The sequence below is a fragment of the Peromyscus leucopus genome, chromosome 10 (genome assembly GCF_004664715.2).
Source record: "Peromyscus leucopus breed LL Stock chromosome 10, UCI_PerLeu_2.1, whole genome shotgun sequence".
In the NCBI taxonomy this organism is placed as follows: domain Eukaryota; kingdom Metazoa; phylum Chordata; class Mammalia; order Rodentia; family Cricetidae; genus Peromyscus; species Peromyscus leucopus.
This window is the reverse complement of record NC_051071.1, coordinates 93,085,412-93,188,482: the sequence shown is the minus strand read 5'-3', so window position 1 is coordinate 93,188,482 and position 103,071 is coordinate 93,085,412. Positions and strand designations below refer to the sequence as shown.

The 103,071-nt window shown below is 43.0% G+C and overlaps 2 protein-coding genes across 6 annotated transcripts; one reads left to right on the top strand and one right to left on the bottom strand.

Moving 5' to 3' along the window:
• Positions 1–15,624: 15,624 nt before the first annotated feature.
• On the bottom strand, positions 15,625–79,652 carry Pigg (phosphatidylinositol glycan anchor biosynthesis class G). Of its 5 annotated transcripts, XR_005092368.1 has the most exons (15): positions 79,358–79,651; positions 78,295–78,500; positions 75,398–75,607; positions 73,656–73,844; positions 72,650–72,791; positions 66,700–66,912; positions 61,366–61,583; positions 60,634–60,915; positions 58,462–58,919; positions 56,022–56,213; positions 52,786–53,095; positions 50,767–50,930; positions 29,311–29,548; positions 20,211–20,534; positions 15,625–15,852 (listed from the first exon to the last, which is right to left on the bottom strand). XR_005092368.1 is itself a non-coding variant. In XM_028867410.2 (13 exons), the coding sequence occupies exons 1-13, from the start codon at positions 79,509–79,511 to the stop codon at positions 29,383–29,385; spliced, it is 2,904 nt and encodes a 967-aa protein (XP_028723243.1). In that variant the 5' UTR covers positions 79,512–79,651; the 3' UTR covers positions 29,054–29,382. The 5 variants fall into 5 exon arrangements, 3 of the variants coding, with proteins under 3 accessions (XP_028723243.1, XP_028723242.1, XP_037065186.1); XR_005092369.1 differs by lacking the exons at positions 15,625–15,852; positions 20,211–20,534 and adding an exon at positions 28,097–28,245; XM_028867410.2 differs by lacking the exons at positions 15,625–15,852; positions 20,211–20,534 and having other exon boundaries at positions 29,054–29,548.
• Tmem271 (transmembrane protein 271) lies at positions 22,024–24,385 on the top strand. Its single transcript, XM_028867413.2, has one exon. It carries the CDS (start codon positions 22,265–22,267, stop codon positions 23,387–23,389), a length of 1,125 nt encoding a protein of 374 aa, XP_028723246.1. The 5' UTR covers positions 22,024–22,264; the 3' UTR covers positions 23,390–24,385.
• Positions 79,653–103,071: the final 23,419 nt, after the last annotated feature.

Sequence of the window (103,071 nt, the reverse complement as noted above, 5' to 3'; positions counted from 1 at the left end):
GTATATTTTCATGAGATAAACACACTACATTACAGGCAGTGAAGATCTTCCCACACCCAATTGCACCATGCCAGATACCAGATAAAGACAGTAGCAGAAAACATGTAAAGACACAGCAGAAGCAAAAGACATCCCAGTGTTTGTGGTCTCAGGACCTTGCCTGTCCAATTGATCCATCAGAGTGTTTCCTCCTGGTGGGCTGACAACTTCAACTTCCACCTGCCGCTCCTCTGACATGGCCACTGGCAGCCATCTGCTTGGCATTCAGTTCTGGAATGGCTTGGAACAGGAATGGCATTTTATCTGTGCTGGATAAGAGGTAAATGTCAGCTGGGTGGTGGTGGCACACGCCTTTAATCCCGCTATCGGGAGGCAGAGCCAGGCTTATCTCTGTGAGTTCAAGGCCAGCCTGGACTACCAAGTGAGTTCCAGGAAAGGCACAAAGCTACACAGAGAAACCCTGTCTCAAAAAACCAAAAAAAAAAAAAAAAAAAAAAAAAAAAAGAGGTAAATGTCTACAGAAGTCACCTTGTTCCACTCCGAGACCCACCAACCTGCTCTGGTACCACAGAGCAGCAGTACAGGTGTGGGAACCATGGAGAAAACCACAGGCAGGGGCGGTGGTCACAGGACAAATTTAGCTTGGAGTTCATTCACTCTGACCCTAACCCATCCAACATCCACCTGTGGTGCTACTATGGCGCCTACAGGCATACTGGTTTGGGGTGTAGGAACTCAATAATCCCCAGAGGAGCCCTAAACTCACGTTGATAGGGGCGCTACATAAATGTCTCAAGGCAATGGCGCTGCACTGATTGTCCCATCCCCATCTCCCTATCTCACATTCTTAAATATCTACTAGTGATGCTTTCGGGGTCTCTGATTGGGGTGGACTCAAGAAAGTCATAAAAATAGACCTGTGGGGCACACCTGTGAGACATCTGTAACACACCTCTGTGATGCATACCTATGAAGTAGCCCATAGAAAACTCCTGTGAGCTGCACTTATGAGATATACCTGTGAGAAGCACCCCATGTGTACCTGTGGCTGCACCTGTAAGACACAGGCATGCTCAAAGGGCCATTGGACTCACCAGGTGACTTCTTTACAGATGCAACTGGGAGATGCTTAAGGAGAAGTGGGACTGTTTCATTTGCCAGTCTCTTATTAATTTTGCCTCATCATAATGTGGAATTTTAAAATGAGTCACACATCCTGGGAGTCATTTAGAACAGGAATGTGTCATCACCAGCTGTTATGGGAAGAGAATCTGGCTTCTTGTACCAAATTGTGGAGAGGATACAATTAGACAAGGAGCAGTATGTTCTGGTATTAAAATTAACCAGTCAGGAAAAAATGGCAAGAGATAGAAGTGAGGAGAAATTAGAGCTCACTACCAGAGTCCCATCATGTCTATGAGCAGAGGACCAGATACATGCATCTCAGAATGAGATCCTGGGAGCAGGATAAGAAAGGCCATGGGCAGAAGATGGGGACAGACCAAACACCTAGGCCTTCTGTGGCGACAAGATGGGCAGACCCTCAGCTAGGTTTCTTTTTGAGACAATAATCTTGCTGTGTAGACCAGGGTGGCTTCCAACTCAAGACACCCCTGTATCTGCCCACTAAGTGCTAGGATTACAGGTATGGGCCATCATATCCAGCTTTGTCTAGGCTTCTTATTTTATATTCCCAGCTAACAATGACTGTAGCAGGCTTTCTTGGACCACCAGCCCCCAAATAATAACATAGAGACTTATTATTAATTATGAATGTTCAGCTTGTTTCTAGCTAGCTTTAAAAAAAAATTAACTTAAATTCACCATTTCTATCAATCTATGTGCTGCCCTGAGGCTCATTTACCTCATCTATATACTGTCCATCCTGCTTTCCTGCTTCCTGTGTGTCTGGCTGGCTGGCTGGACCCTAGGCTGGCTGGCTGGCTGGCTGGCTGGCTGACTGGCTGGCTGGCTTGCTCCCCTTTTTTCTCTGCCCACCAGCCCTGTCTATTCTTCCTCTGCCTAGCTATTGGCCATTTAGCACTTTATTAGACCAATCAGGTGCCTTAGGCAGACAAGGTAAAACAGCAACACACCTTTACATAATTAAACAAAAGCAGCATAAACAAAAGCAACACATCTTGACATAGTTAAACAATTATTCTGCAACACAAACAAATGCAACTCATCTTTACATAGTTAAACAAATACTATATTTTCACAACAAATGACCTTACATAGATAGTCTTTGAGTGAGGAATGATGTGGTATGCAGCAGGCACCAACAGTACACACAAAGAAGACAGATCACTATCAGAGATCCACAAAGAATGGCCGTTATATGATGGAGGGTCTGGGATGAATCAGCAGGAAGCATTTCACTAATAAACAGGCTTGGGCAGAAGATAATGTTAGACCAAATGGATAAAGCAGGTCCTGTGCTTGCTGTTTTGGAAACAGTGTTCTGAAGCTGAAAATTGCTGGTTAGCAGCCCAAGTGCAGTGCCCACCCATGGTCCTGCTTCTGTCAAGAGAGGACCAGTGATCAACTGCATATTTCTACTGGTGACACGGGAGGCCAGCCCTAGAGACTGGTGTCCAGCCCATAGCTGCAGGGCTCAGAACAGGGTGGTGGCCCTAGGCATCAGGTGGCCACTCTGATAAATCTCCCTTCTGAGCCTGGCCAGGATGTGCCTGTGAGTGAGGAGGTGTCACACAAGGCAAGAAGTACAATGTATCTTTACTGCCAGTTTTGGGTTCTGTGTCCACCCAAGCACCAAAGGGTAGCTTAAGTACCATGCTGGGGTTCTTGGCAACTGGAAGTGTGAGCCTGCCTTAGCATGTGGAAACTTGCTCTGTGCACATCCATGTCCACTTTTTCTTTCCTTAGAGAGCTTCTTGACGTTTCCATAGTGGGAACCGTTCATGCATTTGTTTTGTTTTATCTGAAGCTCTGGGCCACAAAGTTGGAATTTCCAACTTAACATTCACAAACTGTCCCTGGTCTCATGGGGCCAATGGGTCAACAGATGTGTATTATAGAATTCCACAGATGTGTTCAGAACTGCTCACTAAGCCAATGGCTAAGGTAGAGTGGAGATGCCTAGTGGGTGACTCATGAGGGTTCACTCTATTCTGAACAGCAGAAGTCCTAGAGGTCTCGGGAGGTTAAGGAGCATCATCTCTAAGGATAGGTGGCCCGCCTATGGCTTGTTTTGCATAGAACTCAGGGAGTAGGTGTGGATGCTGAGGTTGGTCAAGTGAGGCTGAGAGTGGGTTGGTAAGATTGATCCTCATATAGGTGATGGACATGTTGATAACCCTACATGGTCATGGGTCATCCACAAGTTTATCTGACTTCCTGGTTTCCTGGTTTGACCCAGTGTTTTGTAGAAAAACCTGTTTGGTCTCAGTCTAGTGTCGAGCATAGCAAGACTAGCACTCAGTGGAGCTGGGGTGGCATCCAATATGCTAGGCTATGCAACACCTCTTCACATAGTTCCTGAAGAAGGTTCCCCAATAATTATGTCTTATTTCTTTTTCTGATGGCTTGAGGTTTTGGGGGTCTTTGTAAATACTTTAGGGGCTTATGAATTCTCTTTATGTACTGGACAGCATGACTGAAATCTGTGCAGCCACCAGGGCTCCTCAGGCATGGCACAGAGGTCCATCCTGGGAAATTCTGCAGTGGAGACCTTGAAAGTGCAGAAAGGACCCTGAGTTCAACAGAGACCCTGAGAGTACAAGGGGCCCAGGAAGGGCACTTACAAGCTTCCCATGGCATGGATAGGCTATTTTTGGCAGCAGTAAACAGGGAAGATAGGCAGGTCAAAATGAAGCCATCAGTTTGGATAGGCATAGACAAAGAAACAGATGCCGCAGGAACTAAGAGACCTCAATGCTGTAATCTGCGCAGATGATGGCAAAAAGGCCACCAAGCACAGTTTGGAGCCAAAAGCCGAGGGTTCACCTTCCTTAAAAGGTGGAGCCAAGGCCTGGGATATAGTGGAGGTTTCAACCTCCACACAGTTCTTACTCCCATGCATGTTGGAATGAGGCCTTGTGGCACCAGCATCCAGAAGGCACATGGAACAGACCAGCAGAGGGACTTGGTTCAATTAAAAGGTTTTGCAGTTGTAACCATTACTGTACATTCAGAGATTTTGAATACAGGGGATTTTGTTGTTGTTGTTATTGTTTTGTTTTGTTGGATTTTTAAGAAAATATGAGGCCATTTAAACTTGAAGCCAACAATAAGTCCTTTTGGAATGTCAAAGTGTAGCATGAATCTTAAAGAGTCTTTATTAATATAATCAAACCTGAGGCCAGTTATTGGGGTGTACACTGGAAGATCAGAGAGACAGAACAAGCCACAGCTACCTCACCTTGCCAGTTCCTCAGCTGGTCCTGTTTCCTCAGACTGGGTGCTTCTGAGTCCTCATCCAGAATGAATCCTAGCTGAACTGCTGCTAGAAGCCTGAAAGCTTAACCAGCCAAATGTTTCTAGTTCCTGGTCTTCACGCCTTATATATATTTCCTTTCTGCCTCACTCCCTGGGATTAAAGGCTCACTTCTTGGGATTAAAGGCGTGAGTCACCATGCCTGGCTGTTTCCAATGTGGCCTTGAACTCACAGAGATCCAGAGGGATTTCTCCTCTGGAATGCTAGGATTAAAGGTGTGAGTGCCACCATTTTCTAGCCTTTGTATCTAGTGGCTGTTCTGTCTCTGACCCCAGATAAGTTTATTAGGGTGCACAATATTTTGGGGAACACAATACCACCACATCAAAGACTGTCAATGAGCACCTGAGAGGACACAGCTGCTGTGATACAGCTTTCAAGAGCTCTTTTGTAGTGTGAACTCACAAATGAGCACAAAGTGCCATTTGTCCACTTGAAATGGAGCCCCCTGATAGGGCCTCCAGGAAGGTTCCTCCTTTCTCTAGCATACCTAATCGTCTGTTGAGGCAGAAGATTGCCTTTTGAAATTAAAACAAAAATTGTTGTGGCAAAATACACACAAGAAAAATTTTAATCATATTTAAGTATGCAGTTTGGTGGTGTTGAGAACACTGTGAGCCATTTTTACCATCTACCTGCAGCTCTATCTCATCTTCCAGACTAAAACTCAGTTCCCATTAAACACTAACTTCCTGCCCTGTCCCCAGTCCCTGACAGTTAACATTTTTCTGTTGTTTGTATGACTTCAATAACTCTAGGGCTCTCATTTCAGTAGCACCACAAAATATTTGTCTTTTTGTGTTTAGTTTAGTTCATCAGCATATACATATACATATCAGCATATATATACACATCCTCACATACATGTTGCAGTCTGTGTCAGAATCTCATTCTGTTTCAAGATTGAATAATATTCCATGATGTGGATGGACCACATTTTGCTCCTCCTCTTATCCTTCAACAGATATTTGGGCTGCCTCCACTTTGTAGCTGCTGTGAATACGCTGTATGAACTTGAATGTACAGATGTGCCCTTGAAGACCTGTAAGAACTGTTTATTGACCCAGAATTTTATTGCTTTTCTGCAGATGTAAGGGAAGTATTTTCCCTTTATGTGTGTGTGTGTGTGTGTGTGTATGTGTGTGGTTTTTTTGTTTGTTTTGTTTGTTTGTTTGTTTGTTTTCTGAGACAGGGTTTCTCTGTGAAACAGTCTTAGCTGCCCTGGAACTCACTTTGTAGAACAGGCTGGCCTCTGCTTCCCAAGTGCTGGGATTAAAGGTGTGCACCACTACCAACTGGCCCAAAAATTTACTTGTTTTTTACATTATGGGCATTGGTGTTTTGCCATGGGTGTTGAATACCCTGGAACTGGAGTTATAGACAGTTGTGGGTTGCCATGTGGGTGCTTGGAATTGAACCTGGGTCCTCTGGAAGAGCAGCCAGTGCTCTTAACCACTGAGCCATCTCTCTAGTTCCATTTTCCCTCATTTATTTTGACAAGATTTATATCACTTTAAGTTAGGATAACTGGCAGACTTTAAATTAGCGCTGGAACATCCCATCCTTGGACCTGAAGAAATGGCTCAGTAGTTAAAAAATCAGTGCTAGAGTCTCAAAAACAAAAACAAAAACAAAACAAAGAAAGAATAGTGCTGGAATCCCAGTAGTTAACATAAAGTGTGTGTGTGTGTGTGTGTGTGTGTGTGTGTGTGTGTGTGTGTGTGTGTGATGGTCTGTATGTCAAATTGCTCTGATTGGTCAATAAATAAAACACTGATTGGCCAGTGGCTAGGCAGGAAGTATAGGCGGGACTAACAGAGAGGAGGAAAGAAAGAACAGGAAGGCAGAGGGGAGACACTGCCAGCGGCCACCAGGACAAGCAGCATGTGAAGATGCCAGTAAGCCATGTGGCAAGGTATAGATTTATGGAAATGGGTTAATTTAAGCTATAAGAACAGTTAGCAAGAAGCCTGCCATGGCCATACAGTTTGTAAGCAATATAAGTCTCTGTGTTTACTTGGTTGGGTCTGAGTGGCTGTGGGACTGGCGGGTGACAGAGATTTGTCCTGACTGTGGGCAAGGCAGGAAAACTCTAGCAACGTGTGTGTGTGTGTGTGTGTGTGTGTGTGTGTGTGTGTGTGTGTGAGTGTCATCTGAGGAGAGATGAGTAAGAGCTATTGGAAGTGTCCAGGAGCCAGATGCCTCTCAAGACGTTGACTTAGAGAGGGCATCTGAGTAGTCTTTGTGTCAATGATTGCAGTGGTTTGAAAGAGGATGGCCCTCATAAGCTGCATGTTTGGTCACCAGTTGGTGGGGCTGTTTGGGAAGGATTAGAAGGTGTGGCCTTGTTGGAGAAGGTGTGTTGCTAGGGATTTCAAAAGCTTACCCTTTACCATTAGCCCCCTCTGCCTGTGCTTGTGGATCAGATGTAAGCTCTCAGCTACTGCTCCAGTGACCTGCCTGCCTGCTGCCAAGCTCCCCACATGATGATTATGGACTCTAACCCTCTGGAACTACAAACCCTCAAATTAAATGCTTTCTTTTGTAAGTTGCCATTATAAATTTTTATAAGTTGGTCATGTTGTCTATTCACAGCCATAGAGAAGTAACTTAGACAATGATTCAAAATGAGAGGGCTATAGACTCAGCAAAGGCCTTGAGGTTGCTGATAGGAGAGCCAAGCGTGAGCCACAAAGGACAAAGGTGGAGACCGGGGAATGGCGGGGGAGGTTGATTGAGTTGATCAAGTCAGTCAGACGGCAACAGCGCTAACTTGCTGCTGGTCAGAGCTGCTCTGGGTGGAAGCTGTAATGGTCCTTCTGGGTCCTTCAGCTTTTCTATTTGCACTGCTGTGAGGCACAGAGGCCTTTGCAAATAGCCATGATTATCTTCTACCAGGTGCCTGAGTGGGAACAAGTGTCTTGCTGACTACCCTAGCTTTATTTCTGTTGTTGTCATAAAATATATTGACAAAAAGCAACCTAGGAGAGAAATGGTTTATTTTAGCTTACAATTCCAAATGACAGTTTGCCATCATTTAGGGGAAATCAAGGCAGAAACTGGAGAAGCTAGACACAACACATCCACAGTTAAAAGTGGAGAGAATAAACACATATAGAGCCTGTTTGCTAGTTTTCTTAACTCATATAGTTCAGGGCCCAGCCTAGAGAATGGTGCTCTGGATCTTATGTATCAGTTAACCATCAAGGCAATCTTCCAAAGACATACTCTCAGGCCAATCTAGACAATCCCCCAATTGAGAATCCATTCTCAGGTGAGTCTAGGCTATGTCAAGCTGAGAATGGAAACTAAATAGTACACTGACCCTATGAAGTGTAAGTCTACATACTCACCTCCTCACAGAATGGCCAAGTGGGTGACACCTTTCTTTGTCTAGAAGTAGCCACTTCATGCCAGGCATGGTGGCGCACGCCTTTAGCCCCAACACTAGGGAGGCAGAGGCAGGTGGATCTCAGTGAGTTCAAGGCCAGCCTGGTCTACAGAGTGAGTTCCAAGACAGCCAAGGCTCCACAGAGGAACTCTGTTTCAAAAAACCAGAAGAAGGAGAAGGAGAAGGAAAAGGAAAAAAAGAGGAAAAGGAAGAGGAAGAGGAAAAGGAAGAGGAAGAGGAAGAAGTAGCATCCATTTTCCCTGGGCTTGTGCCCCGGGGGGTCTCTAACCCCACAAGACGAGCCACTGGACAGCGTGTGGACTGAAGATGTTGGGGGTATGGGCTTTTGTAGTCCTGCTGCCACCACCTTATCACCAGCAGGCAACCTGGTCGGTGCTAGGAAGCTGTTGTTTCTGATGCTCTGAGCAGGAGCCATCTGGGTCCTGTGTGTCCTGGTGGCCAGACTCTGGTTCATCATTCACCCCAAGATGACCCCAGAGATATCAGTTCACATCCTTTCAGGGCGAACATGAGTTTGGCATCTGTCTCTTGGAGGAAAAACATTGCTCAGGCCCAGGTTGTTGCTGTGAGGATCTGGAAGTGGATGGCTGTCTACAGCTTGTTCAGCCAGAAGGCAGAATGTGGCTCCAAGATTAGTGCAGGTTCAGCAACACACAACCTGTTTCCAAAGGGCTATAGCCAGGGTTCCTGGTGCATCTGTTGACCTGAGGGATCGTGTCCTGTCTCTAAGGGAAAGGCTGCCTGTTCACCATAGAGTCCCATGTGGGGGCTGGGGAGCCTCCCTGGCTTTGAGGGCAGAACATTTGGGCTTTAACTGAGCAGAGCCTATTTAAGAAACATTATTTAAGGAACTCACTCACTCATTTAAGAAACGTTAAGGGACACAGAGAAATAGCTGAGCACTGATACAGAAATGCAGAGTCATACCCATGATCAGAAAGGCCTTTCTGAAAGCAGGAGGGTCTGGCTCAGTCACCTCCTGTGAGGAAAACCAGGGTCTGATTGAGGAGACCTCAGACTCTAGGGTTGGATAAAGTGCTTCTGAGTAAGCTGTGTTTGAAGTAGTGCTGATATTGCAGTGAGAAGTCAGTTCTACCTGGAAACCGTCCTCAAGATACTGACCTGTGGCATTGTTGAAAGAATTTGGAAAAAACAGAAAGCTTCTTCTAATTGTCATGGCATGGGGCCATTGTCCTCATTCTTTGTCCGCAGAGATATCACATCTACAAAAGAACTTTTTCCACAGCTGTGGTTCCAGAATGAAAAGGATTTATCTCAGCTATCCTCTAACTATAAAATTTAGAGAAAACCAAAGGGAGACAGAATCATGGTTGTTATAAGCTCAATTCATTTGAGGTTATAACCTTTGCACAGGACAAGCTATTAACTCCAGTTTTAACTTCCAATCCCCACTTCTAGTACTTGTGATATATCATCTTTGGTCTAGGGCCCCTTTCACATCTAATTTTATATCTATCTATCTATCTATCTATCTATCTATCTATCTATCTATCTATCATCTATCTACCTACCTGCCTACCTATGCATTCATCTAGCCACTCTTCCATCTATCTATCTAACCATCATTATCAATTCATTCACTTATATATGGTTAAGCACACATATATGATTAAACCATTTTGCTTTTTTATCTACTTAGAGATATAGCTTTGTCACTTCTGACTGATATTTAATATTTTACAGTGTGCTTTTAGCACACTGTCCACAGTTGTATTGAAGTATAATTGACAAAATCAAACTTATACACGTTTAGTTTGGTCCCCTGAGCACAGCCCTGTCTCTTAAACCCAGGAAGGTCTTTGACTCTGCCTGGGCTCCTGGGTTGGCACCATTGCTGGCAACTCTCAAGCTGTTACATGATGTATTGGATTATTTGATGCTCAGTTACTGTATTCCCTTGTTTAATGCCTAGCATTTGAACACCACACTTGCTGCCTTCTGTGCAGCATTTGAGTTATTTAAAGGGGAGGGAGACCCTGGCACCTATGCTCTTACTGTTTTGGCAGGAGTTCTTCTTTTAATTGCACCAGTAATTGTTCTTTGCCTGCTTGTGACTCGATGCCTCGGATGAAACTTCAGTGTCATCCCTGAGCATCTATCTCTGTGAGGGTTTATTTGAAAATCTGGGATGATCGTCCAGCCATTGTGCTTTTGTTTGCATTACAAGAAGGTTTGATTTGCAGGATGGTTGTGTCTACTTATGTCTGCTAAGGAAGAAAGGCTCCACCAGGACTGTCCAGCCCTGGCTTTGGCAGTCCAGGAATACAAGGAGCAGTGTGGTAGACAGCAGCAGCAGCATGATTACAAATGAGGAAAAGAACACAGGAAACACAAGAGCCCTGCTTAGTTCCACAGGTAGAAGCAAGGCCCAATCCAGGTGGAGTGGTGGGAGGCCAGAGTATGTGGGAGATTGTAACATGAATCTTAAAAGTTCTTATTAAGAGCCGGGCGGTGGTGGCTTTAATCCTTTAATCCTAGCACTCGGGAGGCAGAGCCAGGCGGATCTCTGTGAGTTCGAGGCCAGCCTGGGCTACCAAGTGAGCTCCAGGAAAGGCGCAAAGCTACACAGAGAAACCCTGTCTCGGAAAACCAAAAAAAAAAAAAAAAAAAAAAAAAAGTTCTTATTAATAAAATCAAACCTGAGCCAGGTATTGGGGTGAACTCTGGAAGGTCAGAGAAGCAAAACAAGCCACAGCCAACCTCACCTTGCTAGTTTCTCAGCTGATCCTGTTTCCTCAGACTGGATACCTCTGAGTCCTCATCCAGAATGAATCTCAGCTGAACTGCTGCTCGAAAGTCTGAAAGCTTAACCAGCCAAATGCTTCTAGTTTCTGGTCCTCACGCCTTATATACCTTTCTGCTTTCTACCACCACTCCCTGGGATTAAAGGTGTGAGCAACCATGCTTGGCTGTATCCTTGAACATATGGATTTTTGCCTCTGGAATGCTAGGATTAAAGGCGTATGCTACCACTGCCTATCCTAAGTATCTAGTGGCTTTTCTGTTCTCTGACCCCAGATAAGTTTATTAGGGTACACAATATTTTGGGGAACACAATACCACCACAGGAGATAGAGCCAGGTCCATTTCTGAAGGAAACCAAAGCAGAGAAGTTTCTCTATTCTTTCTAGTACAGCATCAGTGCATAGTCCTGCAGCGGTGGTACAGCTGTGTCTTCATGATGGAGATGAAGAGTGGAAATTCTTTCTTGGGAGATGAGTCCCACTTATTCTGGATCCCACTGCTAAAACAAGGTCAGCTGGCAGCACTGTCCACCTCTGACATGGCTTACCTGGGCTCTGTACTACCATAAACAGAAGTCAGAGGAGACATAGAAGTATTCCCATTAAGTGCTTCAACTTGACTCCAAAGGAGACCATGAAAGACATGTGAACAGTTACAGTATTTGAGGTCCATCCAAGAGAGGTTTCTCATGCATCTCAGGACAATTTGCCCTTCCATGTTGACCTTACTCATAAATGCTGTGTCTCATTCTAGTGATTTATTGCCTGGGTCTGGGGCCTGGGACAGCACCCAGAGCTTTACAGACCTCCATGGCCCTGGATTGGCTATAGCACTGGCTAGACATAATATTTTGTTCCCCAAATTCCACCTGTGCCTGGTGAAGCAGTGACCCCACCCCCCAGGTTATCGTCCTGGTAGTACTCATATATAGGATTTGATTGTGGGTTTGGAGTTAGTCTAGAATAAGTTCATGTGTCCCGTGGCTCCACTGCGGGGAATGAGGGTCTGGTTAAGCAGGTGTGGGAAGCATGGCTACCTTCCAGGAAGAAGCCTGGGTCAGGAGACAGAAAGAGAGTGGTCTGTATGTGTTAGAGGATGGCAGAGACTTTGCCCTAAGGATCCTGATTTGCCAGTCTGTTGGCCTGGAACAGCCAAGGAATGCCTATGCCTGCATTTGCATGACTCTGGGAGACCATTCTGGTGGGTTTAGGTAGGACAACTGACTGGTCTGAGTGGAAACCTTCAAGAGGCAACCATGAACTTGTTTTTGGTAGGCAGGACCTACGGCCCACTGTGTGCTCCTGCAGAGTTCATCACAGTGTGTTGTATGCACTTGTTGATCCCCTGCCAAGGTGTGTATCCAGGTAACTCTGGGCAGGGCAGAGCTATTGGAGCCCAAGGATGGGAAGTAACAGGCGAGGAGGCTTTGGAGGGTTCTTGGGCATATGGCCTCTGGGGATAGTCCTTTGGTGGGGAGGGTCTCTAAGTGTACTCAGCTAGGGCAAGAGTGACAGGTGACTGGGCAGTGACAGAATGAGCTCATTCTCTGAGACACCACAGGAAAGCCTGACCTCAACAGAGAAAGAATACCAAAAGCACTTCTGGCTGATGGGACTCAGCCCCAAAGGATGGAGGTTGAGGATTTGTGGGAGAGCAACAGGCATTCACTAGCTGGTCTGAGATCAGACCAGGAATACCCTAGGGACCCAGACATGGGCCATGTGGTGCTTTGAATAGGAATGGTCCCCATATTTGAGTGCTTAGCTATCAGGGAGTAGCATTGTTTGAGAAGAACTGGAGGTGTGACCTTGTTGGAGGAAGTATGTCACTGGGTGTGGACTTTAAAGTTTCAAAACCCCAAGTTAAGCCCAGTCTCTCTGTGTCTCTGTCTCTGTGTCTCTGTCTCTGTCTCTCTCTGTCTCTCTGTCTCTGTCTCTCTCTGTCTCTGTCTCTCTCTCTCTCTCTGTCTGTCTCTCTGTCTCTGTCTCTCTCTCTGTCTCTCTGTCTCTGTCTCTCTGTCTCTGTCTCTGTCTCTCTCTCTCTCTCTCTCTCTGTGGATCAGGATGTAGAGCTCTCAGCTACTTCTCCAGTACCATGTCTGCCTGCGTGGCAGCATGCTCCCTGCCTTCAACTATCCTCTGAAACTCTAAGCCCCCACTTAAATGCTTTCTTTTATAAGAGTTGTTGTGGTCATGGTGGCTCTTCACAGCAACAGAATAGTGACAAAGACAGGCCATGAGGGAATATTTGTGGTGGGAACTCCTAGAAGCCTTGGAGCCAAAGCCTGAATAACTCTTCATCCAAGATTTTATGACCAGGAAGTGTTTCTAAGGTGACACGTCAGGTCACATAATTTCCTGATGGAGTTCACCCTCGTGTTCTCTCACACTTTATGAATGAAATCTAGCACCTTAGGCCCAGACTCAAGTGTAGCAAGTCTCTTAAGAACGTTCCAAGCTATAGACCAATGGTTCTCAATCTTCCTAACTCTGTGACCCTTTAATATAGTTCTTCATGTTGTGATGACCCCCAACCATGAAATTATTTTGTAACTATAATTTTGCTACTGTTATGATTGTAATTTAAATATCTGATGTGTAGGATGTCTGATATGTGACACCCAAAGAGGCTGTAACCCACAGGCTGAGAAGTGTTGCTTATAGACCATTATGACTAGTAAGTCATAGTTTACATTCTTCAAATTTTAATTGTGTAAATTTTAAAAATCAGTCATACAAATATTCACAGACCATGTACTATATGCCAGGTGCTGTTATTGACACTGAGAACAATAAGTAAACAAACAGGTCCCTGTCTTCAGATCCCTGGACTCAACAGTCAAATAACCAAGTCTACTTGGTGAATTCCAGGCCATTAATAGACCCTGTCTCACCTTTTTAGTTAAATTTTTATGAGGAAACAGATCTTAGAAAAGACAAGGAGCTTAGGACAGTCTGAATGAGGAGGCTTCCCTACAGGTACCCTGAACATAGTGAGACAGAGTGAGCCAGGGAGTAAGGGAGATTAATGTGTAACCACACAGAATTGCTTTTGCTCACTTTGAAGGAGAGCAAAAAACATTTTGAGTAGTAGCTACTATAAGTGACTCTCATTTCAAAGGCTGGCTGGCCCCTTGAGAACTATAAAGATGACTATAGGCACCATAGAGGGAAATGTAGGTGCCAGTGGCTAGGGAGCTGCTGCTGGGCAGAGGTCTTCCCAGAACTTTGCTATTGTTTAGGGCCTGGGTGTGGACAGTGAGGACAGCTCTGCAGTTTTGGCAAAGCAAGAATGAGTTTTTCTCAACTGAGTACAAGAGTTGGTGTGGGTCTTGTCTTTCTTTAAAGAAGAGACATGAAAATCTCAACGTGCTGGAATAAGGTCTTGATAGGGCAGATGAAAACAGGAGGCTGGAATCTAACCTGGGGTTTCAGGAGAAAATGTGAACTGAACCATGAGTTTGGGAGTTATCAGTATATAGGTTTCTTACAACTATGAGGCTGGGTGGAAAACCCCAGAGGAGCGAATATGACAGAGGGCAGTGTCAAGGGCTGAGCCCTATAGGCATCTCCTCGACCCCATTTAACACAGCATCCCTTCCCACGTACCCAATGTTTGATGTGTTGCACCTTAGCCTATAGTAAGGCATTTCCTTAGCTATATGATGGTGTTTTTCCTCTCCTACAAAGCTGTCTCAAGAAGCAGGAGCCATACCTTTCCTGGTAACTATTCCTGGACACTCAGAGCATCCTGGTGGTCTGCTAAATCTTTAGAAAATGAGCAGTGCAGGACTGAAGGTCACAAGATTCTTTCCTGTATCTGTTTTCACTTGTCTCTTATGGGAAAGAATGTGAGAAATTACTGTTTTATTAGCATTTGGTGGATCAAAATATAAGAAACAGTTTTATAATCGTACTAAAATTCATGCCATTCTTTGAGCTAACATAAAAATTCTATTAGCAATTTAATGGGCCAGTGAAATGGCTTAGCAGGTAAAGGCACTTGCTACCACCCTGATGACCTGAGTTTGATCTGCGGAACTCACAAGGTGGAAGAAGAAAATCAGATGTTGTAAGTTGTCCTCTGACCTCCACATGTTTTCCACTACAGTCACATTCCCACATGCAAATGCACACACACAGTGAACAAATAAATGCAATTTTAAAAATGGAAAAACTAGGGAAAAAGCATTTTCTTATATAAGTTTGGAAATAATATTTTAAATGAACGTACTTATCTGCTTTTTATTTTATGACTTCAATGTGACTTGCTATTTCTTGCAAAATCCACTGTTTTTGTAACTGTATCACTGACAACAGTATCGCAAAATTAGGACATGAATAAACCCTGATTACATCTGACTCAGCAGGACGCTTGCTCCTGTCGCTGACAAGAGGGTGCTGCTGTGGTTTGAATGCTGGGTGCTGTTTTCACATACGTAGATGAGTTCCATGGAGGACAAGAGGGAATCATGTTGGGATGCCTTTCATTAGAGATATACAATGTGCATGCTATAACTGCAAGGTGACGGCTCCCAAGCATCAGAAGAAACATGTTCTGGACTTAAAACGACGGCTATCGCCACAATCCATTTTAAGTCCAGTCTGCACCGTTCATATTTCCCTTCACTTTATAAGTAAAACAGTCAGCCCCATCAGACTCGCATCATCTGCTAATTTCCGTGGTATAAATTCTCCTGCTGTGGTAAACCATACGCTATCACCCAGAGCTACTGAGCAAGGGGTTGGGAAACACAGAGCAGAATACATATTTTTGCTTAGCTAGACACAATTTCTGAAAACAGGTAATAGAAAAGTGTGGTAAAGGGCTGGAGAGACGGCTCCACAGTTAAGAACACTGGGTGCTCTTCCAGAGATCCTGAGTTCAATTCCCAGCAACCACAGGACAGCTCACAACTATCTGTAATGGGACCTGATGCCCACTTCTGGCATATAAGCAGACATGCAGATAGAGCACTCATACATAAAATACATAAATAAGTAATTAAAAAACTGAACAGAAAAGTGTAGTAAAATAGAAAGTGTTTGCTTTAAGTATTTGTTACCCATATTTTAATATAATTTATTTAATTGTGGTTTTATATAATTTATTTTTACCTGGGCATGGCCAGCTTCACCGAGACTTCAACCTCTGAAGACTCCTTCAGGATGATTGATGTTTCTTGGCTTGACTCTTCTGATTCAGACTCCCTACCTGTTTCAGGCAAGCAAGAAATTGAGTTCCAAATCCCACAATAGTATGTCCAGAACCACTACAATGCAGGTCTTTGTTAGAGGCATGCTGCCTAGTATATACTTCAAACATGATTTTTTTTCCTATTTAAAAAAAAAAGGAAGGAAGGAAAGAAAGAAGTTTCAGGTGAGTTGCTTCTCCAGAGCCATGAATATTATGAGACCGCAAGTCCCTTCTGTGGCACAAATCTAGACCTACACTGGGACAAATCATGGTTGTTTTGCTGGACTCACAGATTGAGTAGCTGATGGGGTTCTCAGGGGATCAGATTGAATGAAGTATAAAAATGTACTTGGGTTATTACAGGAGGAGCCAAAGGGCCAAAGCATGCCATGTTTCCAGTCATGATTTCTGTTCACTTATGATAATAATAATATAGAGAGACTGCCTAATCTTAAAAAGCTAACAAAAGGTTTTTCAAAAAATGCTTTACTGAAGAAGATAAGTGAAAGGGTTGATAGCATTCATAACTGGGCAATACAAACTAAAGTCACAGTGAGAAGCCATCTATGGATACCAGATTGGACAACACACGAGGGAAGCTGATATTATCTTGGGTTGCTAAGAATATAGATTCTTGGAATGTACACACATGGCATGGGGGAATGTGGTAAATAATCTTTGGGTTTCTTCAAAGATAAAAATAAATGTGTGATGGAGCCCAACAATACCATGCCTATTACACACCTAAGGAGGTGGAATTGCACCCACAATGACTTCAACCTGCATGATATCACCTTTGAATAGTATCTCAGTCACCCCTCTAGGGTTGTGAATAAATTCACCCTATCATGCTGTGAATAAACACTTTTTTAGTAGAATTCTATTTAAAGATAAGAACAAACAATCTATCGATTCATGCAAGAGTATGGACAAATCTAAAAGGCATTGAAACCAGAAAAGATTGTCCACTGCATGAGTCCATGTATACGAAATGCTGTAATAAAAACTATAGTGCATTGCTAGTGCACACCTTTAATCCCAGCACTTAGGAGGCAGAAGCAGACAGATTTTTGTGAGTTTGAGGCCAGCCTGGTCTACAGAGTGAGTTCCAGGAAGCCAGGGCTACACAGAGAAACCCTGCCTCAAAAAAATACAAAAAACAAAACAAAACACAAACAAACAAACAAAAACCCCAACAAACTATAATGCATGGACCTAGAGAGGGAGAAAAGTTGAGAAGGCTAACTTTTGCATAAGCTGGAACAGTACTGAGTCATGATTTGGTCACTTGCATAAATTGTCCAAACTCATGGAATTGTAGTTAAGACCAGTGGTTCTAATTTGTACATAAATTATACCTCAGTGCCAAAAGGACAAAAAAGTAAAGATGGTATTACTCACAACCCAGCAATTCCATTCTCAGGCTACTCAACTGTATGTCTCAATGATTCAGGACACAATATCCCAAACTAGCAATAATATGATGTTTACTGCAGTCAACTGGGTAAGTTACAGGGCTTCATAACCATCAATGAGTCAGTTATAGATGTGATGCATTATGGACACACTTCACAAATATATTTGGAACAAAAGAAGTCAGACATGGAGAATCACGCCCTGTGATTCACTGTACAAAGATAAACAAATGATAAAGCAAAACCAAAACCAGGCCAAGCCAACTACAATGGTTAGGAATGTATTCCTCCTAACAAATATCTAAGCAAATGCAGGGAAAGGGTCTGGTGGGCTGACAGGCTCTGAGCTGAATCTCAGGTACTCCAGTCTTGTATCTTGGATGAAGCTAGATAAATGCTTACTTAAATGTCATGAAGATGTCACATGTATATTTAATATTTTCTGTGATTATATTCTATAAAACACAAGCTTTTAATATAATAAACACTGTTATGTCCATCTCTGAGAACTCATGGCCATGGTTTCATGAGTTCTTTGGAAGACTCACTGGGTGTTTTGCACAGAGATGCCTGCACTGCTCATCTGAAGTAACAGGTTAATCGTGGCTATTCCTGGAAAAATGGAGGTGAGATTAAGAATGAAAATGACAGCTACTTGGCCAGTATGATGTGTGCTTTTTGTCCTCAGAACTCATAAGCTGAAAATACAAAGTTATATGTTCATGAGGGTTGGTGGGACCTTTGGGATGTAATTAGTTGAGTAGCTTTGTCATGGAAGGAGTTCTTTGGTTGCTCTGTCTTGCCATGTGATACCACACACCATGCCAGAGTACAGCACGAGGACTTCACAGTTGCAAGCTCCTCTGGAACTGTGAGCTAAATAAACCTTTGCTCTTTGTAAATGTTATGGTATTCCATTATAATAAAAGAAGGTGGACTAAGACATAGGGTATAAATTAAAGAACAAAAATGGTGATATTTTGTTGTACCCTAATAAAATTTGCCTGAAGATCAGAGGACAGAACAAGTCACTAGATTAAACATAGATGCCAGGCAGTGGTGGCACACACCTTTAATCCTAGCACTCAGGAGGCAGAGATCTGTCTGGATCTCTGTGAGTTCAAAGCCACCCTGGACTACATGAGATTGACTCAGTCTAGGGGAGAAAAAGAGCCAGGCATTGGTGGCACACACCTTTAATCCCAGTACTTGGGAAGCACACATGCCTTTAATGGCTGGGAGGAGAATGGTATATAAGGTGTGAGGAGACAGAAACTAAAGGATTTTCAGGTCGAGAAGTCCTAGAGGTAAGACACACCAGTGGCTTGCTCCTTTGTCTCTCTAATCTTTCAGCATTTACCCCAATATCTGGCTCCAAGTTTGTTTGTTTTTTTATTAAAAGACCTTTAGAAATGTGAACAACATAAGTGGTGGAGTAGAAACAAATACAAGCTCAATTAATTGAATCAATATTTTAGTAGGTGCAGTTTTAAATGTTAGTAACTATGTAAATATTAAAATAAGACTCAAAGGTGATAGGAAAATATTCCTTAATACATAATTGCTGTTGTATTTCTGCTGTGTCTTTTCTGGGATTAGCGCTTCTTCCTTGTTTTCAGTGTAGGACAGTGATAATGCCCCAGGAAGAGGCTGCCAGACTCGCCCAGGCTATGTGGGAATTTGCTCAGTAGCTGATGATGTTGTGATTCCTCTCTGGTGTTTTGTTTTGCTTCGTTTTTCCAGGAGTTGCTCTCCTTCCTGCCTCTGAGTCCACCAGGTCACTTGACTAGACTACAGCTACCCTGGGTCCCCTCCTTGGCATGCATGGGAAGTTAAGCAGACTGCAAGTGGAGGTTGAAGAGGGCTCACAGTAGAGCATGGTGAGCTCTTCCTTGGTGAAAGGATCCTGACATAAAGCAATTCAATCTGCTCCAAAATCCTACATGGGTTAGTTTCAATGTCACTCTTGGTTTAGCTGTCCTGGGGCCACAGATTGCCCCTCCCCCTCTCTGCTGACTCATGCTGGGCAGAAACTGCAGTGATTGTTAAGTGGTCCCAGTATACTTCAAGGAGGGAGGGAGTTCCTTTAGCTCTCCCAAATTCCAGTAGAACTCCTCAACACACACCAGGATGCTCCCCTGCAAACTTGTGGTCCCCCTGCCCTCAGAATAAAGTTGAATTGGTTGAGCTTAACGATTCTTCTCAGTGCAGTCCCCCTCTCCCCTGCAGCTGCTGAGTTAGTCTCTCTCGGAGCAACTTCCCTTATTCCCGACACGGAAGAGACACCTGTATGCAGGCCCCTGGCCCTGTGCTTCAGGCAAGACCAGATCAACATTTACTGCATCACAGACACGTGCACAAACAGCCATCCCGAGAAGCAGGTGGAACTGCCCTTACCCTGCCGTTTCCAGCCCCACCTGGTAGGGACACATATTTGCACTACAGGGAAATTCTGTACTATGGGGAATCCTCTGCAGGGGCTGGAGTCCGGAAGGCAGCTGGAGAAGCACAGCCTGTGCACAGGGCCCGGGTTTGGGTCCCAATTCCAGCAGTCACTGATTTATGCATGGAAAGCCTGTCTGGGGATAACAGGGGACTTAACTCACCGCTTGTTGTGAGAAGTGAATAAAAGAAAGTTCTTGAAAGCTTTCAGTACAGCACTGGATCAGACAGGCTTCAGACAAAACTGAGACAATTAAGAAACATTACAATAAATTCTGAGAAATGAGGAAGCAATGTCAGGTGAGGATTATCATGGAGTGTGAATATACCCTAGGAGTGGGAACATCATGTACAAGGGCCCTGTTGTGAGTTAAAGAAACACAAAGATTGTTAGAGGGGTGGCAATGCCCATCTAGAGGAGAAGCAACCCAGAACAGAGCTGCTTCCTATGAGTCCTCTGATGGCAGAAGAAATGCCCATAGCCCTGCCCAATTCTTCCACCTTAAGATTGGAGCTCACCCTTCATGGAGTAGGTGTCCTCAATCCCTTCCTCCCAAAACCCAGCCATTCGCAGGGCTCCCTCTGGGGAGGAGAGGGGTAGCTCTGCAACATGCAGCAGCTCCAAATCTCGTTTCCCTGGAAACTGGAAGAACCATTGGAAGTTTGCACTGAGCTCTGCTCTCAAGCGTGGGCGTCACGATCCTTACGCACGCAGGCTCACGGAGCCTCCTGGGCCACACGCCAAGCTCACACGGAGGCAGGGTTGCGTCTTTGCTTTCTGGCGAGTCATCATTCACTAGGCGCAGGACCGGTAGGATGCTGTTTCAAATTCTGCTCCGCCTGCTAAAAATACAGAGAGGCTGGTTCGCTCTTTCTGAAGCTATGGGCCGAAGTGAAACCCACGCAAACGTCCGGGAGTCTTTGGAAGGCTTCCATACACCCACCTACAAGTGGCTTCTAGGAGGGGTGGGCGAGGGCCCCTGCGCTGCCTCGGACACATGGGCACGGCTTTCCCAGGCAATACAGCTCTTAGTTTTGGGAGGGTCCTTTAGCAATAAATAGGAAAGTCCCTGGGCCTTTGACGGACGGGAACCTGATGTACCAAAGGCCGGCGCGCAGGCGCGTTCTCTCCACCGCGCTCCCATCCCCGCGCCCGGACCCTGCTTCTCCCTACCCCAGGCTCAGGCATAGCCACCCGCGGTTCAGAAGCTGCGCGCAGGCGGCCTGAATCATCCACACCCGGGACTGCGGGCCAGGGCGGGGCTGCCGGAGGGAGGCCTCGAAAGGTCCAAGTCCGGATTTGAGCTATCACAGCACTCTCCCTTGCGCACTTGAGCGCAGGACAAATTTATTCACCTGCGTATGAGGAAATTTTCTGCCAGATCTGGAGACGGGACTGGCAAAGCTGAACTCAACTGAGGTTCTCCCCAGACTTCATCCCGGCCTTGCTCCTTGGCTGGTCCTCGGAGAGAAATCTCCAGCCAGTTCTCCTGCACACCTTATTCACAACCCCCAAGCACCTACAAAACTCTTCACACACCCCAAGGTAACACACCTTCTCCTACACATACACCACATAACATACACACACACACACACACACACACACACACACACACACACACACCACGCTTCCCCGCACCGAAAGCCTGGACACCGCACACACTACACTGAACCTTGTATTCGCCCTGCTCACATCTCAGAATACACACCGCCCCCCCACACACACACAATATATACGCACACACCACTCTTCCATACCCCATACTATAAGGCCTATGCATACCCCTCAGACATGCACACAACACACTCCTCTACATGCCAGCACTTCCCAAATAAACACACTTCGTCCTCCATCCCCGAATACCCTGCTCACCCTCCTCTATTCTTTTTGGACATTGTCTCCTTCCCCCTTTCCTCGCCCAGGCTCTCTCCCTTATACCCACCCCTATCGCTGAAATCCCCGGCTAACTTCTTCGGGCTTCCGGGTCCAGTCAGGTGGGCGTGGAGACGAGCCGCCGAGTGGATTGGGAAAAGCAAACGCTGGGCTTCCAGAGGTGGGAGGTCCTGGGGGTGGGGCCCAGGGGGTCCCTGGAGAAGGAGGCCCAGGTGGGGTGGCGTTCCTAAGGCGGCGGACGCTGGACAGCGACATTGACAAGGGGAGGACGGGAAGGCGGAGACTTGGCCAGAGGCCCCTTTCCTAGGGGAGGACCAGAGGGGAGTCCTGGGGGGCCGAGGGTCGGGAGAGGGCCGCGGAGGGTGGTGTCAGGGCGAGGCGCGCGGAGCCGCGGGTGGGGGTGCCGCGCGTCCGGAGATCGGCGCCGCGGTCTGGGGAGGGGGCGCGCGCGCCTTGCGGTTTTCCGCGCCGGCTCGGTTCCCGGTGCAGGGTCGCGGCGGCGGCGGGAGGCGGAGGATGCGGGCTCCAGCGGCGGCGGCGCGAGCTCGGGAGGACGCGGGAGGATGAAGAGGAGGCCGGCGGTCCGGCCGCGCGGCGCCGGGAGGAGGCGCAGGCGGCGGGGGCGGCGGCGGGCGGCGGCGGGCGCGCCGGGTGCGGGCCGGCTCCGGCGCGGAGGATGAAGTGGAGCGTCCGCGGGGCCTGCGCCGCGCTTTCCTCCAGCCTGCTGCTCGCCTGCGCGCTCAGCGCCGCCGCCGTCGGCCTCAAGTGCTTCTCGCTGGGCTCTGAGCTGCGCGGGGAGCCGTTCCGGCTAGGGGCGGCCGCCGGCGCCTTTTACTCCGGGTTGCTGTTGGCCGCCGGCCTCTCACTGCTCGGCGCCGCCCTGCTGTGCTGCGGGCCCCGGGAGGCACCCCTCGCCGGGTCAGGGGCCGGGCCGAGCTCGGGACTTGGGGTCCCCGCATCTCCAACGGGCGCTCCGGAGCCCTCTCCTGGAGAGACGCGGGCGGCTGCCGGGCCCTTGGGGCGGGTGAATAGCCAGAACCTGCTGCTCCTAGGCGTCCTGGTCTTCATGCTCGGGGTCCTCAGCGCCTTTGCAGGAGCAGTGATCGACGGCGACACAGTGTCCCTGGTGGAACGCAAGTACTCCCACTATTGCCTGCCCCCGCGCACGCCGGCCGCTGTCCCTGGCCCGGCTCCCGGCCCTGTAGCCCCGGGCTCCAGCACGCCGCGCGCCCGCAGCACCCTGGACAGCGCCACGTCCGCCAAATGCCGCCAGCTGAAGGACTACCAGCGCGGCCTGGTGCTCTCCACTGTATTCAACTCGCTCGAGTGCCTGCTGGGCCTGCTCAGCCTTCTGCTGGTCAAGAACTACAAGTCGTCGCAGGCCAGGCGCGGCCGGCGCGGCCGACGGAGGGCAAGCCGGTCTTTGGCGCGGCCGCGGGGCGGACCCGGGCTCCGCGCTCAGCCTCTAGCCTCCCGGACCCGGCGTGGCCGCCGGGGCAAAAGGGGGCGGCGGCTGCAGCCACGGCCCAGCGAGGCCTCCATCCTATCCCCGGAGGAGTCCGACTTCACCACCCCAGGAGACTGCGCGAGCTTCGCGGCGCACCACGCTGTGTCCTACATCAACGTGGGCGTCTTCCATGCGTTTGATGAGGCGGGCGTGGAGGTGTGCTGTGGCGGGCATCCGTCGGTAGAGCTGCCAGGGTACGCGCCCTCGGACCCCGACCTCAACGCCTCCTACCCCTATTGCTGTCGGCCGCCCGGTGAGATGGCGCGCCCTTGGGAGCCTAGCCGGGCCTGCTGAGTCCAGGCCCTATCTGCCTGGGACATCCGAAAGGGCAGCAGTCGGGCTTTGCTTGGCGTTGTGCCTGCGCGTGGCTTGGCACTTTTCTGGCCCGGCCCTGTGAGATCTGCGAGACCCTAGGACACTCCGATATTCTCCTTTCTGTGTGAGGAGGTGTCTCCCTCTATGTCATTTGTTTCTGGACTCCATTTAAAGTTTACAATAAATGTTTGGGGTGGGCTTGCAGATCACACTTCTGTTAGACAAGTCCGTGCTCCAGGACTGCGCTCGGAGGTCCTGGGTCGAATGGGCAAGAACAGAATGCTCATCGAAGGTGAATTTCGTGTAGAGGACCTCGGCTGAGAGTACAAAGCGGTTGGAACTGTAGGAACAGAAGTGAAGAACAGCCAACAGCAACACTTTGTACCCGGATGTGCCTGCTTCTGTCGACACTTTCTTACTGTAAAGCTCTCCATAAACAGTGAAATGTTTGGTAAATTTATTGCAATTTGACATTGGTGAGTTCCTTTATTAAATCGGTTGCTATGTTATTGGAGAATGTTCATCAGCTTGGAATTAGAGGATGTCTACACTCAAATCAGCATGGGGGAGAGTGGCTGAATTGGGACAAATGCTGAGTTAGAACAGCTGTGTTCTGCTAGCTGGTTGACGAGGTCCAACCTGTCTCTGAGCTAACTGCTGTGCGTGGAGACACTGATGCCAGACCCCTGCATTTCTGTTTTTGGAAACTGGCTGTGTGGTTTCTACTGCAAAGCAGTAGGTTTTATTTTTGGTTAATACATATGAACAGTTTAATCCTATTTTGAAAAATCAAAGTCCTAGTTTTTCTGCAAAGATAAATTTCCTGTTAACTCAATAATCTGGTAATTTTGATTATATAGCATTTCATTTAAAGTACACCACTTTAATAGCCTTAATGAATGTGAAAGACATAACTTTAAGTGAGTTTAATATGCGTGTAACCATTTACACACAAATGAAATGAGTTCTCTATGACCAGAGTGTCTCCATCCTTCTGGTGGGCTGGCTGGAAGTCAAGCAGGCTCTAAGTTTTGGAAAAAGGTGATCCGACTTTCATGTGCCTGGACTAGTGAGATCAGGCAGGTAGCGACTCACAGGCCAGCTGGGAGCAAAGCCCTGGCCCAAAAGGTGTGCCTCTTTCATGTGGAGAAGGGGAGCATCTCCTCTGCGTGTGCAAATACCCATACCAATCATCAGAGTCCAGAAGAGTCATGGAATCCTGGGCAGTGTCTTCGATGTGCAAAAGGCTACTTCTGTGAAGAAGCCCCCTGTTTAAGGAGGGGCACAGTTCCCAGTTGCAGGCTGTGTGATGGTACCTTTCCTCAACTCCCAAATGCCCTGCCCAGAGCTCCCCTGTATCTTTGGTGACTGTAGGCATCTTACCCCAGGTGGGACCTAGCAAGCTGCCCTCTACAGCAAGGGCATTAGAAGAGGAGGGTACCCCAATCCCATTTCCATGAAGAGCAGTGAGGTCCATCACCAGCCATGAGCCAATCTCTGGTGGTGAGAACTGGTGCTTGGACATTTCCTTTGAAGCTTGAGGATCTGATCAAAGAGTCAGTTCTCACAACTATATTGAAGCCACCCAAAGAAAAGCCATCACTCATGGCTAGCTTTCTTGGTTTCCATTTATATCAGACCTTTGATATCTTGGGGCAAGGTGGAAAAAAAAAAAAAGGCTAAGCCTGATTTGCTGGTCCTGCTGTTGGTCTATTCAGTCCAGCCCTCCTGTGCTACATTAGTAGCTAACTGGCCATCAGCCTAAGCAGAACTGTTACAAATGGCAGCATAAGCTGACTTAAGATGCTTTCTCCTCTCTACTCAAATCCAAGCATGTGATATTGCCAGGTGTTTCCAACTGAGAGCAGAGACCTCACAGGTGGGTATAGGCCACTCTCCTGGGTCCACTCAGGAGCCTTGTGGATGAGCACAAGCAGCCTGGATGGAGTGAATCTATAGGCTGCATAGATGCACCAAGTTAGTCCTCATTGGACCTTTGTTTTTTTTTCCTAAGGTGTTTAAGTCTCGCACATTTTACATAGCTCAAAATGTTAGATGCCTCATGAGTCTTTCAAATAGTCTATCGAGGTCAGTGGCCTCTTTTCATTTCAGATTTTTCTTGGAATGGAAGTTTTGCAGGAAGGACTGGGGTGGGCAAGGCCAGAGGCCAGGGAAGGCAGAACATTATGACGTTTGTGCATATTGTCTGACCAGGGAAGCAGGGGAACCTGGGATGAGGAAGATGGGGACTTTCCCCAGACCTGGGCAAAGTATCCTCTTCCACAAGACCAATGAATTAGACGAATGCTTCAAGATTTGGTGTTCCTAACTCACAAGTCCATAAATATTGTTATCTCCACTTTTACAGAGGTGAGTATGAGATGTGGGGTAGCCAAGTTTCACTTTTAAAGCTTACTGGAGAAAAGAAATCCCACTGTTGTTGAAGTCAGTTTCCTATAAAGATCAGTTCTCAGGGAACGTGGCATAGAGAGAGGATCGCGAGGCCGCTGCCACCCCATTCCTCACTCCAAATCACAGCAGCTTTCATTCATGTCCACTCTTCTCTCCTGAAGCTTTAAGTAGTTGTTCAAGCTGATTCTTTACGTTACTTAGTAAATAAGTCACTTTTTAGCCTTTCTTCCAAAATTAGACACAAATACATCTTAGTATTTTTACATGCTAAATACTATTTGTAAGTCATTATTTGTTCAGCAGAAGCTCACTGTCCTTAGGGTTAGGAGCTTAATTTTAAGGGGCTAGGACATGGCATGAACTTCATCAGAGAAACTGCCAAGCAAGCCATGTTTTATTACAGAATCAGTGGACACTAATACCTGCATCTTCATGCATTGCCTTAGAAGGATGACAGGAAGTAACACTACACGTGGTTTCTTGTGGTGTTTGAGGCCCAGGTCAGATAAGTGAAGTCTGGGCAACTGACACACAAGTGGAATCCATTCTTAGCTTTGTAGCCTAGCTGTGGGCCCCTGGTCTTACAATGACATCTTCCTGTTAAGTTTATATCATAGGATGAACATACAAGAGCTCCCTGAGGCCACATCAAAGTACGAACAGGCAGACAGAGAAGACCATTACCAGTGTCAAAGCATTTCAGTGGGTTCATGGTGAGATGTTCTGGGATCTGGGCAAGGGTCAGCTGTCAAGCTTAATCCCTAGCCTCCATGCATGTTACTCCGAGCCTGCTACTTGCAACTCTAGTGTTGACCACTTGGCACATCCTTGTGAATGTACTTGTCCTACAGTATCCCCCAAAGTCATCATCACCACCCAATATTTCTTCTCACTAAGTTCTCAGAGGAAAGTAATAAATGGCAGAGACCTTAAAAAAATGAGCTGGCATATAATTAAGCACTAGTAGCTTATATACCTTATCTAAGAGCACTGCTGTGGCCGCATGTCAACAGGTGTAATTTCAAGGGCCCAATATCCCAGCTTAGTTTACTGCTTAATCAACAGAAAAAAGATCCCAAAAGGGAGAAAGAAATTAATTTAGGACAGTAGCAAGCAACTATCCTTATATTCTCAAAATTGAAATCTGAGCAGTTCCTGGAATAAGAGGAGAAGCCTGGTTGTCCTGTTGCTAAATTTCCTTCCCAGGGGGAGATGTAAACCAATGTCTCCTCCTCCTAAGGTTCCAACAACAAACTGAGGTATGATTCCACTAGAGTTCACTCTGGAGAACCAATGAGTTTATTGAGTTTACTTATAAAGCATAGGTGAGGGGTATGGGGCTCCCTACCAGAAGGCACCACTAGAATGTCTTTACTCAGCAGGAACGATGGCTTTCCCATAGTTAAATAGATGGAACTCTACCCTGCCAATCTTCCCTGACCTATATACTCTAGATGAGGCCCTGTTTTGCAATTAAGGCAGAATTACATATGCTTGGTAGTATGGAGTGACTAGAGAGTCAACAAACCCAGCCAGGATGATCTTTTGCAAGCAGGAATAGCCAGACTTACAGAGATGGAGTTGTTTGGCTAGGAGGATAGCCATGGACAGCCGCCCTGCGACAGGTATGCTCCACCCAGCATTCTGAGTCTCTGTTCTATGTTTTATACGTGTGGGTTTCTCTCAGAGTCCCTGATCTGTGGTATCTCACGTTATCAGCCATTGATCCTCAATGGACTATCACTGTCAGATCAATAAAACCTCAATAAAACACAGGATACTCCACAAAATTCATGCTGTTTTGGCCACTTTCATCTCATGGCCAACTGTGTGTGGTGAGGGAAGGAGTCAGACAGGCTCCTCTGGCCCTTCACCGGTCCCTCTCACAGCAATAGCAGGGCAGGCAGGACTCCTGCTTTCCAGGCTTTTTGATTCTCCTCTTTCCCTCTGTGTTCCATGCAACCTCTGTGAGACCCCTATTGTTCCAGAATTTTTCCTTTGAAATGGTTTCTGAGTTACCCACTGACTTCTTTCTTTATCTCCTTTCTTTTCTTTTCTCTTTTTTTGATACAGGATCTCATTTTTTTTTTTTTTAGCTCTGGTTGGCCTAGAACTCAATATGTAAACCAGGCTGTTCTTGAGCTCACAAGAAATCCGCCTGCCTCCGCCTCCCGAGTGGTGGGATTACACCATGCCCAGCTTCATCTCTACTCTTCCCCTCCCCCCAAGACAGGGTTTCTCTGTGTAGGCCTGGCTGTCCTGGAACTCTCTCTGTAGACCACACTGGCCTCACACTCATGGAGATCCACTTGCCTCCACCTCCCAAGTGCTGGGATTAAAGGTATGTTCCACCACTGCTTGGGGTTCATCTCTACTATTGATGCAACATTTTCCTGAAATTTGGCCATGTTGTGTTGCTTTACCTAGAAAAAAGTCCAGAAAAAGGAACACCTTTACTATGGTTTGCCCAGGGATGAGGAAGAACTGATGAGGGTTTCCAATGGGCAATCCAGTGACTTAATACATGTGAGGACCTACAATGATATTCCAGGCAAATAAAAGTCTATGTCCTCATGTTCACTTGGACCCCAGCCTATAACCATCACAGTAATTACTCCCTTATAAGTAGAAATGGCTGAACCCCAAGCCAGCTATTTGAACAGCCATGAACCTGTGGGGTAGGCCTGACCTCCTCTGTTTTGTATGGGCAGAACTGGCCACATATCTAGAATATTCTCAATAACTGGCAGATGGTGGGATCCACATGGTGGGATCCACACAATAGCATGCCTACGATAACATACAGTGGGAGAGTGTAGTTGGCATTTTCTTTGGGCCACCAACCAGCTCCCAAATAAAGACACGGAGACTTATTATTAGTTATAAATGTCTGGCCTTAGCTTGGGCTTGTCCTACTAGCTCTTTTTTAACTTAGTTTAACCTCTTTCTATTCATCTACGTTTTGCCTCGGGGCTTTTTTTTTTAACCTTTCTTTCATTCCGTATGTCCTACTTTCCTGCTTCCTCTGTGTCTGTCTGTCTGTCTGGCCCCTGGCATCTCCCTGGTGTCTCTTTTCTTTCTCCTCCAAGCCTAAATTGCTCTTCCTACTTACTCTCCCTTCCCAGAAGTCCAGCCTATACCTTTTCCCTTGCTATTAGCCATTCAGCTTTTTATTAGACCAATCAGGTGCCTTATGCAGGCAATGTAAAACAGCAACACATCTTTATATGATTAAACAAATGCAACACACATCTTTACATAGTAAATCAAATGCAACACATCTATACATAGTTAAACAAATATTCCTCAGCAGTAGGATGCACAGTAGGATGTGGGTGTTGGTTGGAGGAATGGGTGGGGCTAATGGACAAACACTGACAAGGAATGGACTTTGTGATGCTCTCAAGTATTTAATGGACTTGGGGACTTTTGTTGCTGGCAGCGTCCACTTGTATTCATTCATGGAGGGCACTTGGAGGGGTACTTACTGTGTGCAGATTCAGTGTTGGCATGGGAGTGTAAAGATGACCAAAGTCAGCAAAGGAAACAGATGTTTGCTTTCATCTCTGTGGCTCTGGGCCAAGTGCCTCCATGGAAAACATTCTTCCCCTCCAGTAGTAGAACCAGCCAGCTTCTGAGATCTCAGTCAGGTACAGAGAAGAAGGAAAATGTCCCAGCCTTGGGCAATAAGGCCAAGCACACAGTAGGCCATGTGTGCTCATATATCTGAAAAGACATGGCAAATGAAGGAAAATACTAAACAGTAAAAGTAATTGCAGATGGGAGAAAGCTTTCTGAAAACTTCCTACATTTGTCTTATTTGCAAGTTTTTTTTTTTTTTTTTTTTTTTTTTTTTTTTTTTTTTTTTTTTTTTAAGACAGCCACAAATAACTGAGTACTTTTACAGCTCAGGCTGGCGTTTATCATTCCTCTTTCTAGAGGGACTGTCCTACGTGACCTTCAAAGGGCTCCTGGTCTGGATGAGAGACTTGTTTTCAGTGGCCACAGGTCTGGGTCCCTAGAGAATCTATAGAAGAGGTAATCCATAAATTTCTATGTCTCCCCGCTAGCTGTCAGAATCCCATCTCCCAAACTGTTCTCCTTAGGACCTTGGGAGGTTATCTCTCCTGCTTACCCCTTCCCAGCAGAGGTCTTTGAATTCCCACATCCTCAGTTTCCCTTTGCTGCAGCACTTCCCAACTGCACCCCACCCCATCCCTCCATAGGAACAGGAACTGCCCTGGAGGAGGGTCTGCGGGGGCCTGCCCATGACAGCCCCTCCTGCTTTTTAAAGTGTAATTCAGGTTATTTTTTCCTCAAATGCGTGACTTTGCCTCTCCCACTCTGAAGCTCAGCTGCCACTGTGCAGCCACCTACTCACACTGCTGCAGGATGTCGCCACGCTCAGAGCTCTGGTGTTCCCACCAGGAACCATCTCAAGGTTCTCTGGAGACAAAAGCATGTCTAGGCACAAATGGTCATGTCCTTTGTTACTTATCATCTGATCAAGGTGTGGATCTAATGGTGGTCCTCGAGTCAGGCCATCAAGGCTAATTGGTCTTGAGTGCATATGTGTGTGTGTGTGTGTGTGTGTGTGTGTGTGTGTGTGTGTGTGTGTTTGCACAGGTCTTTATCATGAAAACAGTCACTTTCAGGTGGGAAGATGAGCCTTAAAAGACTTCTGTAATCAGATCAGAGCTGTCTGCTCCCTCCAGAAAGAGTTGGGGTGTCAGTGGTCTTCCTGGGGCTTGGAACAAGGTAGAACTCAAGCTTGTCCTTGTATGGCATTTGTGAGTTTTACAGACCAGATTGCAGGTAGACAGTGGGATAGCCTTGACTATTCTTGAAGACAGATGTTCAGATGTCTGTTCATCACTTGTTCAAGATCCCTCAAGGTTCTAAATGTGCCCTTTTCTCCAATTATATCCCTACTCTCTTCCAATGAGGGGCTCACCGAGCCCCAGAACTCCTTCCAGGGAGCCTGCCACCCCTGTAGCCCACTTCTGATTGAGTTCATTCTCTCTTTGCCAGCAGATGTCAGCCAGCTCCAGCACTACTAGGTGCCTTGGATGCCTGCTGGTTACTGTCTCTGCAATCGCCACTCCTTAATCAAGTCTGTGTTCTGCTCTTTAGGGGAAATGTAGGATAAAGAGATTTCAAAGAGTCTGGTTGTATTTTGCATCTTGAACACACCTCAGTCTAGACAAACCACATTTCAACCTCTCAAGGCCTGGATAGCAGTGTCAGCTAGTCAACCTCTGAGCTTAGAACAACCTTTCTACATGCTTCTTGTATTGAAAATTAGGACAAATTGGAGCGTATTATATCACATATACAGCTACAGTTTGAGACCTATTTTGAGACCTATTTACACTGTCATCAAAATTATGGCATTAAATTTTTAAACTAAAAAAATGAAGAAGAAAACTTAAATTTGGTTTTAAAATTCTTCCTCCAACTCAATCCACTTTCGTTTGGTTATTTGTTTATTTTATTCCTACATAAAATACAGGAATGTCCAGAACTCTTTCCTACTTCTTCCCTCTGACCCTCTGAGACATCAATTACACGAGGCTGGTGGGTCATCCCTGTCTTAGTAACCTTTCTGTTGCTGTGAAGATACAACATCACCAAGGCAACTTAAAGAAGGAAGTTACTGGGGGCTCACAGTTTCAGAGGGTAAGTCCATGACCATCATGGTGGAGAGCATGGCATCGGCAGGCAGGCATGGTGCTGGAGCAGCAGCTGAAAGTCACATCTCATCCACGAGCATGAAGCAGAGAGGCCTAACAGGGAATGGTAAGGGCTGTTGAGACCTCAAAGCACACCCCCAGTGACACACCTCCTCCAACAAGGCCACACCCCTTAATCCTTCCCAAACAGTTCCACTAACTGGTGACTAAGTATTCAAACAAGTAAACCTACCATTGTGGTGGCTTGAATAAGAATGGCCCCCATAGGCTCATATGTCTGAATTCCTAGTCACCAGGGAGTGGAACACTTTGATCGGATTAAGTGGTGTAGCCTTGTTGGAGGAAGTGTGTCACTAGGGATGGCTTTGAGGTTTCAAAAGCCCTGCTAAGCCCAGGTTCTTGCTTTGCTTGCAGATCAGGATATAACTCTCAGCACCATGCTTCCTGTTGATAATACTGGACTACGCCTCTAAATCTGTAAGCACTCCCCCAAATAAATGCTTCCTTTCATAAGAGTCGCCTTGGTCATGGTGTCGTTTCACAGCATAGAACTGTGACTAAAAGCATGTTTTAGGTAGTTCATATTTGCATGTGTCCCCATACACAATATGCTGTATTCTGTTACACATTTAAAATTTTTACATAAGCATACTGTATTTAGTCTCTTTTTGTAGGCATCATGTTTCTGAGATTCACTTGTGAATTAATTCACATTCAATCTGGCTCACTTTTCCTGATACTTTATTTCATTGTACAGGTAAGCTACAGCCCACTTATTGCTCCTCTGCTGGGGTGTTCAGAGTTCTCTCTCACTATTATAGTCAGTGGTGTAGGCAAAGTCCTTTCACTTGCTGCTGTGGTTTGGAGACAGCTTGAGTGCATCCCCTGAAGGTTCATGTGTTAGAAGCTTTGTCCCCAAAATGGCAACATTAAGTGGTGGTGAAATTTTTAATAGGCAGGTTTATTGCAGGATAAAGAGGTCATTGGGATGATGCCCTTTGAAAGTGTTAATGCTGGTCTTACAGAGTGAATTAGTTCCCACAGAGTGAGCTATCTATCATTAAAGAGGAAAAGTGGTTCCTCTCCGCTATCTGCTTCCTGTTTCATTTTGTGACCATTCTTGCACTTCTGCCATCGTGAGGTCATCTGCGAGGATAACCTCACAAGAGAGGAGCAGAAGCTGGCACCATACCCTTGAACTCCCATGACTAGGTTAAACAAACCCCTTTTCTTTGTAAAGTGCCTAGCCTTGGGTTTTTTTTTTAATAGTATGTATATATGTGTGTGCCTGCATAAACCACTTGCATTCGAGTGCCTGTGAAGGCCAGAAGAGAGTGCCAGATTTCCTGGAATTGAGTTTTAGGCCATTGTGAGCAAACTAATATGGGTGTTAAGAAAAGAACTAAACCTACATTCTTTACGAGAGCTATGAGTGCTCTTAACGACTGAGTCATCTCTTGAGCCCTGGTATTCTGTCATAGCAGTAAAAAAAAAAAGACTAATACAGTTGCCTTACCAATGGTCTGTTGGAAACCCTGGTAAAACAGACTAGGGCTTGGCATTTGTACCAGAAGTGAGACAATGTTTGGGACTCAGCCCTCAACCTGTAGGATCTGATGGTCTCTAAGCAGATAGTGTCAGAGTTGAGCTGAGTCAGAGGACACTCTGCTGAGGTCTGCTGCAGAAGTGATTGCTTGCTGGGGTGTGGGTTGTGGTGATATTTTGTTTGCTTTTAACAAATAAAGCTTGCCTGGAGATCAGAGAAGCAGAGCAGCCAGCCACTAGAAATACTTCTTACCTCTAGGAATCATCAGACTGAAAGGGCCAAGCTCCGGTCTCCACCCCGCCTTATCACTTCCTCTCTCTGCTCAGCCATATCACTTCCTGTTTCCTCCTCCCAAGTGCTGGGGTTAATGGTGTGTGCCACCATGCCTGGCCTCTAGTGGCTAGCTCTGCACTCTGATCTCCAGGCAAGCTTTATTTGTTAAAGCACAAACAAAATATCACATTTCCCCTTTTTTTGCCTTAAATAAAAAAGGTTAAAATCCTCCATACATCTAGAGTTGACAAAAGCATTATATATTGTGAGAGAATCCAAGTTTGATTTTCTGCATCTCAGATTGGGGAACACTACCTAACATGCTCTTCGAGGTAGTACTACCTGGATGGCAAAGCATGACAAAGTAATCACAAGAAAGAAAAGTTGCACAACTGTATAACTCATAAACATGAATACAAAACTTATTTCCTTTACATATATGTGTGTGTCCTATGTGTGCATATATATGCATGTTTTTATGTGTGGGTACATGTATGTGCATACACAAGCAGAAACCTAAGGTTGGTGTTGGGAATCTTCTTCACCCACTCTTCTACCCTGCTCTTTGAGGTAGGGTTTTACTGGACAGTTTGCTTCAGCAATTCCATCTCCTTAAAAGGATGGAATTGCTGCCAGAGTGCCAGACCCACCTGGCATTTACATGGGTTCTGGGAACTGAACTCTGGTTCTCTTGCTTTTTTTTGGCAAGAGTTTTTGCCACTGAGCCATCTTCCTAGCCCAATGCAAAAATTCTTAACAGAATACTGGCTGACACTAGAAAGGAATGCATTAATTCTTGCATGACTAACCCCAAATAAATAGAATTTATTAAATTGCTTCAAAAAGCATTGAAAATAATCTTAAGGAACTCAGTAAGAAGATATAAGAGAAGCTGTAGATAACCACTATTGTGTGAATGTGTTTAGAGTGTCTTTCACAGTTTTTCTGTGTTAGAACCTTGGTCCTTAGTGTGATGAGGCTGAGGTGGTGTGACTTTTAAGATGGGAGGCACAATCGTCAGGGGGTTTCCTACCCTCGGAAGGGATTGTGCTGGTCTACCATAGTGATCTATCAATACTTGCTTCTTGCTTTACCATGGAACCTCTCCTCCATGTATTTCCACTCACTGTGATGCCATCTGCCACATCATGAGGCAGTCATGAAGTCCTTATCAGAGTTTAGATGTTAGTATGTAGCACGAATCCTAAATAGTCTTAATAACTAAAAACCTAGAGTCAGAGATCAGGATAAATGCAGAAAAATCAGAGAAGTAAAGGAGCCAGCCCAGCCGAAGTCACCTCTTACTTCCACGACTCCTCAGACCTAAAAGGGGCTGAGCTCCTGTCTCTTATCACTACCTCTCTCAGCCCAGTCATATCACTTCCCATCTGTACAGACCTACAGACCTCTATGGTTAGCTAGTAGCTGGCTTCACTCTCTGATCTTCAAGCAGGCTTTATTTGTTAGGGCACAAAATATCACCACATTTCCCCCTTTTTGTCTAAAGTAAAAAAAAGAAAAGTTATAACTAATATAAGAAAAACTATATACAACAAGTATAATAACTATATAATGTATATAATATAATACATGCAGGCAGTAAATACATCAACAATGTCTAGTGCATAAACATTTGACAAATTCAGAGAAAACGCTCCATTATCTATCCTTTCTTGGTGAGTCCAAAATGTTGTACCTAAGTCACTCTCTGTTCTAACTTGCATTACCAAAACTATCTTTTCATGTCTCTCAACCCTAAACACATTACAGCTCTTTAGTGAATTTCTTTTCTGAATCTGGTAACAAGGAAAACTATAACTATAAAGTCTTCAACTCTATCAGAGACCCAAGAAGAAAATAATATTACCTGAGTAAGAAAGAAGTACAAGCAAGCAACTTCCAAAAATTTTGAAAAATGACAGAAACAGCTGGCTTCCTGGACAGTCAATGAAGGTTCCTCTGCAACATTGGGGCATCCATCTTCAGTCTACAGGCCTAGCATATCTGACAGACTTTTCTGTGAAGCAGGGTATTCTGAAGGGCTGTCCTACCTTGTCTTCGCAAAGTTTGGCAGTTATTTCCTTTTGTGTCCTGCTTGTCCAATTTGGATGGCATACTGTCAGCAGTCAAGGCAAGAGTACTTCTTGCCCAGTGACTAACTTTTGCCACAAAGAAAGTAAATTCCATATGGAGTTTCTTTCTTTGATGCCCATCATTTTCTCTGAAGTGGATTGGTGATGCCAGGAGGAGACATGTCTCATTGTCATAAAAAAAAACCTTAGGTTAATAAAACATTTTAAATGCCATATTCTATAGGTCTTTGAAGTATTTAAAGACCATCTATCTAAAATATATCTCTATATGATCTTGAAAGCACATCTAACATATCTACACATTTGATCATCATAAATGACTAATTACTAATCTGTTTCTTGATTATCCTAGTTTATAAAAATAGCTTTCAAAAACTAGAATTTTGCCACACACACACACACACACACACACACACACACACACACACACGGTTTTGTTTTGTTTTTTCCGAGACAGGGTTTATCTGTGTAGCTTTACACCTTACCTGGAACTCACTTGGTAGCCCAGGCTGGCCTTGAACTCACAGAGATCAACCTGGCTCTGCCTCCTGAGTGCTGGGATTAAAGGCATGCACCACCACTGCCCAGCTTTGCCTTATATTTTTAAGTGAGCTATATAAACATAATCCCTTAAACAAGAGTAGAAATATACATACATTGTAACAATATTGACTTTAAATTTGTATCAGTAAACTAAAATCCATACCAATGTAAAATATTTTGAGATTAACAGTTGTTTTTTTTTGATTAAAGTAAATTCAATAATCTACCCTTTTTTTTATTATAATTATCTATCTTTTTCCCACCATTTTTGCATCATATCCCCCTTTCTTCTTAGAAAGAGATTAACCATTAACAATTTATAACCAACCCCCCTTAAATGAAAATAAACATTCATAATTTATTTTTGGGAATGTGGATATAGTTCTGTAGACTACTTCTTGTTGATTGGGGGCACTGGTAATCTTTGGGGGACCCTAAGAAAATTTTGAGATAATGGACAAGTCCTGAGATGACCAGCAGTATACTTTGTTGATAGATATCACCTGTCAAGATTCAGAAGGTCTCTCCTGATCATACCTGATCCATATTATTCTGGAATAAATACACAACCTCTTATCTCCTGTGGGAACAAAACTCCAAAACATTTTTGATTTCCATTTGACAAATATATTTTTAATTTCTTTCTTTTTTTGGCTTTGTTTTGTTTTGTTTTGAAACAGGGTTTCTCTGTACATCTTTACAGCCCTTTCCTGGAACTCACTCTATAGCCCAGGCTGGCCTTGAATTCACAGAAATCCTCCCGCCTCTGCCTCCTGAGTGCTGGGATTAAAGGCATGCACCACCACCGCCCAGCTTGATTTTTTAAAAATAAGATAGCCCTAAAGTATCTAGGTTGTTTCAATTTTTCAGTCTTGTTCATAAGCCCATGTCTGCTAGCAGCTGTCTTTTGCTCATTATCATTCAAAAAGTTCAAAATCAACACAATAGCGTACAGGATCCAGACTCCCTGTGTATTTCCCATCTCTACGTGGCTTATTCTTTTTTTTATATTACTTTACTTCTCTCTTTAAAGACTTTATATTATTTTTAAACTATTTATTTCTTTCTATAACTGTCCATACCTTTCTTATTTCTTTCTTAAGCCTATGCACATTGTAAAACACATTGGAACCTCTAAAACACTTTGGAACCTGTTTAGAAGTGTTTGTTGTTGTTGTTGTTTAGACCTCTTTTTACTGTGTATCTTTTAGCCTTTTTATCCAGCTAGGCAAAAGCTAAATCCACCATGTAGCATACTACCAGAGCTTGTGCTGATAGTTTAAGCATGCAGGCAGCGGCCAGGAGAATCCTCTCTGTACCACGGTCTGTGAGAGAGAGTGCTGCAGAAACCCACCACACTGCTTAGCTCATGGTGACTGGCAGCCCCCTCCATCTTGAAGGCAGCTGCTGGGAGACATGTCTCTGCTTGGCTGCTGGCATGAGACTGTGAGACTAGGAAGCTCAGTATGGCTCCATTTCCGTGCATTTAGAATCTTTTTAAGCTTTCTCAGGTCTATGTGGATCCATGCCCAATGGTGGGTGCCATTTGTAGCACAAATTCTAATTGGTCTTAATAATTAAAAATCCAAAGTCAGATATCAGGATAAATGCTGAAAGATCAGAGAAGTAACAGAGCCAGCCAGTAACCTCTTCCATGACTCCTCAGATCAAAAAGGGGGTGAATTCCTGTCTCCATCCCACCTTATCACTTCCTCTTTCCACCCAGACATATCACTACCTGTCTGTTGTCTATATAGAACTCCAGACCTCTACGGTTAGCTAATAGCTAGCTCCACCCTCTGGCTCTTGGATCTGCAAAAATTTGAGCAAATAAACTATTTTACTGCATAAAATAACCAGTTTTAGGTATTTTGTCATGGCAACAGTAAACACCAAGATTCCTGTTCATGGTCTTGCTTACTGTCAAGCTTTCTCTTGGGCCACATCTGGGTTGAGGGTCAGGGTGTGTATGTTTTAGTTCCTGCATGAACCAATACTGATTCTGCAGGATTGCTGTGCCCAGTGAAGCTTCCTACATAGAGACACGGAAAGGGGTATTTCCTAATTCTCTCAGTAGCTGGTGTTCCTAGTCTTAGCAATCTTGTCATTTTTTTGATGTTGTGAAGTGGTATCTTGTCCTCACTTTCATTCTGTAATTGTTAGTGTCTTTACTGAGCATTTAGTGTATTTTATGCTCTTTTTCTAGCTTTCAAAAATTTGTTTCTTTCCACTTGATAAAGAAGACTTCTGTATTAGTTACAGAAGTTGCTGTATTAAATACATCTTTTTTGTTGCTATAATTTAAAAAAATCACAACCAAAAACCAGCTTAAGGAAGAGTTTATTTTGGCTTACAGTACCAGAGGGCTAGAGTCCACAATGGCAGAGGCTTGGTGTTGTAGTGAGAGTAGACAGCTGGCTGATCATATTTTATATGCACACAGGAAGAGAGGGGGAGAGGGGAAGGGGAAGACAGAGAGAGAGAGAGAGAGAGAGAGAGAGAGAGAGAGAGAGAGAGAGAGAGAAACAGAGAGACAGAGACAGAGAGAATCTGAAAGTTGACCTTCAGTGACATGCTTCCTCCAGAAAGGCTCTACTTTCTAAAGGTTCCATAGCCTTCCAAGTATTCAAATATATGAGCCCATTTATCATTCAAACCACCACAGGTTCATTGCACATTCTAGATACCACTTGTCAGTCTATTTCCTGTTACTGTAATAGAATACTTGGGGTGGGGTGCTTTATAGATCAATTAACCCATGGTTCTGGAGCCTGGAGAATCCCAGATCAAGGTAGCAGCTACTGGAGAGGGGCTTCATGCTGTTTCATTCTATGGTAGAGGGAAGAAAGGCAAGCCAACAAGAGGACAATTTGCTGTTATCAGCAATTCATTCCTGCAAGAACTCACCTACCATATAACAACTAACTTATCCCATAATAACTAAGCGATTCTGTAATAACCCATGCCCTGTCATAATTAATTCACATCCTAAAATAAGTAAAACACACACCTTACAATTAACTCAACCTTGCAATAACTAACCCATCTGAAATAACTAACTCATGCTGTGATAATCATCTCAACAACTCATTTCTGAAATGAAGTCTTAGGGTTAGGATTAGTTCTCATGACCTTATCCCCTCTTAATATCCCATTCTTCAACATGTCTGCACTGGGATACCCAACATTAGCCTAGTGTTTGCAGATATTTTGTTGCAGGCACAGCTGTCTTTTTATTTGGCAAAAATGAATTACATTTGTTAATCTTTTCTTTAAAGAGTATGCTTCCTGTTTTGTTCTTTTGTTTTGTTTTGTTTTTTCGAGACAGGGTTTCTCTGTGTAGCTTTGTGCCTTTCCTGGAACTCACTTTGGAGACCAGGCTGGCCTCGAACTCACTGAGATCCACCTGCCTCTGCCTCCCAAGTGCTGGGATTAAAGGCGTGAGCCACCACCGCCTGGCCTGTTTTGTTCTTAAGAAATTCTCTTGATCGTGAAGCTTCCTTTCTTGTGAAATTGTTTTTGTTGTTTTGTTTTGTTTTTTGTATTTAGGTCTTTAATCCATTTAGGAATTTATTTTTCTTTATAATGTGAGCACATCTCTTATTTTATCCTTCACTATTATATGCCCATGTGTGTGTTGTTGGTTATTTTCTTTACTCTTTTGGGGAGCCCAACACCCAGCTCCCAAATAAATTTGAGGCTTATTCTTTCTTATAAATGCCTGACCTTAGCTTGGCTTGTTTCTTGCCAGCTTTCCTTAACTTAAATTGCCCCATTTACCTTTTGCCTCTGGGCCTTTTCTTTTTCTTATTTCTGTAATCTCCATGGCTGGCTGTATGGCTCGGTGGTTGGCCTCTTCTTTTCTTGCTCCTTGATCTTTCTCTCTTTTTTTAAGTTTCCTTTCTGTTGTATACAGTGTTCTGCCTGCATGTATCCTTGCAGGCCAGAAGAGGGCACCAGATCTCATTACAGATGGTTGTGAGTCGTCATGTGGTTGCTGGGAATTGAACTCAGGACCTCTGGAAGAGCAGCCAGTGCTCTTAACCTGAGTCATCTCTCCAGCCCTGCTCCTTGATCTCTCTTGCTTCCCAAATTTCTCCTTCTATTTATTCTCTCTGCCTGCCAGTTCCACCTATCCTTTCTCGTACCTTGGTCATTTAGCTCTTTCTTAGAATGATCAGGTGTTTTAGACAGGCACAGTAACACAGCTTCAGAGTTAAACAAATACAACATAAAAGAATGCAGCACATCTTTGAATCATTAAAACAAATGTTCCACAGCAGAAACAAATGTAACACATCTTAATATTCCACATGTGTATCTGCATCTGTAGATATAAATGTGTCATTTGTGACCTTTTAACCTTTATTAAACATACTATTTCTAAGTTGTTCATAGCACTGTTTTCCATGTTCATCCCATACTTTTTGCCAATGAAATCCAATATTCTACTTTCAAATGTTCTTAGTGCTCCTGGCACGTCCCTATATGGATGAGACTGTCTTAGACTTCATGGTGCTCCACCTCGACAGCCTAGAACTGAGCGGGCTTTAAGTTTTTGTGGGTAGAATGCTTTCTGGACAATTCAAATTCCCCATCTTTCCATGGGTCCATCTGCAGTTACTCAGATCATCATTTACATTTTATATTTTCTTGGTGCTGGTTTGAAGACTATTAATGACCTGATGTGCTGATTTTTGTAAACAGCCTTGAATTTCTTTTTAGTAATCTATTTCCCTATCACCTGTGAGTAGTGATAATTCTTTCATGACTTTCAAACCCTCAGTGTGTCTTCTGTTCTCACTGCTCTTGCTAGGATCTACACACACCTGAGCAGAGAAGGTAAGGGGTGCAGGTCCAAGGTCTCTGAGGTTAGTGGTCATGACAGATTTGCTGGGATTCTCAGTAGACACATTTAAATAAATTAAGGAAGTTTCTTCTGACTTTAGCTTGCTGAGTTTTATCATGATTGTTGTTAATCAGAAATAGGTATTGAGCCAAGCATGGTGGCACACCCCTTTGATCCCAGCATTGGGGAGGCAGAGGCAGGCAGATCTCTGAATTTGAGGCCAGCCTGGTCTACAAAGTGAGTTCCAGTACAGCCTGGGCTACAGAGAGAAACACTGTATAGAAAAAAAATGAAAAAGAAAAAATATCTAGTCCTATCAATGTTTTTTATGTATGCGTATGTGTATGTTCCTGTGGTTCAGGTGCATATAGACACGTGTTTGTGAAGTGGAAATCAGAGATAAATCCTCAGCAGGCTGTCTTCCTCCTTTGAGACAGGGTCTTACACTGGCCCAAAGCTCGATTAGGCTGCGCTGACTCGCTAGGCAGCCGCAGAGATCCTGTCTGCTCCACCCCAGGGGGACTACAAACCTGACCACCATGCCAAACACTTTTATGTAGATTGTGAGGTCAAACTCAGTCCTTGTGCTTGCAGGGAGTGCTTCCCTCCATTCCTTTATTTATAATAACAGAACAATGAGAAGGTACAATTTACTCTCTAGCAATGATACTCATGAAAAAATGTCCAAGGCCCGATTTTTTTTTTTTAAGTAATATTTTAAGCTGGGTAGTGATGGTGCACACCTTGAATCCCAGCACTGAAGAGGCAGAGGCAGGTGGATCTCTATGAGTTCAAGGTCAGCCTGGTCTACAGAGTGAGTTCCAGAAGGCTACACAGAGAAACCTTGTCTCAAAAAACTGAAATAATCATATTTAAGTCTTTGAAAATTTATTTTTATTTTTTTATGTGTATGGGTGTTTTGCTTGCATGCATGTCTGTGCACCACATGAATGCTGTGCCCACAAAGGCCAGAAGACAGCATCAGATCCTCTGGGTCTGGAATTATAGGCAGTTATAAACTTCCATGTGGGTGCAGGGTATTGAACTCAGGTCCTCTGGAAGAGCAGCCAGTGAGCCATCTCTCCAGCCCTGAAAATTTCATACTATGTATTTTGATTATATCCACCCCAGCTCCTCTCAGATCCACACTTACCTCCCTTCCCACACAACTTCATATTTTGTTCCTCTCCCCCTGCCCTGCTCTTTTAAAAACTTATTGAATTTGTGTTTCCCAACTACTCTTGGGAGTGGGTCCTGCTCTGGAGTATGGATGACCTACCAGGGGTGACTTGGTAGGTAAGGTAAGTTGACTCTCCCTCTCCCAGCAGTTATCAAATGCCAATGGGCTCTCAACCCTCAGCTACTGGTGGGACTTGGGGCCCACCTTCTCCATGTTTGGATTTCATCTGGCTTGAGCTAACAAAAGTCTCCCACCCCCTATTTCATGAAGATCCCTGACCTCTGGGGAGAGGGGTGTGATGCAGATGTTCCATTTAGGGCTGAGCATCCTGCAGTCTTATTCTCTGCATGCTGACCAGTTTTGGGTTTCTGTGTTAATTGTCATCTACCACAAGCGGCTTCTCCAATGACTACTGAGAGATGCACTGATCTATGAATACAGCAATATGTTATCAGGAGTTATTTTAACCCTATGTCTATTTAGCAGAATAATAATAGTAAGTTCTCCCTTAAAGACCATGACCTGTTTGGCCACAAGTTCTAGGCCTCATCAATGGCACCAGGTGTGGGTTTCGTCTTATGGAGCACACCTTAGATCCATTCAGAAAACGGCTGGTTGCTCCGGTAACACCCATGACACTCTTGCACCAGGGCCTATCTGGCCAGACTAGTCATTACTGTGGCCTTCAGGTTCACAGCTGGGTGAGACTATGGCTTCTTTCCTCTGATAAAATGCATAGCATCTACCAGTACTACAAAAGCTAGTCAGCAGAGACAAAGCCTTCAGGTCAGTGCCCACTGGATTTCTCAGTGTTTATGACTCAAGTACGTGGTGCATCAGCAATGGGATCTTACCATAAGGTTCCAAGTGATAACTAAGAGCAATGGCAATAGTCTGTTATGTTGGGGAGTTAAGTGGGACCTCATTTGTTAAGACCTGTATTTTAAGTTATTTTGGTTGACATAAAAGAAGAAAAACTATTTTGGGGTATGGAAATGAACCAACAGGAGAGGGGGAGGGAGCAAAGATGAGCAAAGGGATGGATAGGAGGAAGCACAATGACATACATCAATAGAAATGTCATAATGGAAACCATTATTTTACAGGCTAAGAAAGTAATTAAAATAAACTGTACTGTGAAAGCATAAAGATTAAATACTGAATTCTCCCTAAATTTTGTATTTTATCTGTTTAGATTAATGAGTTAAAAAATCTTTTTTTTTTTTTTTTGGTTTTTTCGAGACAGGGTTTCTCTGTGTAGCTTTGCGCCTTTCCTGGATCTCACTTGGTAGCCCAGGCTGGCCTGGAACTCACAGAGATCCGCCTGGCTCTGCCTCCCGAGTGCTGGGATTAAAGGCGTGCGCCACCACCGCCCGGCTGAGTTAAAAAATCTTTAGCCCAGTTTTACAGTAAATTTCATGACAAATGGGCCTAATTCTGCATCCCCCCACCAACACACACACGCCATCACCACCCCTTAAAACAAATAGTAACACCTGGTTTCCAGGAGTTGTAATAGTAATGGTGAGCTTCTGACCAGGATTTCTAGGAGTCTGAGGCCAGCCTAGTCTACATAGCAAGTTCCAGGTGAGCTAAGGCTACATAGAGAGACCTTGTCTCAAAAAACAGAAGAAAATAATTTTTTATCGGGGCTGAAGACATGGCTCAGGGGATCTGAGTTCAATTCCCAGCACTCATATCAGGTGGCTCAAAACCTTCTAAGTCCAGCTCCAAGGGACCCAACACCATCTGGCCTTTCCAGGTACATGCACTCACATGCACAAACCCATAAGCTACCTGTAATTTAAAAAAATAATAAAATATATTAAAAAGCAAACAAACAAAACTTTTGATCATTCTACCTCAATCTCTCAAGTGCTGGTATTACAGACATATATCACCACACCCAGCTTCAGAATTACTTTATACATCACTGTTCACAAGATTAAAAAGTGCATTCATGATGTACATGAAGGGACAACTGAGATGTGTTTATGTTTCCTTTTCATTACACTGAAAGAATAAGAAAGAAAGAAAAGAAAACTATTCGTATTTTTCACCTACCTCTTCCTCCTACCTAAAAATGAACTTCTCTGCTACTATTTCCAAAAGCCTTGGGTTAGGTAAAGTGATGAAAAGGAAGCAGAAATATGAGGAAAATGCAAGGGTCCCAAGCATCAAAGAAGGAGGAGAAAGCCAATTTGATTTGGAAAGGGAGAGGAGTCTATTGGGCCCACAAGGAGATATTCATGCCCTATCTTTTCTAAAATACCAGGGTATAGAAAAACTTAAGAAGTTAGTTGAATACATGGATCTTTTAGGAAAGCTGATCTTGAAGGACCTAATAATTAAGAAGTGGGTTTAGACACTGAACATATCAGAATAGCTATGCTTAACTAAGGCAAACCGGACAAAGTCTTTTCCAATTTTCCAGTTAATTTATTGTTCATGGAGGCCTTGCCCATAAAAGCCTCGCTTCAGGTCTTGCTGCTAACTTAGCATGGGCAAGGTCTTGAGTTTGACCCCTAACATTTGCAACAAAACCAAAACCCCCGCAAAAAAAACAACAAACAAACAAACAAACAAAAGCCCCACAAAAGTAAATGTCATGGTGTTATGCAGCCTTTTTATTGAAGCATCTACGAAATTTTAATATGTAAACAACAAAAAATCATATTATTTGTTTCCTCTGGAAAATAGATAGTGAGACTATAATAAAATTTTTTATAAAAGCAAATATACTGTGGATTTTTCTTTTCCCTTTTATATTTACAAGCTATATTATATATACTTTAGCATATATACACACTTACCCCAACTTACCCTTTTAAAATACTGTATTTAGTCTTTAATAATTTCATATATCTATATAATGTATTTTGACCATTTTTATCCTCTGCCCCTCTCTCATACTCCCCCTACTTTCCTCTGGAAATCTTCTCAACATTCTCCTCTGTTCACTTCTGTTTCCCTTAATAACACAGAGTTTAATTAGGGTTGCTTATATGTATATGTGGTTATTTAACAGATCATGGGCAACTTATTAGTAGCTGTATCTCTGAAGAAGAATGACTCCTCCTCCAGTACCCACTGACAACAGCTCCCCAGCTAAGGGTGGTACCTCAAGTGCTCCTTCCGTATCCATGTGAGAACGTCAAGGACCTCAATCTTGTGCAGGTCTTGGGTGGATAACCACAACTGCTATGGTTCATGAGCACAACAACTATGTCCTTTCAGAAGACACCCCTTCCCATCCCCCAACCCTTGCATTCCTTCTGTTTGCTCTTCCACAATGTTACTTGATTCTTGGTGTGAGCGTGTGTGTGTGTGTGTGTGTGTGTGTGTGTGTGTGTGTGTGTGTGTGTGTTACAGATGGTCCACTTAGGACTGAGCATTCAAAAATCAATCATCCTCCACATTTTGACCAGTTATAAGTCTCTGCATTAACTACTGCCCACTGCAAAAATTGTAGCTTCTCTGACCAAGGTTGAGAGCAGCCGTAATTTTAAACATAAATATTTCAAAGACAGTGTGATAACATGTCCATCTTGCAAAACACTAGGTTTTCTTGTAGAGCTTATAACCTTTCTGGCCATGGGCTTTTGACCAGGTTCATAGCATGATGTAGAAGAGGCTTCATGTCCAATCATATAGTGGTTGGTGGCCACCCTAACATCCATGCAACTACTGTATTAGAGGCATATCTTGCCTGGCAGGTCAGTTTTGTGTCAGCAGGTCCACGGTGGTGTAGAAACAATTCTACTGGCCCAAGTTAGGCTCCTAAATATGACATGGCTGAGAGATATTCAAACTGTGAAAAAGAAGACCCTAGCCAGATCATCAGTTTAACCTGCACACACAGACAACCTCCCTTCCTCCATTTTAGTCCAACCAACTTGGAAGAGCTAACATCTACAACCAGGCACAGTATGCACACATGTAATCCTAACACTTGGGAGGCTGAGGCAGGATCAAAAATTTGAGGCCAGCTTAGGCTACAGAGATCCTGTCTCAAATAACAACAACAATCAATAAAACCCTATATACCACTTGCCAATTTTTGTTTTGGTATCAAAATATTTAAGCTGACAGAGAAGAGGCAGTTATACTCCACACTTTTCCAAACACAGGTTTGAGTGAGGTTGGTTTTCTTATTTTTCAAACATAAATTACAATAGATCAAATGTAGATTCCAACTATTTTCAATTGAGTGGGTCATTTAAGACATCTGCAAAAACATAAAAACAATGCTATTTTTCTCATTAAATGTTTTTTGGAAAATAGTTATTTTGTTATATTAATGTGCACTAGTTTTTATTGGAGGTGGGAGTTAGGACAAGGTCTGACCTATGTATCCCAAGCAGCCTAGAAATCATAATATTCTTGATTTTGCCTTCTTGAGTACTGGTATTATGTAAGAGTGTTCCACCTTGTCCACCAACAGATCATTTTTAAATAAATAATGTTTTGAAATGATTAGTTTTCATTTCAAGTGCTATCAACATTGATAAACATAATCCACATAAACTGAAACATTTTGGGGACCTCTGGTTTAAGAGCTCTTAGGATGTAGCCCCTGTAGCAGGCACACCTTTTCACACAGGGCTCCTGGGCTCTCTGAGATTAATACATATATGATAAAGTCCAGAACCTTGTTTCCATCAATTTAAACATATATAGTCACAACTCACCTAGAGAAAATGAAAATCTCAGAGTATCTGATTGTAAATAGGGAAAATTTGATACTTAAATATTTAAAGTGGTCTTTTATTAATCTACCATTTAATTTCAATCCAAGTAAAATTAAGTTATCCACTAATTTCATAGGCTTCACGTCTCCCCCCACCCCCAGAATGATCTTGAATGGAGGCAGTTTCAATATTCAAATCCATGATACAAACAGTGACTGAAAAGTGCATCAGCTCCAAGTATCTGTCTCCACCTACACCTTTGTGTGGCGCGTCTGGTCTGTGGCAGTGAATACCGCGCAAAGGGCAGCCGTGATGAGCAGATGCATTCCTTCATAGAGAAGCTTTGGAGAAAATACACTCCATATGAATAAGTGATAGCGCAGAGATGTCACCAGAACAATGTACGTGGCAACGGGAACAGAACAGATCAGTGCATAGCAGAAGCAAGCGCGGCTCAGGGCCGAACCACTATCAACAAAACAGAAAACACACGTCAGAGCAGTCACAGGACACTTCACGTGTCTACTTTAAAATAACAATGAGTATTCTCGCTCCTGGACTAGAGCACACCAGTCTCTCTTCCAAGTACTTGTTGGGTCACTGGACACAGGGATAACGTCCTACAGGTGCACAAGAAAGTTATAACTAGGCTGGTGAGACGGCTCTGCGGGCAGAACGGCACGAGCTGCTAAACCTGACTACCTGAGTTCGATCCCTAGGATCCACATGGAAGAGGAAGAAGAAAACTAACGGGAAAACAAGCCAACAAGTTGTCTTCTGACCTAAATGTGAAACACACACACATACACACACACACACACACACACACACACACACACACACACACGCACGCACGCACACACGCACCAAACAAATAAATGTAATAAAAGAATTAAGGCTATGAAATCTTCTTTTAAAAATGAGAGGTAAAACCTAATAAATATAAAATAGAACACAAGCATTTCTGTGAAGAACAAAACAGTAAATTTAATGAGAAGGGCAACATCTACCCCGCAAGCTCCTAGCAATGCCTCCGAACCCTTCTAAACCACAGGAGCCCCACTTCCTGCGGAGGTATGTCAGTTACCACACTGTATTCCTACAAGCCACTGTCTCTTGTGTCAGAGGTTCTCGTCTCTGTCTTTGTATCCTACAGGGGTCACTTGAATGTGTGCACAGTGAGAGTTGCCTTGTGACCCGGGGGGCCATGCTCCAGAAAAACCAGGCAGTAATGTAAACTGAACATGTCAGAAAGGCCACAGACAGACAAGACATAGCTCATAACAGGATTATAGGTGAGGCAGCAAAGACAGAGCCTGTGGTATAGCCGGGAACACCTGACCTTTGAGCATTTGTAGGATGCATACAGGTCCTTTCACAATAATCAGAGGCTATGGATGGGATGTAGAAGCTGGGACCATGCAATTTATCAGACTCACGAGAATAAAATACACTTATGCAATGCTTGTATTGATGGTTTAAAAGCAGAAGGAGAGGTGTCTACGTCAGGAATGATGTGCCTGAGTGTAGAACATGAGCAGCAAGACACTGGCAAGTGTGTGCACACGGTTATTTGTGCACTGAGTGTACCTGGGTGAGTGTGTTCTGTAAGGCATGTTCTGTCCTGTTGATAGCAGCTCCACCAGGTGCCACTTTAGGACTTCCTCCCCAAACATCTATTTCCATGCCCCTTATCCAGCACAGCAACTCAGTGGCCAAAAGACAAAACTGTTCTGAGCACCAGACCCCTCGTCTTCTCAAATGGAGTTACGGGTGGGCAGCTTAAGCTAACCTCTCTTCCACATCACCTCAGTCTTCACTGGCTTCTCGTCTTGGTCTTGGCACATTTTCTCCTGTTCAGTTCCCTAACTGTTATATCACACTTGACCCCTTCCATACAGATGGTCCCAGTACTTCCTCTGTTTCCTCCATGCTTGAACTGCTAGTTCCCACTTGGTACCCGGCCCAAGTGACTGCAAATGCCTCATGAACAGTGCACCAGGGTACCAAAAAGTGCATACTCAGCATAAGCCTTGTGGATAAAGGGCCTCGGGTGCCCCTGTCTAGGGCATAGACAGGACATCTGTGCTGAAGCAATGATCTACCAAATGGATCTTCTTTCTTAGCTGACATGTAAGCCCATATTACGGTGGGTTTCCACATGGCATTGCCTTGTGGCACAGTTCTTAGAATTATCCATGGAGAATATTGTGCATATTGCTCCTATAACACTGCACTGGATTTCAGCGCCATTGCAAGCAGGCAGTTCACATCAACCACAACTTCCAGATTCTGGCCACAATAGCCTCATGTGTGGGTTGTATAACTTAAGATGAACTTTCTACAGACTGCATCAAAGTGTAGGCATGGAACATCTACAGTTCAGGCTTTCCTTGTCCTTAGGAAATTTACAGTTTGACTAAAAAATGTTTCTCCCCTGATAGCAAAGTATCAGCTTATGGAAGGTTCTGTTTCTCTCCACAACCCAAATGTGGTTTGCAGAAGAGGATGCTTTTCTTTCTGGCTAAGGCCACCACAGTTTCTCGTCCAGCTTTTGAGAGCTTTCTGTAGTTAAGCTTGAGCTAATAACTAATGCTTGAGCACCTTTACCTGAGGGAAATGCAGTACCAGTGAACTAGTAGGTCATTCTAGTCTTGAGCTTGCTGAGCTCAGTGCTGTCTGGGTCCCTCAACGGAGGTGCCAACAGGAGGTCAGATATAAATCTAGAGCCAAGAAGAGAGCCTGGGCCATGGACATGAACTTGGAGATCTCAGAGCTGGTCTAGGAAGTAAGTAGACAAGATGGACTGAGGACAAACCCATGAAAGAAGCCAAGGAATAAAGCCAGAGGAGAAGCAGAACCATAGTTGACACCAGCAGGAACAAGGGTATGTAGCCTGCAGGTCACTGTGGTAAGCAGGAGAAGCATGGAGACATCCCAAGAGGAGTCATCCCTGACCGTCACCACAGCAAGAGTCGCTCTTCTAAGCAGGAAAAGGGACTGGGGACTTGAAAGCCTCAACTTCACCTCTAAGCCTAGGACATGGGACATGAAAAGACTGGGACCTCCAATCATAGTAAGACAGAAGAGGTTCTGGCCGATAGAGCTGCGCCCATCCAGTGTGTGAGAGGCTGATCCAGTGTCATAGAAAGAGGCTAGCTTTCTATGATTAGGCACATTAAGAAGTAAGCAGGCACAGCTGGGTCCAAGAACAGATGGCTACTAGCAGTGGATATGAACATCTAGACAACTCTGAGCCTCTCGTGAAGCCTTCTTTCAGAGAGGAACAACACACAAACCAACAACCGAAGCAAAAATGAAATAGTAGGATACTGTACAGAAAATGGCAGGGACAGGCTGGAGCATGTTGGGAAAGCCTGAAGAGCTATATATACCCCAAAAGTGGCAACCTTGAGCAAGCTGGATCCTGGGAAGGGCCTCCATGCTGCTGGAGGGCATAAGAGCCTAGACTGTCTCAGGCAGGAGGTGACTGACTGACTCAGAACCTGTACAGCCAGCAACTCCTCCTAGCGTGTTCTTCCTGGATTGCCTTAAGGGTTTTTGGAGGGCAAGAGCCCATGTCTTTTGTCTCCCTGCCCTCTGAATGGAAGAATGAGTATGAAAACATTAAGTGGCTCAGAGCTGAGTATGGAGTTTCCCAGTCCCTATTCCCAATTCCTGACTGTGATTAGAAGAGTGTCTCTTGCCATGGGACATCTGCTGCTGACCTCAGTGATCATCTCCTCCTGCTGACCTCAGTGACTGCACATTTCTTAACTTTGCCAGTGGTATCTGGCTTTGCTCCTTGTCTGGTTTTGCTATACAGCTTTCTTTATGGTTTTTTTCTTCTTGTGTGGTTTGAACTAAAAAATGGAAACTTGATCAACAGAGTCCCTTATACCTGACTGAGACCTTTGGTTCATGAACTACATTTCTTATTTAAGAAAAAGAAAATCAATAAAAGGATTCTCTAACTTTCGGAGTTCAGATGCCTTGTATATAAAATAATGTTATTATTCTTAAAAACTGACAATCTGAAATCACATTTGTTCTGGAAGACAAAGTAAGTGCCTTACTTGCTTTCCTCTGAGCTCAGGAAGTGCACGAGGTGGCTGGCCCAGAGCACAGGACCCACGTATGTTCCAAACACTGTGAGGAATGCAGCTGGAACTTCCATGTAGGTATCTAAGCCCACAAAGCCTGCTGAAATGTCAATGGTGGCAATGTTGTTTGAGTTACCCTGGAACACAAAAGAATAAGGTTGCTCTTTCCATATGTGAGCATGGATACATGATCAGAGGAGCAGGAGACATTGATCATAGCCAGTCATCTAGCTGCCCCTTAGGTCACTGGGCTGCCTCTGGATGGGTCTTATTTCTCTAGACCCAGAAAGTAGTAGAAAATTGCCTATAAAGAATGAATCATTTGAAGAATTTTGCATAATTCAATCTTCTGACTGACCACAGAAATCTCACACCTTCCTCCAGACATATTGACTGCTCTCAAGACAAATACATGGACCTTTCTTTGAGGATCTCTGCTTGAGGATGGTGCATGTGGTCCTCAGAGCCCCACAGAACACATCTCCTGGATACTGCCATACTGGAAATCGTTAGTAAACCACTTTTATACTGCAGCCAAGAGGTTAGCTATAGCCCAGACCTGCTGAAATGCAACATGGGACATGGGGATCCATGCTATACAGTATACAGGCTGGTGACTACCTACATTCTACTAATTATATCCCTGTGCCCAAGCTATTCACAGGTCTTGAGTCTATTATGGGTGAGCTCTACTGGTCCATGGGGGAGACCAAGGTAGAAAGAGTCAGGAGGGCTAGACCACCACAGCAAACTAAGCCCAGGGATGGTCTTGATCTGGTCACAGTACTTAAGGAATTATAGATTCTTATAATTTAATGCAACCACTCTTGGCCTTTGGTGACAAAAGGACAAAAAAAGGCAAGCTATGCAACCTAGAGCTGATCCATGGGTAAGGGTGGGGACATATGAAACTAAGAACAAGATAGGAACAGGGAGGAGACTGACCTATCAGGACAAGACAGATAAAGAGGAGAGGCCAGTACACATAGAAGAGGTGAAGTGGAGTTGCTGTGGATATCGTTCTAAATAAATAAAACACTGATTGGCAGTGGCCAGACAGGAAGTACAGATGGGACAAGGAGAGAGGAGAATTCTGGGAAGTGGAAGGCTGAGTCAGAGAGACACTGCCAGCCGCCACCATGACAAGCAGCATGTGAAGATGCCGGTAAGCCACGTGGCAAGGTATAGATTTATAGAAATGGGTTAATTTAATGGGCTTGGCAGGACCCGGAGAGAAACTCCAGCTTCATGGAGTTGTGAAGGAATCTACAGTGATGGATATATATATATATCCTCCCTGGGGTTGCTGGGAGGAACTAGATCCTTCTATGGCCCACTATCTGCCCAGATATCGTTCTACACAACAAAACTAAAGCAGGCTTGGGTTTTGGATAGTGGATTTTAAATAAAAGGAGTAAGTCCTATGATCCTCCAGGCCTTAGAGGAATAGTAACTGTGGAGACACCCAATGGTTCCCAGTGTGGAAAGCCTTGACACCAGGGACAAAAGTACATGAAGTATAATTACTACATTCCTAACACAAAACACATAAAAGACTTAATGTGTTTCCTTTACTGTCTATAATAAATCAATTCCTATCTAATCCTTCCTGCAAAGCAACAACCCACTATCTTATGGATATCTAGATGCATCCACATAGAGCATGTCTTTTTTGTTTTTTTTGAGACAAGGTCTCACTATGTACCTCTTGTAGGCTTCCAACTAACAGAGATCTGCCTGCCTCTGCCTTCCCAATGCTAGAATTAAAGGCATGCACCACTATACTTGGTCAAGCATGCCTTTTTTAAATGACAAACTGTACTTTATCTAATAAAATCCACATAAGATCTAAGTATAAATTTCCATACATTTTCAGTTCTTTCACTGAACACATGTAACTTTCCATCTTACAACATTTTCAGAAAGAAAAACTAAAAGATACGTGACATAAAAAGTTACTGGCCTTCTACCATGATAAAAATGAAAACCTACCTGAAAATAGAAGAATGCTTGACCAAACCAATAATGCATTACAGTGATCTCAGCTGCATCGTGTCTCAGGGGCTTCCAGATGAACTTAGTCATTATAGTCTGAATCAATAGACTAAATGCTAACACTGGAAGATTATGTGGTCTCAAGAGCAATGCTGCCAGAAGAACTAATCCACTATGTATCTCCCACAAACCTATAGTCTTGGTTTTGAAGTCTGTTGCAATGACTTGTGCTTTAAGTAAATCTTTGGTACCCGTGAACAGAATGCCAAGGACAAATACATAAACAAAACGAGCTTCAATAATACCCCTAAAAAAAAAGCAAAACATGTTAGATTCATTTGTATCATCTAGAAAAATTCAAGTACATATTTTCCCATTTAAAACATGTATCTAATTAGAGAATGCCTAAATGTAACAGTATAGCTAAACAAGCTGAGTGATTAAAAAAAAAAAGCATGTCTACTTCTACACATGTGCCCTTAAGCCAGTCAGGCCAACAGGCATATGCTGGAATATACTGTCCTGATGAAGCTGACTTTGAGGAAAACTTGCTTATATGGTCCAAGGATCACCTGATAGCAAGACCAGAGCTATGCCCTTGGAACATGCCAAGAAAATCACCAATCCACTTTGCACAGTTAAATGAAAAAGCACTATGCCAGTCGGAGACCTGAGTATCTGAAATTTCCTAAGTTCAGAACTGTAACTGCAATTCAGCATGTTCAATTGCAATTAAATGTATTTAAAAAGAACTTGCATGTTGACATGTATAAAATGGACAATGCAGCGTGCAGTGGCCCAAACTGTTTAGTTTGGACTCTGTTCTGTTGTTTGGACAATTAACACTCTGACAACTTCATTATTTGTGAAAACAGAAATGATTCCTACACATCACATGGTTATCCTAGGAAATATATATATGGAAAAAAATAGACATAAGTATTGGCACTCAGTAGATGCTTAGTGATATTAAGTACTGTTATGAACTGAGTATCTTAGCACTCAATTTAAGTATATAAAGGATATAAGTTATAAGACTATGTCTAAGCCGGGCGGTGGTGGCGCACGCCTTTAATCCCAGCACTCGGGAGGCAGAGCCAGGCGGATCTCTGTGAGTTCGAGGCCAGCCTGGGCTACCAAGTGAGTCCCAGGAAAGGCGCAAAACTACACAGAGAAACCCTGTCTCAAAAAACCAAAAAAAAAAAAAAGACTATGTCTAAATAATTTCTTCTTTAATATATATTCCTAAAATATGGTTTTAAAATATATTTTATAAAAGATGTATTTATATACTTTAAGATTGTCACTTAATGGTAAAGTATGTGGTGCATACTTTTAATTTCAGCACTTGGGAGGTAAAGGCAGAGACAGTCTGTGAATTTGAGGCCAGCCTGATCTACATAGTGAGTTCTAGGCCCAGGCTACATATTGAGATTCTGGTTTAAAACAAACAAACAAAATCAAAAACACCCTGGGTTTGATTTCCCAGCTCCCACATGGTAGTTCACAACTGTCTGCAACTCCAGTTCCAGGGGATCCAATGCTTTCTTCACAGACATACATGCAGATAGAACACCAATACACATAAAAACAAATTAATTAATTAACAGAAAAGATGGTCACTTAAATACTAAGTAAATAAATTTTAAGTCAATTAGCAACACAGCATTATATGTTTTAAAAATGAATTTCCTGTATCATACTGTCTTACAACATTTTATGCATTAAAAACATTCTCATTTATTATGATTAATTTAATTCAATGTTGACACTGTCTCTTACATGTGGGGCAGTGTGGCATTGGCTGAGGAGCTGGGGTCAAGTACCTAGCACACTCCTGACCATATATGTCCTAATATAAAAGCTAAAGACAAGTTCATGTGGTTTCTAATAAAGCAGAATACAGCAGATGTCAAAGCCATCAAAATGTCTCAGAGAAGAAGCCCTGTCCCAGTAGATAACACCAGGCCACTAGATAGGAAAAAGCAGTAGGAAGAGCATCTGGGTAAGTTCCCAGACCTGACCAGTCAGTGCTTTTCATTCCTACGGCTTTAATTTGACTTTCAATCTAAGACATGCTTGGGCTTCTGAGTGGAGAAGGAAGGAAAGGTTCAAGGCAAAGTGTCTTGACTACTTGGTGAATGTAAAGTAGATGCAGAACCAGATAGATCAGGGTCCAGGATGAATTCAGAATTTGAGCACTTTTGGAACCAGGTGGATCTGAAACCAACGTGGTGTATTTTAAAAAAATCAAGATAGACAGGGTGAGGGATGGATGCGCTTTCTAGGAAGAAGGAGCATGTTTAGAGGAACGGCACACTGGCTATCTTCTAGTCATCTACAAAAAGGCAAGCTGCTCACAAGCAGAGAAGAAAGTAGGGGACCACAGTCTTGAGATGAATAATGCAGAAATCAAATGTATAGTGCTGGGTGGAAACAAATGAATTCACATACTGCCCTTGGAGATTAAACAAAACCCCGAATGTAATATACAACCATCTGCCCGAAGCTCCAATCGCAAAGCCAAGAAGAGCCTTTGTCTCTACAGAATGTCCCCAGTCTCAGTCACCGTCCTCTTCATGCCCCTGTATCTTATTGCCTCAGCTGAAGGCCACCGCACTGCTGTTAACTGCTGCAGAAACCCACATCTATCAGCAGATGATTTCTGGTAAGCCCCTAAGTCTCTGGCTACAGCCCTTGGCTCTCAATACTTGTTAATTCTAGATAACTGTAAGGAACTCAAATGAGTAAAAAAGTAAGGCCACAATCTATACATGGTCTTGGGTCCTAAATATGACAATTAATATTTTATTAACTTAAGTCATATACAAAAAAGTTTGGTAAGATGGCATCATGTAAGAGTTTGCCTACTGCTTCACAATACCCTTCTGTGTTCTATGAAAACTTACTGCCTCACAGTTACAAGATCCTACCAGAGCTTCAACATATCTGTGAGGGTTGTCCCAGTACTGCTGAACAACTACAAATTATTTATTTCTTCAACTACAAATGATATTTCAAAGAACATGAGGGTGTCTAATTTCTGATGGCTCCTCTGATTGTATCCTAGAGGTTCTTTTGAGAATGGATAAAACCATACCAATGCACATAAAATAGTAAATAAATTATTTTAAAAAACTAAACCCCAGTATTGTAAGGATTGGCATGGCATTTTTTAGTATAGAAAACACTGAAGCATATAAAAGCAAACTTTGTGTCTCTAGTTCACTTACTTTGAAATGCCTTTGTTGTCTGGTTGCCATGGGAACAGCACAATTCCAGTGGCTGCCCTGTAGCAGAAGACGCCCAGCAGCCCCAGTGCTAAGGCTGCCTTGGATACAAGGGAGCACCCCTTTTGAACCAACATGAAGATCACAGCCAGAGAAAGGGCAGCCAGGCCTGAGAGTTGTACTTTGTGGTCAGAGCTGAAATAAGATAGAAAATGCCCAATTACTACCAATGGAATTGGTGACTTACAATTATATTGAAGGGCTTTAAAAGAAATGTATTATAGATGATTTTTCTAGAAAGCCAGAAAACAAAACAAAAACTAAGTTCTTAAAATATCACAAACACTACCATGCTGAGATCTCATTCACTTCTTACTCTTAAGATGGTCTCAGATGCTGGTATTAGGTACAAACAGTTCTGTCCTCCGGTATCCTCGACTTACTTCATCCTCACCCTGGCTCTACTGCTTTCTCACACAGCTCAACTCTCTTGGCCCTAGCTTCTGACAGATGGTTGTCCCACTGAGCAGAGGTGCATAGGCAGTGCCATGTGTAAAAGAATTCTCATTATTTACACAGTCCATGTTCATAAAGCTTAGATAGTTAATAGTTGTTAAATACATATTCTGGAAAGCTATACACAGAAATGGGAAGAGACTTCAGAAAATGTGAGTGAAACTGGGCATGGTGATATACATCTGTAATCTTGACAAATTAGAGGCTTGGGTATAAGATCACAAGTTTGAGTCAGCCTAGGATAGACCTTGTATCAGCAAGACCTTGTATCAAAACAAATATAGGGGCAGGTGAGGGAGAGGGGAGGGGGAGAGAGAAAGGGAGGAAAAGGGGAAGAGGGAGGGAGGGAGGGAGAGGGAGAGAGAGGTAGGGGGAGAGAGTGAGAGTGAGAGTGAGAGAGAGAGAGAGAGAGAGAGAGAGAGAGAGAGAGAGAGAGAGAGAGAAGAGAGAGAGAGAGAGAGAGAGAGAGAGAGAGAGAGAGAGAGAGAGAGAGAGAGAGAAACAAGAACAACAAAAAACAAAGAAAAACAAAAACCACCCAGAAAACGGAAGAAGACAGTTGTGGCTGTCAGGACAGGAAGAGATGATTTAAAACTACAGGCCTCACCCTGGAGGTCTCTGTTGTGCTTTAAATTGCACATCCTAGGCATCCCAGTGGATTGCTGTATACTACCATAGAGAAGTGGTATTTAACTAAAACAGCTTTGGAGTGGCCAGCTAACAGGACTTATAAAATGGCTCTTTACAACTTGAATGACCCAGCAATGAGCCAGGAAACAGGACACTAGAGAAGACATGCAGGACACACATGCACCAAATGCTTCAATTTTTCAGAGAAAAAACAAGAGTTCATTATGTTCTTCTAAGACTGGAGCTCCTTAACATATCAACCACTTCATATACCTGGGCTGAGGAGCTATGACCTATCACCAGGCCCTGTTCCCTCTTAGTTTCCTGGACTCCAAAATGAGGACTACATGGTGCTGTTTCTCCAGGCCTGTCGTGCAGGCACATGGTAGATACTACAAAGATACCAGGTCTAATTGTGGGATTATGAAAGTTTGATAACTTAGTTAATACTTAGGGGAATTCTCCATGAGAGTCTCTGGGTTAGTGAAAGCAGAGTCTTTCTTTAATGCCCACATCCAGGTTGACTGTGCACTTGAAAGGTCTTGGGAATACCATTTAGTTTTGTTTGTTCACCATACAGATATAAAATCACGCCACAGTATCATTGAAATTTCCCATGCACTAGCAGGAGTACTTCCGACCCTGTGCATTGCAATTTCACACAGTTCCTCTGAAAACTCTCATTTTGCTGTTCATCTTTTACTTTTGTTTGAGTCTTTGTTGTTAGACAATTAAAAATTAGAACAGTCTGTTCTTGACTTTTTCAGACTCAGTTTCTCCCATTTACTTCAAGTCTCTTCTTAAAAGCCTCCACCTACCCCCATCTACATCTCTTCCTGGCTCTGCAGCTTCAACAGAAGGCTCAGGGGATGTAGAGAGGTGTGCTATATACTTTGCCTTCTAAGAGAGAGAGAGAGAGGCATGACTGGAGAGAAAGGAGAATCAGAGATGTTCCAGAGACCAGGGCCTTTTGCCAACTGACCTTGTCCTCTTGTCTACAGGCAGCAGTGTAGAATGAACCACCATGGACTTGAATCCCAAAATTACATCTTTATCACAATGATCATTTTAAAACTCACAGGTTCTCAAACATTAACAATTACGCTGATTCAGCATTAATAAACCAAATCTATTAAGTTAACCTCTTTTCAACTTCATGGGGTATATTTTCTATTTCTTTAGATCTCAAGTATTATTTTAGTCTTAATATATATTTTTAAAAGGACAAAATGTAGGAAAAGAAGACTATATGTGACTATTCAACTGCAAAGGGTTTCAGTCCATAGGCCATGCTCACCTGGTAAGCCAGTGGCTGAGATCAGGCCGATGGGCTCCCTGCACCCCTGTCTGGTTCAAGGACCTCAGTAGCCGACAGCAGATCAGCACCAGCCACGGACTCGCCAGCACTGTCCACCATTTGCAGCTTCCTTGTGCTTCAGAAAGGGAGACCCCTTTCCTTGTTCTGTCAGGCTTAGGGGTACTGTAGCTTGTACTGTCCTTCAGGGTGCAGGCAAGTATGTCTACACATCCTTGTTCCACATGGAAGCGACGCTGAGGTTCACAGTCATCTCCCACAAAGCAACTCCTACAGGTTTCCTGGCTCAGAGCCAGGCACAGAGTGTTAACAAGGAAGTACCAGGTCTGATGCTCTTCTTCCACAAAGCTGCTGGCTCCCAGGCTCAGAACATGGCCCACTGTGCCCAGAAGAAGGAGGACATCCACCTCTGACCACCCTGAGCTGGGATAAGCTGCACTCTGTTAGAAGAAAATACAGTTTCTGAGGGATAACCTGAAAATTATATCCATCACCCTGCACATACTGGAGTTCCTTGCTCACAGTGAAAAGGCCTCATGATAGACACTTGCTGTCTTCCCACCTAACCCAAACTGCCCACTATGGAGGGAACCCCCTGCATTGGGAGCACTAGCCCTTCTTCCTGCAGCACAGGCTAGAGGAGGTCAAGACGTTCTTATGCTAACCATGAGGACATGGACATACAACGTCAGTCAGCTGTCCTCACCCTGGACTGTAAGTCCCAAGCTCAGTGTACGAAACTGAAAGCAGGTCCTCAATGCAGTGATTGTGCCCAAAGAATTGCCCAGAAGATCCTGGCCCAGCTGCCATGTTCCCTGCATGACATCAACTTTCCCAGGACTATTATAGTTTCCACTGTAATAGTTACTTCTGCTGAAATGACAAAAAGATGGCAACAGAAAACTATTTCTTAAATTATGTTATGGTTTAGATATGAAGTACTCCCCTCACCAAGTGGGGAGGGGACTCTTTGGGTGATTAGAATAAGAAGGTGCTAATTCTTCCATTTCTCTTCTTTCCTCTCATTGCTTTACAGCTTTACTTAGCTGTCAAAGTAAACAGCTTTTTCAGCTAAGCCTTTCCACTGTGATGTTTCCATAGTAATGGAACCAGCCAGATATGGACTGACACTTTTGAAACTGAGCTGTAAATCCTTCCTCCTTTAAATGTTGGTCTCAGATATTTTGTCACAGTGATGAAAGGCTGGCCAACATGAACTAATGACGTAAAAACAGCTCAAGGGCTGATGAGATGGCTCAGCAAGTATAGGCACTTGCTGCCAAGTCTAATGACCTGAGTCCTATCCTCAGGACCCATACGGTGGAAGGAGAGAACACACACACACACACACACACACACACACACACACACACACACCCCAGTTCAATATGAAATTCTTGTTGTCACTTGTTGTTCTGATAGCTCGTAACTATGTATAGTAAGCACGAACCCAGAAAGGCCCTAAAGAGGCAAACATCCACAAAGACAATGCCTAGACCCAGACACACAACAGGGGTCTCTAAAGGCCCTGTGGTGGTAAGGAGGACAGAAGGACAGAGTCACTGCACAGTTTCCCCACCCCAGGCTCTGGATCTGTGGACTCCAGTGCAACCACTTATCTCTTCCACCCTGCTCACCATTACTAGGACCATTACTCACCTAATAAGCAAAGGTGTCATACCAAAACCCAGTAATTCCACAGGAAAACGTAAGCCTTGAAAAGAAAGCTTTGTGAGGCAGAACAGACCAATAGGGGACCAAGCTTCCTTGGGAGCCTCCTGAGTACCCACCTGTTCACTGTCCATCAGTAGCAGCTCAGAAACTTTTCTAAGACTACAGTGCACATGCTCACTATCTGCCACATTCAGAAACCCTATTATCACCTCTGCTCGGTCCAGCTCTTTCCAGCTGAGAATAAAAGCATGTGACCTGACTACACAACAGAATATCACAGGCCAAAATGCCCAAAAGCCTGGGAAGGGCCGTTTAGATCCTTCTCCTGAAGTCCACTTGGTATGTGGTCTTTCCACGACATCTCTAGCACTGCAGTGCTGGTACACTTCAACCAATTTCTTTTAATGAAAGAATAGCTGGCAAAACAAAAGAAAAGCCCACCCATAAGGACCATATTATATACCCAGGGCCCAGCCATACCTTCTTCAGCAGGGTGCCATCGATGACCATCCTGATAAGGGCAGACACAATTACACAGAGCAGCGCAGAAACAAGTACCATCACACCCCCGACTGCCAGCCACGGGAGGCTGCAGAGGTAGCATGAGCTTTCGGATGAGGTGCATACCAGGACATGAATGGCCGAAAGAACCAGAAATATCAAATAAAAGAGCAGAGAAAACACAGGAGACAACAGAGGAACATCCAGCTCAGCCTTTCTGCACAGCACATGTGGAGTGCTAAGGAGGAACAGGGTAAGAACCTGAAACAGAAGATCAAGGGTGTCTATGGAAGGCCAGGCATCATCCAGATGAGTCCATCCCATTGCTCATATAAGAACAACAACAAAAAGACCCAAGGGAAAATCATTTTTAGTTTCTTGCTAAAACTGCATAGCTTGATTTATAGTTTTATCTTTTATAGCAATGCTGAATGAAGCCATATGACACATCAGGATGCACAATGGAAGAATAAAGAATATTCTTATTTTCCATGTTACACCAATGTTCTTTTTAGACACAGGGTCTTGTAGTCCAGGCTGGCATGACAGGCTAACAGGCCACTCTCCCGTCTTAGTAGCCTGAATTCTAGGATTAGAGATATATACTACCATGTCCAGCAGGAATGATATGTAAATTTAAAACCATCATGTTTTGGCTGACTTGTAAAAATCAATTTAACACCCAAACCATGATAATACAAGCATCTGTACCTCCAAAACCATGACAGTCCCTACTGCCATGGAGTAGATGTCATAGTGAGCCACTTGTGTGCTCAGAGCCAGACTCAGGGTCTTCAGGGCACCCAGGTACTGCCTGAGCACTTTGGTCCCCAGGCCAAGCAGAACGTCTGAATGGTTTTCTTCCAAGTGCAGTCTGACCCAGTTCCCGTGCAACCTTTCTGCCATTTTAAACTGCTCAAATCCAGGATCTATCAGACAAAAGGATTATACACACTGATAACTAGCACATTCACTTATTCCTGGCGTACTCTTAGGAACTGATACCTAATGGAGGCCATCTGTTCCTAGGCAGGAAGGGTCAGCAACACTTCAGTAATACGGTAACAGCTGACCATGCACATCCACCCACTGCCAACACAGCCAGGGCCTGGGTACTCAGCACATGCAGCATGGGCAGAATTAACACCCACTGCTTGGCCCAGGCATTTTTCTACATCTCTCATGTGATCTGAACTCTCCTCTCTTCTTTTTGTCTCTTCCCATTCTTTCTTCTTGTGAAATATAAAAACAGTTCTGAAACGTACTGCATCAACAGGTCCTGGTTTCAAAGAGCCCTCCTCATCTTGAGAGAATGTGTGAGGAATGCTGCCCATACACTGCCCAGGCTGATTCTTGTGCCTTCATATTTTAGCTTCCTCCATTAACCACCCTTCTTTACAGTCCTCCTTGTAAAGGCAGAGCACTTTCTAGCCTTCTCCTCTTTACAACGTCCAGTGATGCCATTGGCATGGAATGTGTGGCTTCTGGATGTAGCCCAGGATCATGGCCACCCCTTTCCTTTAGCTCTGCATGGTATGCTGCTGGAAGCAAGGAGCCAAAGACAGTCCTTTTCCCAGATATGGGTATTATTCTTCACTATGTTGTGCTTACTTGTGACGAAATGGGTCTAAAAACCCAGACTTTTCTTCCTGAGATGCTCTGTTTTATAAAATGCATCTCATACTCCAGCAGGCCACACATGCCTGCATTCCCCAACAGTGCTGCACAGTGATCTGTGAATACAACCCATGCTTCACCTTCACAGCAGCAAAAGAACCCCTGCAGGCATTCTATTGCTGAGGACAGGGGTTCAGTGCATAATCTTAATGTGAACCTGAGCATTTCAGGTTGCACCTCCCCTTACTGCCAATCATTAATACTTGCAGAGAAAAACTGGCCACTATCACTCTAAGCAGCTACTACTCACTTCTGCAATAACCCATGAGGGAGGGATAAGACCATTATGCCTGTTCTCCAGATGAGAAATAGAGATAGAATTAAGGCATTTGCTCAGATTACAGAATAAGTGACAGAAAGCATTATTCTAAACTCTGATAGTAAGTCCAAGGCTAGTGCCCTCACTGCTACACCACACCAAAGTAGGGGTATCTGTGTCTATACCCCAGGCCTCCACAGTGATCTGTATTCATAATCCATAGCCTCTCTTCCGGGAAGTCACAGAGACTTGGGTCACCTATGTCTATACCTTACAGCCTGGTGGTATCTGTACCTATACCCCATAGCTTCCATAAGAGTCATAAAGACATAGGGCACCTGTGTCTATATCCCATAACCTCCATGAGTAAGTCACAAAGATCTGGTCTATCTTTGTGCCTACTCAACAGTTTTACACATCTCTACAAACGAACCACAGACACAGGGTATTTGTGTTACATCTTACAGCCTCTATAAAATGAGTCACAGAGCCCCAGGGCTCCTATTCATGCAGCTAAATGAACACTTCCTAAACAGTGACTATGTCCCAGACTGAACCTCGAATAAGAAACACAATGGACTGTAAATTTAAAAAAAGAAAGAAAGATAAAGAAGGAAAGAAAGAAAGAAAAGAAAGAAAGAAAGAAAAAGAGAAAGAAAGAAAGAAAGAAAGAAAGAAAGAAAGAAAGAAAGAAAGAAAGAAAGAAAGAAAGAAAGAAAGAGAAATACAGTGGTGAATAAACAGATACAATTCCTGTTTGTGCTCGGATTCAGAAGTGTTCACAAATACAAACAAATGCAAACAAAACACTATGTTGTAAACACTATGTTGTAGGCATAGACAAATGTGATAACAAATTGTGCAGAATGGAGACTGGAGAGATGGCTCGGTGGTTAAGAGCTCTGTTGCTCTTTCAGAAGATCCAGGTTTGAGTCCCAGGACCCACATGGTAGCTCACAACCATCTGTGACTCCAGTCCCAGGGGTCCCACATCCTTTTAGCTTCTGCAGTGCATGCACATGACACACAGACATACATGCGGGCAAAACATGTATACACATAAAAGAATTTTTTTTTGTCACAAAGAATGTTATAAAGGAAAAGAGATTATCTGAGAGATTTCTGGTAATGAAGAGTAATTGATTTTAAATTGGAAGTGGAATATAGGGCAAGGACAGTCTGATAAGCTGACTATTAAGGTTGCCCGGGAATTAACCAGATGAGGAACTAGGAAAGAACATCCAGCCACTATGAACATCTTGTTCAAAGATCCTGAGGAAAAAAAGGCTGTTCCCACCAGACCTAAAAGACAGAGGGCAAGAAGCATCAGATTTGGCTAGATGTTGTGTTGGCCTTGTTGTAGGATTTAGAGTGTACTCATGGTATAGACATAGGTAGGCCTCCTAGGAGTGAGGGGCCCCCAAAATGTCTCCTAATCCCTGTAGGCTCGTTTCCTTTCCATTTAACATAGTTCCTAATCTTTTTCTACCCTAACATTTCTGAAACAGTAAATAATCCTTACTAGTGTTTTTTGTTGGCAATTTTTGCTAGACTAGAGTTTTTCTAACAACAAAATATGCAAAAACTACCAAGCAATGGCTGACCTAGTGGCTAATGCCAATAATCTCATCTACTCAAGAGGCTGAATCAGGAGGATCACAAATTGAAGGCCAACATTCAAGGACAGACTATTTAACAGTGAGACTGTCTCAAAACAAAAACGAAAAGAGGCCTGGAGATGTGGTCTAGTGACAGAGTATTTGCCTAGTATATGAAAGGAATAAGGCTCAATTCCCAGTACTGCACCAACCACCACTACAACCAAAAAATAAAGAAAGAATAAACCCCACCAAATGAACAAACGAAACAACCACCAAAAAAACTCCACCACACATACATACAAAAATAAAACAATAAAACATCACCATACCTAAAACAACAACAACAACAACAACAACAAAAGACTAAATCAACCAACCAATACCTTCCCATCCCTCAAAAAAACACCTTACATCCCTATAATTTATTTTAGGAAAAAAAAGCAAGAATAATGGTTATGTATAATCTAGACTAAACACTAAAATATGCATCAAAGCCAGGCCTCACCCCCAACAAAACCTCTCACCTGGACTACTGGATTGGGTACTTGCTCAGGAAATCTTCCTGCCCCTTGTATAAGGCTCCCAGTCATTTCACAGCTGACAGGCAGGGTCTGTCTTTCACAGGTAACAATCATGGTGCTCACCCTACTAGCTGTATATCACAACTTAAAGAAGAAAACTTGCCAGTATCATACCAAATACTGACTCAAACACAAGTGCCTCCTCTAGACTTGTGAAGGAGCCCAAATGACAGATGTGTTAGTCTGTGATATGCTGGACATACCAGAGCAAACCAACTGAAAATGTGACTCAGATGATCTATACAGGGTCTCACAGAGGTTTACATTTCTCCTGGGATCATTCCCACTGGCACAGAAACTGCCCCTAGTATCTCCAGCTTAAAGACAAACATGTGCTTAGACCACAGTCCACCTTTCTGACCCTCAACTGCCTTATCTGTACCTACTCTAACCAGGCTCTCTCCCAACACAGGACCTGTTCTAGCAATCACTAACGACTCCATATCCCCAGAGCCAATAGTTAGTTCTCAATTCTCCTTTATTTTACAGCATCAACACAGTGGCTTACTTTCTCCTTATTGAAATTCTTCTTTCATAGCTTCTTGCCCCATGTACCCCAATCTCTCAATACGCTGCTGTTTGAATGAGTAGACCACACCCCCTTACGCCCCGACACCCCCCCCCCCCCCGGCTCATATATTTGAACACTTGGTCCCCAGCTGGCAGAATTGTTTGGAAATGATTAAAAGGTGTGGCTTTGTTGGAGGAGGTGTCACTAGGGGTGGCTTTGAGGTTTCAAAGGCCCTCACCATCCCCAGAGCGCGCTCTCTCTCTCTCTCATGCTTGCGCTCGCTCTCTCGCTCTCTCTCTCTCTCTCTCTCTCTCTCTCTCTCTCTCTCTCTCTCTCTCTTGCTTGTAGATAACGATGTAAGCTCTCAGTTACTGGCCCAGCATCATGCCTGTGTGCCTGCTGCCATGCTCCCTGCCATGATGGTCATGGACTCTGAGCCTCTGAAACTGTAAGTCCCAAATAAACTTTCTTCCGTAAGTTGCCTTGGTCATGGTGTCTTATCACAGAAATAGAAAAATAACTAAGACACCTGTCTTGCAAAGTAGCTCCTGCCTGCCTCACTGCATGGTCACCTATTCTTTCACTGTACAGCTGAAAATCTGGAGTTGTTCCTTTGGCCTCAGGTCTTCTTGTGCCTTAAACCCCACTGTACCAGCAAATGTTTCGCTACCTCCAAACCAAGTCTACAATGTAACCACTTCTAATTTCCGAGGCCATGCAGGGCCCATGCTGCCTAACCTCTAACCAAAACAGGATAGCTGCTTCTTGCCTGCTCTGCTACAGTACAGGGCAGCACTCCCAGAGGGAACCTGGGAGAACTTTTGAAAATGCAGACAACTCTGTCTCATCCTCCTTCACCTAGACAAAACTGAAGCTCATCTAACGCCCAAAAGCCCTCTGATGACGTCTCTGAACTCATCTCCTGTACCTCTGACCTTCAGTCTACAAAGCTCCCTCTCAACTCTAAGGCCAGGCTTGTATTAGGGTACTAACCCATGCTCCTATGTGCAATCTTTTCCTAGGGTTCTGGTTACCATCTGGCATCTACAATACTTTTATTTTCTTCATGCTAAAAGATTCTGTGAGGACAGAGATCTGGTGCCACCCAATGCTTTAGCCTCAGTACTTTTAACATGGTGTCCCTTGTTCATAAACAAAAACTTGGTAAATATTTGTTGAATTAATAAATGTATAAAAGATTTCAAATAGCTTAATTACGTTTGTGGGTGTTGCTAATAATGACAGTTAAGGGCCTAAGAAAACAGGACTATAATATTCATAATTAAAGAGTGACAACTACAAAATATTCAACTACAAAATATTCCACTACAAACTGCACACCAGAAAACCTTTGGAAAACATAAGGCCCATGGAATCATGAAGACCTTATAGAAGTTAGAACTACAATTACCTTACCTTTTTCATACGATGGAACGTTTTCTTGCAATAGTTTGCTAAGCTGCAATGTGTTTAAGTGTAAAAATCTCAGTTGTTCTCTCATTGGTTTTCCTTCTATAACTGGAAATAAGAGGCTCCCTACACTGTCTTTAGGAATCGGCAAACCAAGTCCTATTGCTAGTGTTGCAGCCAAGTCAGTCTGCTGGACATGCTTTGGGTGTCGAATAGCCCCTGGAAAAAGAAAAGATTTTAAGCAATAGATTTTTACAAGGTAGATAATGGTAGTTAATCTTGAATTTGAGCAACTACAGCTAATACGTCAAAACTACCATGTCTTCAAACCACTCAACTATAGTCACATAGAAACCGCCTCCCTGCTTTTTATGTCAATAAATTTACCAAGTACTACCTTCCCTTAAGGGGCTTATAATACACTGGATAGAGTCTAATTTTAAAAATACAGTTATTGTGATTGTTGCATTGGGCATGGAAGTAACATGTAGCCAAGCAGAGGCCAAGGGATAGTCACTTGAGTGATATCAAGTTAACATGAGTTAGGATTAGCAGTGGTTCCTGAACTATAACAGGATCTTTTCCTAGGAAAGCAGGATGAGGCTAGGTTCAGCTGGGCAGGCATGACCATTAATTAGGACAAGGACAATAAGACATAAGAGTCTGCCTGTCCACATAATCTTGTCAAGCGTGCAGCAGCTCTCTGCACTACCAACTCCTTAGCAGAAGAATGGCCGTGGTGCTCAGACACCAGGTTCAGGGCCCTGGGGTACCAAACAACCTTGGATGAAAAGTAACCTAGAGATTTCTCATCTGTAAATAATGTAACCCCTAAATACATCCTACCTCCACCTACAGGGCTGACTGAATCACCAGGGAAGTCTCCCCAGATGGCCCTTCTTAAAGCTTAGATACACAAGTGTGTGTGGAGATTTTACTTTACTTGCAGTAATTTTTGGTTGTACAGACTTTTAACTTGGTCAAATTTATTTTCTAGACAAACTTTCTACTTTAATGTTATTGCTTATTATCTTCCAGCACTTTCTGCTACTATGTTCTTACATTGAGCTGAAAAGCAAACATGAAACAAAAGCAAATATAACATAAATTCAATTCATTTCATCAGATACTATTCTGAGACTGATGCATGTCTCCTGTGGGTGACATACGTGAATTCCACGCGATGTTCTAACTCTACCAAATATTGATAACCAAGATTCTAATCTAAGCTCAAGCAGAAGAAAGCAGAGGCCAGATCTAAATAGGTGATTTCATTGTTCTGAATGTGAGCTGGAAGTATCAATTTAAACTCAAGATTACCTTATCTAAAAAGATTTTCACAAGGCATTGGTAGCACACACCTTTAATCTCAGCACTTGGGAGGCAGAGGCAGGCAGATCTTTGAGTTCAGTCAAGGCCAACCTGGTCTACAGAGTGAGTTCCAGGACAGACAAGGCTACACAGAGAAACCCTATCTCGAAGAACAACAACAACGAAGATTTCCTTGTTCTGTCCAGAAACCTAATAGAACCCAGCATAAGTTCACACTTCTAGCTCTGAGACAGTATATTCTACCAATTCTACCTGAAGGATCAGGGCACCCTGGGGAAGCTAATTGAGCCCTGAGAAAGACACAGGCATGGCAGCTAGGAATACTGTTCAAAGGGCAAGAGAGGGATCAGAGACCACTGAGGTCTTGCCTAAAGGACTTGGGAGTTAATATAAAAAATATATTATTGCTGCTCTTGTTTAATGTTCTCCCATTTATTTTATTTTTTTTTATTTTGCTTTTTGAGAGAGGATGTCTCTGTGTAGCCTTGGCTGTCCTGGAACTCAGAGAGATCCTGCTGCCTCTGCATCCCAAATACTGGGATTAAAGGTGTGCGCCACCACCATCTGGCATGTTCTCCCAAAATTTTTGTGATGAAAATTTAATCTCCAATGTAATCTCCAATGTTGGGAGGTGGTACCTTTTGTCAGGTATCAGCTCAGGAGCCCTAGTACCGCTATAAAGTGGCCTTTTGGAAGGAATCTCATCCTCTTTACCCTCCTATTTTCTGTCACATGGTGACACAATGCTCCTTCCCTCCTGGGACAGTAATTATGGCATCATCTTGGAAGAAGGAAACAAACCTCACTAGATTGTGACACTTTGACCTTGCACTTCCCAACCTATAGAGAAGCAAGAGATCAATTCCTTTCTCTATAAATTATCATACCTCTGAGTCTGTTAGAATAGCACAAATGGACTACAGTGATAGCTAAGTAATATAAAAATATGGAATTAAAATACTACTTTTTGCAAACTCCTAGCTGGTCATCAATGACTACTAACATCGTAATAAAGTCCAGTGTTACAGTTTGGTTAAAAATTATCCCACAACAAGGCTTGTGCATTTGAATTCTTGGTTCTCAGCAGGCAGTGCTATTTTGGGAGACTGTGGAGGTTGTAGCAGGAAGACTGAGAGTTAGATTAAAGGCCAGTATGTTACATAGCTAGACTGGTTTGGGGGATCCGGATCACAGGGAACTCCAAAGACAATCTGATTTTCTTTTCAGCAAATAAATGGTAGTAAACTAAAAGAGTTGGGTCTTCCAAGTTAACAGAGACCGAGAAGACACAATGACACATCCTAATGTATGGATCTTATTTGCACCTAACTCAAACAAACTAAGACAACTAAAGAGAGACAGACATTGGAAATCTAAACATTTGATGATATTAAGGAATTAATGACATTTTTGAAATGTAGTAAAAGAGCCAGGATCATGTGGAGAAAGTGCATATTTGTAGTTCTGAGGTCTGATCCTAAATAATAAGGAAAGTGAGTGTGTGTACAAATAGACTAACACAAGCTATAGCTTGATAGTAACTACTGAAGTTGGGTGGTACATCTGGAAACTTCCGACTGTTTGGCTACCTTTAATAGGTCTGAAATTTTCCACAATAAAGAATCTTTTGAAGATGTTAAAATGTTTGGGTCTGGGATTTATATTAGTTTAGAAAGTAAGGTGGGTAACCAGAATTACTGCTTATCAGAAGGTTCATATTATAACAACATCTTGTATTGAGCATGCCCTGTCTTTTTTCATTAATGTGAGATGCCATTATTATCAACAATTTATGCTAGAATATATTTTTAACCTCTTTATTTTCCTTCATTGATAGGCCTGACCAGTCTTGCCAACAGAAACTGTTTTAATAACTATAGCTTTGCAATGTGAACACAGGGTACAAAGGGCTTTATCCTATAGGCATTTCAGAGAACTATTCTCAGTTCTTCCACTACTTATATACACTTCTATTTGCCCCATGGCACCCTTACTTCAGCAACCTTTTAAACCTTTAATAAACAAATATTGATACAAAAGCTGTCAGGCACCATTTTAGGTGGAAGACAAGTTTATGAAACTGGCCAAGTCCTACCTGGGGTAAATCAGCCAGCCAACACACTTGCTCTGCCTATGGAAGTCCAAGAGGAGCTATGTTATTCTTCCCTTACTCTAGAGTGACCCACACCCATGCTTCCCACTGGGGCCCAAAGACTCAGGACAGGATGCAGCAGGTTGAGAGCAGTCTATGAAATCACATGGCAGATAATCCAAATTTCATAAAAACAACAGCCATATTTACAGTATGGAAATTATCTAAGAGTATTTATCAAATGAAGAAACATTCATTTATGAAAAGCTACTAAACTTTTGTAAGAGCTGTAAGAGTCTGTGGCACAGGAATCTCTACCCTCCCTTCCCCCACCCCGACCACGGGTTCCAGAAGGCAGCAACTACCCAGGAGTAGAAGGTAGGAATACAGCCCCATCACTCACCTCATCTACAATGGAGTGAGTGTCTGCCCACCCCACGTAGAAACAGGCCGTCTCTCACCTATTTTTGTCTCAGAAACAAAAGAACAATCAGGTGGCAGGAGTGGAGCCTCCAGGCTTGGTGACAGCAACTCACAGAGATCCGCCTGGCTCTGCCTCCCGAGTGCTGGGATTAAAGGTGTGCATGACCTCCGCCTGGCCTAAATATTTATTCTTATACCCAGAGATAAATGTAGCTCTCACCACTCATCAAAGAGACTTCTCTTTATAAAAGATGGAGACCATTTCAGAAAACTGGTAAAAATACAGACCAGGGGGTGCCCAGCTGCAATTGACACAACTACAACATAACTCCTGTACCTAAGGCTCAGGAAACATCTCCATGGAGAAGGCTGAAAGACTGTAAGAGCCAGAGGAACAGGAAATCTGCTATAATATTATGTCTCCTAGAAGTGACAAGAAGCCTTCACCTCAACAATGTGGTGGCCTACACAAGACCTAAAGAAATAAAACACTAACAGACAAGCTGACATGGAAGGAGGAATCTCACAGCCTCCACAGACAAGGAACTACAGGCAGCTAAGGAATGCTCAAAGGAAAGTCTTCCTCAGGGATGAGCCCCCAAATTGGCTTTCCAATACCAAGTGTTCAGCCTTCAAATTATATGGATATATGTAACACTAAACAGACTGGTCAGGTTGTATTTGTATATTTAAGGAAACATACTTTTTATTTATTTATTTTTTGGTGTGTATAAAACAACAATGAAGAAAGATCATGATTTATTTCAAGTGGGGAACAAGCTATGGGTACGTGGAAGGGACTGAAGGGAAAAAAGGGAAGGGGGGAATTATGTAATTTTAATTTAAAAATGTTATTTTAAAAAAAAACCTTATGGTATAAGCTGAGCATGCCCAGAGACATTTAATCTTTTACACACTGTATCATGACTTTAAACTAAGCATTGTCCAAAATGTGTCTATTGTCTTTTCTTTTTAAATTGTAACATTAAACTAAACATACACAGAAATGTACTCTTTAACTGAGAATGTTTAGAAAGCGGCCAACCTCTCTATATGAGTATGTATAGGTTCCCTAACTAAAATCCTTGCATTTGTCCAAGAGAACACTGCTTTGGAAATGACTCTCATGGTCTTGACAACTGCAGGTACATCTCTTTCCACTCTTTCATTCCTGGCTGTACTCGTTTTGGCTTAGCACTCACCAAGATGCAAACCCAATGCATTAGGTTACAGGACCAGAACCAGAGAGTAGCTGCAGGTGTCAGCTTTGCTGCAGAAATACTACTGTAGCCATGCTTTAGTCTTGTGGAAGCGGCTGGGCATGCAGCTGTGAAGTGGTGGGGGTGTGGGGGGATAAGCAAGGCCAGGTGAATTAGGTACAGGTTAAACAGAGGATTATGTCTGACCTAGGAATGGAGCCTAGCTAGTCCACTGTGCTCTCTCTGAACCTGACTCTGCTGTCATCATACAGTTTTAAGCAGTGAGCACTTTTAAAAATATTTAAATATCATCTGCTGGCATTTTTTCATTTTTAAAATATTTAGAGCCAGGCAGTGGTGGCTCACAACTTTAATCCCAACACTCAAGAGGCAGAGGCAGGTGGATCTCTGAGTTTGAGGCCAGCCTGGTCTACAGAGTGAGTTCCAGCACAGCCAGGGCTACACAGAGAAATCCTGTCTCAAAAAAACTTTATAAAAAAATAATATTTATTTACGTACTCTTTCATTTATGTATTTATTTATTTTGTGTATATATGTGTACATTTATGGGCACATGCACTCCAGGTCAGAGGACAACTTGTGAAAGTGATTTTTCTTCTTCCACCAAGTATGTCCAGAGATGGAATTCAAATAGCCATGCTTGGCCACAAGTTCCCCTACCAACTAAGACATCTCACCAGCCAAGGCAAATTTTGAGGAGTTCCATATCTAGCTAGTAATATTTCTACAATAGAATTCTTACAGAAAGAACTTATGTTTTGAGAATCAGAGCAAAGAATTTAAATTATAAATCCTGACTGCCCATCTCCCTTTAATTTTTATTTCACACTGTTTGGGATAACTTATACCAGACTATAGTCTTAAAATGTTAATCATTCCTAATTCTCACCAGGTTTCCTTTCAAATGCAGAGCTGATTAAGATCAGAGGTGTGCTTACTTCCTCTGTGGAAGAGGCCCCATGGCTCCCTGACTCAGACATCCCATGGTCACCACAGAGAACCAGCAAACTGGGTGAGAGAGTCTCTCTTTCCTGTAAGGCAAAGGAGAACCTGTCAGCTGCACTTGTCTGGCAAGCACACATATGGTCTTGAAGAGAAAACAGTGTAGAACTCCACTCAAGTTAATAGGACCTTCTCCTTAATGCATTAAATCTCTTCCAATAGGCTTACAGTCAGATCCAAGGGTCAAAGTCAAATCATGTTACAGGTGAAGAGAGAATGGTGCACAGCTCAGAGTACTTAAGGGTTGTGTTTATGACCTCCAACAGCAGGGTATCTGCATTTCCAAGCTGTGAGCACATGACTCCTCCTGCCTCAGTTTCCTATCAAGAGAGATACTGAAGGCATTGTTACAGGACTGTTTAAAGGTAAAACATGACATCCAGAGAGCGCATAGGCAGGTCATGAGGCTTCTCTGTGCAGAGCTCCAGCCATTTGGTCTTATCTGCTCCAGTGGTACTGGGCAGGCTCTTGACCCTCAGTGCTTCTCTAGGTGACACGCACCCACACAGATAGTATGGATCTGTCCCTTCCTCCAGTCAAGTCTCTGTTTACATAGAACTCTTCCAGGAGGACTGTCCTGAATACACCATTTAAAATTTTAGCCTCTCCTTAGCACAGGGGTGCTGGTTCCTCCCGCCTGTGGTTTCCTGAGGCAGCAACTACTTTTGGCACATTTATATTGTTTACTATATTTCTCATGTTTCCTTCCTGGCCAGAATGTAGCTCTACAAATAGTTGCCAACCAAGGAACAGTGATCTAGAAGGTACCCACGGCAGAAGAATGACGGGCTGGCTGACAATGGGCAGTGCTCTCTCAGTCATTTCTATTTGTTCTAGGAAACACTAACAACATGAAATCCCACCACCATGCAATGTACCACAGTAAGCCTTACCTTTGACAACAGTGATGTGTGAATCTTCATCAGGATACTGTCCATTTCATTGAGCTTGTGACCAATCAGGGGGCTGTTGGGCCCAGAAATGTGGCCAATGTGATCCAGCCCTAGATAGTGAAGTATTAGCACATCCCAGTCTCCTCTTTTTAATACTTTATCCAAATGTCTTGTGACATTATTGTCCACCTTCACAGAGGGGAGGGGGAGGGGGAGAAGTACATATAAGCAGTGCATCCAACTTTTCTTGGACCACCAGGAGTCAATCTTAGGTAACAGGATTCATGGAAACTGAAAAAACAAAAACTAAAATAGGGACTGTAGTGATGGCTCAGCAGGGAAGAGCCCTAGCTGTCCTTCCAGAAGGATCCAGGTTCAGTTCCCAGCCCCCACATGGCAGCTCACAAAAACTAAGATAAAACAAAAGCCCTGAAGTCATTTTAAAAAAATAAATGAATATTAATATTAGACTAAGCTCTTATGCCTATTCTTTTTAATGTCTCTAGTTTGTGAACAAAACATATTATACAGATAATTTAAAGGAGCAGATGCTACTCTGGCATTCACACACTCCACTCCCATGGGATCATTGTTTGTCTTAACTAAAGCTGAATAAATAAGCAAGCTAAACAGGCCCAAGAAGCCTGTCTATGGATAATGAAGGGCAACCAACCAAGACAGTCCAGTACAGTAGGAATAAGTAACAGTCCTACATAAAAGCTATTCCTGGAAGGAAGAGAACAGCATTTATCTCCATTTCTAAAGCATCATCATGAAGATGTGAGCAGGTCAACAGCTCCTGATAGGACCAGTGGCCTGCTTAGCCGAGTCTTCAGTGAGCCCATTCCTCCCACTAAAACATATACCACAAAGGAAAGTGTTTCCACCTGATGACATACATAGTGTGAAAACTTGTTACTACTGAAAAGTCACACTGTGCCTGCACTGGTGAACTGTGGAAAGGGTCTCTCACTCTAGGAAAAGTATCAGTGAGACGACATACACTCAAGGACTGGCTCCCAAACCCCAAACTAAGCTGAGACTCTTATTCTAGTGCTAAACAGATTAACACTTCCGCCTCATGCTCAACCTTCACATACCTGGATCTAATCCTGACCTTGCTCTTGCTGGAGCCTGCACCCCAGCACAGGCAGATGCCTCTTAGGATAAGACTCTACTTAGCTCACTGCAAGCCTTCATAGCCAGGCTCTGTTCCCCCTGTAGATCCCAACAGTTAAAGAATTGCAGATAGACACTGGACTCCTGTAACGTTGTTGCCTCCCTTTTGCCCATGTGGAGAGCCCTGCTCATTCGGTGCTGGAGCTCCTCTGCTATGGCACCCTTCCTGATCTTCTGTGCCCTCAACATCTGTCCAACTACTTTGCATTTGGGGGCCTACATACCTTGGTTCACACCTGTAACAGGGTTTATGCCTCCACTTACAACTGATTATGTAAATGGATGATTTTTATAATAATCTTGTTATACCACTCCATAAATTAATAAATACCACACAAGAAATAGCATCACCTCTAAGTGGAAAATGGTAGTATCAGGCTCTACCTGAGACACAATGCTTCTCTTTTTAAGAAATGGGGTGTGGTGGTGCATGGCTGTAATCCCAGCACTCTGAAGATGAAGGCGTGAGTATAAAGCATTCAAGATTGGCCTCTGCTACATATCGAGTTCCAGCTTTACCTGGGCTATATGAGACTTTGTAATTGGGGGGAGGGGGTGCTGACCTCTATATAATCTGACACAAAGAATGATGTTGTCCCATCATATTCCACAAAGTGCTTTGGGAATAATTTAAGCCATGTTTCATCTCCATAAAAGATCATTCTTTTCCCAGCAGCTTTTGCCTGTCTTATCACATTGTCTTCTAGAAGCACAGGAGAATTGAGGTTCCTTATGACATCAACAAAGCCAGGGAGACTCCCTGTCATCAACGCCTGCAGGAAGAAACATTCAAGACTTAGATCACAGATCCAAAAATGCAGCACAGGAGACAGGAAGATCACTTGGAGGTCACACAGAGGGGTAGAGACCTACAGTAGACCCTATACTGGAGACTGAGACTTGGACAGCAAGTGGGCAGGTGCGGTGGTGAAAACAGAACACAGATTTTGGACAAAAACATCAAACTCAATAATGAAGGTTTGATTATTTAATAAACACAGTTCAGGCAATCCTTCTGTTGTTGCCTCCCTTTTGCCCATGTGGAGAGCCCTCTCATTCGGTGCTGGAGCTCCGCTGCTATGGCACCCTTCCTGATCTTCTATTCTGCATTTGGGAACCTACCACAGTCAGTCACAGAAGCTATGGGTTAATTCCTGAGTTAATGCTAATGTGTATGTCTATACATTGAAAACATGAACCTGTATGTTCAGACCCTTTGTCAGTGTTCCAAGTAAGATTTAACTTGCTCTATGTGACAAGCAGCTCATTAACTCTAACACACAAACCCTAACAATCAAGCAAATCTAATATCTATTTTAAAAAAATAAGAGAAAACTCTGCCTGTATAGAGTTGTCAAAGTGAAATGGGCCAGGAATTTCAGTGGAACATCAAACCCTACCCACAATGTTGCACCATACAATAAATGGTGGGTGTGAAATATCCTGTCTTTCTGATATATAGTGGAGTCAATACTCTCCCCACTTTACCACAGAACCTACCAGGCCACAGTAATAGTAATGAACTTTCATGATTTGGAGGTATACCACGACCTAAGATAATAGCCAGAGACTTGTGGTGAAAAGAAACAGGAATCTTTGTTATGCCTATAGAATTCTAGTAAGATTTCTTCAGTGGCAAATAAATGCAAACTTTATTTTTAGGCTCTAGGGCTTGAACTCAGTGGTATACATATGGTAGGCAAGCGCTCTACTGTTGAGTTTTATCACTAGCCAAATATGTAACTATAAATCAACCAGACTTTCAGAGTGGCAGAATGACCAGCTTGGCAAATCCCCACCCCTACCCCCCAAGAGCAATGGAAAACCAACAAAAACTATCAAAAGCAATTGTTTTGAAACTTTCAGTCACCAAAATTATGCAATAAGTTGTACAGTCACGCTCAAGGAAACCTGTACCTGTGGTTTGTCCTATTTCCTTCCTTCTCTACCTGATCTGATAATGGCTCCATTACAGCTGGCTGTGACAAGTAAGATATTAATTTGAAATCTAAAAAGGGGCTCTGGGAAAGAAGACAATTATGGACAAGTTTTTAAAGTATCTATGTAATTCTGGGAATCTGGAAACTTAGAGACAGCCAAAATTACTACTTCCGGCTGAGAAGGAGTTCTTGATTAAACAGTCAGCCAGAGTCATGAAAACTACTTGAATAGTCAAGTGTCCAGAGCACACATGAGCCTTGGGTGGATACCTTAATGTGGAATATGCTCAAGCACAACCTTTGCCAGTAACTGGCTTACCCCTAAATTACACTGGACCAGAGAAGCCAAATGGAAGAGTAGTTTAAAAATAAAAAAAGAAATTTTAAAAAAAATCTAGGGGCTTGCTAGATTGCTCAGTAAAGAGCACTTGACACTGTTGCAGACAACCCAGCATCAGTTTCCAGCATTCACATGACAGTACGCAACCACCTGTAACTCCAGCCCTGGGGGATACAACAGCCTCGTCTGCCCTCTGCAGGCACCGGGCACATGTGTAGTCCACATACATGCATGCAGGCAAAATACTCAAACCCAGAAAATGAAATAAACCTTTTTTAAAATTCAGTCCAGCCACAGACTTAAGCACTTTGGGTCCTTTCTGCCAACCTTCCTACTCATCCTAATAGTATCTTTTTGACTAATTTCCTCAGACAGGCTTTTCTGACTCCATAATCTCAACTGCATTTCTACCCCTCCAAACTCAGCATTCCATGCTATTCTTTTCCATCAGGCACTCACCACACTATGACTACATGTTTATTTGAATGCTCAGTTGTCTAATGGGTATGTATATTCAAAGAGACTAAAAGCCCCCTGAAAGCAGAAGTACTGTTTTCCCACAAACGTGTACCCATTACAATGTCAACACCTAGTAGTTGCTCAGTAAGTAGTCTTCAAACCAATATACAGACAGGACTTCATTTTTTTTTAAATTTACTCATTATTATCAGGTAAACCACTATGCACTTCAAAATTACCCTCACCAAAATGAACACCTAATTATGTAGAAGTAACAATTGTTGAGGCCAGTTCATACTTGTTTGATCATTTTGTATAATATAATTTTGATAAGCAATTTAATTTGACTGAGCTTGTTTTCTTATGTATACAATTTATGAACTAGACTGAGTATCCCTAACAGCTCCCTCAAGTCTTATGACTAAGGAACACAGCAGTCTACCAGAGGGGACGGTATCTCTCGGACTACAGTGGCCTGGACAATCTGGCTCCAAATCTTTCCTCCTTTCTATGAAGTATGAACTCTGCCTACTTCACAAGGGGTAAAAAGATGGTTCCATTTTATCATGGAGTTCCTTCAGCACCCCATTGCCTCAGTAAAACTGGCAACATCATAATATTTTCCATGTTATTAAAATAGGGTCTCCAAATAGATTAGAAAATCTCTCTAGATTTTAAAAAGCACCAAATCATGATTTATAAAACACCAAGTTAAATTTACCTTGATTCGAGGCATAGTAACTGTGGGTGGCTTTGCCTCAGCCACAAAACTATGAGATGCTCCTTTTTCTACCAGGTAAGTTGTGTAAGGCATATACTTCACACCTTCTGACCCAAACACAAAATCATCTCTTAAAGCATCTATCAGCATAATAACAACTTTACTGAAGAGAGGTGATGGCAGCTTGGTCCAGTTCGAACTGGCTCCTAAAAGTGTTTAGAAAAAAGGAAATTAAAGTTTTAAACTTTATTTAGTATTCAATTGCCTTCAATGTCTTTTTGCTTGTTCTTCTAGCACATATTTAGTTCAACCTGAAAAAAGGCCCATTTTTAGTAGCCAGTGTTAATTTTCTAAGAGACCAGACCAGACAAGACAACCATGAAGGCTCTTTCAAGGGTTTTAACTAGCCCACAGATGTCAGACTACCAAGAAGGGTATCTTCTGGGCTAGGCTGGACTGTATGTTAACAATGAGTAGGTATCCCCGTAATATGTAGTGAATGCATGCTCTTAGCATAGTGAAGAGTCCAGGACAGGGAAATCTCAACATAAGAGACCTACAGTTGGGACCTGTGCCCTCCTCAGCTTGGCCTAAGACATAGCCTTGCAGGTAGTGAACTGGTGGATTTACAAATTGTTTACATATCCAGTGATTGGATTATGTGGACCTGTTTCACAGCAGGAGAGTCTTTACCTGGTGTTTATTTCTGTGTAGGTGAGAATAGTAAGGGTTCCAGTGCAGAGAGGCCTTAACCACCGGGGGTATGGGAGGTGTGCTGGAGAGGAGTAGAAAATTTGAGGGGTCTGAAGAAATATTACCTGTTACGTCCTATTGGTCAGAACTGGACACCTAAATTGGAAGTGATTGGAAGGATTATTAAGAAAAGGGATAGGGATCAGTGTATAATGAGATGCGGAGCCAGAGTCACTTCGGGGTTACTCTGATTATCAGAGTCCTTCTGCGATTACCTCAAAGGTGTATGGTACAGAAACAAAGCTAAACAGTACTTGTTTCGGGGTGGGGCAGAATGAAAGCGAGGACCGCTGGGAAAAGGGGTCCATACCTGCCACTGGTTCGGGAGCCGGGGTTTCTACACCGTGCTCTGGTCTAGCAGAAGAACGAACAGGGGCCGGGAAGAATCCCCGAATAAATATCGCGAACCCGATAACCTCAATTGCTACGCAGCTGGCAGCGAAGGCCCCGGAGCCCAGCCGCATCCTGCCCAGCCGCGGGGCCGGGGTGGCCTGAAACTTCGTGTGTCGGCAGGAGCTACGGACCGGTGAGCGGAGACCACTGCCGGGCTGTCAAAATCGGCCTCCCAGCTTGCCTCACCAACGCCAGCGCACCGGAAGTACGTAGAGGTGGCCCGCACCCGCGGTCGCTCCCTGATGACTTGCCTTCCGACCCGCCCTCAGGGAAATCCCCCCAGGAGGCTTGGCGCTGCCCCGCCCACAGCCTTGTCCCTGCCCACTCTGGAGCCCCAAACCCACGGAGTTCTCGGTGGCTTCCGGTGCCCACCGAGAGTGCCCGCACCTGCCTGGCCCACTCAGGACTTCACGCCTTCCACCCTTGACCCAAGAGCACCCGGCGCCGCCCAGTGTCCAGCAGTTGTTTCCACGTGTATTAGGCGTACCTCACCTCCACCTGGTGTTACTGCTCCAGTTTTCTGACGGGTCTCAAGTCCTATTTCTGGGGCAAGCCTGCAGATGAAGCGACCCTGGTGTGACTGGTGATCAGTGACCTCCCCTTTGGAAAGCTGCCCTTCTCTGGAAGGAACTGTTAAGCCGTAGGAGGTTACATGTTCCGATGGAAGATGGGGTATAAAAGGCCAAATCTTGCCACTCGATTCAGAAATAACCCGGGGCTCATGCAATCAGACGGAAACGGAGTCCACACACCTGCCTCGTCCTGCTTGGTGCACACTCATACTTCCTGAGGACCTTTCTTCTAGGACCAGGGTGGACCGTAAGGTGTGTCTTCCGACCTTAAATACAAGGATCCTGTTAATGGTTTTGCTGCTGTTAAGTTGTATGAATTCCTTAATATCTTGGATAGCAACTTTTAAATTTGATTTGTAAGTTAAGTTTTCATCAAGTCCATGTTTGTCATTTTCCAAGTTTTTTAGCTTGATGTAATCACATGTACAGTTTTAAAAAATTCTTTGTGGATTTGGTGTTATATGTTAAAAAAAAAATAGCATCAATGTTGGGAAAGGTTTTTTTTTCTCAACTTTTTCTTCTAGAAATTTTATAGGTTTAAATGTTACATTTTAGTGGTTAATCCATTTGACTTGATGTTTCTCTATGTACAAGGTCCAGTTCCATTCTTCTGCATATTTATCCAACACAAGTGGTATTAAGAATATAATTTCCGAGGCCGGGCGTTGGTGGCGCACGCCTTTAATCCCAGCACTCGGGAGGCAGAGCCAGGCGGATCTCTGTGAGTTCGAGGCCAGCCTGGGCTACCAAGTGAGCTCCAGGAAAGGCGCAAAGCTACACAGAGAAACCCTGTCTCGAAAAAAACCAAAAAAAAAAAAAAAAAAAAAAAAAAAAAAGAATATAATTTCCGGCCTTGCGGTGATGGTGCACGCCTTTAATCCCAGCACTTGGGAGGCAGAGGCAGGCAGGTCTCTGTGAGTTTAAGGCCAGCCTGGTCTACAAAGTGAGTTCCAGTACAGCCAGGACTGTTACACGGAGAAACCCTGTCTCAATAATAATAAAAAAAAAAAAAAAAAAAAAAAAAACTACAAAAGTATATTATTTCTGAAGCTTGAGAGATGGCTCAGCAGTTAAGAGCATTGACTGCTCTTCCAGAGTAATAAGTTTTAGGCCTAGCCAGGTGGTGGCGCACGCCTTTGATCCCAGCACTCGGGAGGCAGAGGCAGGTGGATCTCTGTGAGGCCATCCTGGTCTACAAAGTGAGTTCCAAGAAAGGCACAAAGCTGCACAGAGAAACCCTGTCTCCAGACCCTGCCTCTCCACCAATGCAGCAAACCAAATCAGACCGAATTGGAAAGCCCAGGTTTAATGAGTAAAGTGTTCCAGATGATTACCCAGCCCCACAGAGAGGAGTCAGGGTAGTTAGGGTTTACTGCTGGGAAGAGATACCATGACCAGGGCAACTTTTGTAAAGGAAAATATTTAATTGGGGCTGGCTTACAATAGTACAGAGGTTTAGTCCATTATCTTCATGGCCATGGTGGGAATCATAGTGAGAAACAACCTAGATGCCCCTCAACTGAAGAATGGATAAAGAAAATGTGGTACATTTACACAATGGAGTATTACTCAGCTGTTAAAAAATTAACATCATAAAATTTACAGGCAAGTAGATGGAATAGGAAAAAAGTTATCCTAAGTGAGGTAACCCAGATCCAGAAAGACAAACATGGTATGTACTCACTCATAAGTGAACATTAGCTGTTAAGTAACGGATAATCATGCTACAATCCACAGACGCAGGAGACTACATAACAAGGAGGGCTGAAGGTGGGATTCATGGATGTCCCCGGGAAAGGAGAATAGAATAGATTTTGTGAGTGGACTGAGGGTAGGAACAGAAGGGATCAGGTAGGGGTCGGGTAGAGGAGGGAAAGAGTACTGAAAGAGATGATTGGGATTGGGGGGCATTTGGGGGGTGATGTGGAAACCTAGAGCAGTGGAAACTTCCTGGGATCTGTGAGAGTGACTCCTAGTAGTGAGGAATATGGAACCTGAACTGGCCATCTGTGGTGATATATTGTGTACTTCAATAAAGCTTGCCTGCGGATCAAAGGACAGAGCCAGCCACTAGATTAGACATAGAGGCCGGACAGTGGTGGCACACACACTTGGTCCTATCATTCAGGAAGGCAGAGATCCATCTGGATCTCTGCGAGTTCAAGGTTACACTGGAAACAGTACTGGGAAGCACACACTCCTTTAATCTCAGGAAGTGATAGCAAGGTGGAGAAAGGTATATAAGGCGTGAGGAAACAGGAACTAAAGCAGTTCAGCTGAGACTCTCAGGGGTGAGAACTCAGAGACTTTCAGTCTGAGGATTCGTGGAAACAAGATCAGCTGAGGAGTTGGTGAGGTGAGCTTGGCCTATGACTTGCTCTGCTTCACTGAACTTTCAGCTTTCACCCCAATACCAGGGTTTTGTTTGTTTGTTTTATTAGAGGACCACCTAAGATTCGAACAACAGCCATCTTCTATAACCAGGCAAGGTTTTCAGCAGTGGGACTGGGACACCAACCCAGCCACAAAACTTTTGATCTACAATCTGTCCTGCCTGAAAGATGTGCTGGGGTAATGGTGGTACAGAACTTGTGGGAGTGGCCAACAAATGACTGATCCATCTTGAAGCCCATGCCATGAGAGGGAGCCCACCCCTGATACTGCCTTAATGGCCAGGAACCAGAGACTTGACAGTCCTGAGACCCAGGATAGAATCAAACATGACTGGAAAAAAAATTAAATGAAATGATTCCTAATGGTATTCTGCTATATTAATAGATTGATACATAGCCCAGCTGTCATCGGAGGTATCATCCAGCAACTGATGGGAGCAGATGCAGTGACCCACAGCCAAACAAAGGACTGTAGGAGCCAGAGGGTTGAGGACACCATGAGAACACAGACCACACAATCAACTAAGCAGGGGACACAGAGACTGAAGTGAAATTTACAAGACCTGAATGGGTCTGAGCTAGGTCCCCTGCACATACCTTCTGGCTGTGTAGCTGGGTGTTCTTCAAGACTCCTACAGTGGGAGTCGGGGTGTCTCTGACTCTTTTGCATGCTCTTAGAACCTTTCCTCCTACTGGGTTGCCTCACCCAGCCCTGACATGAGGGTTTGTGCCTAGTCTTATTGTTACTTGTTCTACCATGTTCAGTTGATATCCCTGGGAGGCCTGATCTGTTTTTGAAGGGAAACAGAGGAGGAGTGGATCTGGGAGAGAGGCAAGTAGGTGGAGGGGCTGGGAGGAATGAAGAGAGGGGAACCTGTGGTTGGGAAGTAATGTATGAGAGAAGAATAAAACATAATAATAAAATATTAAAAAATTGCTATTTGTGGTATTTTGAAAGAAAATGGCCCCCAAAGGGAGTGGCACTATTAGGAGGTGTGGCATTGTTGGAGTAGGTGTGGTCTTGTTGGAAGCAGTTTGTCACTGCAGAGGTGGCTTTTGAGGTCTAATATATGCTCAAGATACTACTCAGTGTCTCAGTTCACTTCCTGTTGCCTGCAAGATGTCGAACTCTCAGCTGCTATTCCAGCACCATGTCTGCCTGCAAACTGCCATGTCCTACCATGATGATAATGGACTGAACCTCTGAAACTGTAAGCCACCACCTCAATTAAATATTTTTCTTTATAAGTGTTGCTGTGGACCTGGTGTCTCTTCACAGCAATAGAAACCCTGAGACACTATATTTTGCTAATTTAAAAAAATCTAAAAATCTCTCAACTATGGAGTTTGTAAAATCAACATTAAGTTATATACTTTCTTACTCCAAGGGGAAAGAATCAGGAAACAGTCACAATAAAATCAAAGCAATACTCAAGTCCAAAAGTATAAATATCTCAATATCTGATATCTTGAATTCATAGTCTTCTGAGCTCCAAAGGGCTCCATTTCTCCAGTTCTGCTATTCATAGAATACACAGCATGTATTGTAGACTCACCTCCACACCTGCTTTTGTTCTTGGTAGTTGTCTCATGGTACTAGTTAGTATCTCTTATATGCTGGTGTCTCCACTGCAACTGAGACTGCCCCCTCAACAGTGGCCTTTTAGGGATTTCAGCCCTATCGCACACATCAACTGCTCTTCATGACTTCTTCATGCTTTCAAAACCAACACCACCTGGTTGAGTCTTACACATTATCAAGTTTGGCTGCCAACATTAATTACAGCCTTGGCCAGTCTGGACCACAGCTTCTGTGTGCTGACCCTGAGGAAATAGTCCCAGATGATTTTACTTCAATGATAGTGGTCTCTTCTTTCCTTTCTTTTCTTTTCTTCTTTCTTTTTCTTTCTCTTTCTTTCTTTCTTTCTTTTTTTTTTTTTTTAAGTCATTTTTGTTTTTTGAGGCAGAGTTCCTCTGTGTAGCCCTGGCTGTCCTGGAACTAGCTCTGTAGACCAGGCTTACCTTGAATTCACAGAGATCTGCCTGCCTCTGCCTCACAAGTGCTGGGATTAAGGCATGTGCCGCCACCACCTGACTGCTGGTATCAATCACGACTAATTTCTCAGCTCTAGCTAAGGAGCATCAATTGTATCATTAAAGCACAGTAAAGCAAAGGTTTCATGTCAGTCATACTTGTATCTTGTTAATCATAGCTTATTCCACTCCAGTTGACCAGACTCCACAATTTATTTTTTCTGCTGTTATGTGTTCAGCTTTTTTGTTGTTGTTGTTTTTATTTTTGTTTCTGTTTTCAAGACAGGATTTCTCTGTGTTCTGACAGTCCCAGAACTCGATCTGTAGACCAGGCTGGTCTCAAACTCAGAGATCCACCTGCCTCTGCCTCCTGAGTGCTGAGATTAAAGGTGTGCACCACCACCACTGCCCAACTGACACCACAAATTTGTAATACAAAATATCATACAAGCAGCCCTGGTAGAGTCTTCGTTTCCCTCTGAAACTTCACAAGCCAAACTTACACTGCCTGCATTTCTCTTAACACTATTTTCCAAGCTTCCACAAAATGGCCCATGAAGATTTGAACACTCAATGGCTTTTTGGGCCCAAGGTTCCCAAATCCTTTGCCATCCTCTCCTAACAACATGGCAGATCTGTCATAGCAACACCCCACTCCTGGAACCAATTTCTGTCTTAGTTAGGGTTTCTATTGCTATGATAAAACACTCTGACCAAAATCAACTTGGGAAAGAAAGATTTTATTTCATTTTACACTTTTTGGTAATAGTTCATCACTGAGGGAAGGCAAGGCAAGAACTCAAACAGGGCAGGAACATGAAGATTAGAACTGATGTAGAAGCCACAAAGGAATACTACTTACTGGCTTGCTCCCTCTGGCTTATTCAGTTTGCTTTCTTTTCACCATGATCAAGTAAGCCTCATCCCAGAAATTCAAGGATGGTCCAACATATGTAAATCAACAAATGTAGTCATATAGTCTACCACATGAATAGATATAGAGAGAAACCACATGATTATTTCAATAGATAAAGAAAAGTCCTTGATAAAATCCCACACTTTCGTGATAAAAGTCCTGGAGAATTTGGTGATACAGGGGTCATACCTCAACATCATAAAGCCAATATATAACAAGCCCACAGTCAACATCATGTTACATGGAGAAAAGCTTAAAGTATTTCCCATAAAATTAGGAACAAGACAAGGATGTTGCCTCTCTCCAGTCTGTGCAACAGTGTTTGAAGTCTTTACTAGAGCAATAACATAAGAGAAGAAGATAAAGGGGATTAAAATAGAGAAATAAGAATGGTAATATTGTGGTGCTATGCCTTTGTCTTAAGAACTGCTGGAAAATCTATATTCAGACTTCAGTGCTGGGTGGTAGTCGCGTACGCCTTTAATCCCAGCACTTAAAACTCCAAACTTTATTTTACATATAGCAATACAGTTTACCTATTAAATAGCACTATAATAGAATGATTCATTATAGTTTTAAGGAGAATAAAAAATGGAAAATTTCAAAAAAAATGGAAAATTTCAGCTGGGTAGTGGTAGCGCACACCTTTAATCCCAGCACTCAGGAGGCAGAGCCAGGAGGATCTCTGTGAGTTCGAGGCCAGCCTGGTCTACAGAGTGAGATCCAGGAAAGGCGCAAAGCTACACAGAGAAACCCTGTCTCGAAAAACCAAAAAAAAAAAAAAAAAAAAAAAAAAAAAAAAAAAAAAAAAAAAAAGGAAAATTGCAAGATATAAAACCTTGTCCCCAAAGCAAATAAAACAATCATATTTTCTAAGTGTCTAAGTGGGTCTGCTATGGATATCACTCTGTATGCTGTGAATTTGTTGCTCTGATTTGTTAATAAATAAAATGATGATTGGCCAGTAGCCAGGCAGGGAGTATAGGCAGGACAAGGAGAGAAGAGAATTCTGGGAACAGGAAGGCGGAATCAGGAGTTGCCATCGAGACACAGAGGAAGCAAGATGTGAAGGCAGAACTGAGTAAAGGTACCAAGCCACATGGCTAAACATAAATAAGAATTATAGGTTAATTTAAGTGTAAGAGCTAGTCAATAATAAGTCTGAGCTAATGACCAAGCAGTTTTAATTAATGTAAGTTTCTGAGTGGTTATTTTATAAGCAGCTGTGGGGTCCTTGGTGCACAGGAAAACCTTCAGCTACATGGGTCAATGTGACAAATGTACTAAGTAACTAGTCATCTATAGTTTCTACTGTATTAATAGTCAATGGACTGAAAAAAAGAAAGAAAGCCTACTATCACAACTACTGCCTTATAGGACTAACATGGATTGAATTCTATTAGAATGCAATAAATAAGTAAAAAAAAAATTCTTCCATTTCAATGATCAGAACATTGAATTCACATAGTCATAAGTAAAAGGAAAAAACTATGATGGAATTGAAACTAGAAAAAAATTGTTTTGTATCTTTGTGGTGGTGGTTTGAATGAGTAGGACCATCATAGACACACATTAGAACACTTGGTCCCTAGTTGGTTGAACTCTTTGGGGAAGGATTAGAAAGCATGGACTTGTTAGAGGAGGTGGGGGTGGAAGTGGGCATTGAGTTTCAAAAGCTCACACAAGGCCCAGTTTCTTGTTCTCTACCTCCTGCTTGTAGACAAAATGTAAGCTCTCAGCTACTACTCCAGTGTCACACCTATCTGCCTGCTTCCATGCTTCCCACCATGATGGTCATGGATTGACCCTCTAAAAGTATAAGCAGGTCTCAGTTGAATGCCTTTTTTTTTAATAAGTTGCCATGGTCATGGTGTATCTTCACATCAATTGAAAAGTAACTAAGGCATCCTCTTTCATGACTGTGTTCTGCCTACATTGTAACCTTCTTCATCACCTAATAGTACCCTCTCTGTCTCCTTTCTAAATGTCAGACTATATCTACATTTATACCTGTTTATATACATTAGCATATACATTACAGGCTAGGATATGCTTATGAGGAAGAATATGTTTTTTTCTTCTGCATTTGGGTTACCTTGCTTATAATATTATACTTTGCAAGTCCATCAACTTTCCTATAAATTTCAGTTTTTCTTTACAGCTGAATAATAGTCCATTTTGTAGATGTACAACATTTTCTTTATTCATCTAATTGTTGATGTACATGAAGGCTGTTACCACATCTTTGCTGTCATAAGTAGAGCAGCAACAAATATGGATCTGCAAATATCTCTGTGGTAGAACATGTCGTGCTTTGAGCCAGGGGTGCATAACTGGATCATGTGATAGTGGCCTAAAAACAGACAGATTAACAGAACAGAATAGAGAATCTGGTAATAAACTTACAAGTCTATGATCACCTGATTTTTGACAAACTTAACAAACATGCAGTGGGAAAAAGCCTATTCAACAAATAGTGCAGGCTAACTGAACTAATTTGGACTTAGATCCATATCTTTTACCGTATATAAAAATCACAAAGTCCTTAATTTAAAACCAGAATTACTGAAACTGGAGGAAACATAGGAAATACTCTTCAAGATATTGGTGTAGGCAAAAATTTTTTGAACAGCACTCCAATAGTACAGGATCTTGTCCCAAGAAATAATGGGGGTATAAGAAATTTAAAAGTTTCAGCTGGACGGTGGTGGCACACGCCTTTAATCCCAGCACTGGGAGTCAGAGGCAGAAGGATCTCTGAGTTCAAGGCCAACCTGGGCTACAGAGTGAGTTCCAGGAAAGGCTCCAAAGCTACAAGAGAAACTCTGTCTCAAAAAAACAAAAAAAGAAAAAAGAAAAGAAACTTCAAAGTTTATGCACAGTAAAAGAAACTATCAATAAAACAGGTATGGTGGTGCAAGCCTTTAATCTTAGCACTCGGGAGGCAGAGACAGGCAGATCTCTGAGCTTGAGGCCAGCTTGGTCTACAGATCGAGTTCTAGGACAGCCTGGGCTATACAGAGAAACCTTGTCTAGAAAACCAAAGACACAGAGAGAGACAGAGAGAGAGAAAGAGAAACAGGGGGGGGGAATTATCAGTAAGGCAAACAGCCCACAGAATGGCACAAAAATCTTTACCAGTTGTACTTCAGACAGGGGGCTAACACCCAGAATTTACACACACACACACACACACACACACACACACACACACACACACAGAGAGAGAGAGAGAGAGAGAGAGAGAGAGAGAGAGAGAATGAAAAAATTAAATACCAAAAATATAAAAATGCCAGTCCATAAATGGGTGAAGGAAATGAACAGTTTTGAAAAGAAGAAACACAAATAGCCAATAACTACTTTAGAACCGTGGGTAGGGAGGTCATAAGGGCGGGGGTGGGGGTGGTGATGGGTGGACATGAAAGGACTGGGAAGTGAGTGTGATGGGGTGTATGATGTGAAATTCCCAAAGAATCAATAAAAATATGTTGGGGGGGGGAGTGAGTAACGTGTGACCTCACTTCTTAAAAAGAGCACTTGAGACCCAGAACATGGAAAGTGAAACAGCTTATTTTACAAATTTGCAAAGCTGGGCATTAGCCCAGAAAGGCAGGCACACAGACTGAACACACAGCGCAGCTGCCACTACCCTGATGCAGGTGACTTGCTCACTGTCCCCATGGCCTGAGTAATCACTCTTACATGTCATCTAGGTCATCTTTTCTTTCTCTTCCTATTCTTGACAAAGAAGGTATGTGGATTCATCTCTATATTTTACAATCTATTTATTTAAATCAATCAAGAGCGCGGGTTGCTACGCAAACTTTTCTGTTAATTTTCTATTGTAATCTTTTAGGTTTTTTTGGAGGGGGGTGGTTGTAGCTAGACTAATAGGCATTAGCAAGGGTTCAGTGTTTTCTATTTGTGGCTGGTCCTCAAAGCACTTTTTGAAAATGGAGCATTGTAAAAAAAAAAAAAAAAAAAAAAAAAAAAAACAACAACTTGGGGGCTAGAGAGATGGCTCAGTGGCTAAGAACACTGGTTGTTCTTCCAGAGGACCCGGGTTCAATTCCCAGAACCCACGTGGCAGTTTACAACTGTCTGTAACTCCAGTCCAGGGGATCTGATTAAAATAAAGTTAAATATTTTTTTTTTTAATCTTACAAAAATGTCCTACATTACTGGTCAGCAGATAAATGTAAGTTAAAACTACTGTGAGATACTACCTCACCCTAATCAGAATAGCTAATTTTCAAGAAATCTGACAAATGGACAAGATGTGAGAAAAGAGGAACCCTTAATTCATTGCTGGTGGTAATGAAAATTAGTACAGCAATTACAGAAATCAGTTTAGAAGTTCCTAGAAATTTATAAATATAATTGTTATTCACGTTTATATGAAAAGAACTAAAACTTTAAAAGCTAGATTGTTGAATTCTTTGCCCATATTTGCATTTTCTGGTTGCTCCCAAAAGTCATAGGCTTAAAAACAACCAGGTTCTCCTGGAAGCAGATACCACCACCTCCGTCTAGAGGAGAGGTCAGTCTAGAGATCACGTCTGGGTGGCACCCAATCCTTTGACATAAACACATTTCCTCCATGTGTTTAAAATCCTCCTAGATATCAACCCAACCCCTCAGAATTCTCCAGGAAATGCAGTTGCTTCTCTTGGCGGATCCTGCACAGGACCTTGGGAAACGTCTCTTTTGGCCTCCTTCTGTGCGGGCACCCGTCTGGCCACCTGCGTCTTTGGCTGATAAGTCTGGGAGTCTTGGCCACTGCTTTCAGGACTGAGCTGAGTTGTGTGTTCTTCAAGGTCGATGCGAGGTTGTCAGAGGAGCCCCCACCAGAGCGGATCCTGGGAGCTGAAATGTGGGTGGTGTGCAGACAGAGGGACCCGCAAAGCTGGAGTTAGCTGGAGCCTGCAGTCTGGGGGGTTTCTCCCCGATGAGGGTCAAGAAAGGGGAGACGGGCCGGATTTTATTTATTTTTATGTATTTATTTTATTTTTTATTAAATGTTCTATTCATTTTACATACCAACCACAGATCCCCCTCTCCTCCCTCCTCCCACCCCAGCCTTATCCCCAAACCCACCTCCCCTGCCCACCTCCTCCAAGGCAAGGTCTCCCATGGGGAGTCAACAGAGCCTGGAACATTCAACTGAGGCAGGTCTAAGCCCCTCCTCCCTGCACCAAGTCTGCAAAAGATGTCCCACCATAGACTCTGGGCTCCAAAAAGCCCGTTCATGCACCAGGGACTGTAGCAGGAATCTTAGAAGGTCTTATTAATAAAATCAAACCTGAGGCCAGTTACTGGGTGAATGCTGGATCAGAGAATCAGAACAAGCCACAGCTAACCTCACCTGGCCAGATCCTCAGCTGGTCTTGTTTCCTCAGACTGGAAGCCTCTGTGTCCTCATATCCGAATGGCTCTCAGCTAAACTGTGCTGCTCAAAACCTAAAAGCTTAACCAGCCAAATGCTTAACCAGGCCAAATGCTTAACCAGCCAAATAAATGCTTCTAGTTTCTGGTCTCCACACCTTATATATCTTTCTGCTTTCTACCACCACTCCCTGGGATTAAAGGCTAGCTTTCTGGGGCTTTCTGGGATTAAAGGCATGAGTCACCATGCTTGGCTGTATCCTTGAACACATGGATTTCTGCCTCTGGAATGCTAGGATTAAAGGTGTGTGCTACCACTGTCTATCCTCTATGTTTAATATTGTGTCTGTTCTGTCTCTGATCCCAGATAAGTTTATTAGCATGCACAATATTTTGGGGAACACAATACCACCACAAGGGACGGATCCAGATCCCACTGCCTGCCCTCCCCCTCCCTCCCCCCAGTTCAAGGTAAAGGACTGTCTCGCCTATCCAGAGGGCCTAGTTCACTAGCACTGGGGCTCCTCAGCTATTGGTCCACAGTTCATGTGTTTCCACTAATTTGGCTGGTCGTTTCTGTACTTTTTTCTATCATGATCTTGATGTCCCTTGCTCACAGAATCCCTCCCCTCTCTCTCATAGATTGGATTCCTGGAGCTCGGCCTGGCACCCGGCCATGGATCTCTGCATCTGCTTCCATCAGTTACTGGATGAGGTCTCTATGATGACAGGGTATTCAGCCATCTGATCACCAGAGTAGACCAGTTCAAACACCCTCTCGACTACTGCCAGTAGTCTAAGGTGGAGTCATCCTTGTGGTTTCCTGGGATCTTCTTTGTATTCTGTTTCTCCCTATTCCCATGATGTCTTCATTTATCATGGTATCCTTTCCTTGCTCTCCCACTCTGTCCCTGTTCAGCTCGAACCTCCCATTTCCCTATGTTCTCATCCCCCCCATCCCTTGCCCTCCATTGTCCCACCTCACCCCCAGTTTGCTCATGTAGATCTCATCTATTTTTCCGTTGGAGGAAATGTGTCCTTCCTAGGATCCTCCTTACTAGCTAGCCTCCTTGGAGCTGTGGATGGCAGTCTTTACATGTAGTATCCACTTATGAGTGAGTATATACCATGTGTGTCCTTCTGAGTCTGGATTACCTCACCCAGGATGATATTTTCTAGTTCCATCCATTTGCCTGCAAATTTCATGATGTCTTTGTTTTTCTCTGCTGAGTAGTACTCCATTTTGTATATGTACCACATTTTCTTTATCCGTTCTTCAGTTGAGGGGCATCTAGGTTGTTTCTAGGTTCTGGCTATTACAAATAATGCTGCTATGAACATAGTTGAGCATGTGTCCTTCTGGTATGATTGAGCATTCCTTGGGTATATGCCCAAGAGTGATATAGCTAGGTCTTGAGGGAGATTTATTCCCAATTTTACTGATTTCCAAAGTGGTTGTACAAGTTTGCATTCCCACCAACAGTGGAGGAGTGTTCCCCTTGCTCCACAACTTCTCCAACATAAGCTGTCTTCCATGTTTTTTATCTTAGCCATTCTGACAGGTGTAAGATGGTTTCTCAGAGTCGTTTTGATTTGCATTTCCCTGATGACTAAGGATGTTGAGCAATTCCTTTTAAAAAACGGGGAGGCACATCCATTTGAGATTCTTCTGTTGAGAATTCTCTGTTTAGCTCTGTAGCCCATTTTTTTAAATTGGATTGTTAGGTATTTTGATGTCTAATTTCTTGAGTGCTTTATATATTCTGGAGATTAGCCTTCTGTCAGATGTGGGGTTGGTGAAGATCTTTTCCCATTCTGTAGGCTGTCATTTTGTCTTATTGAACATGTCTTTTGCCCTACAAAAGCGTCTCAGTTTCAAGAGGTCCCATTTATTAATTGTTGCTCTCAGTGACTGTGCTATTGGTGTTATATTTAGGAAGTGATCTCCGGTGCCAATGCATTCAAGACTACTTCCTACTTTCTCTTCTATCAGGTTCAGTGTAACTGGATTTATTTTGAGGTCTTTGATCCACTTGGACGTGAGTTTTCTGCATGGTGACAGATATGGATCTTTTTGCAATCTTCTGCATGTTGACATCCAGTTATGCCAACACCATTTGTTGAAGATGCTTTCTTATTTCCATTGTACAGTTTTGGCTTCTTTGTCAAAAATCAGGTGTTCATAGGTGTGCTGATTAATGTCAGGATCCTCAATTTGATGCCATTGGTCCACATGTTGGTTTTTATGCCAGTACCAAGCTGTTTTTATTACTGTAGCTCTATAGTAGAGCTTGAAGTCAGGGATCATGATGCCTCCAGAGGTTGCTTTATTGTACAGGATTCTTTTAGCTATCCTGGGTTTTTTGTTTTTACATATGAAGTTAAGTATTGTTCTTTCCAAGTCTGTGAAGAATTGTGTTGGGATTTTGATGGGGATTGCATTGAATCTGTAGATCTCTTTTGGTAAGATTGTCATTTTACTATGTTAATCCTACCTATCCATGAGCATGGGAGATCTTTCCATTTTCTGATATCTTGTTCAATTTCTTTCTTCAAGGACTTAAAGTTCTTATCGTACAGGTCCTTCACTTGCTTAGTTACCCAAGGTATTTTATATTATTTGTGGCTATTGTAAAGGGCAATGTTTCTCTGATTTCTTTCTCAGCCCTTTTATCATTTCTATATAGGAGGGCTACTGATTTTTTGAGTTAATCTTGTATCCTGCCACGTTACTGAAGGTGTTTATCCGCTGTAGGAATTCTGTGGCAGAATTTTTGGGGTCACTTATGTACACTATCATATCGTCTGCAAATAGTGAAAGTTTGACTTCTTCCTTGCCAATTTGTATCCCTTTGATCTCCTTTTGTTGTCTTATTGCTCTAGCTAGAACTTCAAGTACTATATTGAATAAATATTGGGATAATGGACAGCCTTGTCTTGTTTCTGATTTTAGTGGAATAGCTTTGAATTTCTCTCCATTTAATTTGATGTTGGCTGTCGCTTTCTGTAAATTGCCTTTATTATGTTTAGGTATGTTCCTTGTATTCCTGATCTCTCTAGGACCTTTATCATGAAGGGGTGTTTGATTTTGTCATAGGCTTTTTCAGCATCTAAGGAGATGACTATGTGGTTTTTCCTTTCAGTTTGTTTATATGGTGTATTACATTGACAGATTTTTGTATGTTGAACCATCCTTGCTTCCCTGGGATGAAGCCTACTTGATCATGGTAGATAATTTTTTTGATGTGTTCTTGGATTCAGTTTGCCAATATTTTATTGAGTATTTTTGCATCAATGTTTATGAGGGAGCTTGGTCTGTAATTCTCTTTCTTTGTTGCATCTTTGTATGGTTTGGGTATCAGGGTAACTGTAGCCTCATAAAAAGAGTTTGGTAAAGTTCCTTCTATTTCTATTGTGTGGAACAATTTGAAGAGTATTGAAATTAGCTCTTCTTTGAAAATCTGGTAGAATTCTGTGCTGAAACCATCTGGACCTGGGCTTTTTTTGGTTTGGGAGACTTTTTTTTTTTTGGTTTTTCGAGACAGGGTTTCTCTGTGTAGCTTTGCGCCTTTCCTGGAACTCACTTGGTAGCCCAGGCTGGCCTCAAACTCACAGAGATTCGCGGTTTGGGAGACTTTTAACGACTCTTTCTATTTCCTTAGTGGCATTGGTCTATTTAAATAGTTTATCTGGTCTTGATTTAACTTTGGTATGTGGTACCTATCCAGAAAATTGTCCATTTCTTTCAGATTTTCCAATTTTGTGGAGTACATGTTTTTGAAGTATGATCTGATGATTCTCTGGATTTCCTCATTGTCTGTTGTTATGCCTCCCTTTTCATTTATGATTTTGTTGATTTGGATGCTCTCTCTCTGCCTTTTGGTTAATTTGGATAAGGGCTTGTCTATCTTGTTGATTTTTTCAAAGAATCAACTCTTTGTTTCATTGATTCTTTGTATTGTTCTCTTTGTTTCAATTTCATTGATTTCAGCCCTCAATTTGATTATTTCCTGGCATCTATTCCTCCTCGATGAGTTTACTTCTTTTTGTTCTAAAGCTTTCAGGTGTACTGTTAAGTCACTAGTGTGAGAATTATCCATCTTTATGTGGGCATTTAGTACTATGAATTTTCCTCTTAGCACTGATTTCATAGTGTCCCATAAGTTTGGATATGTTGTACTTTCATTTTTATTGAATTCTAGGAAATCTTTCATTTCTTTCTTTATTTCTTCCTTGACCCACTGGTGATTCATTTGGGCTTTGTTCAGTTTCCAAGAGATTGAAGACTTTCTGTAATTTTCGTTGTTGTTGAAATCTAACTTTAAGTCATGGTGGTCCACCCACCATTTATGTGGGTTCTCTGTATCCAAACTCCAGTCCTTTTGCTTTTAGGGCAAGAGCTTTAACCACTGAGCCACGTCCCCAGGCACTTTCCCATTTTCCTTGGAGTTTATAAGATCCCAGGGATTCTCTGGCTTTTAGATTTTTGTCTCAGTTTCTCTAAATTCTCAGTTGCACCTACTTTCTTTTCTCAAATAGTAATTTTCAAGCATTTATTAATAATACATTGGATAATTCTTTTAGTCCTTAGTAATTGAATAGCTAATTGGTATTGATGTTTTGTGGTTCTGAGGATAACAACATAAATCAAACAAATACATCTCCCTTTTAAAAACTAGTATACATAGAGAACAAAGTTATGTAATTATATGAAAAAAGTGACAAAGAATGTTTTATTAGGATAAGAAAGAAAAATGGGTAATTTTAGGAAGAGTCTTTCATGGAGGCAGAAAGATTTAGAGAGATTATTTTTCACTTCTTGGTAGCTTGATTTTTGAAGTATAATTTTCCAAAGTTGACAAATAATACATAGATGTATATACAGAACAAAGTGTCTATAACTGTCGGCTATATGACTTTGGAAATGAGTAGTTGAAAACTGGTTTTGAAGTCAGGCAGTGGTGGCCAGCATCTTTAATCTCAGCATTCAGGAGGCAGAGGCAGATGAATCTCTGAATTTGAGGCCAGTCTGGTCTACAGAAGTGAGTTCCGGGATGGTCAGGATTGCCCAGAGAAACCACAAAAGAAAAAGGGGAAAAAGAAAAATCTTGTATATATAAAGGTCATCCAGGAAGCTGATGAGAAAAGAGGTCCAGGTATAAAACTTGTGTATCTAGACATGAAAAGTCCTGATTTTGAGAATAATCAGATTAGTAAGATCCTATGTTGCTTCCCATAACAGAACACTGCATTCTAAAACCTGAGGCTTTCTTCAAGCTGGATCAAGAAGCAGACCCATGGGTAGGAGAAGAAGGCATAGACAGGACCTCACAGGTAAATCAGTGTGTTCTGGGGAGGATGGGAAGAGCTGAGCCTAGCACCTGGGGATCTGTTATTGGCAGGCTTTTTCCTACAAGTTCTGGATGTAGGAGATATAGGAGATCCTAGGTTTCAAAGTTAAATGAACAAAAGGTTTCATGTTGAAGGTCCCAGATTTCTGTGAGAGTTTGAAGTTAACATTTTCCCCTTCTCTTTTTAGAAGTAATTCTGAAACAACAAAGAGAATGAAAACCATATAGACTTCATTTTCTATGAATCTAGGAGATTACTGAAATATTGACATGTATGGTAAAATCCCTAGGAGCAGTGAACAAGGATACAAGCACTAGGTGCTGTGGATATCATTCTGTACAAATAAAACACTGATGGCCAGTGACCAGGCAGGAAGTAGGTGGGACAAGGAGAGAGGAGAATGCTGGGAAGCAGAAGGCTGAGAGAAGAGACACTGCAGCCACCGCCAGGACAAGCAGCATGTAGAGACTCTGGTAAGCCACCAGCCACGTGGCAAGGTATAGATTTATAGAAATGGGTTAATTTAAGATATAAGAACAGTTAGCAAGAAGCCTGCCACAGCCATACAATTTGTAAGCAATATAAGTCTCTGTGGTTACTTGGTTGGGTCTGAGCGGCTGTGGGACTGGCGGGTGACAAAGATTTGTCCTGACTGTAGGCAAGGCAGGAAAACTCTAGCTACAAATGGCGCCCAACGGCTCGAATTTCCACCTTAAACCTGACAATATTTAATAACCAATTCTAAACAGAGCCAAAACCAGGTTCCTGCTTCTTGTCTCATACGGGCACGCGCAAAACGCAGGTTTGAACTCTGGTGGGTTCCTGGCGTGTGAGCTTGACCGGCAGTATGGCAGAAATGAGGTGTCTGCCATCGGCACATTACGCTGTGTGGTGGATTTAGTCTTTACTAGTATTAAAAAAGAGAGAGAGAGAGAGAGACAGAGAGAGGTTTCTGGGCTACACACTGCTTTGATAAAAGCTTAGACTCACTATTTCTGAGACTTGATGACTCACAGAACTGGCGGAAAACGCCAAGTTGGTAAGCTGAAATGGGCGGAGCCAGCAGCCACACTGCCGTTTCAGTCTTAAAATGGTACAGTTTAAACCAATAAGCTCAAGGTAATATAAAAAATAAGCCACATAAAGATGGCTACCACACAGAGAATCTGGATTATGTTCTCTTTGATATTCATAACTGAAGAAAAACATTTGATTACAAAAGCTGTTGAGTTATGCCAAAATGTATATTTTAAAGGTACCTTGACTTCAAAATTTGGATATAAGGATATGTTACTTTGGAAAAGAGGTTTTGCTTTTGTTTCCACAGAAAGCCAGAGGCTGTGGATTTGTTCCAGATTAAGATACATCAGGTTTCACCAGCCAAGACCCCCTGAAAGGTCTCCGATGACACCATGGCCCAGATGATCCAACATCCAGAGCGGTTTCAAGGCAACTGGTTCACACAATACAGCCTCAAGGACTACCCCATAGGCTTAAAATTTTCTTTGCTTCCCCATAAGATACAGCGCCCCCCTCCAGCAGGAAGTAGTAAGAGATGCTACGCCCAAATTCCCAAATATACCAAGCTGGCTTTAGAGGTGGAATTGGCTCACTCCCCCTTTAAACCCAGACATATTGTTTTAAAAAAAAAAATGGTTAAGAGATTCTTGTGTCCCAAATCAGAAGAGCCCTCTGGTATGGGACAGAAAAAAACCAATATTTTTATTTAAAACAGGTTGATTATAAATGTGATCTCTTTCTAAAAAAGAAAAGGGGATTTAATATAGATATATAAGAGGATATAGAGATGATAAGATAAAAGGATAGATTAATCAACCTACTTTTAAAGAACAACTTGTTTAAAATGTTTTACATTGGTATAAATTTTAGTTTATGTTTAAAATGTTTTACATTGGTATAAATTTTAGTTTATTAATACAAACTTGAAGTTAATTTTGTTATACTGTATATATATATATATCTATTCTTGTTTGAGGTATTATGTTTATGTAACTCATTTAAAATTGTAATGGATAATTAAAAATAGATTAATAATTAGTCATCTATGATAATCATATTTATAGCCATGTTAGTTAAGTCTTCTAGGTATATATAGATATATTTCAGATAGATAGGTAATCTTCAAACACTTCATAGACCTAGAGAATATGGCATTTAAATAACTTAAAATTCTGTTGACGTAAGACACAATTGCTCCTGGCTACACCAATTGATCCCAAGAGAATGTTGGGCTTCTAAGACATTTCCATTTGGAAGTTTGTCTTTTTGGCACAAAATGGCCTACTGGGCAAAGAACTGCCCTTGCCTTGATGGCTGACAGTACAAATGCAATACTGTCCTTTCTGGACAAGCGGGACACAAGGAAAGCGACCACTGTACTCTGCCAAGACAGGGTAAGATGGTCTTTCAGAAATCCTGCTTCCGAAAATGGTCTGTCAGATACTCTAGGCCTGTAGCCAATTTGAATGCACCAACAATGCTGAGAAACATTAGGTGACTGTCCAGGCTGCCAGCTGTCTTGGTCTACTTTTGCAAGATTCCCGAAAGTTGCTTGCATCCATCTACCATTTCTCAGGTACCATTATGTTCCTTCTCAGGTCTTTGATGTGGTTGAAAACTAGATAGTTGTAATTTCCTCAGTTATGATAAAAGATAAGTTAGATATAAAACCTTAAATTCACAAATATAAGATAGATAGGACATATTCTTTAATATTGTAACTGTAATTTTTGCTCAATAATTGTTTTGTTATATGTAATTTTACCATGTTGAAGTTAAAACCTTACTTTTTAAAAAAAAAAAAAAAGGGGAAATGCTGTGGATATCATTCTGTACAAATAAAACACTGATGGCCAGTGACCAGGCAGGAAGTAGGTGGCCAGGCAGGAAGTAGGTGGGACAAGGAGAGAGGAGAATGCTGGGAAGCAGAAGGCTGAGAGAAGAGACACTGCAGCCACCGCCAGGACAAGCAGCATGTAGAGACTCTGGTAAGCCACCAGCCACGTGGCAAGGTATAGATTTATAGAAATGGGTTAATTTAAGATATAAGAACAGTTAGCAAGAAGCCTGCCACGGCCATACAGTTTGTAAGCAATATAAGTCTCTGTGTTTACTTGGTTGGGTCTGAGCGGCTGTGGGACTGGCGGGTGACAAAGATTTGTCCTGACTGTAGGCAAGGCAGGAAAATTCTAGCTACAACTAGGAACTAGTGGAGAATGCCAAAACTGTTGACATGAGAGGAACTTCTCAGTGATGCTAGGTACAGCTTGTGTTGCAGAACCAAAACCTTTTCAAAAGCAGTGGTCCAGCCAGCAGAGGTCAGGATAGTAGGTGGATGGCAATTGGTTTTGCTGTGGTTCTGGGAAGTGGGTGTGTTAGGTTAAAACTGGAATTTGGAGAGCAATGTCTTTGTTTATGATGTGGAAGAAGATACTTGAAAACATCAGTGAATGCCTGTAGCATTCTTAGGGACAAGTGAGGACTAAAGAAATATAGGTATAATTCATACACATACACACACACACACACACACACACACACACACACACACACACAAGAACTATTTTGCTTAGGTGATAGAAAATGATCTGGTAATCAGTAATCCTAGAAAAGCCCACTTTTTCCCCAAGATAAATAATGATAAGGGAAGTAGTATAAAACACTCAGTTATTAAGGAGAAAAATAGAGAAAATCACTAAGGAAAAGAAATAGGTGAGAGGTGTTCAAGAAAATCAGTATAACTCAGTTTTATTAGGGCAAAAATAGAAAAAAAAGAATAAGGAAAAAAATTGAAGATGAGAGGTGTATGGCTTAAAACTATACTGATGTAGCAGTTATTTTGACTAAATGTTTCCATAGCTATTAAAAGAAAAAAAACCAAAACTATTTTGATTGCTATTGAGACTTAAAATCTGTATGTAGCAACTAGGATGGAAAGACTTCTTTACCTTTATGTGAGCATTCCATAAGAAATGCTTTGGGCCGGGCGTTGGTGGCGCACGCCTTTAATCCCAGCACTTGGGAGACAGAGCCAGGTGGATCTCTGTGAGTTCGAGGCCAGCCTGGGCTACCAAATGAGCTCCAGGAAAGGCACAAAGCTACACAGAGAATCCCTGTCTCGAAAAACCAAAAAAAAAAAAGAAAGAAATGCTTTGGTATGGTTATGGGTTCATGTGTGAGTATGATTCATGGATAGATATAGTTCATGAGTGGTTATGGTTTGTGAGTTTGGTTGTTTTGTTGTTAATAATTTTAGGTGTCCAGAAAGTAGATGACCTGATTGAGATTAGACAAAAAAGGCCAGACAGGCACCTGTGGCAAGTTGTAATCACAAACAGCAACACAGTGGAGGAGACAGTTGCATCAGGAAGAATACTGGATTTGAGCCACACTTCAAAGATGATGACGAACACTGAGGACTACTTACAAATGAGGACTGAGATGTTTATTGCAAATCAGAATATGTGTCAGAATTGTGTGCCTGATGAGATATATGCTGGAGAGAAACTGGGTTTCTGTCACATATCTGGGAAATCCCTCAGGTGTTCTGAGCTTCTTAGTCAACATGGCCAGCAAGATTTTGAATATAGTGGGAAAGGGAGAACTTTCAACACAAAGATGATCTTTATACATAAGAGATCAGGAGAGCCTTCCTGTAAATATAATGAATATGAGGAAACCTGTAATGAGTCAGCTGTTATTGTCCAAAAGATAACTGAGGCAGGGAAGAAAGGTTACAAATGTAATATATATGGGAAGACGTTGTCTATGAAACCTGTATTCACTAAGCATCAGGAAATGCACCCAAGTGATTACTGTGGTATCTGTAGTCATTGTGAGAAATCTTTCATTAATAAAACAAACCTAACAAAAACTCAGAGGAAACATACTGAAGAGAAGTACTGAGTTTAAGAGTTGTATAAAATCTTTCTACCAGATGTCAAACTTCACTTTTCAACCTAGAACTCACACAGGAGAGAAACTCCATGAATGTTATGAATGTAGGAAGTCTTTCTACCATAAATTAGACCTCACTGTTCATCAGAGAACTCACACAGGAGAAAAACCCTATGAATGTAATGAGTGTAGAAAATCTTTCAATCAAAAGTCAAACCTTAGCAGGCATCAGAGAACTCATACACGAGAGAAACCTTACAAATGTCACAAATGTGGAAAGTTGTTTAACCAGAAGTCAGATCACATTTTACATCAAAGAACCCATACAGGAGAGAAACCCCATGAATGTAGTGAGTGTAGGAAATCTTTCTACAAGAAGTCAGACCTCACTATACATCAAAGAACCCACACAGGAGAAAACCCCTGTGAGTGTAGTGGATGTAGGAAAACTTTCTATCAGAAATCAAAACTCACAGTACATCAAAGAACTCACACTAGAAAAAAAACCTTATGAATATAATGAATGTGGGAAATCTTTCTACCAGAAGTCAGAACTCACAGTGCATTAGAGAACCCACAAGGAGAGAAGCTCTATGAATGTAATAAATGTATGAAATCTTTTTACCAAAAGTCAGTCCACACTGTACATTAGAGAACTCACACAGGAGGGAGACCCTATGAGTGTAATGAATGTAGAAAAACCTTTGACCAGAAGTCACACCTCAGTAGGCATCAGAGAAGTCAACACAAAGCATAAAGCATGTGAATGCAAAGAGTATAGGAAATCTCAACTATAAGTCAAACATCAGCAGGCATGAGAACTTACAGGAAAGAAACCCTATGAATATAGGGAAACCTTTGGTCAGCTATCCATCTCAGCAAACTGAGGAGAACATAAACAAATCTGATATGAGAAATGGGTTGGGTGTCTCCAAATCCACTTTTCTCTTGGGCAGACACCGAGTCCACATATCTCAGCTTCCCATTATGTAGGTGAGACCATTGCCCTGAACATTGTCTCTCAAGATTAAGACACAAATGATGGGCATTGTTTCCAAGATTGGCAACAGATGTGATACTTCTAATTTTTCATATACCTTGGGCTGAAGTTGGATGATTCTCTATTGTGAGAAAAGGTTTTCATTATTTGAGACAATGAGTTGATTGAGTGAAGCATAGATTTCATCACCTCTACCCTAAAAAGTTTATTTGTGCTTTGTTAGTAAGAAACTAACTACCCCATTAAACTGTTCAATGTGTGTGTGTGTGTGTGTGTGTGTGTGTGTGTGTGTGTGTGTGTGTTTGAATTGCAACACAAACAGCCTACCGTTGCTAATTCATTTTTTAAATGTGGATGTTTACTAGTGACTTTTCTCATTGCTGTGACAAAATTCCTGACAGAAGCAACTTACAAAAGGAAAGAGTTTCCAGGCAGTGGTGGTGCACACCTTTAATCCCAACACTCAGCAGGCAGAGGCAGGTGGATCTCTGTGAGTTTGAGGCCAGCCTGGTCTACAAAGCGAGTTCCAGGACAACAACCCTGTCTCCAGAAACAAGAAAAAGGGGAAGGGAGGATTTTTGGCTCATAGCTTGAGGGTACAGTTTATCATGGGGAGAGGAAATTTATCACTGCCACAGCTTGAGGTAGCTGGTCATATGCATTCAGAGTTAAGATGCAGAAGGCAATGAGTGCTGGTGCTCATCTAGTACCATTTGTTCACGTGTGTGTGTGTGTGTGTGTGTGTGTGTGTGTGTGTGTGTGTTTACAGGTCTGAATGTGTGGCTCTAACTGGCCTGGAACTCACTATGTAGACCAGGTTGGCCTTGAATTCACAGACCCTAATACTAGTGCTAGGATTTAAGAAATGCTCTACCATATCCAGCATCCTATGATTTTTTTTCCCACTTTGTTCCACGTAGTAGAAAAGACACATTAAATGATGATTGTCTTTTAAAGTCTCTTGGGATTTAAATTGCAGCCTACTAAATGGTCTCTCCTTCAGGAGGTTCCACATACTTCTGAAAGAATATGTATACTGTGATCTTTGAGTAAATGATCCTT

What these genes read in the sequence shown, in the direction of transcription:
- Tmem271 (XM_028867413.2), top strand. Translation starts at nt 22,265, where the DNA reads ATGAAGTGGAGCGTCCGCGGGGCCTGCGCCGCGCTTTCCTCCAGCCTG.
- Pigg (XM_028867409.2), bottom strand. Translation starts at nt 79,511, where the DNA reads ATGCGGCTGGGCTCCGGGGCCTTCGCTGCCAGCTGCGTAGCAATTGAG. An exon ending in TGCATTTGAAAGGAAACCTG is followed by an intron (nt 66,913 to 72,649) that starts GTGAGAATTAGG and finishes TTCTTTTTCCAG; the next exon opens with GGGCTATTCGACACCCAAAG. An exon ending in GGACTGTCATGGTTTTGGAG is followed by an intron (nt 60,916 to 61,365) that starts GTACAGATGCTT and finishes CTTCTGTTTCAG; the next exon opens with GTTCTTACCCTGTTCCTCCT.